Below are 144,179 nucleotides of genomic sequence, written 5' to 3'. Positions count from 1 at the left end.
CATGATGGGGAGATGAACAAGATGTTTATCTTTCATTTGAGGTATTGGAATTCCCTGCGCCACCTTTTCAGCTGAATGGGGGGAGGGGTGGATTTCCCTGAGGGGAACTACTTGCCATAACAGGATATATCTCACATGTATTGAAAGCCTAGAATCTTGCTAATCCAACTGCATTGTCAGATTTAAAAAAGGATTTACTGCGAAAGAATACGATGCGATTATCTGAGGATAGAAACCCATATGTTTTATTTATTTCAACCAGCACAGGCTAACAAAATCACAAACTGCATTAAAATAAATTGTTTACCTTTTTACGATCTTTGTCTGTTTGCAATCCCAATGCTCATTGTTATACAATGATTGATCTTTTGTTTGATAAAATCCATTTATATCGCCTAACACTAAACAATTTGTGAACCGCTTGTGTCGTGAATTACATCTCATTCCATTTTCGACGACACACTCGAGGGTAAATGCCCACACAAAACGTGACTTTTCCAGTCATGTTTGGTTTCATTGCAATCAACTGGTTTGTTTGTAACACAACCAAACCTGATGGGCCATTTCGCGGGACGTATTGACTGAAAGAAACCGATTTGAAGACAACAAGTAATGACATCACTGTGCACCAATGATATGACCACTGTTTCATTGATTGACTGTATTTTAACCCAATGACCACTGATCGTCTTGAAATCTAGCTGGGTAGATAGCCAATGAGCTGAGGTAAACAGCAATATGCAATGGTTATGTGTTGGAAGACCAACCCATGTAGTAAACTCCGGCGTAAAGAGAGTAATTCGCTATTGAAGTTTTATACCGGAAGGAGCTACGCATATTACGCAAAGCATTGTTTGGTAAACACACAGATTCAGCTGTTTATATATCAATCAGTATGGCGACTAAGTCAGGGAAAGCTAAATTGAAGTCTAGATATACAGGTGTACACACAATTTTAGAAGAAATTGGTCAGAAAAGTGAGACAGAGATTGTTGTAGGACGATTCATTTAGCGATTCCCAAGTGGATATTTTTTGAACAGAGAGAACATTTTTTGGACTGGTAGGTTCTTATCATGCTAATGCGCTTGTCTGAAATTAATAATATAAAATATTATTTGTGATATTTTTTTAATTTTAGAAGCAATATACAAACATGTAATGCAATGAAATGTGAGATGCGTGTGTCTGCCGCCCCACCCCAAACCACATGAAATGGCCTATTTGAGGCTGTTTGAGGGGGGTGCAGGCCCACATCAATGGCCAAAGTGAAATGGAGACAGTAGATACAGCTGGTCTGTTGTAATATAATAAAGACAGTAGATCTAGCTGAAATGTCATAATATAAAAGAGACAGTAGATCTAGCAGGTCTATAATAATACATTCAACCTTATGTTCCCTGTACTCTCTATATATATCTGTTTATTATACCTGTTGATACTCACTTTACAGCAGAAAGAGACTGCAATGGCACCTGGCATCAGCAATATTGTGTAGGGCTTTGGCAAAGTGGGTGGGGTTATATCCTTCCTGTTTTGCCCTGTCCGGGGGTCTCATCGGATGGGGCCACAGTGTCTCCTGACCCCTCCTGTCTCAGCCTCCAGTATTTATCCTGCAGTAGTTTGTGTCGGGGGCTAGGGTCAGTTTGTTATATCTGGAGTACTTCTTCTGTCTTATCCGGTGTCCTGTGTGAATTTAAGTATGCTCTCAAATTCTCTCTCTCGGAGGAGGAGGACCTGAGCCCTAGGAACATGCGTCAGGACTACCTGGCATGATGACTCCTTGCTGTCCCCAGTCCACCTGGCCTTGCTGCTGTTCCAGTTTCAACTGTTCTGCCTGCGGCTATGGAACCCTAAACGGTTCATATTTACTCTTGAGGTGCTGTCCTGTTGCATCCTCTACAACTCCTGTGATTATTATTATTTGACCCTGCTGGTCATCTATGAACGTTTGAAAATCTCGGCCATGTCCTGTTATAATCTCCACCCGGCACAGCCAGAAGAGGACTGGCCTTTCTAGGGAGTTTTTCCTAGCCCCCGTGCTTCTACACCTGCATTGCTTGCTGTTTGGGGTTTTAGGCTGGGTTTCTATACAGCACTTTGAGATATTAGCCTCTTGAATCTAGGGGGCACTATTTTCATTTATGGAAAAATAACTTCCCCAAAGTAAACGGCTATTTTGTCAGGACAAGATGCTAGAATATGCATATCATTGACAGCTTAGGATAGAAAACACTCTAAAGTTTCCAAAACTGTAAAAATATTGTCTGTGAGTAAAACAGAACTGATATTGCAGGCGAAAGCCTAAGAAAAATACAAACAGGAAGGGACTCTTATTTAGATACCTCTGTGTTCCTATGCGTCCCTATTGAGCAGTGAATGAGATATCAACCAGATTCCTTTTTCTATGGCTTCCCTAATGTGTCTAGTGTCACAATACATTGTTTCCGGCTTTTATTTTGAAGAATGAGCCTCAACGTCAACATTGCGTCAGTGGTCAGCTGAAGCTAATTTGGAATATTTTTTAGTGACCGCAATTTCTGGTCGATTTCTCAGCCAAACGTGAAGAACAAACGGAGCTATTTCGCCGACAAAAATAATATTTTTGGAAAAAATGAACATTTGCTATCTAACTGGGAGTCTCGTGAGTGAAATGAAGACATACCCTAAACTAACTGCCTGTTGCTCAGCCCCAGAGGCAAGGATATGCATATTCTTGGTATCATTTGAATGGAAACATTCTGAAGTTTGTAGAAATGTTAATTGAATGTAGGAGAATATAACACAGTAGATCTGGTGGAAGAAAATAGAAAGATGCTGGAGATCATTTTGATGGATAACGCAAGAGGGCAACAGTAGGTGTGCAAAGCTTCAGACTGATAACTTCAGGAATGGGTGAGCTACATGACAGTTTCCCACACAAGTTGCCCGAATGTACCCAAGTGGCCGAATTGGTGAAATGACCTATAACTATATACAACATATCAAAAAGCAATTCTAACACACACACACACACAAGCAGAGGCAAACTGAACAAGTGGTGCAGTTCATGCGACACAGAACACAACGACGGCTCCATGCTTTGCCCTTTTGGCCCTGAGGCACAGTCATGCCTGCAGTAATGAACTGTGGCATAGGAACACCACTGGGAGCAGAGGTAGAGCAGGCAGCTTGGCCCTGGGGGCTCCCAGTCGGAGTCACTATCACTGTGAAAGAAAACATTACAAAAATATTTTTGCTTACCCATCCAGAAATACGTCCTGTCCTTGCTGAAAATGCTCCTTAGTTCCTGTTTGAATCATAACACTCAAATATTCCTTAACTTCTTCGATATAGGGGGCGCTCTTTAATTTTTGGATAAAAAAACGTTCCCGTTTTAAACAAGATATTTTGTCAAGAAAAGATGCTCGACTATGCATATAATTGACAGCTTTGGAAAGAAAACACTCTGACGTTTCCAAAACTGCAGAGATATTATCTGTGAGTGCCACAGAACTGATGCTACAGGCGAAACCAAGATGAAATTTCAAACAGGAAATGCCCCAGATTCTGAAGGCGCTGTGTTCCAATGTCTCCTTATATGGCTGTAAATTGTTGGGGAATAATCAGAATGGGTTGGTAACATAGGTAAGATGTTTTATATTCATCATATGTTTGTAAGGTACTTCTCATCAGAATGTTATTTTTGTATAATACTGTTGCGAGGTTGCAGTTATCTGTTCTATGTCAAGACTAAGTTGCATGGTCCGCAGAGAGGGGAGAGGTCAAGGGGTCATCATGTGTAAACATATCTTTTGCTCCACTGTGTCTGTGTGCCAGTCACTCCCTACTTTTCCCATCGGGGAAAGGAGGATGGCAGTGTCTGGAATCATTCTATGCTCTCCGTGAGTTTGTCCAGGATTGGTTGTATTTAGAATTGATCTAAATGACAATTTGATATATGCCTGTTGATATGGAGGGTTGGTTTATGGTTTCGGGGTTTGAGTAAGGAGACAAAGCTGAACGATTTATTATATCTATGCTTTCTGACTATGTGTGTTCTTTGCTATTAAAGGAACTCAGCTGCAGTGTGTAGGGGGCTCTCGGAGAATTCATTGATAGACACTGAACTGATCTGAGAGTCACAGGGTTGTGATAAAGCTCATATAATTAAAGATGAACTTTGATAACAAACTCTGACTTGTGTTGTGGTTTGCGCTCATGATTTGGTAAATAGAGGAAAATTTCCACTACAGAATGCGTCCGGAATGAGCCTACACTTTCTGTCGTTTCCCCAATGTGTCTGCAGCATTGTGACGTATTTGTAGGCATATCATTGGAAGATTGACCATAAGAGACTACATTTACCAGGTGCCCGCTTGGTGTCCTCCGTCAAAATTATTGCGTAATCTCCAGCTGCGTGCAATTTTCCATTTGGTTCAGAGGAGAAACCAAACTGCCACGAATGATTTATCATCAAATAGATATGTGAAAAACACCTTGAGGCTTGATTCTAAACAACGTTTGCCATGTTTCTGTCGATATTATGGAGTTAATTTGGAAAAAAGTTTGGCTTTGTAATGACTGAATTTTCGGGTTTGTTTCTTAGCCAAACGTGATGAACAAAACAGAGCGAAAATAATATTTTGGGAAAAACTGAACATTTGCTATCTAACTGAGAGTCTCCTCATTGAAAACATCCAAAGTTCTTCAAATGTAAATGATTTTATTTGAATGCTTTTCTTGTTTTTGTGAAAATGTTGCCTGCTGAATGCTAGGCTTAATGCTATGCTAGCTATCAATACTCTTACACAAATGCTTGTGTAGCTTTGGTTGAAAAGCATATTTTGAAAATCTGAGATGACAGTGTTGTTAATAAAAGGCTAAGCTTGTGTTTGAATATATTTATTTCATTTCATTTGCGATTTTCATGAATAGGAAACGTTGCGTTATGGTAATGAGCTTGAGGCTATGATTACGCTCCCGGATACGGGATTGCTCGACGCTAGAGGTTAAACAACACAATGGAACTCCAAGTCAATCACACTTCTGTGAAATCAAACTGTCCCCTTATTAAGCAACACTGATTGACAATACATTTCACATGCTGTTGTGCAAATGGAATAGACGTCAGATGGAAATTATAGGGAATTTGCAAGACACCCCTTATAAAGGAGTGGTTCTGCAGGTGGTGACCATAGACCACTTCTCAGTTCCTATGCTTCCTGGCTGATGTTTTGGTCACTTTTGAATGCTTTTGTGCTTACAGCCCAACACCGTGCAGGACGTTTGGCATTTGCCAGAGAACACCAAGATTGGCAAATTCGCCACTGGCGCCCTGTGCTCTTCACAGATGAAAGCAGGTTCACACTGAGCACATGTGACAGACGTGACAGAGTCTGGAGACACCGTGGAGAACGTTCTGCTGCCTGCAACATCCTCCAGCATGACCGGTTTGGCAGTGGGTCAGTCATGGTATGGGGTGGTATTTCTTTGGGGGGCCGCACAGCCCTCCATGTGCTTGCCAGAGGTAGTCTGACTGGCATTAGGTTCCGAGATGAGGTCCTCAGACCCCTTGTGCGACCATATGCTGGTGCGTTTGGCCCTGGGTTCCTCATGCAAGACAATGCTAGATCTCATGTGGCTGGAGTGTGTCAGCAGTTCCTGCAAGAGGAAGGCATTGATGCTATGCACTGGCCCGCCCGTTCCCCAGACCTGAATCCAATTGAGCACATCTGGGGCATCATGTCTCGCTCCATCCACCAACGCCACGTTGCACCACAGACTGTCCAGGAGTTGGTGGATGCTTTAGTCCAGGTCTGGGAGGGGATCCCTCAGGAGACCATCCGCCACCTCATCAGGAGCATGCCCAGGCGTTGTAGGGAGATAATACAGGCACTTGGAGGCCACACACACTACTGAGCCTCATTTTGACTTGTTTTAAGGACATTACTTCAAAGTTGGATCAGCCTGTAGTGTGGTTTTCCACATACATTTTGAGTGTGACACCAAATCCAGACCTCCATTGGTTGATACATTAAATTTAGTTCTCTCCTGAGAAATAATGTTCAGCCGCTTTTTTTAAGTACAACTCTCAACCATAGTTCTTTAAGCGTTCTGTCCGTTCTTCATTTACAATGACAAACATCATGCTTGACGCAGTCACTTCAATCAAGTTTGTTGCAGTGAATCCTCCTGAAAACGCAGAGCTCATCCGAAAACTGCAGTATGTTATGTACCCCTGAGTTGTTCTGCTTACCAGCCCAAAACACAATTCAAATCTAAGATTATGCAATATTCAATGGTTCTAAATTACAACCATGTAACGGCGTTCTTCGTTAGTTGAAAGAGAGTCGGACCGAAATGCAGCGTGGTGGTTACTCATGTCTTTAATGAAGAGAATGACGGTACATGACAACAAACGGAACGAGAAACCTAATTACAGCCTATCTGGTGAACACTACACAGAGACAGGAACAATCACCCACGAAATACAAAGTGAAACCCAGGCTACCTAAATACGGTTCCCCATCAGAGACAACAAGAATCCCCTGACTCTGATTGAGAACCGCCTCAGGCAGCCAAGCCTATACTAGACACACCCTTAATCAACCACAATCCCAATGCCTACAAAAACCCCAATATGACAATACAATAAACCTATGTCACACCCTGGCCTGAACAAATAATAAAGAAAACACAAAAAACTAAGACCAAGGCGTGACAGAACCCCCCTAAGGTGCGGGCTCCCGGACGCACCTCAAAACCATAGGGAGGGTCCGGGTCGGCGTCTGTCCATGGTGGCAGTTCCGGCTCAGGACGTGGACCCCACTCCATTAAAGTCATAGTTCCTCCCCTTCGCGTCCTGGGATAATCCACCCTCGCCGCCGACCATGGCCTAATAGTCCTCACCCAGAACCCCACTGAACTGAGGAGCAGCTCGTGACTGAGGGGCAGCTCGGGACTGAGGGACAGCTCGGGACTGAGGGGCAGCTTGGGACTGAGGGGCAGCTTGGGACTGAGGGGTAGCTCAGTACTGAGGCAGCTCGGGACTGAGGGGCAGCTCGGGACTGAGGGGCAGCTCAGTACTGAGGCAGCTCGGGACTGAGGGGCAGCCCGGAACTGAGGGGCAGCCCAGTACTGAGAGAAAGCCCAGTACTGAGAGAAAGCCCAGTACTGAGAGGAAGCCCAGTACTGAGATGAAGCTCAGGCAGGTAGTAGGCTCCGGTAGATCCTGGCTGGCTGGCGGATCTGGAAGATTCTGGTGACTAGCAGATCTGGAATATTCTGGTTGACTAGCAGATCTGGAAGAGACTGGTTGACTGGCAGATCTGGAAGAGACTGGTTGACTGACAGATCTGGAAGATCATGTCTGACTGGCGTATCTAGCTGCTCTATGCAGACTGACAGCTCTGGCTGCTTCATGCCGTCTGACAGCTCTGACAGCTCTGGCTGCTTCATGCAGACTGACAGCTCTGGCTGCTTCATGCAGACTGACAGCTCTGGCTGCTTCATACAGACTGACAGCTCTGACTGCTCCATGCAGGCTGACAGCTCTGACTGCTCCATGCAGGCTGGCAGCTCATTGCAGACTGACAGCTCCTTGCAGACTGGCAGCTCCTTGCAGACTGACAGCTCCTTGCAGACTGGCAGCTCTGGCTGCTTCATGCCGACTGACATCTCTGGCTGCTTCATGCAGACTGACAGCTCTGGCTGCTTCATGCAGGCTGACAGCTCTGACTGCTCCATGCAGGCTGGCAGCTCCTTGCAGACTGACAGCTCCTTGCAGACTGGCAGCTCCTTGCAGACTGACAGCTCCTTGCAGACTGGCAGCTCTGGCTGCTTCATGCCGACTGACAGCTCTGGCTGCTTCATACAGACTGACAGCTCTGACTGCTCCATGCAGGCGGACAGCTCTGACTGCTCCATGCAGGCTGGCAGCACCTTGCAGACTGGCAGCTCCTTGCAGACTAGCAGCTCCTTGCAGACTGGCAGCTCTGGCTGCTTCATGCAGACTGACAACTCAGGCTGCTCCGAACAGGCAGGAGGCTCCGGCAGCGCTGTAGAGGAGGAAGGCTCTGATAGCGCTGAACAGGCGGGAGACTCCGACAGCGCAGGAGGGAAGGAAGGCTCTGATAGCGCTGAACAGACAGGAGACTCCAGCAGCGCTGTAGAGGAGGAAGGCTCTGATAGCGCTGAACAGGCAGGAGACTCCAGCAGCGCTGTAGAGGAGGAAGGCTCTGATAGCGCTGAACAGACAGGAGACTCCAGCAGCGCTGTAGAGGAGGAAGGCTCTGATAGCGCTGAACAGACAGGAGACTCCAGCAGCGCTGTAGAGGAGGAAGGCTCTGATAGCGCTGAACAGGCAGGAGACTCCAGCAGCGCTGTAGAGGAGGAAGGCTCTGATAGCGCTGAACAGGCGGGAGACTCCGACAGCACAGGAGAGGCGAGGCGCACTGTAGGCCTGATGCGTGGTGCTGGCACTGGTGATACTGGATCGAGGACACGCACAGGAAGCCTGGTGCGGGGAGCTGCTACCGGAGGGCTGGTGTGTGGAGGTGGCTCTGGATAGACTGGACTGTGCAGGCGCACTGGAGCTCTTGAGCACCGAGCCTGCCCAACCTTACCTGGCTCGAAGCCCACTCTAGCCCGGCCAATACGAAGGGCTGGTATGAACCGCACCGGGCTATGCACCTGCACTGGAAACACCGTGCTCCCCATAGCATAACACGGTGCCTGCCCGGTCTCTCTAGCCCCCCAGTAAGCACAGGGAGTTTGCGCAGGTCTCCTACCTGGCATAGCCATACTCCCTGTAAGCCCCCCCCCAATAATTTTTTGGGGATGACTCTCAGGCTTCCATCCGCGTCACCATACTGCCTCCTCATACCTCTCCGCTTTTTCCGGCTCCAGTTCTTCCTTGGGACGGCGATATTCTCCAGGCTGAGCTCAGGGTCCTTTTCCGTCTAATATCTCCTCCCAAGTCCAGAAGTCCTTTGATCGCTGCTCCTCACGATTAACAGGGAGAGTTGGCTCAGGTCTGACCCCTGACTCTGCCACTCTCTCCCTGAGCCCTCCCCCAATACATTTTTGGGGGTGACTTTCGGGTTTCTTTCTGCGCCGCCGTGTCTTTCTCTTTGTTACGCACGCCTCTATGAAGAGGGAACCTGCTACAACTAAACTCTCCGTGAAGTGAAAAATGTATGGACTGTAGGTGCGAGTAAGGATGACAACAGACAGAATGTGGTACCGTTTACAAGGACTTTATTCCTTTACACGGTAATATGGGGAAAAGGGGCTGGACGGAACCAAAGCAAAGAAAGTAAATCTCAAAGCCCCCCCTCTCCTATCTTACCTGCCTACCCACTACTTACCTAATTTAGCACCACCTGCTGCCCTAACCAAAATACAGGGGGTGGTCCGCCCAGGTCTTACCTAGTGTGCCTAGACAGCGAATATGCTACGGGTATATGTATGCCCGCGGGCCTCTTGCCTAAGCACTCCCTAGGTGCCTTCCCCTTCCCCCCTGGGAACAAATGAAACAGAATATTAAACAATTTCGCAAACAAACTAAGAAACAAACAAAGGACATCAAATAAGCTCTATCTGAGCAACAAACTCACAAAACATACCAACTCTCAGCAATGAACTCCCAGCAAAATCTCTAGCAAAATCTCTAGCAAAATCTCTTTCCTACAAAATTCTCTAGCAAATCTACCTCCAGCAAAATCTCTCTAGCAAATCTACTTCCAGCAAAAAAATCTCTCTAGCAAATCTACTTCCAGCAAAATTCTCTCTCCTGAACAGAACACTGGCATGTATATATATATATCTTCAGATGGAATGGGTAATTGGAGACAGCTGTCTTGACGAGGGGGCGGGGTCAGCTCTCCAATTAGCCATGGAGTCGACCAATCAGCTGCTTGAGGGATTTCAGGAAGCCATTTTCCTGAAATAAACACATGCAAATACACAAACTACAACACATAAACTGGGGAACGTAACACTCTTCGACTCCATTCTCCTATAGCCCTCTTCGCACTGCTCCAGCGAATCCCAGGCGGGCTCCGGCACTCTCTCTGGGTCGCCCGCCCACCTGTCTATTTCTTCCCAAGTAGTATACTCCATACTTCTGCTGTCCATAACGTCCTCCCTTCGCTGCTCCTGCTGCCTGTTACCACGCCACTCGGTCCGTGTGTGGTGGGTGATTCTGTAAAGGCGTTCTTCGTTAGTTGAAAGAGAGTAGGACCGAAATGCAGCGTGGTGGTTACTCATGTCTTTAATGAAGAGAATGACGGTACATGAAATAACTGAATAAATACAAAAACAACAAACGGAACGTGAAACCTAATTACAGCCTATCTGGTGAACACTACACAGAGACAGGAACAATCACCCACGAAATACAAAGTGAAACCCAGGCTACCTAAATACGGTTCCCCATCAGAGACAACAAGAATCACCTGACTCTGATTGAGAACCGCCTCAGGCAGCCAAGCCTATACTAGACACACCCCTAATCAACCACAATCCCAATGCCTACAAAAACCCCAATACGACAATACAATAAACCCATGTCACACCCTGGCCTGAACAAATAATAGAGAAAACATAAAAAACTAAGACCAAGGCGTGACAAACCAGTAATACCAACAACATCAACCTCGTCCTCGAAAGTGTGTGCACAACATTGAATATTTCTATTTAGCATATTTTCTTCTAAATCGTTCTTTTTTTGCACAGATTTCTAGGAGTGGCCCCCTCATTGCATCTGCTTTTACCTCACTGCTCAAGGATTAACCAGGACTACTGAGAATAATTAACAGCCCAGAAACCCACTCTGACTTCACCCCATCTGCCTAAATAGATGGGTACATAAATCCATGACCTACATTTCATTATTAACCCACCATGTCAATGAGAAAACTGTAAACACTTTCCTGTCTTTTTATTAAAATATGTTTTTTTCTCCTCTTCTACGGAGTTTGCTGCTTTCTTGTCTTGTATCGTCTCGGTGTCAATACACTGTATAGTGTGTAGGTGGAATCTTCAATGGGTGCAGTGAGTACGTGTGTTATTTCCCGTACTCAAAATGTGGGCCGAGATCCGAGATGAAACGCTAAAGTGCTGAAAGAAGTCCTAATATGCCAAGCAACTAAGAAACTGCTTCTTCTTTTCCCCTTCTCCATCGATCAGCGTCGTATGGTGCCACATGAAATTCAACCGCCGCATCGCAAATGATTCGATACAGCCTGCCAAAGATGGTGGATCCAGTGGAGTCAGAGAGAAGGGGATGAACCACAAAGGATTCTATTAATCCTCAGTAGTTTTGAAGTTTATTTTCAAACTTCCCATGTGAAATCAATGGATGAAGAAAAAAACTGTTTTAACAGTTTTATACAAGAGGGCGGGATTGGGTATTGCAAGTATGCTAGGCTTTCTGTTGGTCACAGGTGACCAGTGGTACCTTAATTGGGGAGGACAGGCAAATAGTTATGGTTGGATTGTTATAAATGATATAGAACACATTTCCATGCGTTTGATACCATTCTATACCTTTATTTTATTTAACTAGGCAAGTCAGTTAATTAACAAATTCTTATTTTCAATGACAGTCTAGGAACAGTGGGTTAACTGCCTGTTCATGGGCAGAACGACAGATTTGTACCTTGTCAGCTCAGGGGTTTGAACTTGCAACCAAGTCCAACACTCTAACCACTAGGCTACCCTGCCACTGATATTTACTCCATTCAAGATTTACCCCCACAAAATTATAGTCAGCCTTGGCTGAACACTCATGATGTGCATTGCACTGTACTCGGGAATATTGTACCTACGTTTGGAGGTCACTTCTATGAACAATGTCATTCAAGGCCAAGTCAGATAAATAGTGAAGACATCTCTCTTACATGTGTGTCTATGACAACCACTGAGGGCTGTTGGGCAAAGCTGGAAACAGCTTCACAGAAGAAGAAGAACATTGCTATCACTTGAATATGGTTGCAAACAATGTTCCCTTGTAAGCTGCACATGTGCGCGGGTGTGCAGTAGCCTGAGACTGCCTCACAGCTCCATTGGGACCGCTGCACAGAGCGACTATCAGCCCACATAGAGAAGCACGAGATTGAACTTCACTCAAGTTTATAGAGTTTTCCTGGTTAGTTAACACTGATAGAATCAACTCAATATTAGCCACTTTCAATGCAATATACCGAAACAAAAAAAAACTCGGCAATAGATTTTGTTGTAGCCAGAACGCATCCAGGAGGATTCTAAATCACAAGACTCAGCCCATACTGGCTGAGTCTTGTGGCATAACCAATCAGAGCTGCAGTTGGCCTATATGCAAATAGACCATAGCCATACATGGATCTGTGCCATTGTGTGTGAGCTGTGGTGATGAGATCAAAGCAAGAGCTGCATGTGCACATTTTGTTCATATCCTTTCTAGTTAGTTAGTTATTAGCCCAGGTATAGATCATTTGTAGTCAGCAATAGGAGAGGGCTCCCTACAAGAGCACAAAACGTGAGCACAAAACATGCATATTTCTAGACATCTTTGAAAAGCAAGTCATGTAAAGAGCTTTTTTTCTCTTAAAGTATTGTATTTTGAGACAAGCTTGAATTAGCTAAGTAGCCAATAGGCAGAGGGTAGCATAATTTGTCTGATTCTCGGGAATAATAATGTATTCTATTTTGTAATGTGGTTTCTTGCATCACACAACACAAAAAAAAACATTTTCAGTCACCTCCTTGTCTGAATGACAAGTGGATAAACAGGTTAGAGTCAAGCCCTGTATGTTCTTTTCTCACTGAAAGTCTCATGGAATGTAGGCCTATATTGAACACCAGACATTGGCTGGTACTGTTGGCTGAATGACAGAACAGCTATTTCCAAGTTATAGGATGTTATAAGTTATAGGATGCATTTTCTCCATTGTTTTTTTTATGGTAGGCCACTCTGGTAAGCATACATTATGATCATATAGCCGCAGTAGCCTGCTTGGCCACTGTAAAAACTGTAACTTAAAGTGGGTACATCCTCAGTATTCACAGTAAACGCCTGCTGGAAGGTGCACAGAATTTATTCGCAGCGCTCAGCAACCCTGAAATTTGCTCAGTGCCAATAGGCTAGAACTGCAACCACCCGTTTCTTAATCATTCATTCAGTAATTAATTGTTCAATTGATTTCAAGATCACATGCTACACAATAAAAATCTCCTCAACAACAAGAGGAGGTTGTTTATATTTTGCACATTCATTAGTATTCCATATAAACAACGAACGTTCCATTAATTAACAAAACACAGTTTTTCCTTCCATAATCTGATTTAAAGAGAAAACAAGCCATCAATAATTTAAAAAAAATACACAGGGCCTGGGGGAAGGCACAACCCCAGCCACTGCGTTAGGGAGCAATGGATTCGACTGATGACTTCCTCTCTCACAATGCACTGTTTTCAAATGACAGAATAATACTCATGGATCATTTGACTGCCTTTCGGATGAAAAGCCTCCCTCGACCTCTAATGTGAAGTTAAAGGCATATGCTGCTAACAGCATGTAGTAGAACACTGTCTGACTCTAATGTGACAGCTGGCAAGCCCATGAAATATCAGAGTGGGGATTGGGGGAAGGAGGGCAGGGAAAAGGATGGGTAGGGGGAAATAAATGTCAAGGGGGGAACCTTAGCCTATATTTGTGTCCGTGGGGGATATGCCATTCAGGATCTTCCTGAGCTGGAAGGCCTTGGAAGCGACCAGGGCTAAGACCCCTTCAACAGCCTGGAGGAGTGACGGGGAGCTGGGAGCCATGATTCTGTGGGTCATTAAATAGAAAGGTGCTTGGGATGTTGACAGAGCAGGGGGGATAACTGTGTGTGTGTGTGTGTGTGTGTGTGTGTGTGTGTGTGTGTGTGTGTGTGTGTGTGTGTGTGTGTGTGTGTGTGTGTGTGTGTGTGTGTGTGTGTGTGTGTGTGTGTGTGTGTGTGTGTGTGTGTGTGTGTAAATGCCTGCATGAGTGTTTGATGGGTGGAGCTGTGTGTGTGAGAGAGAAGGAGGGGGTAGGAGGGGGGAGAGAGGCAATAGATTGAGACTGTATTATTTACTGTGACATTTGCTTCTGGTACTCTGTTATTGTTGACCTAAACTTTTTCCCTTTGAGTGACCATAGGCTACTGGCAAAATACAATAGACTTAATCACATGCCAAAAAAAATGTTTGTCTACTCTAGGTCATCATTGAATAAATTATAAACATGCATAATGATGATACATACACACTGAGTGACACAAATTTTGAAATGCATCATTTAGACCACATTGTGGTGTGAGTGTCTGTGTATAAAATGAAGGTGTTGAGGGCATGGGAACTTGCATATCGAAAAAGAGGTAAAATAGACAACATATAGAGGGTGAGAGAGCGAGCGAGCAAGGAAAAGTTGGAGGAAAGGAAAAATAGAAATTGCCATTAGTAATGCAGTCAATGATTAATATCAGCAGAGAGAGAACGCTAGTACAGTCTGCCATGAATTGCACCCTGGCTGGCACTCACTCGTTGTCTGGGAGTGGAGAGAGGGGAGCGGGAAGCAGGGAGAGTGGGGTTGCCCCAGAGGCCCGATTACTCATCACAGCGCTACATTAGAACTGTGTCTGTTAGCGCCCATAAATAATGAACACGCTTGGCACTGCTCACCGTAGCTCGCCTAGCACAGAAATTGATTCATATACATTTTCAACTATCCTATCCATTCTTTTTTACTCCCTCCCATTTGTTTTTGTGTCAATTTACCTATTTCTATTTCCTCACTGGTATTCAATCAAGAGTAAAGTAAATAAATGAAGCACTTTGAAGTAATGGATGATTAGGTAAAGACTGCGCGTTAATGAAAAATATATACATGGGGCGGTTTGGAGATGATATAGCCTAATACAGAAGCATGTCTGTTCTACAAAATATATTTTTAAATAAATGTATTCTCAAATATTTTATTTTCTCTGTTATGCTGCATGCAATGCTCTGAAATGCATGATTGTTGGTGACACTCCGATGTTCAGATGAAGGGAATTAAATAGTCTATAATTTGCTCCACCGCGGCGCTCAACTCAAACAGTGGTGTGTATCCTACTGTAGCAGCTGGCAAAGTAATTCAAAACCTATACTTTATCACTCAGGATGTAACTTCCAGTGCTACTATTATTGCCATGAAATGTTGTTATTAAAACAAAATTAGACAATCCCATAGTAGACAAGTTTATGTATTTACAGTTGAAGTCGGACGTTTACATACACTTAGGTTGGAGTCATTTCAACCACTCCATACATTTCTTGTTAACAAACTATAGTTTTGGGAAGTTGGTTCGGACATCTACTTTGTGCATGACACAAGACATTTTTCAAACAATTGTTAATTAACAGACAGATTATTTCACTTATAATTCACTGTATCACAATTCCAGTGGGTCAGAAGACTACATACAGTAAGTTGACTGTGCCTTTAAACAGCTTGGAAAATTCCAGAATGTCATGGCTTTAGTAGCTTCTGATAGGCTAATTGACATAATTTGAGTCAATTGGAGGTGTACCTGTGGATGTAATTCAAGGCCTACCTTAAAACTCAGTGCCTCTTTGCTTAACATCATGGGAAAATCAAAATAAATCAGCCAAGACCTAAAAAAGATGTGTAGACCTCCACAAGTCTGGTTCATCCTTGGGAGCAATTTCCAAATGCCTGAAGGTACCACGTTCATCTGTACAAACAATAGTACGTAAGTATAAACACCATGGGACCTCGCAGCTGTCATACCGCTCAGGAAGGAGACGTGTTCTGTCTCCTAGAGATAAACGTACTTTGGTGCGAAAAGTGCAAATCAATCCCAGAACAACACCAAAGTACCTTGTGAATATGCTGGAGGAAGCAGGTGCGAAAGTATCTATATCCACAGTAAAACGAGTCCTATATCGAAATAATCTGAAAGGCCACTCAGCAAGGAAGAAGCCACTGCTCCAAAACCAACATAAAAAAGCCAGACTACTGTTTGTAATTGCAAATTGGGACAATGATCGTAGTTTTTGGAGAAACCTCTGGTTTGATGAAACAAATATAGAACTGTTTGGCCATAATAACCATTGTTATGTTTGGAGGAAAAAGGGTGAGGTTTGCAAGCTGAAGAACACCATCCCAACCATGAAGCACAGGGGTGGCAGCATCATCTTGTGGGGGTGCTGTGCTGCAGGAGGGACTGGTGCACTTCACAAAATAGATGGCCAGGAAGGAAAATTGTGTGGATATATTGAAGCAACATCTCAAGACATCAGTCAGGAAGTTCAAGATTGGTCGCAAATGGGTCTTCCAAATGGACAATGACCCCAAGCATAATTCCAATGTTGTCTCAAAATGGCTCAAGGACAACAAAGTCAAGGTATTGGAGTGGCCATCACAAAGCCCTGATCTCAATCCCATAGAAAAATAGTGGGCAGAAATGAAAAAGCGTGTGCGAACAAGGAGGCCTTACAGACCTGACTCAGTTACACCAGCTCTGTCAGTAGGAATGGGCCAAAATTTACCCAACTTATTGTGGGAAACTTGTGGAAGGCTACCCAAAACGTTTGACCCAAGTTAAACAATTTAAAGGCAATGCTACCAAATGCTAATTGTGTGAATGTAAACTTCTGACGCACTGGGAATGTAATGAAAGAAATACAAGCTGAAATATATAATTCTCTCTACTATTATTCTGACATTTCACATTCTTAAAATAAATGTGTTGATCCTAACTGACCTAAGACAGGGAATTTTGAAAAACTGAGTTTTAATGTAGTTGGCTAAGGTGTATGTAAACTTCTGACTTCAACTGTACCTAGAAGGCTTGTTGTTGTGTGTTATTTGCAAGAGAAATATTAATCTGGAGGCACATTCAAGTTGCGAGAGCCATACCCTCTGGGCACAGACATCAATCCAAAGTCTATTCCACATTGGTTCAACGTCATTTAATTGACATTGCGTTGAAACAATGTTGATTCAACCAGTGTGTGTGCTGTGGGTAGAGAGGGAAACATTTATTCTTAATTCAAAAGCAGTTTTGACCTTTGTTAATCAGGAGGGGGATCCCAGTTTTCCATTGATACCACACTTATTTCTCTACTCATACAATTGCAAATACAACTGGAGTTTCAAGCATGGTTTAGGTGCAGCTGCACAACAGAGCTCTTAAATGAGCAATGGTATTTTAAAATGGTAATGACATACTTTGTAATAGAACCCCAAGAAATACACTTTTTCTAGTGAATGATCATTGATAACTATTTGTAATACAATAATAGTTATTAATAATAATAACAATCAGGATATTGTGTCCAATGGGTTGAATGCAGATGGACAAACCCCATTCTTCAGCCTATGTATTTACAGCCACTATGCTGCATCCGATTGGCTACAGGCGATAATGTTTATGGATAATGCCAATCTGATTATACAAACCATGCATAGGCTGTATGCATGGTCTAATATGTTAAAGTAACTGCACAGTGTTTCCAGATTTCTATGAAATATGACCTTACAATATGAGTGAAATTGTTTTTTTATCAAATACATAAAAAGCAGAGAGAAAATTAACTAATTGTACAGCACAACTGCAGAGTCATGTCTTAAGTGTAAATCTAATAATAACTCAATAATCCATGCTTTCGGGGAATGCTATAAAGTCTGGAAGTTGTGGGCGGAGCTAGAAAGTTGTCTGTCAGCAGTATTACTGTAACGGTTTTCTTCTGGGGAAAGAGAGGCGGACCAAAATGCAGCGTGGTTAGTTTTGTCCATCTTTAATAAAGATGAAAATACAACAATCTACAAAACAAGAACCGTGAAAAATCCGAAACAGTCCTATCTGGTGCCACAAACACAAAGACAGGAACTATCACCCACCAACACACAGTGAAACCCAGGCTACCTAAGTATGATTCTCAATCAGAGACAACTGATGACACCTGCCTCTGATTGAGAACCATACTAGGCCGAAACATAGAAATACCCAAATCATAGAAAAACAAACATAGACTGCCCACCCCAACTCACGCCCTGACCATACTAAATAATGACAAAACAAAGGAAATAAAGGTCAGAACGTGACAATTACAATGTAAACATACTTTAATCCGTCTGTCTGCATATTTCAAGAAATGGCATATCGTGGTTCCTCCTTTAGAAGTTGTGGGCTTATGCCACAGGATTCATAGGTAATTTGTGGTTTAGTACAGTACCCTGCGTCACCAATTCATTGCTCCAGATCATGGCAAGGGGGAGTTAGAGCACTGATTATGCTTTTGGGCCTTACTGTGTCTCTAACTGACAATGAATGGGCGACATAAACCTAAATAGAAACTGATAATTGTGCACGACTTCAGTATTACTTACTAAAACTGTTGTTACACTAAGGTTTTTATAATTTTATTTTGTGAGGAATATTTTTCTCTTACTGTAGTATTGTATGCCACTCCCGACCAGTCACATTGTACAGTGCCTGAGTTGCACAACAGCCTAAGACACTGCATAGCAGTGCAAGCCATGTTCAATACCTGTGACGGCCTCGACTGGGAGACACATGACACATTTTTCTCCCTCTAAAAACAGAAAAAAATTGTAACAATGTCTCACCCCATGTTCTAGAACAGTCTTTTTCTCGCTCATTTTACGCCATTTGAAAAATATTTAAGGGGCATTGCACTAATAATGGCGCTGACTAGGGAAACGTTCCTGCTGTTCTGTTCTTAAATCAAATCAAATCAAATCAAATTTATTTATATAGCCCTTCGTACATCAGCTGATATCTCAAAGTGCTGTACAGAAACCCAGCCTAAAACCCCAAACAGCAAACAATGCAGGTGTAAAAGCACGGTGGCTAGGAAAAACTCCCTAGAAAGGCCAAAACCTAGGAAGAAACCTAGAGAGGAACCGGGCTATGTGGGGTGGCCAGTCCTCTTCTGGCTGTGCCGGGTAGAGATTATAACAGAACATGACCAAGATGTTCAAATGTTCATAAATGACCAGCATGGTCGAATAATAATAAGGCAGAACAGTTGAAACTGGAGCAGCAGCACAGTCAGGTGGACTGGGGACAGCAAGGAGCCTTCATGTCAGGTAGTCCTGGGGCACGGTCCTAGGGCTCAGGTCAGTTGAAACTGGAGCAGGAGCATGGCCAGGTGGACTGGGGACAGCAAGGAGTCCTCATGTCAGGTAGTCCTGGGACATGGTCCTAGGGCTCAGGTCCTCCGAGAGAGAGAAAGAAAGAGAGAAGGAGAGAATTAGAGAACGCACACTTAGATTCACACAGGACACCGAATAGGACAGGAGAAGTACTCCAGATATAACAAACTGACCCTAGCCCCCGACACATAAACTACTGCAGCATAAATAGTGCCAGTCTGCGCGTTCAAACTAAAACAATGTATTTTTTGATATACTGTAGGTCTACCATAGGCGACATGAGTCTCACTAGTGTTGAGTAATATGCTGTTAATAGTGGTGTAGGTCTTATTTATTTAACCATGGTGTTGTCTTACGGGTCAAACATGACCCACCACTTTGTTTAACAGCAGAGAAAACCCCCTAAATGATATTTTTCTACTTGAAATTTGATTACTTTTCCTAGTGACCCCAACATTAGAAAAAGTGAAATATCGCCTTTGTTCATATTTACATGAAAGCTGTACACCACCAGGGTACAAAGAATGTTTTAGGGTCATTTTTGACCCGGCAGTTATAAAATCATTTACACACTTACTTGCTATATTGTATTTACTTTGCCACCATGGCCTTTTTTGCCTTTACCTCCCTTATCTCACCTCATTTGCTCACATCGTATATAGACTTGTTTATACTGTATTATTGACTGTATGTTTGTTTTACTCCATGTGTAACTGTTTGTTGTTGTATGTGTCGAACTGCTTTGCTTTATCTTGGCCAGGTCGCAATTGTAAATGAGAACTTGTTCTCAACTTGCCTACCTGGTTAAATAAAGGTGAAATAAAATAATAAAAAATAAAAAATAAAAATAAAAGCATTGTTTACTAATGGGGAATGCAGTCAGAGGCTATACAGGTGCTGCAGATGACAGTCCCCCCAGTTCTCTCTTTGCTGAATCCATGAGTGCACGTTTCAGTGCCCAACAGGTCGTAGATCTGATTTCAGATGTCCAGGAGGAACAAGGATTTACAAGAGAAGGAGGTACTTGAAGAAGAAGATGGGGAAGAAATCCCCCAAGCTGAAAGAGACATTTTTGTCAAAGAATAGCAAAATAACATGGTCCTTGTCACCATATGACAACCAGGGCAGGATGGTGGCACAAAATGTCATAAGGATGACGCCAGGGCACAGAAGACATGCAGTTGCACATGCCCAGGACATCGCCTCAACATTCTACATGTTCATCACACCAGCCTTCGAAATAATCATCCTGGAGATTAGATATTTGGAAGGTTTCCTTAAATATGGAGACAACTGGAAAAGGATGGATGAGATTAACCTGCATGCCTACATAGGGCTGCTAATCTGAGTGAGTATATGTCCCGAGGCGAGGCTACATGTAGTCTACGGGATGCAGACTGCCACTGAAAGTCTTTCGCACTTTCTGAAGAATGCTACGATTTGATAACCGTGAGTCAAGACCTGCAAAAAGTGTGAGAGACAAACAGGCGGCCATAAGAGAGGTCTGGGAGAAGTGGAGCGTCTGCCATACCTCTACAACCCTGGCACTGAAGTAACACTGGATGAGCAACTGGTTCTATTCAGAGGTACATTTTATTTTTCATATCTGTAATGTAAGTGATTTTCACTGTTTATTATGTATTGCTGAAATATCATTGATTTATGTGATTGTTTTCTGTGACACTGATACTAATTACTGATAGTAATATCTTTTGTCTAAAGGTCACTGTCCTTTCCGGCAGTATAAGCCCGGCAAGCAAGCAAAGTATGGCATCAAGATATGGGTGGCCTGTGATGCACAATCCAGCTATGCTTGGAAGATGCAAGTACACAGGGAAGCCGACCAGTGGAGGCCCGGAGAAGAACCAGGGCATGCGGGTTGTGCTTGATGTGACAGATGGACTGAGGGGGCACAATGTCACCTGTGACAATTTCTTCACCTCTTATGAACTCAGCCAGCAGCTCAAGAAGAGGAAGATCACCATGGTTGGCAAAGTTAGAAAGAACAAGCCTGAGCTTGAACAAAACGGAGCTATTTTGTCTACACAAATAATTTTTTGGGAAAAAATTATCATTTGCTATCTAATTAAGAGTCTCGTCATTGAAAACATCCGAAGTTCTTCAAAGGTAAATTATTTTATTTGAAAGCTTGTGTTTGAATATATTTATTTCATTTGCGATTTTCATGAATAGGAAACGTTGCGTTATGGTAATGAGCTTGAGGCTATGATTACGCTCCCGGATACGTGATTGCTCGACGCTGGAGGTTAACTTGGCCAACAACAGTCAATCTGACATTGACTTAAATTTCAGTCATGGATTTTTTTTTATTGCTTTAACCCTGAATGCAGCCAAAGAGGCAAAATATGTATAAAGGAGAGCCTCAGTCAGCCATTCTTCACTCTTTGGGGTGTGACAGTCACTAGTGCACACTAGATCCCTTCCAAGCTAGAAAGACAGAGATATTTTTCAAATGGACCGTTCACATGCAAATGGAATGATGATTGATCTTTGCTCACGGAAACCTGGGGCAGCCCAGTTGAGCGATTGCATGGTAACTACTGTTTGTAAATGCTTTGTAACAGACCTTAAAGTGAATTTTGCTGATGCTGACGATACAGGTGAATATTGGATTTTAATGCCACATGACCCAATACAAAATATATTCTATATATGTAAGCATATGTTTAGACAAGGCTAGGGTTACTTTCAGAGACTTTGTCAACTGTTCAGCACACTTTGAGACATTGCTGACAGCACCCTTTTCAGCAAAAGCACCACAAGTGACACCATTTTGAGATGAGAGAAGGGGAGTGAGAGAGGGAGAGCAGGGGAAAAAAAAGGAAAGGGAATAATGTTTCAAGAAACTTTTTTTGTTTCATCTTGAAAAAATGCTAACATCAGCATGGATTAGGATGTGTGATGGTTCTTTATTCTTTTGTTTTTCCACTCTGAGGATAAGAGAAGAGGAGCATGGCATATTATGATTTTCTGTCAAGGTCTTGGTATAATGATATTCCCTTGTAATTGTACCTGTGTGTTAAAGCCTGCAGTCAGCAGGAATAGAAGAGGGCACAAAGAACACAAAGTGAACCAAGGGGTGTGTGCGTGTGTGTGGCTGCTGGCTGTCTAGGTGTGTGTGTTTTCTGTCTCCCTGCCTGGGGGTGTGTGCACATCTGTTTTTCAGTCTATCTGTCTGTGTGTTTGCCTGCTGTTTGTCTATGTCCAGTATTGGTTTTAAGAAAGTACAGGCCTTCTCATCTCCTTTCCTCAACTGAAACTTTCCTCCCCTCAAACAAGAGGCCGCTAAAACTTCCTTGAAAATCTCCCCTGTCAATGTGAAAATAAAGTGAGACCAAGGAGCTCCACTCAAACAGAAATCCCCTTTGAGTGAAAGATACCAACAGTTGTATCATACCTGTGATAACTCTCACCGGGTTCACTGTGTGCCTGGCTGCAGGAGCTGCTTGTCTCTGTAATGAATCTCTGGAGGATTGGCTGGAGACTTTTTTTAAGCTGACTGAGCTGTGTGTGGTAGCCCTTTCCCATAGCGCCTGGCAACCTAGTTCTAATGATGCTAGTGTGCATCAAAGTGGGCCAATACAACCATAAAAGAAACGTCGCTTTTTCAGGACCCTGTCTTTCAAAGATAATTAGTAAAAATCCAAATAACTTCACAGATCTTCATTGTAAATCGTTTAAACACTGATTCCCATGCTTGTTCAATAAACCATAATTAATTCATGAACATGCATCTGTGGAACGGTCGCTAAGACACTAACAGTTTACAGACGATAGGCAATTAAGGTCACAGTTATGAAAACTTAGGACACTAAAGAGGCCTGTCCTATGACTCTTAAGAGCACCAAAAGAAAGATGCCCATCTGCATGAATGTGCCTTAGGCATGCTGCAAGGAGGCATGTGGACTGCAGATGTGGCCAGGGCAATAAATTGCAATGTCCGTACTGTGAGATGCCAAAGACAGTACTAGAGGGAGACAGGACGGACAGCTGATCATCCTCGCAGTGGCAGATCACGTGTAATAACACCCGCACAGGATCGGTACATCTGAACATCACACCTGACGGATAGGTACAGGATGGCAACAACAACTGCCCGGGTTACACCAGGAACGCACAATCCCCCCATCAGTGCTCAGACTGTCCGCAATAGGCTGAGAAAGGCTGGACTGAGGGCTTGTAGGCCTATTGTAAGGCAGGTCCTCACAAGACATCACCGGCAACAACGTCGCTTATGGGCACAGACCCACCATTGCTGGACCAGATAGGACTGGCAGAAAGTGCTCTTCACTGACGAGTCACGGTTTTGTCTCACCAGGGGTGATGGTCGAAGGAATGAGCATTACACGAAGGCCTGTACTCTGGAGCAGCGATCGATTTGGAGGTGGAGGGTCCGTCATGGTCTGGGGCGGTGTGTCACAACATCCTCGGACTGAGCTTGTTGTCATTGCAGGCAATCTCAATGCTGTGTGTTACAGGGAAGACATCCTCCTCCCCCATGTGGTACACTTCCTGCAGGTTCATCCTGACATGACCCTCCAGCATGACAATGCCACCAGCCATACTGCTCGTCACTGTATGTGATTTCCTGCAAGACAGGAATGTCAGTGTTCTGCCATGGCCAGCAAAGAGCCCGGATCTCAATCCCAGTGAGCACGTCTGGGACCTTTTGGGTCGGAGGGTGAGGGCTAGGGCCATTCCCCACAGAAATGTATTGGAACTTGCAGGTGCCTTGGTGGAAGAGTGGGGTAACATCTCAGAGCAAGAACTGGCAAATCTGATGCAGTCCATGAGAAGGAGATGCCACATCAGATACTGACTGTTACTTTTGATTTTGACCCCCCCCCATTGTTCAGGGACACATTATTGCATTTCTGTTAGACCCATGTCTGTGGAACTTGTTCAGTTTATGTCTCAGTTGTTAAATTTTGTTATGTTCATACAAATATTTACACGTTAAGTATGCTGAAAATAAGCGCAGTTGACAGTGAGAGGACAATTATTTTTTTGCTGAGTTTATATTTATTTACATGCTTGTATAAGCAAGATGGCAAATACAGTCTAAATATAGTACCACACTCTAAAATAGTTAAAACCATGCAGGTAGCTTAATACAGGCTTCTGGTAGTGCAACAATATTACTCGGTGAATAAGTTCTTTTATCAGTACTTCTACTAAGTGTACTCTTAGGTCTTCTGCTGACGCACACTTTGGTTAAAGGTTTCTGCACCGCCTGAATGAAGCCTGCCTCTTTTGCCAGCAGTTTCTGCTTTCCTAATGTCAACTCACTTTTGTGCATTCAGCAGCAGATTGTTCATCGGTGGAAAAGGTTAAGATGTTGTGGTGAGTGGGCTTGACAGGATGCCTTGTTCCTCCATACGTCCTACATGCAAGGCCCGAGGGACGGGTCCCCAGCCTGAAACTAGCTGACAAGGCCACTTTGCCAGTAGGTCATTGTAAATGTGAACCAATTAATTTGATATTTAAGCACATACTACACTACACATGGATGTGACTACTTGTCTTCTCCTTCGGTCTTCAGTGGACTAGCGTAATGACTTTGTGTGTCTTTGTGTATTTAACTTGTCGGTTTTAAATGTTGGGTAGATTTTAGCCCTCATGTCAGTTTATTCCCTAAGGTAGTGCTCTGAAGTAGCGCATTCAGTCTAACAATGTAGGCATCTGGTGAAGCTTAGCCAGTGTTCTTGGTACCTTTGATACCCTGTGCACTGCAGTGCTTCAATTTAATCACACTGCTTACAGGTGGTAAATGTGCATTGGGATATACTGTAATGTATTAATTATTGCAAATAAATAGGATCCAATATGGCCTAATGTGGCTTGTGTAGCTCAATTATGCCGCTAGGCATTTAACATTACGAGGTTATGGAGCAAATTATATATTTGTACTGTAATGTATTGATATGGAATCATTTTACTTGGAGAATCTTGATTATAAATTCTAGAGGAAGTTTTACAATGTGTCTCTCATGAGTCAACTCCAAGTGGGAAAGCTGAAATAATAGCCCTTCTGTCTTTTCCTGTAATTTCTGCACATCTCAGGCAAAATCATAAACACAATAAATACTTCATGCTAAACACAAAAGAGAGCAGGATTTTCTAATATGGAAGTACAAGAAGAGATTTATGTAAGAGGGGAAGCACAATGGCCCTGTGTGGAACAAACAAACAAATATATAACAGCAAATGTGTGCAAATTTACAAAAGGGAAAGAGCTATGAAGAATTTATATTCAATTCAATTAGATTTTAACAGCAGACAATCCCCATAGCTCCTCACATCTCACGGCCTAGACGCACTAAGCAGCTCAAAGTAGAGGCGCAACATTGACACTTCCATCAGAGTTAAAACCTTCAAAAGGAACAGTGGAAGGAGAAATCTCTCAGAATCACAAATGATTCAATACAAACACATGTAGGGCTGAAATAACAATAAAATAATCAAAGGTTTTAGTACATGCATATAATCTACTTATAGCTATTCTAAGACCAGGGTATCTATGGGTTATGAGAACAATATCAGACAATTGCTATATATGAATGTATATATATATATATGTAGCGATTGTCTGATATTGTACTCAAAACCCATCATCGCCTCAAACGAATTAGCATAACGCAGCGGACATAAATATCACTAGAAAATCTTCATATTCATGAAAATCACAAATGAAATATATTGAGACACAGCTTAGCCTTTTGTTAATCACACTGTCATCTCAGATTTTCAAAATATGCTTTACAGCCAACGCTAGACAAGCATTTGTGTAAGTTTATCATAGCCTAGCATAGCATTATGCCCTGATAGCAGCAGGCAACATTTTCACGAAAATAAGAAAAGCAATCAAATTAAATCATTTGCCTTTGAAGAACTTCGGATGTTTTCACTCAGGAGACTCCCAGTTAGATAGCAAATGTTCCTTTTTTCCCAAAATATTATTTTTGTAGGCGAAATAGCTCCCGTTTGTTCTTCACGTTTGGCTGAGAAATCTTTTTTTTCCAAATTAGCTCCATAATATCGACAGCAACATGGCAAACGTTGTTTAGATTCAATCCTCAAGGTGTTTTTCACATATCTATTCGATAATATATCCGTCGGGACAATTGGTTTCTAATTAGAAGCGATTGGAAAAATGACTACTTGTCACGGTTTTCATAGGGTGAAGGAGAGTCGGACCAAACTGCAGCGTGTCGATTGCGATCCATGTTTATTGAAACAAACGTAAAGACGAATAAACACAAACACTACAAAACAATAAATGTAACGAAAACCGAAGACAGCCTATACTTGTGTAAACTAACACCGAACAAGGACATCAGGACACTAAGGACAATCACCCATGACAAACTCAAAGAATATGGCTGCCTAAATATGGTTCCCAATCAGAGACAACGATAAGCACCTGCCTCTGATTGAGAAGCACTCCAGACAGCCATAGACTTTGCTAGATAACCCCACTAGCTACAATCCCAAATACATACACACCAAAACCCCAAGACAAAACACACCACAATACAAAAACTCCATGCCACACCCTGGCCTGACCCAATACATGAAGAAAAACACAAAATACTTAGACCAGGGCGTGACACTACTTCTGTACTTTACGCAAGATTTTCTGCGGGAGCCATCATGTCACCACTTGCTCAATGTGGTCCCTTATGGCTATTCTTCAACATAAATGCGTAAAAAGACGTCACAATGCTGTAGACACCTTGGGGAATACGTAGAAAGCGTAAGCTCATTCGTAGCCCATTCACAGCCATATGAGGAGTCATTGGAATGCAGTGCTTCAAAAAATGGGGCACTTCCATATTGGATTTTTACCTGGGTTTCGCCTGTAATATCAGTTATGTTGCACTCACAGACAATATCTTTGCAGTTTTGGAAACGTCAGTGTTTTCTATCCAAAGCTGTCAATTATATGCATAGTCGCATCTTTTCGTGACAAAATATATTGTTTAAAACAGGAACGTTTTTCATCCAAAAATGTAAATATCGCCCCCTAGTCGCAAGAAGTTAAACAGCTTCGAAAATTCCAGAAAATAATGTCATGGCTTCTTCTTACGGCTAGGGGTTCCGCTAGCGACACCCCTCGACAACATTCTGCTCAAAAGGCAGCACGGAAAGTTAAAAAATATATTTTAGAAATATGTAACTTTCATACACCAAATGACTGTTTGTTAATCTACCCATCGTGTCCGATTTCAAAAAGGCTTTACAGCGAAAGCACAACATATGATTGTTAGGTCAGAACCAAGTCACAAAAACACACACAGCCATTTTCCAGCTAAAGAGAGGAGTCACAAAAAGCAGAAATATAGATAAAATGAATCACTAACTGATCTTGATCAGATGACACTCATAGGACATGATGTTACACAATTTATGTATGTTTTGTTCAATAAAGTGCATATTTATATCCAACAATCTGTTTACATTGGCGAGTTACGTTCAGTAATGTTTTGCTTCCAAAACATCCGGTGACTTTGCAGAGAGCCACGTCAATTTACAGAAATACTCATAATAAACTTTGATAAAATATATACTTCTCCTTAATGCAACCACTGTCATATTTTTTTAAATTTACGGAAAAAGCAAACCATGCAATAATCTGAGTACGGTGCACAGACAACAAATCAAGCCAGATATCCACCATTTGAGTGAAATATTCACTTACCTTTTGCTCTTCATCAGAATGCACTCCCAGGAATCCCAGTTCAACAATAAATTATGGAACAGATCAGTCATTTATGTCCAAATTGCCACTTGTTTGCGTGTTCAGCCCAGCAATCCATCTTCATGAGGCGCGAGCACTTCATCCAGACAAAAACTTAAAAGTTCAGTTTCTTTCCTTTAGAAACATGTCAAACGATGTATGGAATCAATCGTTAGGATTTTTTTTAACATAAAACATCAAGGTTCCAACCGAAGAATTCCTATGTCTGAAGAAAAGCACTGGAGAGGTAACTCTGTCGGGAGCGCGTCATGAGACAAAGGCACTATGCCAGACCACTGACTCAAACAGGTCTCATGAGCCCCTCCTTTATAGTAGAATCCTCATTCAAGTTTCTAAAGATGGTTGACATCTAGTGGAAGCCATAGGAAGTGCAACTTTACTCCATAGACACTGTGTATTCGGTCGGCCAATCTATGAAAAGCTACAAACTTCAGATGTCCCACTTCCTGGTTGGATTCTTCTCAGGTAAAGCCTTCCATATTCGTTCTGTTATACTCAGACATCACTCAAACAGTTTTAGAATTTTCAGAGTTTTCTATCCAATACTAATAATGATGTGCATATATTAGCATATGGGGCAGAGTAGGAGACAGTTCACTCTGGGCAAGCTATTCATCCAAAAGTAAATATGCTGCCCCCTATCCTGAAAGAGTTAACTAGCAATGCAAACTGATTGTCATAGCTAGCTAAAGTTAACCAAATATAGTAGGTTCAATGTTAGATTCTTACCCATGTACTGTACATGGATGAAAACTCCACAGAAGACTGCAACCCCTTTTATTAAATAAGACGTCTCCTGTGAAGTCGTGACTTGTGACATACGGCTGGTTTCCTGAATCGGGTCACACGTGCTGAAATTTTTTCAAAGCCAATACACTATGCTGCCCAATTCCCAGAAAGTTGTTGGAAGGTTTTATGAAAAATAACCATAGGAAAACCATGCATTCACCAAGCTCTAAGAAACTTAAGGAAATGTGTTTTAATAAATGAATAGAATGTTACAGTCCTGAAACCATAGATCTGATACCATGTGATTGTATGAAATTAATTTGAATCATTAGATTATTATAATATATGTGTGTAAGTGCTAGACTCATTCAATGATTATATTATAGTACTGTGTGTGGTTTTAGTCATCAATGTTTGGGAACAATGTGTCTAGTGTTTTGAGAACAGACTATCTGTCTGAGCCAGATCCGGGGAGACCTGGATGGGACACTGAGAACTTCCCAGGCCCAGGTCTCTCCCTATCTTAGGGGAGGGTAGGAAGACACTATTCTCACATACTCCCCTAGGCTCTATTGGCGGGCGAATTTGATGGTTGGTATGGAAGTATGTGTGTCGTTATAAATTGAAGGTCCTGTACTGTACAACGTTCCCGTGAATAAACATTTAACTTTGGTAGACTGGGCTTCTGTCTGTTTCTGGGAACTGTTCTAGCAACAGCTAACTAATGATTTCAGTAAGAGTAAAGTTTAGGGTTTTGTCTATGCATATTGAGTGGCAGCCGGTTGGCGGATGGCAGGCATGGAGACCGAGGAGTGATCTTGATCTTGACAGAACCGAAAACCACCGACTCTGCCCAACAGAATGTGTTTGTGCTAAGTTGTGACAACATCAACACTTTTGAAGGGGGGAGGTGGGTCGGTGGTCCATCTGGCTCTAGGGCATGTCCTTGTCGAGGAGGGTGGTCAGGGGACGCAGTTTGGACATGCTCAAGGAGCGAGGCGACAGATGCCAAAAAATAAAAATAAAAAGACAAAACAAAACAGAAGAAGGAGTATGTGTGTCGGCATGCAGGGGCAACAGCTGGAAACCGAGGGTGGCATATCCTTGATGCCGCATGTCATCCCCATATGAGAGAGAGAATGAAAGGTGTGTGTTTGTGAAGTCTGTGTGTACATGTTTGTGTGTGTCTGTGTGTAGATATGAGTGCTTGGACCTGCACATCTGTGTGTGAGGTTGGTAGAAATGTCCGCTGCCTCAGCTTCTTGAGTGTGTGTGTGTCGCCGAGGGGCCCCACCCCTGGCCCCAAATAGATCAGCCAAGCTATGTCCACTCAGCACTTCCCCTGCCCACCGGTAAATTAGCCCAACAGAGCAATATGCCACACCTATCACCCATCTCTTTTGCACATAATTGTTCATACCCTTGAGAGAAGTGTGTATGTGTGTCTGTGTACTCCTATTGTTAGTTAGGAATATTTCATCAGCCTTGCTGCAAGAGACAGAAAGCGGCAGGTTTAATTGTGTACTAACTTAGCCATGAACATACAGTGAGCTCCAAAAGTATTGGGACAGTGACACGTATTTTGTTGTTTTGCATGTGGATGCTACCATTTTTACAGATAATCCTTAATGATGAGTGAGAAAGTCACAGAGGCATTAATATCATACCCCCCCAAAATAGTAACCTCGTCTAATATTGTAATGTTGAGAGGTTAGGATGTCTTGTGGGTATGATATTTGTGCGTATGCAACTTTCTCACCAATCATTATTCACGATTAATTCAGGACAATCAATAATCATGGTAGTATCCAGATCACAAGCAGACGGTGGCACCTCAATTGGGGAGGACGGGCTCATAGTGATGGCTGTACCGGAATATGTGGAATGTTATTTAACACATCAAACACATAGTTTCCATGTGCTTAATACCACTCCATTAACTCCATTCCAGCCATTATTATGAGCCTTCTTCCCTTCAGTAGCCTCCTATGTTCCACATTAATGTAGAAGTGTTTAGAAACATATTATAATCCAATTTACAATAAAAGTGTAAAATGACACAATACATTATTTACCATTCCTTTCTAAATAATCTGAAACACAACCAAAACAAACAGCAAATGCATCTGACACGTTTGTAGAGTCACAAGGTTGATGTAATCAATGCGTGTGCTAGGAATATGGGACAAATACTACATTTTTGACTACTTGAATACATATTTAAGTGAATTGTTTGAAATATTTTTGGTCCTCTGAAATAGGAAACTATGTAAAAAAGTGCTGTAATATCTAAACGATTCACCTGATCTGGATGAAAATACCCCCAAATGAAAACTGCCAGTCTGCTATTTAACCTGATAGTCATTGTATTATTTAAAATCCAAAGTGCTGCAGTACAGGGCCAAAACAATATAAAATGTCACTTTCCCAACTATTTTGGAGGTGAACCCTTTGTAATTTCATTGATTTCTGCATGAATGTGTCATCAATTTTGATCAGATCTTCATCTAAGTCACAACAATAGACGACCATAGTGTGTTTAAATTGATAACACAAATTATTAAATTGTTCTTGTCTATATTGGATACATCATTTAAACATTCAGTGTAGGTTGGGAAAAGTATGTGAACCCCAAGTCAGGTGTCAGCGAACCTGGAGTCCAATCAATGAGACAAGATTGGAGATGTTTGTTAGAGCTGCCTGCCCAGTCACACAATTTGAATTTGCTATTCACAGGAAGCATTGCCTGATGTGAACCATGCCTCGAACAAAAGAGATCTCAGAAGACCGAAGATTAAGAATTATTGACATGCATAAAGCTGGAAAGGGTTACAAAAATACCTCTAAAAGTCTTGATGTTCATCAGTCCGTGGTAAGACAAATTGTCTATACATGGAGAAAGTTCAGTACTGTTGCTACTCTCCCTAGGAGTGGCCGTCCTGCAAAACTGACTGCAAGAATGCTCAATGAAGAATCCTTGAGTGTCAGCTAAAAACTTACAGAAATCTTTGGAACATGCTAACATCTCTGTTGATGAGTCTACAATATGTAAAACACTAAACAAGAATGGTGTTCAATGGAGGACACCTCGGAAGAAGCCACTGCTTTCCAAAAAAAGCTTTGCTGCATGTCTGAAGTTAGCAAAAGTGCACCTGGATGTTCCACAGAGCTACTGGCAAAATATTCTGTGGACAGATGAAACTACAGGTGAGTTTTTTTGGAGGAACACACAACACTATGTGTGTAGAAAAAACTGCACCGCACACCAACATCAAAACCTCATCACAACTTTTAAGTATGGTGAAGGGAGCATTGTGGTTTGGGACTGCTTTTTATTGCTGTCACAGGGGGGTCAACCAGTTATTAAATCCAAGGGGTCACATACTATTTCCACACTGCACTGTGAATTATTACAAGGTGTGTTCAATAAAGACATGAGCACATATAATTGTTTGTGTTATTAGTTTAAGAAGACTGTGTTTGTCTATTGTTGTGACTTAGATGAAGTTCACGACCATGCCAAGCCGCACTGCTTCTTGACACACAGCTCACTTGACCCTGAAGCCAGACAACACAATGTGTCAGAGGAAACATGGTACAGCTGGCGATCAAAGTCAGCATGCATGTTGCCTAGCCTACCACAAAGAGTGGCTAGAGCTTGATGGTACAAGGACATCCCAGCCAGCCAGCCAAATCCTCCCCTTACCTGGACAATGCTGGGCCAATTGTGCGCCACCTCATAGGTCTCTCAGGCACGACTGGCTGCGACACAGCCTGAGATCAATCCCGGGTCTGTAATGACGCATCTAGCACTGTGATGCAGTGCCTTAGACCGCTGTGCCACTTGGTAGGCTGTTGCTGATCTATTCTATAGTTAAAATGTGAGTCTCTAATACGGTGAGTGTAAATCATAAATCGATATGTAGACCTTGTAGGGAAGTTGCAATGTTGACACACCAACTGCAGATGTTCACAGGGTCCTTGAGTGAGAATTCATTACTGGAGGCGAAGTGTAGTTTGTGGATAAAGTTTTAAATTAAGTGGATATTCGGGCTCCTGTGGTGGGCTCCGGTATGGTGGCCCACTGGGCCCAGTGGGTGGTGGGTTTAATGAGGCCACAAAATAGCTCCAGTGTAAAGCATCTATGCCCACAATTACACCTCTGGTCTAGGCCACAGATGATGAACCAGGTGGATTTGAGTGGAACATGGATGTTGTAATCTATGATGGATCCCGGTGGTACATCAGATGAATGGAGCGGTTGTGGACAGTTGGAGCCCCAGCCCAAAGCTCTGGCAGGCAGGAACACAGGTGACAATCTCCCCCTGTGCTGATCAACCCTGTCTGGGTTCTGTCAACCACAGCTGGGCCTGATTGTCCAAATACCCAGCGCAGAGGATGCAGTGTTAGTACAACAGGATATGCATGTTTTTTTTAACAATTTTCCCATAGATGCATCATGACACCTCTATTGGTTTGCCAATAATCAATATTGCTTGAACATTGATGACGTTAAAGTGCATTTACAGTAACACATCCCTATCTGTATGTATGTATTGTATTTCATAAAGACCATATAGTAAGGGCATCCTGGTGCATTGTCCTCTTACCACCTCCAATCCTTTAAAGGAAGGTTAAACAGTAACTATAGTCAAACTGTTGAACAGGCGGAAAACCAGACTGTTTCTCAGAGTTTATTATTACATTTAACCCTTATTTTAACAGGTAAGTTGACTGAGAACACATTCTCATGTACAGCAACAACCTGGGGAATAGTTACAGGGGAGAGGAGGGGGATGAATGAGTCAATTGTAAGTTATGGATGTTCAACTGATACATGCTTTCATGCATGACCGAACAGCCTCCAAGAGGACCTGTATGCAGTCCCACCTTGCGGTGGAGTCCACACAGCTGCTTCTTAGCTTATGACCAGATACATCAAAAGGAAACACATTCACTTTCCGAAAACTGCTGAGCACCTGCAGGTTCTGCTATTGATGCTTACCTCCAGATCAATCGCCCCGGCCGTCGAACCTCTACCTTAAATTGGACTAAAAAGCCACAAGTGCTACAGTACATGATTATTTTCTCTTGAGTTCTGTGTAGTTCAGATTCCCGGGGAGAGTATGTTCTGGGCGTTGAGATTGGAAAGGGCATACAATATGTATTGCAAGAGCAAGAGAAGACAACTGCTGCCCTGGGTTTGGGTCGAGAAATAATTTAACTTTCGGCGCAACCATCACGTTTGCCCAGCCTTGGCGGCGGAGCTGAGGGGCAGGCCTCCTTCATAAGCTCAAATAGTAATTTCATTAACTCTCGGAACACATGGTTAAGGAATATATATATATATGAGAATATTGGAATCCAAAGGGCATTCATAGGAACTTGTAAGCACCGTGGGAGAAAATGTACTGTCGGCTGTCGGCAAATGTGTTCTGGGGGAAATATAATTTTACATTTGTATGCAGAGGGAAGTACTGTACGGCACTCTCTCACTGCAGCATGTAGACTCGATGTGGTAAAGAAGCAATGCGATGTTCTAGAGCCCTTAGTTCTTTTTGCCCTAGATATTATTCCTTGGTTGTCCTTATTCCTTTCACATGTGTCTGTCTGTCTTCTGCTCAGTCTTCACCTTCCCTTTTAGTTAGGCTTAATACTGTTGTTCAATTTTTTATGCATGCTGGAAAGCACATGGCCAATTTAATACCATTTATCTGGTCCTTTAGCATGTCAAATGCCTTCTGTCAGAGGTCGTTTGCCTATCCTCTTGTCTTGCCGAGAGTGTGTCCTCAGTTGATCCATGGATGAATACTGAAGGTGCTGTTTGAATGCTAAAGAAAGGATGGCCAAGGAAGAGCCTCCTTGATAATTATGAACTCAGCTCAATGGTGGGTTTTGTGTTGTGGAAGAAAACACATTTAAATTTTCATATTTCAGTCTTTTAGCCAGTTAATAAAGAATGAGATGCCTACACATGCAGAGGTTTGGTCGCTATGCCGTTATGACTTAGATTATTTCCACTGTCACTTTCTAAATGGCCAAAGATAAGGTACTAACTGGATGACAACTCATTAGTGGAGGCTTGTGAGTGACTTATATGATTGTCATTAATATAAAAACCCTCAACTGAGCAGGGGGCCTCTAACAGATTTAGCCTCTAACAGAGGCATTCTAGCCGACTGTAACAATTCTCGTCCTCATCTGAAGAGGAATTTGAAAGATCAGACCAAAACGCAGCGTGGTAAGTGCCCATTTGAATAAAAAATAACTGAACACTGAATACAAAATAACCAAAGTGAAACAATGAAAATCTAAACAGTTCTGTATGGTGAAACACAGACACAGAAAACAACTACCCACAAACCATAGTGGGAAAACCGGCTGCCTAAGTATGGTTCTCAATCAGAGACAACGATTGACAGCTGCCTCTGATTGGGAACCATACCAGAACAAAAACATAGAATGCCGACCCCAACTCACGCCCTGACCAACTAAAATAGAGACATAATAAAGGGAACTAAGGTCAGTTTGTGACACTGACATTTCTTCTCATGTGGTGATTAGAGCCTAATGACAAACGAAAAACCACGTTACTCATGTTCTGCTGATTTCTGTTTGAATGGGGCCAAGTTGAGAAATTAACCATGGATTTCAACTCAATTGATTGCTGGTAGATTCATTTTGGGAGGGGGAAACATTTCTGCCATTCTGCCAATAGGATGGGCGTCCATTCTCTATTTTCACATCCCTTTCTACATCCGAGAGTAGACATTTTGCACCATAATCCTGCCACTGCATCGGCAATGTTTGTGTTTGATATTTTAATATACACTTGGCCTGGGATTTTATGAGGCTTGAAATGTCTCCCCGTGGACCACCACAAAGCACCCCAGATGATTTGGAGGGGGAATGCGGACACTATGCTGAATGCTGAATTCTGAATGCTGCTGAAATTACACAACAAACAAAGTACTTGTTGATGGTTGGTGCAGTAGAGTGGAGTGGAGGTGAAGCATGGCGGTGGAATAGCACTCAGGCGGCCCGTCAGGTCCACAGCTGTTCCTGGTGAGATAGTGGCCCCCGATCTCCCCAAACGGCATCAGCCCGTTACTATTAACTCCTATATAATGGACTAGACTGACACGTATCACTGAGCACTCACTCACACAGTGTTGTTTTGAACCCATTAACATTGTGTCTCTGGTTTATATTAGCTTGTTTGGTTTGGTGGGGAGTTGTAGAAATAATCAAGATCTTATGAGGAGGACCAGGAGTCATTTTTTTTCTTACTATTTGATGGCTCCAAATAAACTGACCTTTAGGGATATAAATAACAATTTTATCTAACAAAACAACACTACATGTTATAGCTGAGACCCTTTTCAAAAAGTGACTGAATATTTAATCACTATTTGTGAATTTATGAAACCTGTCTGTTTAAAAATATTTTATTATGGGCCGCCATCCTCAAACAATCACATGGCATGTTTTCGCTGTAATGGCTACTGTAAATCGGACAATGCAGTTAGATGAACAAGAATTTAAGATTTCAACCGATATAAGACACATGTACCTACATGTTTAATATCCATCATTTTTATGGTTATTTATTTGAATTAGACAGCCTCCAGTTTCGACGCTAGCGGGATGCCTAGCCCTAAGTGACAATGACAAATGCTTTACTCAGTAAGGTCACTCCTATGGAAATCCATGGTCACTCCCAGTAAGGCAAACTTTGAATGGTTGATATCCTGGGCTAATATCTGCTGTGTGTGCAATAGCCTGTGGACGACGTTACAGAAAGAAACACTTACCTTGATGAACCAAGTTATATGTTAATCAGTACACAAACACGCACACAACAAAAACGAGCCATAGCGTACGGTGCTGGGCCCAGTCAAGTATTTGACACATTCACCCACATCCCCACTGAAAGATAAGCCCCAAAATGTTGGCATCATTGTAACAGGTTATAATCAAGCCCTGGTCTCCAGCATGGCAACAGAAGAGGAATACCTGGTGTGGTAGTCTCAGATTGGACTACTCCAAATCATCTTGGTTCTGGCACATACACACACAGACACAAACGCACACTTTGCAGGTCCATCAACCCATTTCAACTTTTAGGGATAGGGGGCAGCATTTTCACTTTGGATGAATTGCGTGCCCATAGTGAACTGCTTCCTACTCTGTCCCAGATGCTAATATATGCATATTATTATTACTATTATTATTACTATTGGATAGACAACACTCTGAAGTTTCTAAAACTGTTTGAATTATATCTGTGAGTATAACATAACTCATAGGGCAGGCAAACTTCCAAACAGGAAGTGGAAATTCAGGGGCAGGTTGATTTTCAACTCATCGCCTATTCACATCCAAATAAGATATGGATCTGTTCGCACTTCCTACGCCTTCCAGATGTCAAGTCAGTAGAACGTGGAATGAAGCCTGTAGTGTGATGTGGGACCGGATGGCAGCTATTTGAGTCACTGGTCTGGAAGAATGCCAGTTCCTGGTTACGCAGAGTAGTCATTATATTGCCTTGTGTTCCATTACTCTGTAGACAAAAACGAATGCTCTGGTTGGAACGTTATTGTATATATATGATACTAACATCTTGAAGATTGATTCTCTACTTAGTTTGACCAGTTTATTCGACCTGGAATATAACTTTTTGAAGTTTTCATCCGAGTTCGCCTGTGCTGTTCGTGCTAGCAAAAGTAGCTAATTGGACACTAGAAATGGACATTATGGAACAAAACAACGATTTATTGCGGAACTAGGATTCCTTGCACTGCATTCCGATGAAAGATCATCAAAGGTAAGGGAATATTTATGATGTAATTTCGTATTTCTGTTGACTCCAACATGGTGGAGAAATATATTTACGTCTGAGCGCCGTCTCAGATTATTCCATTGGTTTGCTATCTTTGGTTTTTGGATTTGGTGGTGATCTAACATAAATATATGTTGTGTTTTCGCTATAAAACATTGTAAAAATCGGACACGATGGGTAGATTAACAAGATGTTTATCTTTCATTTGCTGCATTGGACTTGTTAATGTGTGAAAGTTAAATATTTCAAAAAAATATTTTGGAATTTCCCGCGCTGCCTTTTCAGTGGAATGTTGGGGGTGTTCCATTAGTGGAACCTGTGGACTGGACAGGTTAAATACCTCTTAACACCCTACAGTAACCTGTGGATCATGAGAGAACATCAGCAGAACATTAACTCTACGGGATCGGTGTCCCTAAACCAGGACCGTCGTTGTTGCTCAATACACAATAATGTGACTGGAAAGCGTTGTATTTTGGTGGTTAATTAAAACTTCTTAAGGCAAGGGGGCACTCTTTTCATGAAAAGTGTGCCCAAAGTAAACTGCCTGCTACTCAGGCCCAGAAGCTAGGATATGCATATAATTGGTTGATTTGAATAGAAAACAATCTAAAGTTTCTACAAATGTTACAATTATGTTTCTGAGGATAACAAAACTTATTTGGCAGGCGAAACCCCAAGGACAAACCATTCAGGAACATTTATTTTGAGGTCACTCTCTTTTCAATTATTTTATATGTGGATCTAGATTTCCAAGGCACTTGCTTGCAGTTCCTATCGCTTCCACTAGATGTCAACAATCTTTAGAAATTGGTTGAGGTTTTTCCTTTGAGAAATGAAGCAGTAGGGCTGTTAAGAACGAGGGTCGAGTCTAGTGTACTGTTGTGTTTGGGGTGCGCGACCTGAAAGCTCGCTCCACTTTGTTTTCGTCTGGTATTGAATACAGTTTATCCCGTCTTAAATTTTATATATTATTTATGTTTAAAAATACCCAAAGTTGTATTTGGAAAGTTGTTTGAAATGTTTGGATCAAGTTTACAGGATACTTATTAGATACTTTGTAGTCATGTTGCGCGAGTTGGAGCAAGTGTTTTTCTGGATCAAACGCGCCAAATAAATTGACATTTTGGAGATATAACAACAAAATGTATCGAACAAAATGACCATTTGTGATGTTTAATGGACATATTGGAGTGCCAACAGAAGAAGATCTTCAAAGGTAAAGCACAAATTATATCGTTATTGAAATGTGATTTTTCATGTGTTTGTTTGATGGGGTGCTGTCCTCAGATAATAGCATGGTTTGCTTTCACCGTAAAGCCTTTTTGAAATCTGACACTGTGGCTGGATTAACAAAATGTCATCTTTAACTTCTTGGTGACAGGGGGGCAGTATTTATTGAGTAGCTTGGATGAATAAGGTTCCCAGAGTAAACTGCCTGCTACTCTGTCCCAGATGCTAATACATGCATATTATTAGTAGTATTGGATGGAAAACACTCTGAAGTTTCTAAAACTGTTTGAAACCTGAGACAAATCCAAACAGGAAGTGGGAAAACTGAGTTTTGTAGTTTCATTTAAATGATTGGCTATCCAATATGCTGTGTCTATGGGGCCAGATTGCACTTCCCATGACTTCCAGCAGATGTCAACAGTCTTTAGAAAGTTGTTTGATGCTTCTATTGTGGAAGGGAGTCGAATAAGAGCTGTTTCAACAAGTGGACTAGGCTGAGGCCAATTCGTTATTTACTGCGCGGTCACGCGGGTGCGCTGTGCCTCTTTTTCCCCTGTAATGAATACGCTATTGTCCAGTTGGAATATTATTGAAGATTTATTACAAAAAAGACCCTAAGGATTGATTGTAAACATCGTTTGACATGTTTCTACAAACTGTAATGGAACTCTTTTGACTTTTCGTCTGGGTTTTTGCGCTCGGGCATTGTGCCTTTGGAATAGTGAACAAAACGCACAAACAAAACGGAGGTATTTGGACATAATCTAACAAAACTAACATTTCTTGTGGAAGTGGGAGTCCTGGGAGGGCATACCGTCGATGTTCAGCAAAGGTAACTGAAGATTTTTAATGCTAAATATGACTTTTGTTGACTCCACAATTTGGCGGGTAAATGCATGGCTTGCATTTGTGGCTGAACCTGTTCTCAGATGATTGAATATTGTGCTTTTGCCATAAAGCTTTTTTGAAATCTGACATAGCAGTTGCATTAAGAACAAGTTTATCTTTAATTCTATGTAAAACATGTATCGTTCATCAACGTTTATGATGAGTATTTCTGTTATTTGATGTGGCTCTCTGCAATTTCTCCAGGTGTCTTGGAGGCATTTCTAAACATGGCGCCAATGTAAACTGAGGTTTTTGGATATAAATATGAACTTGATCGAACAAAACACACATGTATTGTGTAATATTGAGTCCTGGGAGTGTCATCTGATGAAGATCGTCAAATGTTAGTTAATGATTAACTTTTGTGACACTTCTCTTTGGTTGGAAAATGTCTGAATGCTTTCTGTGACTAGTTGCTGACGTAACAAAATTATATGTTCTGCTTTCGCCGAAAAGCCTTTTTGAAATCAGACACTGTGGTTGGATTAACCTCTCTGGGATATGTGGGACGCTAGCGTCCCACCTGGCCAAAAGCCAGGGAAAATGCAGGGAAAAGCCAGGGAAAATCACACATTAAATCCATTTATTTGGCGCGTTTGATCCAGAAAAACACTGGTTCCAACTTGCGCAACGTGACTACAAAATATCTCAAAAGTTACCTATAAACTTTGCCAAAACATTTCAAACTACTTTTGTAATACAACTTTAGGTCATTTTTAACATAAATAATCGATAACATTGAAGACGGGATGATCTTTGTTGAAGACTGGTGACAGAAAACTAGCCACAGTTGTATTTCCTCCTGTATTCAACAAAGATCATCCCGTCTTCAATTTTATTGATTATTTATGTTAAAAATGACCTAAAGTTGTATCCAGTGGAAGCGGTAGGAACTGCAAGAAGGTCCCTTAGAAATCTGGATTCCCAATGGAAACCCATTGAAAAGAGAGTGACCTCAAAAATAAAATCTGAATGGTTTGTCCTTGGGGTTTTGCCTGATAAATAAGTTATGTTATACTCACAGATATGATTCAAACAGTTCTAGAAACTGTTTTCTATACAAATCTACTAATAACAAGCATTGCTTATCTTCTGGGGATGAGTAGCAGGCAGTTGAATTTAGGCATGCATTTCATCCGGACGTGAAAATACTGCCCCCTGTCACCAATAAGTTAACGAGAAGTGTATCTTTAAAATGGTGTAAAATACTTGTAATAATTGTAATTATGAGATTTCTGTTGTTTTGAATTTGGCGCCCTGTAATTCCACTGGCTGTTGGCGAGGTGGGACACTAGCGTCCCGAACGATCCCAGAGAGGCTAACTGGGAGTCTCATCAGTGAAAACATCCGAAGATCATCAAAGGTAAACGGTTCATTTGATAGCTTTTCTGATTTTCGTGACCAAGCTTCCTGCTGCTAGCTGGACATAATGCTATGCTAGGCTATCGATAAACTTACACAAACGCAAGGCTTGCTATCACTGTAAAGCATCATTTCAAAATCTGAGACGACAGAGCGATTAACAGAAGGCTAAGCCGTGTTTCGTTATATTTCACTTGTGATTTCATGAATATGAATATTTTCTACTAAGATTATTTGACCGTTGCGCTATGCTAATTAGTGTAGTTGCTGACAATTCTCCCGGATGGGTAGTTCCAAGAGGTTAACTACATACCCAAGACGGAAAGAGGTTAGTTCTTCCTAGAAATATTTTAGTGAAATATAATATACAGTTGAAGTAGGACGTTTACATACACTTTGGTTGGTGTCATTAAAACTTGTTTTTCAACTATTACACACATTTCTTGTTGTGCATGACACAAGTAATTTTTCCAACAATTGTTTACAGACAGATTATTTCACTTATAATTCACTGTATCACAATTCCAGTGGGTCAGAAGTTTATATACACTAAGTTGACAGTGCCTTCAAACAGCTTGGAAAATTCCAGAAAATTATGTCATGGCTTTAGAAGCTTCTGATGGGCTAATTGGCCCTGAACAAGATTATCCAAATGCCTGAAGGTACCATGTTCATCTGTACAAAATATAGTACGTAAGTATTAACACCATGGGACCATGCAGCCATCATACCGCTCAGGAAGGAGACGTGTTCTTTCTCCTAGAGATTAACCTACTTTGGTGTGAAAAGAGCAAATCAATCCCAGAACAACAGCAAAGGACATTGTGAAGATGCTGGAGGAAACAGGTACAAAATTATCTATATCCACAGTAAAACGAGTCCTGTATTGACATAACCTGAAAGGCCGCTCAGCAAGGAAGAAGCCACTGCTCCAAAACCGCCATAAAAAAAGCCAGACTAAGGTTTGCAACTGCACATGGGGACAAAGATCGTACTTTTTGGAGAAATGTCTTCTGGTCTGATGAAGCAAAAACCTGTTTGGCTATAATGAGCATCGTTATGTTTGGAGGAAAAAGGGGAGGCTTGCAGGCCTAAGAACACTATCCCAACCGTGAAATACGTGGGTGGCAGCATTATGTTGTGGGGGTGCTGGTGTACTTCACAAAATAGATGTCATCACGATGTGGATATATTGAAGCAACATCTCAAGACATCAGTCAGGAAGTTAAAGCTTGGTTGCAAATGGGTCTTCCAAATGGACAATGACCCAAAGCATACTTCCAAAGTTGTTGCAAAATGGCTTAAGGACAACAAAGTCAAGGTATTGGAGTGGCCATCCCAAAGGCCTGAGGTCAATCCTATAGAACATTTTTTTCAGAACTGAAAAAGCATGTGTGAGCAAGGAAGCCTACAAACCTGACTGAGTTACACCAGCTCTGTCAGGAGGAATGGGCCAAAATTCCCAACTTATTGTCCAAAGCTTGTGGAAGGCTACCCAGAACGTTTGACCCAAGTTAAACAATTTAAAGGTAATGCTACCAAATACCAATTGAGTGTATGTAAACTTCTGAAGCACTGAGAATGTGATGAAATAAATTAAAGTTGAAATAAATACTACTATTATTCTGACATTTCACATTCTTAAAATGAAGTGGTGATCCTAACTGACCTAAGACAGGGAATTGTTACTAGGATTAAATGTCAGGAATTGTGAAAAACTGAGTTTAAATGTATTTGGCTAAGACAGACTGAAAAACAAGTTCTATCTCAAGGCCATCAGACTGTTAAAACAGCCATTATTAACATTGAGTGGCTGCTGACAAAATATTTTAGCCACTTTAATAATTAAAAAATTGATGTAAGAAATGTATCACTAGACACTTTAAACTATGCCACTTTATATAATACCCTACACTAATCATTACATACCCTACATTACTCATCTTATATGCATATACTGTATACTGTACATATACTGCATCTTGCCTATGCCGTTCAGCCATCGCTCATCCATATACATTTTTATCTACATATTCTTATTAATTCCTTTACACTTGTATATGTAACGTACAGTAGTTGTTGTGAAATTGTTGGATTACTTATTAGATATTACTGCATGGTCGGAACTAGAAGCACAAGCATTTCGCTACACTCGCATTAACATCTGCTAACTGTGTGTATATGACAAATACATTTGATATGATTTGACTTCAGACTCAATTGAATATGGTTTGTATAAGGCCTTAATTAAGCAGAGCTTATCCCACCCTTTACAAAGCACTGATTTTTGTCATGTTTGACATATTGGGTTATGTCAAATTTGACATTGGTGGTTATGTCACACAGTTCTGCCACATTTATGAACCCTTCATAAAGTATGACATATATAAATGTGGCAAATTTTCATTTGGTCAGGAACAACTCTTTTACCTGATTATGATTACTTAGGCTTTTGAAATATCAGAAATACTTATATGTGGCATAGTCACTTAATCAACTGCTTCAGCAGTTTCCCAACTGCTTGGTGACTACTGTTTGCTGTTGTTATGATAGCATAATAATATTTGAGAAATATATTTGAGGGGTTTGATGGTAGCAATAACAATGTGAGCGGCTAGCAGTTGTTCTGGTCGGGAAGTGGCAACAGACGCTCCAGTCTGCACCTTGGCATATATTTTATTTTTAATCATGCAAAGCCAGAGACTAACGACCATATCAAAGTGCTGCATCACACGTAATGATAATGGTTCTCATGATGAAGATAGCAAAGCCCCACTAAACTGTAAAAGATTCTTGCTGACAGAAACCCCATTTTACACCATATGGCAGTCTGTTGAACCCAATAACTCAGAGTCTTAAGCATGGCAGAGGGAAGCTGTAGCCGTAGAGGAAAACTAAGATCAGTAAACAGAGGTTTAGAAATTATTTACGCTTTACACAGGGAACGAAGAGGATATTGTACTCACACAACACATCGCTCAAATCAAATCAATTTGTTTGGGTTCACATACACATGGTTAGCAGATGTTAATGCCAGTGTAGCAAAGTTATTGTGCTTCTATTTCCGACAGTGTAGTAATATCTAACAAGTAATCTAACAATTCCCCAACAACTACCTAATACACAAAAATCTAAAGGGGTGAATGAGAATATGTACATATAAGTACATGGATGAGCGATGGCCGAGCGGCATAGGCAAGGTGCAATAGATGGTATAATATACAGTATATACATGTGATGTGAGTAATGTAAGATATGTAAACATTACTGAAGTGGCATTATTTAAAGTGGCATTGTTTAAAGTGACTAGCGATCCATTTATTAAAGAGTCCAGTGATTGGGTCTCAATGTAGGCAGCAGTCTCTCTGAGTTAGTGATTGCTGTTTAGCAGTCTGATGGCCTTGAGATTGAAACACATCTTCTATCTCTCTGTCCCAGCTTTGATGCACCTGTACTGACTCCGCCTTCTGGGTGATAGTGGTGTGAACAGGCAGTGGCTCGGATGTTTGTTGTCCTTGATGATCTTTTTGGCCTTCCTGTGACATAGGAGTACCATGTCATAGGAGTAGCATGTGAGTATGTAGTCAGAATCAAACCAGTAAACCTTTTCGCCCTAATTCAATAAGTGTTTTATCTAATGGTCTAACTTTTGGAAACAAAATCAGAGAAACAGTCTTAAAATCTAGCCTAATGGTGATAATGATTTGTTCATTTTCATTCAGTAGCAATGTGTTGTGAAGAGTGCAGTCAAACAGTGGCAGATGGCCACACTCTCCACATCGGCCTGTTGAGGGAGTGACAGAATAACCTTGCCAGAGCAAATACCAGTCAGCCGCCTTCCCACATCCCACATGACCAATTAACAAGGTTTCACCTTTGGGGGACCATGCAGACGGGTGTACCAAACCAAACTGTAGTATTTTACTTTATTAACTGAATTACAATGAGGGAATTCAACCAATAATGTGTTAGGCGCATAAGTGGATTAGTTAACAGTTTACCCACTTTACCGGTATGCTAACATTGATGTTAAGTGGTAACTTGTACAGGGCGTGATCAAAACCAAGCACAGCACTTTGATTCTTTGCTTTGCAGCCCACCTCTAAATTTGTAAATTACACCTCCATTATCCCCATATTTGTCATTGCCTTTGCTTCCCCATGCTAAGCCAATTTCTGCCGTCGCTCGATTGGGAATCCCATCTTCAAAAGTAGGAGTGTGTTTATTGGGTTTCAAACCTGGCCAGAGATAACAACATATTACCTCTTGCTGCCATGTTGCCCAGATGCTGAATAGTAAATCAGAGCTGTTTAATTGGCTGGAGAGGGGGTTAGGAAGGAGGAGATTACACATCCTAGTGATTTCACACCATATTGTGCAATGTTATTGACCGTGGTCACCATGTGATAATAAATGTATGCTCACACCGCCTCCCCCTTTTTCAAGTATTCAGTATTACAATTTGGGGGAACATACAGTATGTGTTTTGGAGGAATCATTTAGATGGGACTCTCTTATAATACAGTTTCCTTTGACATTGTCCCTAAAAAGCATCCCTTGTGAGTGGGATATCTGCCACCACTGTCAGAGCTCCACCTGGCCTGAGCATCTGCTGTCAACTGTCGGCCACCCCCTTTTTAGGCTAGACAACAGTTACTCTGCCAAAACTGGCAACACTATTATGGTGTAGGACCATTTGAGAACTTACAGATCTTCTTCATCTTTCACCATTTTAAATCATAGTTCTCATCATCGTCATCATAATACTAGTTGTTGTTTTTTATGTTGTTCTTCTTCTTCTTCCTCTAACTCACTCTATTCTTCTTGGGTGTGTTGATTGTGGATGGATGGAGTCAGTGTTAGGTTTGTCACTAACCCATGGATGGGTTTGGTGCCACACCAGTATCTCAGAGAATCCCTTCACCACGGCACACAGAATGGAGTGGGGTTGGCTCTTGGCGGGGTCGGCCCGTACTGATCCCACCCACCACACATTTTCATTTGTGGAGGTTTTCCAGACAGAGAAACCATGGGCAGAACAAGGTTCATATTTACATTTTAGTAATTTAGTAGACACTCTTATCCAGAGCGACTTACAGTTAGCATTCAAATTAAGATAGTTAGGTGGGACAACCATATATCACAGTCATAGTAAGTAAAATGTTCCTCAATAAATTAGCTATCAGCAATGGTGGTGGTGGGGACACACTCTGCTGTCCTAGCATCAGGGGGAATCTGGTTCCACCACTGGGATGCCAGGACAGAAAAGAGCTTGGACTGGGCTAAGTGGAAGTTGCCCTCCCATAGGGGTGGGAGGGCCAATAGACCAGAGGTGTAGGTTTTGAGCAGTTGTGTAGGGAGGCGCAGTTCCTCTTGCTGCTCTGTAGGAAAGTACCATGGTCTTTTAGTGGATGTGAGCTTTGCCTGGAAGCCAGTGGAGTTTGTGGAGGAGGTTGAATGGGAGAAGGTTGAACACCAGGCGAGCTGCCGTTTTCTGGATAAGTTACAGGGGTTTTATGGCACAAGTGGTGAGCCCAGACAACAGCGAGTTGCAGAAGTCCAGATGGGAGATGACAAGTGCCTAGATTAGGTCCCGAGCCACTTCCTGTCTGAGGTAGGGTTGTACTCTATGGATGTTGTGGAGCATCAACCAGTAGGGGCGAGTCACTGCTTGATGTTTGCAGAGAATGACAGGGTGTTGTCCAGGGTTACATCAAGGTTATTTGCATTCAGGGAGGGGAACACTGTGGAGTTGTCAACTGTGATGGAGAGGTCTTGGAGCGGACAGGCCATCCCCGGGAGGAAGAGCAGCTCCGTCTTGCCGAGTCTGAGCTTTAGGTGGTGGGCCGACATCCAAGGTAAGATACCTGACATGTACGCAGAGATGTGTGTCACGAACTGCGTGTCAGAAGTGGGAAGGAGAAAATTAGTTGAGCGTCATCTGCATAGAAATCATAGGAAAGACCATTTGAGGATATGACGGAGCAGAGTGACTTGCTGTATAGAGAGAAGAGCCCTGGAGTACACCAATAGTGAGAGTATGTGGTTCAGACAAGTCACATGGTAGGATGCAATCCAAGAGTGTGCTGAGCCTGAGACACCCAGCCCTGAGAGGGTGGAGAGGAGGAGCTGATGGTTCATGGTGTCGAAGGCAGCGGATAGATCTAGGAGCTTGAGAACAGAGGAGGGAGAGTTAGCTATTGGCAGTGGTGAGAGCTTTCGGGACATAGAGAAGGGCAGTCTAAACAGTGGCTTTAGCAGTGGATACAGAGAAAGAGAAGGTAGAGAGGAGCGAGTGAAAGGATGATAGGTCCTCCAGAAGTTTCGTTTTCCTCCATTTTCACTCAGCCTCCCGCAGCCCTGTTCTGTAAGCCTGCAAAGAGTCATTCAGCCACGGAGCAGGAGGGGAGGGCCAAGTTGGCCGGGAGGAAAGGGGACAGTGCGAGTCATAGGATGAGGAAAGGGAAGAGAGTAGGGGTCGAAGAGGCAGAATCAGGAGACAGGAGGGTCAAAGGATTGAACAGAAGGGAGCGATGATAGGATAGAAGAAAGATCAGTGGGAGATAGAGAGCAAAGATTGTGATGGCGCATGACCATCTCGGTAGGGGCTGAGTGGCTAGGGTTGGAGGAAAGGGAGACAGAATAGAATAGGAAACAAAGTAGTGATCAGAGACCTGGAGGTGGGTTCTAGTGAGATTAGTAGGCGAACAGCCCCTAATAAAGATGAAGGTATATCACCTGCCTTGTGAGTGGGAGGGGATAGGGAAAGTTCAAAAGGTCAATAGAGGCAAGGAGGGGACAGGTAGAAGGGAGATGTCGGGAGGATGAACATCGGGAGGTATAGCTCATTGAGTTTTGTAACACTGCAGAGAGAAATGCCATGAACAGAACTGACATGATTCCTTAGAATAAGAGATGCATGTTTGTTCTACCAAACACATTTACATCTGAACTAATACAGGACTAACTAGTGAAGGTCCAGTGCACTACTTACAATAAAATAATAATAAAACTAATTATATACAACTTTACTTAAAAAAAAAAAAAAAACATTTTAGAGCATCTTCGCTCTTATGGCAGGACTTTGAATGTGGGAAATCACCTTCCCAGTCAGTATTTTGTATGTATTGGACATTCATATTGCACTCTACATTGAGAGGTTTCCCACCATGAAATGAGTGGGCTGATACCCCATAATATGGGTGTGAAATGCATAAATTTGATCGCTACTGAGACAACCTGTTTCAATTTGGGTCCTTAGGCAAAACCAGTTTAGAACCACTGCTTTAAGGTAAACACAGGGACATAGCCTTAGTGTTGTGGAGCGTATATCTCTTCCCACTGCTATGAAGTGATGAGAAAGCTTTCAGTGCAGCATTAGCTGTTCATCTATGTTTGTTCGGCCCACATTAATTCAGCAGGACGGCTTTGCAGGGGGCAATCAGGCGTGCAGCAGGATAACTTCTCGCTAAAACTGCAGACTGGATCTCAATCCTCACAGTCTAAGTCCTAATCTCATTCACTCCTTGCCTTGAATGAGAATAGATGGTTCTGTCCTTCAAATTATTTTGATTGACATATAACATAATTATGTAGCATACATTTAGTTATTTTTTTATCCCAGTTAGAATTTTCATCCGTCTTGATTCTCACTTAAGCTGCCTATAGTGCAATAAAAATATATTGATTAATTGTCTGTCTTTTTTAACAGTGTTCAATTTCATATCTGTCCCTGGGGAAAGGTATTATAGTGGAGTGTGTTTCTGTTTCATTACATTTTTTCTCTCTATCCCCCTCTCTCTTTATTGACTCGGTTCATACAGTGCCTTGCAAAAGTATTCATCCCCCTTGGCGTTTTTCCTATTTTGTAGCATTACAACCTGTCATTTAAATGGATTGTTATTTGGATTTAATGTAATGGACAAACACAAAACAGTCCAAAGAGGTGAAGTGAAATTTAAAAAATAACTCTTATGGCTGCTGTCCCTGTACAGGGATCAACATCAGCGGTAATTTCAGAGTGACAACTAATAGTACTCGATACAACTCAAACTTTCATTAAAACACACATGCAGGGTACTCAATTAAAGCTACACTCGTTGTGAATCTAACATGTCAGATTTTGAAAATGCAGACCGCAATCCAATTGAGCATCTGTGGTGTAACTTAAAATTGCTGTACATCAGCGGAACCCATCCAACTTGATGGAACTGGAGCAGTTTTGCCTTTAACCTCTTGATTCTAGCCATCCCGGATCCGGGATCGTGAATACAGCCTAAAGCTCATTACCATAACGCAACGTTAACCAGTTGAAGCTAGGGGGGAGCTATTTCATTATTGGATAAAAAAACGTGCCCGTTTTAAGCGCAATATTTTGTCAGAAAAAGATGCTCGCCTTTGCATATAATTGCCAGCTTTGGAAAGAAAACACTGACGTTTTCAAAACTGCAAAGATATTATCTGTGGGTGCCCCAGAACTGATCTTACAGGCGAAACCAAGATGCAACTTCAAACAGGAAATGAGCAGGATTTTTGAGGCTCTGTTTTCCATTGTCTCCTTATTTGGCTGTGAAAGCGCCACGAATTAGCCTGCCCTTTCAATCGTTTCTCCAAGTTGTCTGCAGCATTGTGACGTATTTGTAGGCATATCATTGGAAGATTGGCCATAAGAGACTACATTTACCAGGGATCCGCCCGGTGTCCTTTGTTGAAATTGTTGCGTAATCTCCAAGCTGCTCACATTCATCCATGTTATTGAGACAGAGATGAGACTACCAGGAATGATATATCATGAAGAACAACGTTTACCATGTTTCAATCGATATTATGGAGTTAATGTGGAAGAAAGTTTGGCGTTTGGATGAATGAATTTTTCGTTTTTTTTTGGTAGCCAAACATGACGCAGAAAACGGACCGATTTCTCCTGCACAACTAATCTTTCAGGAAAACTGAACATTTGCTATCTAACTGAGTCTCATTGAAAACATCCGAAGTTCTTCAAAGGTAAATTATTTATTGTTTACATTGTAAATGTTTTTCTGTTTTTTGTTAAAATGTTGCCTGCTAATGCAAACGCTAAATGCTAACGCTAAATTCTAAATGCTAGTTTGCTATGGTTGAGAAGCATATTTTGAAAATCTGAGATGACAGTGTTGTTAACAAAAGGCTAAGCTTGAGAGCTAGCATATTGATTTCATTTCATTTGCGATTTTCATGAATAGTTAACGTTGTGTTATGGTAATGGTCTTGAGGCTGTCGTCATGATCCCGGATCCGGGTTGGCTCGACGCAAGAAGTTAACTATTCATGAAAATCGCAAATGAAATGAAATAAATATGCTAGCTCTCAAGCTTAGCCTTTTGTTAACAACACTGTCGATTCAGATTTTCAAAATATGCATTTTCAACCATAGCAAAACAAGCATTTGTGTAAGATTATTGATAGCTAGCGTAGCATTTAGCATAGCATTCAGCGGGCAACATTTTCACAAAAACAAGAAAAGCATTCAAATAAAATAATTTACCTTTGAAGAACTTCAGATGTTTTCAATGAGGAGACTCTCAGTTAGATTGCAAATGTTCAGTTTTTCCAAAATATTATTTGTTTAGGACAAATCACTCCGTTTTGTTCATCAAGTTTGGCTACGAAAAAAACCTGTATCCAGGAGTGTAATTATCCCTGCAAGCTCATTAGCATAACACAATGTTAACTATTCATGAAAATCACAAATGAAATGAAATAAATATATTAGCTCTCAAGCTTAGCCTGTTGTTAACCAGTTGAAGCATTCAATAATCCACCTGTTTCCCCTCGTTGAAAGTGCATACAAAATAAATCCCAAACGTTGCCAATAAACTTGGTCCACACATGTCAAACGTTCCTAATCAATCCTCAGGTACTCTAATATGTAAATAAACGGTACAATTTAAGACGAAATAAACTATTTTCAATACCGGAGAAAAACAACGAGGAGCGCACTCTCATTCATGGCAACCAAAAGACTAGAGTCCACCTGAGTAACAGAAGAATACTTCTTCACTTTTCAAAAGAAAAACATTGAACATTGAAATGCAATCTGGGTCCTAATAATTAGGCTTTCCCATAGAAAGGCATTGGAAAGTGCAATGACCTCAAAAACAAATCCTGGATGGATTGTCCTCGGGGTTTGGCCTGCCAATTCAGTTCTGTCATACTCACAGACATTATTTGAACAGTTTTAGTAACTTTAGAGTGTTTCCCTTTTTTTCTCAAATACTACCATGCATATGCATATCCTAGCTTCTGGGCCTGAGTAACAGGCCGTTTACTTTGGGCACCTCAGTCATCCAAACTTCTGAATACTGCCCCTTATCCCTAAAAAGTCAACTGCGTTTTGTTTGTAGCTACATCTTGTTTGGCCAGCGTTTTGTCAAGTCGCTGCGGTCACTCCACAGTGACCATGGCGTGTGCAGAAATTAGCCCATCACTTTTTCCAACTGATTTATCGATAGCTCCTGTTAAATCCAGGGCAGCAATTTAGTTGAGAAAAGTAGTCTTTGAAGACCTCGATGGCTAACATTATATCAAAAACGGTTCGGTAGAAATCGCATCATATACATCATTCAACCCATGCTGAGCAGCTCACGTTATAGACCGAAGCATGCTATATGGCAGATCAATCCAAACTGGCCCTTCATGTCCAGCCCAGCCATTATCTCAGCCAGTCATGGCTTGCGTGAAAGCAAAACCAACTCTGCTCGTAACTTAACAATTTTTTTCTTATTTAAGGGTGGAATACACGTTTGTTTTTAAAGCACATGAAAGTGCACATGTTCCAGAAGGCATTTCTGCCCAAAAATGGATTTTGATTAAACAAATTAAATCCCTTTCCTGTGAAGTAGTGACATGCGACATACAGCAAGTTTCCTGAATCAAGTCATATCTTTATTTTCTAAATAAACATTTTAAACTCAAGTTTAGAATAATACAATTTATCCAGTGGAAACAAAGTTTTTTACAATTATTTTAGAAGAAATAAGGAATTATTTAAAGATGCAAAAATTGCTCCGCTATTTCCTGGTTGCTAAAACTCTAAAAGTTTCAGTTAATGTGACAAAACAAGTACAGATCAGAGAATCATTGTACCATCTAAACTGCTGTGAAATATATTTTCCAGAACCAAAAGTATTTGTTTTTTGAAGCTGGTGTACAAAACTGAAAGTAAAAATGCAAAAACAAAACATAAGAACTGTAATCATAGAAATAGTGCACATAGAACATATCTACCTTTTCTTAGACTTGCTTTCAATGAGAATGATAGATTTTTGACAGACATTTTTATGTGAATTTGGTTGGGTCACCCAAGGTGTTACATATTGGAGCTTTAAGAGAAGTGCAAGGGTGCTAATATATTTATATGTAAAGAGACATTATGTAGACATAAATACAGTCAAATGAGATGCATGTTAGTCAGTGTGTGTGTCTGTGTGTGTCTTCAGCTCAAATCCTCCCACAGTTAGTTTGAATATTAGAAAACCTTAGTAATGTGAGAAAGTAAGGTACTGAGGTTTAGGGACCCAAACTTGTCTTAATGCATCTCTTTAATTGAAAACACATTTAACTTAAACCACTAGGGAATACTGATTGTCACAATAAAGTGCACTGTTCCTCCTAACCAAATTTGCCAGGAATTCGATCTCCTATCGCTGTATGAAACATGTTTAATTAAGTCACATTTGCTTTTTTCAGACAGACCCCATAACCAAATTACCTTTACAACCACACTCCAGGCATTTATGTTCAGCTTATTGTGTCCCTTCTTCTTATGTCTTGTGTAGTCTTTCTTTAGAGCAGACTGTAGCTTTACTGAACAACAGTGCTTGTGTGTGTGCGCGCACATATGCATCTGTGTGTGTTTGCCTATGTGTGTGAAAGAGAGAGTAACCAAGAGAGAGAGCACACAACTCTTCGCAATACATTTTAAAGATGATCGTATCACTTTGATGATTCTGTGTCTCTGCGATTGTGTCTTATTCCTCAATCCCTCCCCCATACCACTCTACAGTGTAATTAAATTACATTTGATTGAGATTTACTCTTCCCATTATGAGCGCCTGCCTGCCGGCAGTTCGGGAGCGATGGGGGAAGCACGCTTTACACAACACACCTGCCTCCACTGCTCATTACTGGCTGACACAAAAAAAGCATTCCCTCAGACCATGTTGTTATGTCCAGGACCTGTAGAATGACATTGTAGGGGACCTACATCTACAGCATGACTCTACCGCCACATTACAGCCACCAGCCCAGTGCTCATTGCATATCTCTCCCCAGAGGACTTCTCATTTTAACTATGAGGAGAGAGGGGAAGTGACCAAGAAAATGAAATAGACAGAGTGCAGCCTCAGTGACGTGCACAATACAACTGGTCATATACTATATATACAGTGCTTTCGAAAAGACCCCTTGACTTTATCCACATTTTGTTATGTTACAGCCTTATTCTAAAATTAATTAAATAATGTTTTACCCCTCATCAATCTACACACAATACCCCATAATGAAAAATAAAACAAACATTTTTTTCCAAATTGATAAAAATACAAAAACAGATATCACATTTACATAAGTCTTCAGTCCCTTTACTCAGTACTTTGTTGAAGCTCCTTTGGCAGTAATTACAGCATCGAGTCTTCTTGGGTCTTCTTGGCGCTACAAACTTGGCACATCTGTATTTGGGAGTGTCTCCCATTCTTCTATGCAAGAGAAGAACTGCATTGTTGGTTAGTTTAATTTGATTTGAAATCCTCTCAAGCTTTGTCAGGTAGGATGGGGAGAGTCTCTGCACAGCTATTTGCAGGTCTCTCCAGAGATGTTTGATCGGATTCAAGTCCGGGCTCTGGCTGGGCCACTCGAGGACATTCAGAGACTTGTCCAGAAGCCACCCCTGTGTTGTCTGCGCTGTGTGCTTAGGGTTGTTGTCCTGTTGGAAGGTGAACCGTCGCCCCAGTCTGAGGTCCTGAGCGCTCTGGAGCAGGACTTGATCAAGGATCTCTCTGTACTTTGCTCTGTTCATCATTCATTCGATCCTGACTGCCACCACCAATCTAAACTGGCCCATCATGTCCTAAAATATGATTGGGCAGCCTTGACGTCCTTGATTCTCATTGCGCCAGAGCGCTTTAAATCTAGCTCAGATTGGAGGGAAAAGATGATGCGTTTGTTCTGGCATTTCACAGGCTGGCTGTTTGGACCATGTCTTGGATGCCTTGGAGCAGGCGCAAAGGATGTGATTGGCTGTCTGGCCTTAGGACTATGGAGAGTGCAGCTGCAGTTAGGGAGCACTTAACAGCGTGAAATCACTTTGGTATAGGACATTTTTGTTTCCAATGGTAGATTTATTTGGCCATTTTTTACTACTACAACTTCCCTTTGAGCAGCTTTATGTGGAGGAAACAAGGGAGTGTCTTGTCTCTCTCTGTCACTGTATGCTTTCTCCTCCTCTAACACTTCCATATCTCTTGTAACACTAACACAGTCCATCCACTGTCTGATCCATCCACAAACAAACCACTGGGAATTACTATCACGTCCAAAGAACTGCCAATTCCACAGACATTCTCCTTTTCCTTATTTTATCCCCACTTTCCAGATAGATAGTTGTGTATTTCCCCAAAAACATTAATTTTCAGTGTGCTGGGAGAAAACTTCTGTCATAGTAGCCCCCGGGCTTTTTCTCTGCCTGAGTGTTTGGTGTCAAAGATCTAAACAGACCAAAATCTCAAAGCACAGCTGGCGCAATTGTTGAAGGGGAAGACTGAAGCACTCTGTCACTCTTTCTTTCAATCTGAAATACACAGACACACACATATACAAAGTCCATCTCTCTCTCTTTCCTCCTCTCCCTCCTTCATTCACTTCTCAGACAAATAAGTCCTCTAAGAACATACCCCTCAATGCCTGATCCATTAAAACACTTTATTCTACCTCTAACCCCCCAAGAGAGAGAGAGAGACAGAAAAACAGATTGAGGGATAGTGACTGATTTGTGCCACAGAACCACCCATCAATCCCTTCTCATAGGGATAGGAATAGGGGCTGCAGGGATCCCCCTCTCCATTGGGTAGATCCATATAAATCAGATTCCAGCTCTGTGAGCCATAGAGGATAATCTCTAGAGTCCTATAAACACCAAATGTATCCTCTAAAGATTTAAAGAGATCAAGGGCAAAACAAATCTAATTGGTCAACAGACTCAGAACTTAATTAAGTTGTTCTGTCCTACTGAACGGAGTCAGTGGGTATTTTGATGGAATAGAGTTTTTTTCTTGGTCTCCATTAGATTTGGTCTCAATTAGACTCTCTTACTTTTCTGGAATCAGCTGTGGAAGATGACTGCTAGAACCAATAAAGCATACAGTACAACAAAGATTAGTATGGACATGCTATACTTCCTGGATAGCTCTAGGCTATAGCTTGTACATCATGGTGATATTTAGCCACTGGCTGGTGGGAGAAGTGAAAATAACTGGTGCCTTCTTTGTTCCGCACTTTGTACATATTTCCTATAATAGACAGCAACAACCCATGTCTGCAGACAGGACATTCATTAAAATATAAAATAACAAGTCGTTCGGATAGAGTTGGAACACACACACTCCACACAGACACGCACTCATTTACATCTTTCACGACTATCATGGACAATTGGGACGTCAATTACCGCCTTTATTAAACAATACACTTCTCATTAATTACTTGTCATGATAGTTCCTTCCATTTTCCTTTCTAAGAAACAAAAAACCTAGAGGCATGTCATTAGTCAGAAGCTTCGCCGAATCTAATTCATATTCCTACTACCTCATAAAATGGAAATGGCCTCACTAAACATAATAATCAATGTACCTTGTGATCAGCATTTACCTACTGTTGTAGTATAACACATGATCAACCCTATGACCTGATGTCATCATTGTGCCAACATAGTTTAACCTCCCATGAAGAACCTAAATAAAAGCCACAATCATGCATTAATGCCCAGGATTTTCGGATTTGAGATGTTTGACGAGCAGGTGTCCCACATACTTTTGGTGTGCCACATACTTTCATGTAGGGTATCTTGTTGTGCTGGAGTAATGGCTGTCTCGCCTCACCTGTCCCTATGGCTTTTGTTTTCACCAGGGCCTCTCTGCTTTATGATCTACCTTTAAATCATAGCATGCTGTAAATAATATATTCATGAGTTATTATACCTTGTCTTTTCAATGGAGGATGCCTTGATCTTAGGCAGGTTAAATGTATATCATATAAAGTACAAACTGTATAAGGAGTTTTATTTAAACATATATAAAGCCATCTGAAGGTCAACTGCGCCAATTAAATTTATATAGGCCAAATGGCTGTAAAAACAGTTACACAGGAATTTTCATCAAGCAATGGTTGTCAATATACTGCATTTAAAAGTGCATTGTTTAATTCCTTTGTGACAAAGAGAAAGAGGTCTTGTTACATTTCTATGAAATAAATGTGTATTTTTCATGTTGAGAGCTCTAAATCCATCTGAGACAATCACAGCGAGATCAGACACACACCAACAGACACACACTTGTCTGTCCTTTGTGGAAATATAAACCACCTGGAGGTGGGACATGGTGAGGTTGGACCCATGTGCAGAGAACAGACCAGACAAGGAATCAGTGGTTAAGGATAAACATATTTTACTGAGAATCGGTAACGGAAGGATCAGAGTAACACAGTAATCCAAGATGCATCAGATCCGGCCATGATTGGGAGTCCCATAGGGCGGCGCACAAATGGCCCAGCGTCGTTCGGATTTGGCCGGGGTAGGCCGTCAGTGTAAATAAGAATTTGTTCTTTAATTAAAATAATAAAATCACTGGAAAAACAACAAACACTAAGTCTCAAACTCACTCAGGAGCCAAAGCAGACAATTCAAGCTTCGCTAAAGGACAACAGAAAACACACTTCTTTTAATTAACAGGGAAATCATAATGAGTAAATAGTACACACCTGAGCGTCGTTAATGTGTCTTGGACAGTCTCTGCCGCCCTCTGGTGACAGGTGGAACAATGACAGGAGCTGTGACTCTTGCAACCAATGAAAATATATCCTTTGTCTCGATTGGTCAGAAAACCTGTCTCGGCACTCCCTACGCAAATGAGGTGTCAGATTTCACAGGCTGCATCAACAGAGTGTGGAGTGTACAGCAATTGATGTTGCTCTGTCACGAAGCGCTCCGTACACAATAATGTTGGTCAGAACCGGTCTAGAACAGCTCAGAGTTCCCTAAAAAGGGGAAATTACATCTAAGATGTTTTTAATGGATCACGTTCAAATGGCAACATTGTTCTGCTGTATGAAGGATCACTGCATGTTAATACCAAGCAACATATTGTAATGCAAACACAAATAATGATATTGAAAACAAAACATGAACCCCAAAGTATTCTACGGAATCCCTGAAGCCCATAAAAAAAGTAAAATTAGACTCTTGGAATTATCTAATTTGAATGACTTAGTAGCCATTAATTCAAGTAAGTGGGTGAGTGTGGAGAGCGGAGCAGAGTGTAATTCAAGCAGATTCAGCTTCAATCAATGGGCATGCTCTACCTAGCTTTTGTGTTTCCTTTATCACTATTCTTTTGATTAGGCATATTCGGTTGTAATTATTATTTAATTATTATTTTTATAAATAAAAGAGAATAAATCATCTCAAATTGCAGCGGTCAAATGGTGTGCGCAAAGAAGCAAGCACCAGGCTTTATATATACATTGAGCACTCTGCAATCTACACATTTCCACTTAGTGGTTCAAACAAGATACAAAGTCGTTCAAACAAGGTAGTTGTAACGGTGTTCGTCTGTTGAAAGAGAGTCGGACCAAAATTCAGCGTGGTGGTTACTTATGTTCTTTAATAAAATAGAACGATACATGAAATAACTAAGTAACAAATGGAACGCGAAAACCTATACAGCCTATCTAGTGAAAACAAACACAGAGATAGGAATAATCACCCACAAAACACACAGTGCTACCTAAATATGGTTCCCAATCAGAGACAACGAGAATCACCTGACTCTGATTGAGAACCGCCTCAGGCAGCCAAGCCTATGCTAGACACCCCTACTCAGCCGCAATCCCAATGCCTATAAAACCCCAATACGAAACACAACAAAATAAACCCATGTCACACCCTGGCCTGACCAAATAGATAAAGAAAACACAAAATACTAAGACCAAGGCGTGACAGAACCCCCTAAGGTGCGGACTCCCGGACGCACCTTCAAACCATAGGGAGGGTCCGGGTGGGCGTCTGTCCATGGTGGCGGCTCCGGCTCGGGACGTGGACCCCACTCCATAAATGTCTTAGTTCCTCCCCTTCGCGTCCTGGGATAGTCCACCCTCGCCGCCGACCATGGCCTAGCAGTCCTCACCCAGAACCCCACTGGACTGAGGAGCAGCTCGTGACTGAGGGGTAGCTCGGGACTGAGGGGCAGCTCGGGACTGAGGGGAAGCTCGGGACTGAGGGGAAGCTCGGGACTGAGGGGAAGCTCGGGACTGAGGGGAAGCTCGGGACTGAGGGGCAGCTCGGGACTGAGGGGCAGCCCAGCACTGAGGGGAAGCCCAGCACTGAGGAGAATCCCAGCACTGAGGGGAAGCCCAGCACTGAGGAGAAGCCCAGCACTGAGGGAAAGCTCAGCACTGAGAGGAAGCTCAGCACAGAGAGGAAGCTCAGGCAGGTAGTTGGCTCTGGTAGATCCTGGCTGGCTGGCGGATCTGGAAGAGTCTGGTTGACTGGCAGATCTGGAAGAGTCTGGTTGACTGGCAGATCTGGAAGAATCTGGTTGACTGGCAGATCTGGAAGATCATGGCTGGCTGGCAGATCTGGAAGATCATGGCTGGCTGGCGGATCTGGAAGAGTCTGGTTGACTGGCAGATCTGGAAGAGTCTGGTTGACTGGCAGATCTGGAAGAATCTGGTTGACTGGCAGATCTGGAAGATCATGGCTGACTGGCGGATCTAGCTGCTCTGGCTGCTCCATGTAGACTGGTAGCTCTGGCTGCTCCATGCAGACTGGCAGCTCTGGCTGCTCCATGCAGGCTGGCAGCTCTGGCTGCTCCATGCAGGCTGGCAGCTCTGGCTGCGCTAAACAGGCAGGAGACTCCAGCAGCGCAGGAGAGGAGGAAAGCTCTGGCTGAGGCTAAACAGGCGGGAGACTCCGGAAGCGCAGGAGAGGAGGAAAGTGCTGGCTGCGCTGAACAGGCGGGAGGCTCCGACAGCGCTAGACAGGTGGGAGACTCCGACAGCACTGGAGAGGAGAAAGGCTCTGGCTGTGCTGAACAGGCGAGGCGCACTGAAGGCCTGGTGCGTGGTGCTGGAACTGGTGGTACTGGACCGAGGACACGCACAGGAAGGCTGGTGCGGGGAGCTGCCACCGGAGGACTAGTGTGTGAAGGTGGCACAGGATGGACTGGACCGTGAAGGTGTACTGGAGAGCCTGAGAGCAGGGCTGGCACAGGATGTGCAAGGCTAGGTAGGTACATAGGAGGCCTAGTGCGTGAGGCTGGCACAATTTTCACCAGCTGACTAACACGCACCTCAGGACGAGTATGGAGCGCTGACCCAGGGGCCATCAAATCCCTGACACGCTCCGTCGGACGAATATCGTACCTAAAGCACCATACTAGCAACTCCCTCATTACTCTCTCCTCCACTTTCCCCATTAACTCCTTCACAGTCTCTGCTTCGCTCACCTCTAACACCGGCTCTGGTTCTGTTCTCCTCTTTGGCTCCTCACAATAACCAGGGAGAGTTGGCTCAGGTCTGACTCCTGACTCTGCCACACTCTCTCTGAGCCCCCCCCCCTCCCCATACATTTTTGGGGCTGACTCTCGGGCTTTCTTCTGCGCCGTCGTGCTTGTCTCTCCAACTCCATTCTCCTATAACCCTCTTCGCACTGCTCCAGCGAATCCCAGGCGGGCTCCGGCACTCTCTCTGGGTCGACCGCCCACCTGTCTATTTCCTCCCAAGTAGTGTGTATGTAGACCGCATTATCTTCCAAGAGAATTCTCTTCGATTATAATCACAGCCGTATATATCCCCCCCAAGCAGACACATCGATGGCTCTGAACAAACTTTATTTAACTCTTTGCAAACTGGAAACCATTTATCCGGAGGCTGCATTCATTGTAGCTGGGGATTTTAACAAAGCTAATCTGAAAACAAGACTCCCTAAATTTTATCAGCATATCGATTGCGCAACCAGGGGTGGTAAAACCTTGGATCATTGTTACTCTAACTTCCGCGACGCATATAAGGCCCTGCCCCGCCCCCCTTTCGGAAAAGCTGACCACGACTCCATTTTGCTGATCCCTGCCTACAGGCAGAAGCTAAAACAAGAGGCTCCCACGCTGAGGTCTGTCCAACGCTGGTCAGACCAAGCTGACTCCAAGACTGCTTCCATCACGTGGACTGGGACATGTTTCGTATCGCGTCAGATGGAAATATTGACGAATACGCTGATTCAATGTGCGAGTTCATTAGAACGTGCGTCGAAGATGTCGTTCCCATAGCAACGATAAAAACATTCCCTAACCAGAAACCATGGATTGATGGCAGCATTCGCGTGAAACTGAAAGCGCGAACCACTGCTTTTAATCAGGGCAAGGTGTCTGGTAACATGTCCGAATATAAACAATGCAGCTATTCTCTCCGCAAGGCTATTATACAAGCTAAGCGTCAGTACAGAGACAAAGTGGAATCTCAATTCAATGGCTCAGACACAAGAGGCATGTGGCAGGGTCTACAGTCAATCACGGACTACAAGAAGAAACCCAGCCCAGTCACGGACCAGGATGTCTTGCTCCCAGGCAGACTAAATAACTTTTGCCCGCTTTGAGGACAATACAGTGCCACTGACACGGCCTGCAACGAAAACATGCGGTCTCTCCTTCACTGCAGCCGAGGTGAGTAAGACATTTAAACGTGTTAACCCTCGCAAGGCTGCAGGCCCAGACGGCATCCCCAGCCGCGCCCTCAGAGCATGCGCAGACCAGTTGGCCGATGTGTTTACGGACATATTCAATCAATCCCTATACCCGTCTGCTGTTCCCACATGCTTCAAGAGGGCCACCATTGTTCCTGTTCCCAAGAATGCTAAGGTAACTGAGCTAAACGACTACCGCCCCGTAGCACTCACTTCCGTCATCATGAAGTGCTTTGAGAGACTAGTCAAGGACCATATCACCTCCACCCTACCTGACACCCTAGACCCACTCCAATTTGCTTACCGCCCAAATAGGTCCACAGACGATGCAATCTCAACCACACTGCACACTGCCCTAACCCACCTGGACAAGAGGAATACCTATGTGAGAATGCTGTTCATCGACTACAGCTCGGCATTCAACACCATAGTACCCTCCAAGCTCGTCATCAAGCTCGAGACCCTGGGTCTCGACCCCGCCCTGTGCAACTGGGTACTGGACTTCCTGACGGGCTGCCCCCAGGTGGTGAGGGTAGGCAACAACATCTCCTCCCCGCTGATCCTCAACACGGGGGCCCCACAAGGGTGCGTTCTGAGCCCTCTCCTGTACTCCCTGTTCACCCACGACTGCGTGGCCACGCACGCCTCCAACTCAATCATCAAGTTTGCGGACGACACAACAGTGGTAGGCTTGATTACCAACAACGACGAGACGGCCTACAGGGAGGAGGTGAGGGCCCTCGGAGTGTGGTGTCAGGAAAATAACCTCACACTCAACGTCAACAAAACTAAGGAGATGATTGTGGACTTCAGGAAACAGCAGAGGGAACACCCCCCTATCCACATCGATGGAACAGTAGTGGAGAGGGTAGCAAGTTTTAAGTTCCTCGGCATACACATCACAGACAAACTAAATTGGTCCACTCACACTGACAGCGTCGTGAAGAATGCGCAGCAGCGCCTCTTCAACCTCAGGAGGCTGAAGAAATTCAGCTTGTCACCAAAAGCACTCACAAACTTCTACAGATGCACAATCGAGAGCATCCTGGCGGGCTGTATCACCGCCTGGTACGGCAACTGCTCCGCCCTCAACCGTAAGGCTCTCCAGAGGGTAGTGAGGACTGCACAACGCATCACCGGGGGCAAACTACCTGCCCTCCAGGACACCTACACCACCCGATGTTACAGAAAGGCCATAAAGATCATCAAGGACATCAACCACCCGAACCACTGCCTGTTCACCCCGCTATCATCCAGAAGGCGAGGTCAGTACAGGTGCATCAAAGCTGGGACAGAGAGACTGAAAAACAGCTTCTATCTCAAGGCCATCAGACTGTTAAACAGCCACCACTAACATTGAGTGGCTGCTGCCAACACACTGTCATTGACACTGACCCAACTCCAGCCACTTTAATAATGGGAATTGATGTAAATATATCACTAGCCACTTTAAACAATGCTACCTTATATAATGTTACTTACCCTACATTACTCATCTCATATGCATACGTATATACTGTACTCTACATCATCGACTGCATCCTTATGTAATACATGTATCACTAGCCACTTTAACTATGTCACTTTGTTTACTTTTACACACTCATCTCATATGTATATACTGTACTCGATACCATCTACTGTATGCTGCTCTGTACCATCACTCATTCATATATCCTTATGTACATATTCCTTATCCCCTTACACTGTGTATAAGACAGTATTTTTGGAATTGTTAGTTAGATTACTTGTTGGTTATCACTGCATTGTCGGAACTAGAAGCACAAGCATTTCGCTACACTCGCATTAACATCTGCTAACCATGTGTATGTGACAAATAAAATTTGATTTGATTTGACAGCCTATCTAGTGAAAACAAACACAGAGACAGGAACAATCACCCACAAAACACACAGTGAAACCTAGGCTACCTAAATATGGTTCCCAATCAGAGACAACGAGAATCACCTGACTCTGATTGAGAACCGCCTCAGGCAGCCAAGCCTATGCTAGACACCGCTACTCAGCCGCAATCCCAATGCCTATAAAACCCCAATACGAAACACAACAAAATAAACCCATGTCACACCCTGGCCTGACCAAATAGATAAAGAAAACACAAAATACTAAGACCAAGGTGTGACAGTAGTTCCAATAGTTTTTTTTCTTTCTGCCTTGGCCTTCAGGGCTTCCGAAGATAGCAAAACAAAATATTGCAAGGAAAAACATTGAATTGCAAGAACAAATTAATAGTAATTGGTGCCCCAATTTTTTTTCAGGTATGTGTCTGTTGTTGTGATAATAATAAATACCTTCAAATATTTTTTTAAACCTTGCAATAGAAGGAAAAGCGGGAATGTTGTTTGAGAATGATCCGTGATGTATAAGTAGTAGATTGAGAAGGTCTTCCTATTGGGAAGAAGGGAGTCCTAGTTGAAGGAAACATATTATGGAGACTAGTGAAGGTAACAAAGTGAATGGTAATTGCTTTCAGATAGCAATCCAATAATGCAATATTTTAGTAATTTGAAGAAGTAAGACAGAGGGACTGAGCATTGCGACTTAAACTAGAGGCTGCTCACTCTTCAAGGCCTGGTCCACTGCTCTTGGGTTTAAGTCATGTGTTGTTTGTGATTTAATATATGCTTCTTGTGGCAAGATAACCGCCATGTCACTGAACTCAAACAGACTGTAAGAGACATAATGGGGAAATTAGGGACAGTTCATACAGAATTGTATGTCAATGCAACAGCTCAAAACGATTAAGATTACAAGAGAGTTGTTAACTTTTACAAAGTGCCCAATTAATCTTTATGGAACACTGTATCATCTGATGTGCCTGAAGTATAAAACTGTCTGAAGAATAATTCTGTATACGCATGGGTTTATTAACACTTCCTGCTCAAGTTGCAGTAAACTTGATTATGTTTATTTGCTTTCTTTCAGAACTGATGGAATATCCGCTACCAAGTTTAGAAAAAATATTGATAAATGATTCTGTATATCTCCCTTTGAAAGGCTTCCTGGGGCAGGTGCCTTGGGAGAGCAGTTAAACATACCCAGAACCAGCTGTTAACTTATTTAGGGTAGGGGGCAGCATTCAGAATTTTGGATGAAAAGCATGCCCAAATTAAACGGCCTGCTACTCGAGCCCAGAAGATATGATATGCATATAACTGGTAGATTTATAGAAAAGTTTCCAAAACTGTTAAAGATAAACGTCTTGTTCATCCAGCCGCTGTGTCAGATTTCAAAAGGGCTGGCGCCAAGCCACAGAAAAACATACAGCCATTTTCCAACCAAGGAGAAATGGGAGAAATACCTAAAGTTGTATTACAAAAGTAGTTTGAAATGTTTTGGCACAGTTTACAGTCAACATTTGAGATATTACGTAGTGACGTTGCGCATTTTTTTCTGGATCAAACGCGCCAAATAAATTGACATTTTGGATATACAGTGGGGCAAAAAAAGTATTTAGTCAGCCACCAATTGTGCAAGTTCTCCCACTTAAAAGATGAGAGAGGCCTGTAATTTCCATCAGAGGTACACTTCAATTATGACAGACAAAATGAGAGAAAAGAATCCTGAAAATCACATTGTAGGATTTTTAATGAATTTATTTGCAAATTATGGTGGAAAATAAGTATTTGGTCACCTACAAACAAGCAAGATTTCTGGCTCTCACAGACCTGTAACTACTTCAAGAGGCTCCTCTGTCCTCCACTCGTTACCTGTATTAATGGCACCCGTTTGAACTTGTTATCAGTATAAAAGACACCTGTCCACAACCTCAAGCAGTCACACTCCAAACTACACTATGGCCAAGACCAAAGAGCTGTCAGCAGCTTGGTTTGAAGAAATCAACTGTGGGAGCAATTATTAGGAAATGGAAGACATACAAGACCACTGATAATCTCCCTCGATCTGGGGCTCCAAGCAAGATCTCACCCCGTGGGGTCAAAATGATCACAAGAACGGTGAGCAAAAATCCCAGAACCACACGGGGGGACCTAGTGAATGACCTGCAGAGAGCTGGGACCAAAGTAACAAAGCCTACCATCGGTAACACACTACGCCGCCAGGGACTCAAATCCTGCAGTGCCAGACGTGTCCCCCTGTTTAAGCCAGTACATGTCCAGGCCCGTCTTAAGTTTGCTGGAGAGCATTTGGATGATCCAGAAGAAGATTGGGAGAATGTCATATGGTCAGATGAAACCAAAATATAACTTTTGGGTAAAAACTCAACTCGTTGTGTTTGGAGGACAAAGAATGCTGTGTTGCATCCAAAGAACACCATACCTACTGTGAAGCATGGGGGTGGAAACATCATGCTTTGGGGCTGTTTTTCTGCAAAGGGACCAGGACAACTGATGCGTGTAAAGGAAAGAATGAATGGGGCCATGTATCGTAACATTTTGAGTGAAAACCTCCTTCCATCAGCAAGGGCATTGAAGATGAAACGTGGCTGGGTCTTTCAGCATGACAATGATCCCAAACACACTGCCCGGGCAACGAAGGAGTGGCATCGTAAGAATCATTTCAAGGTCCTGGAGTGGCCTAGCCAGTCTCCAGATCTCAAGCCCATCGAAAATCTTTGGAGGGAGTTGAAAGTCCGTGTTGCCCAGCAACAGCCCCAAAACATCACTGCTCTAGAGGAGATCTGCATGGAGGAATGGGCCAAAATACCAGCAACAGTGTGTGAAAACCTTATGAAGACTTACAGAAAATGTTTGACCTCTGTCATTGCCAACAAAGGGTATATAACAAAGTATTAAGATAAACTTTTGTTATTGACCAAATACATATTTTCCACCATGAATTATTTCCGAAGGCACTGTATAGCTAAAGAACTCCTGTTATCTCCAGGAGTGATAAGTAAATTGTTTGTTTTTTCTGTTGTCTAGTACTGTCTTTTTGCTGTATAGGGCCATCTACTTTAAGTGCTGCCTGTCTTTCCGGTAGCCTACTTGGTGTGTGAACTGCTGACTGCTCAGTCTAATATAGATCCATACAATTACTGGAGTGGTTAAATTGTGTATTGTTGTGTGGTTTGTTGTAGGTGGTACAGAATCTGATTTCACCAGCATGTGATTCCAACCCCTAGCTTTGCACAAGGTAAATTGGCAAAATATTTACAAGCAACAGCTAACATAACTCAGTTTACATTAAGCATGGCATAATCATGAATTTGGTAGTGTTTGTATGTGTTTGTGCTATGGGGTTACAGGTGGTTAGATGTAGCCTGAGGACCACAGAGTACCTTCCAGATGATGTAACAAATTGAGTATAATCCTTTTCTCGATGTAAAACTCGGGTTAACTGGAGTGCTTCAACAGTGCCTCCTGCAAAATACCTTAAAGCATCTGAATTGTGGGTACACGAACATGAGGGAGGGGGCACACCTCGCGGTTATGGAGCACAACAAGATTTTGGGACAAAAACCAGCAAGGGACACTGAAAGGTATAGAATCAAGGCTACGACAGTAATGACAGAGCCACCTCATTCTTCTCCCTGCAGAATCTCAAAACACAATACAAAGACACGTCAAAAAAATCCCCTGCTATGGACTACTATTGACAAGAATGATTTGTCAAAGGGCTGGGGGAGGTTTACAGATACGTGTTTGAGATGTGGAAAGGTGTTCTGCTTGGGCTATGAGAGAAGACTCTCAATGAGAGAATACTTGAAATAGACAGAGGGTGGTGAACACATTGTTGGATTACTTCATGGAGCAAAAAATAATATTTGGTCAAAATTACATGTGCTACACCAAACAGTACCTATCTTTAATGCAGCTGTTACTTTGATATTGACCCCACCCCCCTTTATTCAGGAACACATTATTCAATTTTTATTAGTCACATGTCTGCGGAACTTGTTCAGTTTATGTCTCCGTTGTTGAATCTTGCTATGTTCACACAAATATTTACACATTTTAACCTCTCTGGGATCGTTCGGGACGCTAGCGTCCCACCTCGCCAACAGTGAGTGAAAGTACAGGGCACCAATTTCAACAGAAATCTCATAATTAAAATTCCTAAACCATACAAATATTGTACGCAATTTTAAAGATACACTTCTCGTTAATCCAACAACAGTGTCCGATTTCAAAAAGGCTTTTCGGTGAAAGCAGAACACCAATTTCAACAGAAATCTCATAATTAAAATTCCTACACCATACAAATATTGTACACAATTTTAAAGATACACTTCTCGTTAATCCAACAACAGTGTCCGATTTCAAAAAGGCTTTTCGGTGAAAGCAGAACATATCATAAACTGAACAAGTTAGGTCAGCAACTAGTCACAGAAAGCATTCAGACATTTTCCAACCAAAGAGAGGTGTCACATAGAGCAGAAATATAGATAGAATTAATCACTAACCTTTGACGATCTTCATCAGATGACACTCCCAGGACTAAATGATAAACAACACAGGTATGTTTTGTTCGATCAAGTTCATATTTATATCCAGAAACCTCAGTTTACATTGGCAACATGTTCAGAAATGCCTCCAAAACATACGGAGAAAATGCAGAGAGCCACATCAAATAACAGAAATACTCATCATAAACTTTGATGAAAGACACATGTTTTACATAGAATTAAAGATAAACTTCTTCTTAAAACCTGTTATGGCAAGGCGATCCCCGAGGGGAATTCCACCCCCCCATTCAGCTGAAAAGGTCCAATACCTCAAATGAAAGATAAACATCTTTTTCATCTACCCATCATGTCCGATTTTAAAAATGTTTTACAGGGAAAACACAACGTATATTTATGTTAGACCACCACCAAATCAAAGGAAAAACAAAGCCATTATTTCTAGCCAAAGATAGTCACAAAAGCAGGATTAGAGATAAAATGAATCACTAACCTTTTGAAAATCTTCATCAGATGACACTCATATGAAATGTTACACAATATATTTAAGTTTTGTTCAATAATATGCATATTTATATCCACCAATCTCGGTTTACATTGGCGCCATGTTCAGAAATGCCTCCAAAATATTCAGAGGAATTATAGAAAGCTACGCCAGATAACAGAAATACTCATCATAAACTTTGACTAAAGATACATGTTCTACATATAATTAAATATACACCTGTTAAGCCTACCCCTTACTTTTTCGAACATTCTGTTAAAAATCGCGCAACATTTCAGCGTCCTGCTACTCCTGCCAGGAATATAGTATATGCATATGATTAGTATGTGTGGATAGAAAACACTCTGACGTTTCTAAAACTGGTTAAATCACGGCTGTGACTATAACAGAGCGTGTGTTTCATCGTAAAGCGCAAGAAAAACTGATCACCGAAAACTAGGAAAAATATCCATCCGCCACTTGCATGTATTGTCTATGGGGAAGCAAATTACATGGGGCTGAGATTGCAAGTCCTACAGCTTCCACAGGATGTCGCCAGTCTTGTCAATTGCCTGGGCTTTGTTTCTTGGTCAAACGAGTAAGAGAGAGCCCATTCCTTCCGGTCTCCGACAGGATGTTTTGGAGGAGAAACTTCCGAACATGATTTGAAGACGTGGAGCTATTCAATACACATTGCCCCGTGATCAATTTGATAGATTATTAACGTTTACTAATACCTAAAGTTGGATTACAAAAGTATTTCGAAGTGTTTTGTGAAAGTTTATCGTCAACTTTTTTAATTTTAAAAAATGACGTTGCGTTTTAAAACAGTGTTTTTTCCTGGATCACACACTTTTCATAGATCGATATTTAGGGTATATATGGACCGATTTAATCGAAAAAAAGACCCAATAGTGATGTTTATGGGACATCTAGGAGTGCCAACAAAGAAGCTCGTCGAAGGTAATGAATGTTTTATATTTTATTTCTGCGTTTTGTGTAGCGCCGGTTATTCTAATTATTTTGTTTACGTCACCTTCAGGTATTTCGGGGTGTTGCATGCTATCAGATAATAGCTTCTCATGCTTTCGCCGAAAAGCATTTTAAAAATCTGACTTGTTGGCTGGATTCACAACAAGTGTAGCTTTAATTCAGTACCCTGCATGTGTGTTTTAATGAATGTTTGAGTTTTAACGAGTGCTATTAGCATTTAGCGTAGCACATTTGCATTGCCAGATGGCTAGATGGCACGCCTGCGTGTCGGGTGGGCTTAAGAGGTTAATGCACTGGTTTTTAACCGTTACGGAAAAAGCCTACCATGCAATAATCTGAGACAGCGCTCAGACGTAAAAGTATTTTTCCACCATGTTGGAGTCAACAGAAATACGAAATTACATCATAAATATTCCCTTACCTTTGATGATCTTTCATCAGAATGCAGTGCAAGGAGTCCTAGTTCCACAATAAATTGTTGTGTTGTTCCATAATGTCCAATACTAGTGTCCAATTAGCTACATTTGCTACCACTTTCAGCTCAAGTGCCCAAATGCTGACGCTGGTCCAGGACAATTCACACGAAAACTTCAAAAAGATATATTCCAGGTCAAACTAAGTAGAGAATTAATCTTCAGGATGTTATTTTCATACATATACAATAATGTTCCAACCGGATCATACGTTTTCAGTTGCAGCCAACTGGAACGACGGTGGCACCCACAGAGAAATGCGCCACAGGGAAATTGCATTCTGTCGGGACAGTGACTATATAAGTTAACACCAGAAGCTCCATTCCACATTCTACTGAATGAGGACATCTAGTGGAGGCGGTAGGAAGTGGTAACAGAGTAGGATGCAGTTCACTATGGGCATGCAATTCATCCAAAGTGAAAATACTGCCCCCTATCCTCAACAAGTTTTAACCTTTCTAGGGCAAGGGAACCCCTCAATATCATTCCGCTGAAAAGGCAGAGCTCGAAATTCAAAAATATGTTTTAGAAATATGTACCTTTCACACATTAACAAGTCCAATACAGCAAATGAAAGATAAACATCTTGTTAATCTACCCATCGTGTCTGATTTCAAAAAAGCGTTACAGCGAAAGCACAGCATATGATTATGTTAGATCACCACCAAGTGGGAAAAACACACAGCCATTTTTCCAGCCAAAGATGGGAGTCACAAAAAGCTGAAATATAGATCAAATTAAACACTAACCTTTGATGATCTTCATCAGATGACACTCATGTTACACAATAATGTGCACATTTATATCCCAAAAAATCTCTGTTTAAATTGGCGCCTTACGTGCAGTAATATTTTGATTCCAAAACATCCAGTGATTTTAGCAGAAATACTCATAATAAACATTGATAAAAGATGCAAGTGTTATTCACAGAATTAAAGATAGACTTATCCTCTATTCAACCGCTGTGTAAGATTTAAAAAAAACTTCACGGAAAAAGCATAATCTGAGAACGGCGCTCAGAACCCAAAACAGCCAGAGGACTATCCCCCATTTTGGCGTCAACAGAAGCTATAAAAAACACGATAAATATTCACTTACCTTTGATGATCTTCATCAGAAGGCACTCCCAGGAATCCCAGTTTGACAAGAAATGACTGATTTGTTCCATAAAGTTCCATCATTTATGTCCAAATAGCCACTTGTTGTTAGCGTGTTCAGACCAGCAATCCATCTTCATGAGGCGCGAGCATTTCATCAGGACAAAAACTCTAAAAGTTCCATTACAGTCCTTTAGAAACATGTCAAACGATGTATGGAATCAATTGTTAGGATGTTTTTAGCATAAAACATCAATAATGTTCCAACCGGAGAATTCCTTTGTCTTCAGAAAAGGCACTGGAACGAGAGGTAACTCTGTCGGGAGCACGCGTCATGAGAACGAGGCACTATGCCAGACCACTGACTCAAACAGGTCTCATGAGCCCCTCCTTTATAGTAGAATCCTAATTCAACTTTCAAAAGACAGTTGACACCTATTGGAAGCCGTAGAAAGTGCAACCTCATCCATATCTCAATGTGTACCCGGTAGGCAAAGCTTTGAAAAACTACAAACCTCAGATGTCCCACTTCCTGGTTGGATTAGATATCCCACTTCCTGGTTGCAAAAGCACAATATTCAATCATCTGAGAACAGCGTTCAGCCACAAAAGCAAGCCATAGAGTTACCCGCAAAGTTGTGGAGTCAACAAAAGTTATAAATAGCATTATAAATCTTTACTTACCTTTGCTGATCTTCGTCGGAATGCACTCCCAGGACTCCCAATTCCACAAGAAATGTTTGTTTTGTTCGATTACAGCCATATTTATGTCCAAATTCCTCCGTTTTGTTTGCACGTTTAGTTCACTATTCCAAAGACACAATGCACGAGTGCAAAATCCAGCCGGAATGTCAAGAGTTCCTTTACAGTTTGTAGAAACATGTCAAACGATGTTTACAATCAATCCTTAGGGTATTTTTATAATAAATCTTCAATAATATTCTAACCTGACAATAGCATATTCATTACAGAGGAAAAATAAGGAATGGCACGCCCACTTGACCATGCAGTAAACAACTGATTGGCCAAGCCTAATCCACTTGTTGAAACAGCTCTTATTTGACCCCCTTCCACAATAGAAGCCTCAAACTACTTTCTAAAGACTGTTGACATCTGCTGGAAGCCTTGATAAATGCAATCTGGCCCCATATATGCAGCATATTGGATAGGCAATCACTTAAATGAAACTACAAATCTTAGATTTCCCACTTCCTGGTTGGATTTGTCTCAGGTTTTCACCTGCCAGTTCTGTTATACTCACAGACATTATTCAAACAGTTTTAGAAACTTCAGAGTGTTTTCTATCCAATAACAATAATGTGCATATATTAGCATCTTGGACAGAGTAGCAGGCAATTTACTCTGGGCACCTTATTCATCCAAGCTACTCAATACTGCCCCCTTGTCACCAAGAAGTTAAGTTTGCTGAGTTTAGTATGTGTTTGTTTAAAGATGTGGGCTGATGAGTGTGTGTGCCTATGTCTGTGCACAGTACACTCTTTGAAAAAGGGGTTCCAAAAGGATTCTTTGGCTGTGCCCTCATGATAACCCTTTTTGTTTCCTTTTAGTCTCCATGTAGAACTCTCTGTAGAAAGGGTTCTACATGTAACTGAAAAGGTTTATACCTGCAACCAAAAATTGTTCCTCAAAGGGTTCTCCAATGTGGACAGCTGAAGAACCCTTCAAGGATCTAGATTACTTTTTTCTATCAATCAATCACATTTATTTATAAAGCCCTTCTTACATCAGTCACAAAGTGCTGTAAAGAAGCCCAGCCTAAAACTCCAAACAGCAAGAAATGCTGGTGTAGAAACACTGTGGCTCGGAAAAACTCCCTAGAATGGCCAGAACCTAGGAAGAAACCTAGAGAGGAACCAGGCTATGAGGGGTGACCAGTCCTCTTCTGGCTGTGCCGGGTGGAGATTCTAACAGAACATAGCCAAGATGTTCAAATGTTCATAGATGACCAGCAGGGTCAAATAATAATAATCATAGTGGTTGTCGAGGGTGCACCAGGTCAGAACCTCAGGAGTAATGTCAGTTGGCTTTTCATAGCCAATCATTCAGAGTATCTCTACCACTCCTGCTGTCTCTACAGAGTTGAAAACAGCAGGTCTGGGACAGTTAGCACATCCAGTGAACAGGTCATGGTTCCGTAGCCGCAGGCATGGAGTGTGTGTCCAAGAGTGTGTGTCTATGTGGCTCCTGACTACTGTGCCCAGTGCTGTAGAGTTTTGTGGTTCCTTGCCTGGGAAGCAAATGGCTGGACCGTGGGCACGGGGCTGCTCCACCCAGGGCCATATTGAGCGGGGGTTGCCTGCCACATGCAGGGGGTGGGGGTGTTAGGAAGTACTGTATGTCATGGATCCGGTCGGCCCCGTCACAACAGTCTCCCCGGACATAAGGATGGACACATACACGGTCGGACATTCACACACAAACACAAGTGTTGGACACAAACATGGTCGGATACATTGCTGGTACACAAACACACAGTCAGAAGCACACATAGCCGGACACACACACATACACACACACACACACAGACACATACTCGGTTGGACATAATACACCTATTAACCCTCTCTGAGGGTCGACAGAACTTGACTGTGTACCACTTTACACAAAGTATGGCCTGGCCTGGTAAACAAACATTAAAGGAGCTCAGAGGGCCGAATATTCTAAGGTAAATAACCTTAAGTGCTTCTATGAAATACCCAACTTTTAAAATGGATGATAATTAAACAATACAGGTCACCTTTAATACAGCATCTGGTGAGAAATCATGTTAACAATGCTAGTGGAGCTGTACGACAAGAGAAATGTCTGATTCTGTTGAGGGTGTAGGTGACCAGATGAAGGGATTGATCTAAAGTAAAGTTAGACCTGTCATCATTTTGCGGTGAGACACATATGATTACAAATTATTAGAATCACCTTTCTGCAGGTTGATGTTGGAGACTTCATTAAACAGTTGAATTATAATAGAATGATTACTTTTGGAATGGCTGCCGTGCGAGATTGATCCACTCAGAATGATGACAACCTGTTCATTTTCTGGAAAGTGATTTATCTATGGATGCAGCATTAATTAAGCTATCCATCATGCCTTGGCCAATACCTCATACCAGGCCTGGAAAAAATAATATTTGTAGGAAAATGTAATATCTCCATATACTTGATATCATATCTGAGTGTGGGAGGGTGAGTTAAGCTTGAAGTATGAGGAATAATGAACTTTTGGAACATGTAGATTACCTATGTTTTACAAAAAAACAGTAATGGTTGTGTATTGATTATCTGTTAGTTCTAAATGTGTGTGTGTGTGCATGTTTACAGAACCATACTTTACATGTGTGCATGTGTGTGAGTGCTTTCTTGCTTACACGTGGCTTGCATGTGCCACGTGTGTGCTAAACAAGCTGCTACCCTCATTATAACCGTGGGAAGATAAGTGGTAATGAATGGATGGACCAAAAGTAGGGAAGAGGCACAGGGATAAGTAGTGTGGTACGGAAATTCACCACTAAAGACTCAAACTACAAGTAACTTAAGCAATATTTATCATCACGCCTCGAGATGCTTTCAAACTCCTTACAAGTCTGATGAAACACTGAAAAGGAGAGTTCACTTTTCAGTTCCTTTATACTTCTACACAAACAAGTCATTAAAGCATGGTTGGTTCCTACATGAGACATACCACACCAGGTGTCTTACCTTAAAACTGAGATACTCCTTCCAGTTCCCAGAGCTACGTTCTGGGCGCTCTGCCAAATTGCTTATCAGTGATAGTGTGGATTCCTCCTTCGTACAATTAATCAGTCACTCGCATGAACCCAACCAAGTTGGTTATTAGAAAAGCAGCGTAGTGGTAAACATACATTCATACACACAAGAACATTTCCATCACAAGTGTATGGAGAAAGGTTTATTAAAGCCATTCATTTAATTTATCTCAGAGAATGTCCCCTCTGATAGTTGTCATGCACAGTACAGACACTTAAGGCCAGGCACCACACCCTCACAGGATATTTTCCCCCTTTAATAATAGGATAATCAACTTTTATCAATTGAATGTAAACACACATTAATACTTTTTTGAATAAAACATTCCAATGACTACAATGAGTTGGCATGTGGGATGAATCTGACTTTTGCGAAATGGAAATTAAAGACAACTAAACTGAATTTACACTACCAAATGCCTATTTAGACCCAATCACCATATGTTCAAAGTAAGTTTCTAAATATAGTACAGTTTGTTACACTGTCTATGAAATTATTGATGTCCACTGCCGTTCAAAACTTTAGGGTCACTTAGAAATGTCCTTGTTTTTGAAAATATAAAGTACATTTTTGCCCATAAAAATAACATCCAAACAGAAATACAGTGTAGACATTGTTCATGTTGTAAATGACTATTGTAGCTGGAAACAGCAGATTTTTTATGGAATATCTACGTAGGCGTACAGAGGCCCATTATCAGCAACCATCACTCCTGTGTTCCAATGGCACGTTGGGTTATCATCCCCAGAGTTGCCTCTTCACTGTTGAGATTGGTGTTTTGCGTGTACTATTTAATAAAGCTGCCAGTTTTTTTATTTTACTAGGCAAGTCATTTAAGAACAAATTCTTATGTTCAATGACAGCCTAGGAACAGTGGGTTAACTGCCTGTTCAGGGGCAGAACGACAGATTTGTACCTTGTCAGCTCGGGGATTTGAACTTGCAACCTTTCAGTTACTAGTCCAACGCTCTAACCACTAGGCAGGGTAGCCTAGTGGACTTGTGAGGCGTCTGTTTCTCATACTAGACACTCTAATGTACTTGTCCTCTTGCTAATGTGCTTATACTTGTACTTGTCCTCTTGCTCAGTTGTGCACCGGGGCCTCCCACTCCTCTTTCTATTATGGTTAGTGCCAGTTCGCACTGATCTGTGAACGGAGTAGTACACAGCGTTGTATGAGATCTTCAGTTTCTTGGCAATTTCTCGCATGGAATAGCCTGAAGAGTTTCAGGAGAAAGGACTTCGTTTCTGGCCATTTTGAGCCTGTAATCAAACCCACAAATACTGATGCTCCAGATACTCAACTAGTCTAAAGAAGGCCAGTTTTATTGCTTCTTTAAGAACAACAGAACAGAAGAACAGTTTTCAGCTGTGCTAACATAATTACAAAAGGGTTTTCTAACGATCAATTAGCCTTTTAAAATGATAAACTTGGATTAGCTAACAAAATGTGCCTTTGGAACACAGGAGTGATGGTTGCTGATAATGGGCCTCTGTACGCCTATGTAGATATTTCACAAAAAATCTGCCGTTTCCAGCTACAATAGTAATTTACAACATTAACAATGTCTACAATGTATTTCTGATTAATTGGATGTTATTTTAATGGACAAAATATTAGCTTTTCTTTAACAAAACAAGGACAATTCTAAGCGACCCCAAACTTTTGAACGGTAGTGTATGTCCATTTTAAAGTGGTTAAAAAGCATTACAATTGTAAATTAGTATAATAAAATAGTATGATAACATTTTCATCAAGTTAAGATTTTTATGTTCACTCTGAAACTACTGATATGAATGGACAAATATACCAAGAAATCTTAAAATTAAAAGGTAGATGCAGAAATGTCATTTCAGGCTGTCGTGTCTGGTCTTAATGCTGCTACTGCTACTGCTGAGGATGGTAGTGTAATATGATACAGTATTTAAACACTAACACACATGCTTACACAGGCATGTTGAAATAGTCTAGTGTTTAAGCAATCACATACAGTCGCGAGCGTACAGACACAACTGGAATACCACCTTCTCTTATGTATTAACCCCACCCCCCTTAAAGCATTTTTTAATGGGTCAGCCAGACAACCACTGACAAAGTACACTTATACAGATCGCTGTCCATGGTGCTGAAATATCAGCATGCCTATGCTGCTGCATGTTTGTCAAATCGATCATAGGCTTTCTATGGTGCCAGGGCATAGCTTTGCTTTATGTTATTGATAAATGTTTATTGGTTGGCCTATTTGGTCATCATTTTCTCAGCTTAAGCCAAACATTTCACAAAGCTGGTGTTACATGGTGTTGCAATGCTGCCATATTTAGACTGGTGGCAAAAATGTAATAACTTTTTCAGTAGTTAAAGTTGGAAATTCAAACATTGCAAATTGTCAAATACATTTTCATCATTGTTCACACTGTCTTAAGCCTTAGCCCCACACATGTACTGTAGTCAATGGAGGCTGCTGAGGGGAGGACAGCTCATAAAAATGGCTGGAACGGAGCCATGTGTTTGATATATTTGATACCATTCCACTGACAGCAATTACTATGAGCCCGTCCTCCCCAATTAAGGTGCCACCAACCTCCTGTGTAGTAAAAAAACAAAGATTTCAAGACAAAAAGTGATGAAACTAGTAGCCTACAATAAGGATAAAATCCAGGTAAAATCAGACTTTGGTGCAGGTCATGTTGTTCTTCCATCTCTGGTAAACGCACACTATATCAAATACAATCTAACTTTGTCACATGCACAGGATATAGAAGGTGTAAACGCTACAGTGAAATTGTTACTTGCATAGTAGCAATATCAAAAATAGAAAGTGTCCAGACAAAAAAATAGTATAGTATAAATATTTGATCATTATTTGATGCTCATCCAGACTTTAGGGGTGTGCCGAGTAGTCGTACAAAATTATTATTGTAATGGATATGGGCAATTTTCTGGATAGGATCCAATTTTTTTATGTCAGCATATCCCTACCAGACACACTGGGTCATGTGGGTCATGTGAAGGAAATGCTATAACCACCCCCCAGCCACATCTAGATAAGTGGATGAGTCACTAATGTCTAGACATGTACACAAGTTTATGAAATATAACAGATGGCTGTAATCATCCCCAGACACAACTGGCTAAATTGATGGGTCATGTGATCATCTAGGAAAGTATTTTGTTTAGACATGTAGCTAGCTAGCTAAACAATGAACCATAATATCAACCCATACTACTAGCAATTCAAACTGATTGTCATAGCTAGCCACCCTGCATGAAATGCTGTATATTGTATCTGCAGGTAGCTAGCTAAGTCTAGGCTATAACTAGCATTGCAAATGGCTTTCTGAGATACGAATAATATGACTACACAGATCATACACATAGAGTTAGCTAGCGACCCAGCAAGCTAACATTCACTAGCAAGTTAACAGTACACGTTAACTTGCAAAGAAAATTACTTTTGGACAAAGTAAGAAATGCAGTTAGTAAAAATGTGAATAACCTGGGGATAAGGGGATAGACACGTTACTTTTTCTGGGAGACTTTTAGAGGGAGGAGATGGCATGAGTTTTGTAGTGAATACAGTAAATCCAACCAACCAGAAGCCCTGGATAATATGCTATGTCATCACACAGACAGGCAGCCATAGTGAAGGAGGTTTTCAGATCACATAAAAGTATATTTTTTCAAAAAGGTTAAATAAAATATTATATTACCACCAGTGGAGTTCTCTGCTCTGGAGAGACTGCAGGTAGTTCGTTGGACCTCTCTCACCTGTAGAGAGATGGATAGAGGTACTGCATGCAATTGCAAGAGAGTTGACATTGTTAATTATTTAGGTTGCCTTCCAATCAGATAAAAATGGAATGCGTAAAAGACACAAGACCTCAATGGCTTTCAAAAGGAGGAGTGTGTTGGAGAGAGGCTTGTGTTGTGATGTCCATCAGAAAAGTTGCCATGAATATCCTGCAAACAATTAAAAATGTAGAATGGCGTTTCTCCCAAACAAACAGTTGTTGGACATCCATTTCATGCATTTGGTTGGTCAACTCACATACAGTACCATAGTCATGCTCGTTTGGTCATTTTCATGTGTTTACCTGCTGCTTTTGCAAACTAATAAAATATGTATTTTTTTTATAAAGTTGAATACTATTGGAACAGTACAAGAAAGCAATTCAAGTTGTTTTGACTGTTGAGTTTATTGAATTCCCATCCTTCACATTGTGATTGTACTCTGGTCTAAGTAGAGATCCCGATTCACCATTGCCCTCCACAACGTGCTGTCTTTCGGACAGGTGTTCTGATTTTCTTTTGTACTTAAAAATCCCATGGCACTGAGCAGAAGAGCAGGGGTGTTAACCGTGGTGTAATGGCTAAATTCCTAAGCTGGCCCCATTCCCTCATGGACAACTAATCATCCCCCTAATCATCACTTCTCATCACTCCTCACTTCTCAAGCTCATGTGTTGTGAGTGTTCTGGCACAAAATGGTTACCCATCACCCAGGTGGGTGCTACACATTGGTGATGGATGAGGTGAGCTTCCCCCTACTATGTGAAGCACTTTGAGTGCCTCAGTTGGTATAAAAAGTTCTATATAAAATCAATAAATTGTTAATTGATCTAAACCAGACATACCTGCAATTACAGGGAGAAAATAGGATTGCTCATTGGATGTGTTCTGAAATGCATGTTTTCTAATCAGATAAAGATAAAAAATTGAAAAAATGTGTTATTTTCCTCAGGAAAGTAGATAAGATTCGGGCAACGGATTGGGTCTAACTCTAACCTTGAGCGAAAATATGTGCACAACTAAATATTGTCACTCCCTGATCTGTTTCAACTGTCTTTGTGATTGTTTCCACCCACCTCCAGGTGACACCTGTTTTCCCCATTCGTCCCTGGGTATTTATTCAGGTGTTCCCTGTTTGTTTGTTACCAGTTCGTCTTGTCTTGTCTAGTCAACCAGTGTGTTTTTCTGTGATCCTGCTTTTTCTCATCTATGTTTTGCTAGTCCTCCCGGTTTTGACCCTTGCCTACCTTGACTCTGAACCTTCCTGCCTGACCATACTACCTGCCCTACTCTGACCTTGTTATGATCATCTGCCTGTCCACAGCCATTCTCTTGCCTGCCCCTTGGATTATAATAAATATCAGCGACTCAAACCATCTGCCTCCCGTGTCTGCATCAGAGTCTCGCCTTGTATCTGAGTCTCGCCCTGCATCTGAGGCTCGCCCTGAATCTGAGTCTCGCCCTGTGCCCTTATAAATAATAATAATACATTTGCACTGGGACATGGCACACTTTTTCTACAGTAGAAAAACACACTATTGTTTATTTTAATTATTGGCGTCAGTAGAACAGTGAACATGTTAATGTGTGAGAGAAAAATTGCAAGATTATTTTATAATACTGTAATTGCATCAAATGGTTGTTTTATCCAACATAATAGAGGGTTCTTATAACTCTATCTCTGTGTGAACTGAAAGTGTTCCTCTGGGAGAATTAACACTGACAGGAGATTTACGATGTATTTGGGTGATACTGCATTCCATAGCATGAGTTAAAGTTTCTTTACTGGGGTACCAGGGGGAGATGGCTTCCAGTATGGAGTTGGGGGCCAGACCCTGGTCTCTACACAATGAGGACAGTATTTACAGCAGATGCCGTTTGCTGTGAATTATTAGTAACCTTGTAATTCATTCCATATATCTGTTGTTTGTCATGAACATCCAGGAGGATGGACTTTTCTATAAAATTATGTGGCTCAAATCTGCTCGTTGAGATCTCAGTGATCACCTCCAGAGGTGATTACCGACCAGCTCCATTACTGTAGTAAATAAATAATAAAGTTAGATTGTTTTGAATAAATCTAAAAGTCTATAATTTTGATTACAATAATTCCATGACATGGGAGAATTCTAAACAGATACACATTTCCAGCAAATAATATAAAATGGTGGGTGTAAGTTAATGAATCTAGTATCCAGTTGTTAGCAGTGGCGGCAGGGTAGCCTAGAGTGTTGGACTAGTAACCAAAAGGTTGCAAGTACAAATCCCCGAACTGATAAGGTAATCTGTCGTTCTGCCACTGTTCCTAGGCTTTCATTGAAAATAAGAATTTGGTTCTTAACTGACTGAACTAGTTAAATAAAGGTAAAAACATATATATATATATACCCTCATGCTCAATACATTAGTCGCAGAACCGGTGGTGTAACAATTCTCCTCACTTCTGAGGAGGAGTAGGAAATATTGGACCAATGCGCAGCATGGTAAGTGTCCAGGTTTTTTATTATAACCGGAACACAAACAAAAACAAAAGTAGAACAAAACGCAAACGTTCTGTCAGGTACTCACACAAAACACTAAACAGAAAACAATCACCCACAACTCAAAATGGGAAAACAGGCTACCTAAGTATGGTTCTCAATCAGAGACAACGATTGCCACCTGCCTCTGATTGGGAACTATACCAGGCCAAACACATAGAGATAGAACACAAACGATAGAATGCCCACCCCAACTCACGCCCTGACCAAACTAAAATAGAGACATAAAAAAGGATCTAAGGTCAGGATGTGACAGGTGGGCTGTTTCTTGAATGGTGTTAATATATTTTTTTTGCATGAATGATATGTATGATTAGTATCTTGGTTTCAAAGGATATATGTAAGCTACAGGAAGTATTCATAACCCTTGACGTATTCCACATTTTGTTACAGCTTGAATTCAAAATGGATTAACCTCTCTTGGGTAGGGGGCAGTATTTTCACATCTGGATGAAAAGCGTGCCCAAAGTAAACTGCCTGTTACTCAGGCCTAGAAACTAGAATATGCATATAACAGGTATATCTGGATAGAAAACACGCTAAAGTTTCTAAAACGGTTAAAATAATGTATATGAGTATAATGGAAAGCAAATCACCAAGGAAAAACCACCCCCCCCCAAAATTATTCATCCTACCACTATTTTCAATGTCTGTTACTTTTATTATAAGGCGAAGTCCTCCCAGATTGCAGTTCCTAGGGCGTTCCTAGACGTCAACAGTCTTTAGAAAGAGTTTCAGGCTGGTTTCTGGAAAAATGAGCCAGAAATAGCAGTTTTTCTCATTTGCTCCCATTTTGGCTGAAGGTATTACCAAGCCTATGAATGAGAGCACGTTCTTTGGTGTTTTTCTCCAGTAAAGACATTAACCATTCTCTGTCTTAATTGTATCGTTTATTTACGTTTTAGGGTATCTAAGGTTTGATTATAAACGTTGTTTGACATGTTTGGAAAAGTTTATTAGTAACATTTCGGATGCATTTTGTATGCATTTTGATGGCGGGAAACTGGGTGGAATTTGAATGACGCGCGCTAGCTTAACTGAGTTTTTATGGATATAAAGAAGGACATTATCGAACAATTTGTGATCTAACTGGGACCTTTTGGAGTGGCAACAGAAGAAGATTATTAAAGGTAAGGCATTTATTATATTGCTGTTTATGACTTTCGTGTCGCACCTGCCTGGTTGAAATATGTTTTTCATGGTTTGTATATGGGCGCTGCCCTCAGATAATGGCATGGTGTGCTTTCGATGTAAAGCCTTTTTGAAATGGTACACTGTGGCAGGATTAACAAGACATTAATCTTAATTTTGATGTATTACAGTTGTGATTTTATGAAAGTTAAATATATGTAATTCTGTAGTTTGAATCCCGTTCTCTGCAATTTCACCGGATATTGGCCAGGTGGGACTTTAGTAGATTTTGGTCACACAATACCCCATACTGAAAAAAGTGAAGACATGTTTTCAGAAATCTTTGCAAATGTTTTGAAAATTGAATACAGAAATATGAAATTTACATTAGTATTCACACACCTTAGTCAATACTTTGGAGTATCACCTTTTGTCATGTCTGCTTCCGCTCTTCCCTCCCCCTGGCGCTTGAGGGCGCCAGGTTAACCTGCATCATGCGCTCCTGCCATCCGTCACGCACACTTGACTTCCCTTCAGCGTTTTTGGACTCACCTGGACTCACTTATCACCTGTTAATTTCTTCCCCTATATTTGTCAGTTTCTCGGCTTTGTTCCCCGCTGCTGCATTGTATTTGTTTTGTCTTTAGTATTAGGTTGCTGACGCTGTTCCTGTCTTATTCCATGTCCGTCTTTATTAAATGTTTTACTCCCCGTACCTGCTTCGTCTCGCCAGCATCATAGCATGTGACGGAATGCAAGCAGCCAACATGCAAAGCATCGGGGAGTACTGGCGTTCCTGTTGGTATGGTGATATCGGCTCTGGGTTGCCACCATTGGAACCGGGGTGCCGTCAGGCTCCATGCCCTAGCTCGTCAGGCTCCATGGCCTAGCTGGCTTGAGAGGTTTCCTTAGCCCGGTTGGCTCAGATGACGCCCATCCCTTGCCGGGCCTCAGTCAGATCCTAAGTTCTTGTTCAACCCAGCCGGTCCAGGATTTTTTATTTATTTTGGTGATGTCGGGGTGGATTCCACCTAGTGGTTAGAGCGTTGGACTAGTAACTGGAAGGTTGCAAGTTCAAACCCCCGAGCTGAGAAGGTACAAATCTGTCGTTCTGCCCCTGAAAAGGCAGTTAACCCACTGTTTCTAGGCCGTCATTGTAAATAAGAATTTGATCTTAACGGACTTGCCTAGTTAAAGAAAGGTAGAATAAAAATAAAAAATTAGGATAGAAAACACTCAAAAGTTTCCAAAACTGTCAAAATGTCATCTGTGAGTATAACAGAACTGATATTTGCAGGCGAAACCTGAGGAAAATCAAACAAGGAAGTGGCCTATATTTTGAAGGCTCCATGTTCCATAGCCTGCCTTCACTCCATTTAAAGGGTTATCAACCAGATTCCTTTTCCTATCGCTTCCTCAAGGTGTCAACAGTCTTTAGATATAGTTTCAGGCTTTTATTTTGAAAAATTAGGGAGAAAGATAACATTGCGTCGGTGGATAGCTGGGTGTTCGCATGAGTTTTGCTTGAGTAACACAGTGGGGCAGCCATTGACTCTCGCATTGAAAAAGAGACAGTACCGGTTGATATATAATCGATTATATATTTAAAAAACAACCTGAGGATTGATTATAAAAAACGTTTGACATGTTTCTGTGGACATTACGGATACTATTTTGAATTTTCGTCTGTGTTGTCGTGACAGCTCGAGCCTGTGGATTTCTGAACATAACGCGCCAATCTAACAGCGGTATTTTGGATATAAAAATTATCTTTATGGAACAAAAGGAACATTTATTGTGTAACTGTGAGTCTTTTGAGGGGAAACATCTGAAGATCATCAAAGGTAAGCGATTCATTCGATTGCTTTTCTGATTTTCGTGACCAAGCTACTTTGATGCTAGGTGTTCATAATGTTTTGTCTAGTGATCGATAAACTTACACAAACGCTTGAATTGCTTTCACTGTAAAGCATATTTTCAAAATCTGACATGACAGGTGGATTAACAAAATGCTAAGCTTTGTTTAGCTATATTGCAATTGTGATTTCATTAATATAAATATTTTTAGTAATATTATTTGAATATGTAATTCAGCGTTTGTTGATGACAATTATCCCGCTAAAGGGATGTGTAGCGTCAAGAAATTAAGCAACTCCAGTGTAGATTTGGCCTTGTGTTTTAAGTTATCTTGCTGAAAGGTGAATTCATCTGTCAGTGTTTGGTGGAAAGCAGACTGAACCAAGTTTTTCTCTAGGATTTTTCCTGTGATTAGCTCCATTACATTTGTTTTTATCCTGAACAACTCCCCAGTCCTTAGCAATTACACGCATACCCATAACATGGTGCAGCCACCACTATGCATGAACATATTGAAAGTGCTTGTCACTTTCAATATAGGATTTGCCCCAAACATAAAATGTTGCATTCAGGACATGAAGTTCATTGGTTTGCCACATATTTTACAGTATTATTTTAGTGTAAGAGTTAAGATGCATATCGATTTTGAGACATGATGTAGTATTTTCAAATTTTTGTATACAGTTTTAATTTTAATTCGAAATTACTGTTCTCTTTGTAAGATTTCTCAAAAAAACAAGCATATCTCTGTGAAATGTCAACGTATCACTGAGGGTATACCAAGCTTTTTTAACCTCTAGCATCGAGCAATCCCGTATCCGGGAGCGTAATTATAGCCTCAAGCTCATTACCATAATGCAACGTTAACTATTCATGAAAATTGCAAATGAAATGAAATAAATATATTGGCTCACAAGCTTAGCCTTTTGTTAACAACACTGTCATCTCAGATTTTCTAAATATGCTTTTCAACCATAGCTACATAAGCATTTGTGTAAGAGTATTGATAGCCAGCATAACATTAAGCCTAGCATTCAGCAGGCAACATTTTCACAAAAACAAGAAAAGCATTCAAATAAAATAATTTACCTTTGAAGAACTTCAGATGTTTTCAATGAGGAGACTCTCAGTTAGATAGCAAATGTTCAGTTTTTCCCAAAATATTATTTGTGTAGGAGAAATTGCTCCGTTTTGTTCATCACGTTTGGCTAAGACAAAAACCCGAAAATTCAGTCATTACAAGCGCCAAACTTTTTTCCAAATTAACTCCATAATATCGACAGAAACATGGCAAACGTTGTTTAGAATCAATCCTCAAGGTGTTTTTCACATATCTATTCGATGATAAATCATTCGTGGCAGATTGGTTTCTCCTCTGAACCAAATGGAAAATTGCACGCAGCTGGAGATTACGCAATAATTTTGACGGAGGACACCAAGCGGGCACCTGGTAAATGTAGTCTCTTATGGTCAATCTTCCAATGATATGCCTACAAATACGTCACAATGCTGCAGACACCTTGAGGAAACGACAGAAAGTGTAGGCTCATTCCTGGCGCATTCACAGCCATATAAGGAGACATTGGAACACAGCGCCTTCAGAATCTGGGGCATTTCCTGTTTGAAATTTCATCTTGGTTTCGCCTGTAGCATCAGTTCTGTGGCACTCACAGATAATATCTTTGCAGGTTTGGAAACGTCAGAGTGATTTCTTTCCAAAGCTGTCAACTATATGCATAGTTGAGCATCTTTTCGTAACAAAATATCTTGTTTAAAACGGGAACGTTTTTTATCCAAAAATTAAAAGAGCGCCCCCTATATCGAAGAAGTTAATTAATTCAGCTTGTGTCATGCTAATTTAGCTTTTTGTGACCCACAGAAGTTACTTTGAAGGCGACGACCACAAAATGTGAAATCATCCAAAGTTGCATATCCTCAGTCGAAGGTAAGCTGTCGTTCACAGTATATGGGCACGGTTAAATGAATTTGCATTCAGTGTTTTTGATACAAAATGTATGATATCGTACACCGGTAGGCTTCCTAATTCGAAAAGCTTGGGACAAGTTCTGTGGTGCTGACAGCTAAGTCACCCATGTTAGGGTCACAACCTCCTGTTGTAGATGTAATTGCTACTTGTATAATTTCACATTCATATTATTATTTAATATTTGTAATCAGGCAAACTAGTTGAGAACAAGTTTTCAGTTTCAACTGCGACTTGGCCAAGATAAAGCAAAGCAGTGCGACACAAACAACAACACAGGGTTACACATGGAATAAACACGCGTACAGTCAATAACACAGTAGAAAAAAAAGAACGTCTATATACAGTGTGTGAAAATGGTGTGAGGAGGTAAGGCAATAAATAGTCCATAGTAGTGAAATAATTACAGTTTGGCAAATTAACACTGGAGTGATAGATGAGAAGATGATGACGTGCAAGTAAAAATACTTGTCACGTCCTGACCTTAGTTCCCTTTTTATGTCTCTATTTTGGTTTGGTCAGTGCACGAGTTGGGGTGGGCATTCTATGTTTTTCATTCTGTTTTGTTCTGTGTGTTGTATTTCTATGTGTTTGGCCTGGTTTGGCTCCCAATCTGAAGCAGCTGTCAATCGTTGTCTCTGATTGAGAACCATGGTAGCCTGTTCCCACCTGTGTTGGTGGGTATGTGTTTTCTGTTTTGTATTCAGTATTCTGTTTTGTATAGGTAGATTGGGTGGGATTTTTAAAGATGGGCTATGTACAGCTGCAGCGATCGGTTAGCTGCTCAGATAGCTGATCTTTAAAGTTAGTGAGGGAAATATAAGTCCCCAGCTTCAGCAATTTTTGCAATTCGTTGCAGTCATTGACAGCAGAGGAAAGGGAAGGAAAGGCGGCCAATGAAGTGTTGGCTTTGGGGATGACCAGTGAGATATACCTGCTGGAGCGTGTGCTATGGTTGGGTGTTGTTATCATGACCAGTGAGCTGAGATAAGGCGGAGCTTTACCTTGCATAAAATTATAGATGACCTGGAGCCAGTGGGTCTGGCGACGAATATGTAGCGAGGGCCAACCGACGAGAGCATACAGGTCGCAGTGGTGGGCGGTATAAGGGGCTTTGGTGACAAAACGGATGGCACTGTGATAGACTGCATCCAGTTTGCTGAGTAGAGGGTTGGAAACTATTATGTAAATGACGTCACCGAAGTCCAGGATCGGTAGAATAGTCAGTTTTACGAGGATATGTTTGGCGCCGTAAGTGAAGGAGGCTTTGTTGCAAAGTAGGTAGCCGATTCTAGGTTTCATTTTGGATTGTAGATGTTTAATATGAGTCTGGAAGGTAAGTTTACAGTCTAACCAGACACCTAGGTATTTGTAGTTGGCCACATATTCTAAGTCAGAACAGTCCAGAGTAGTGATGCTAGTCGGGCGGGTGGGTGCAGGCAGCGAACGGTTAAAAGCATGCATTTGGTTTTACTAGCGTTTAAGATCAGAATGCTGTCGTCTGCATAGAGGTGGATCAGGGACTCACCTGCAGCAAGAGCGACATCGTTGATATATACAGAGAGAAGAGTCGGCCCGAGAATTGAACGCTGTGGTACCCCCATAGAGACTGCCAGAGATCTGGACAACAGGCCCTCCGATTTGACACACTGAACTCTGTCTGAGAAGTAGTTGGTGAACCAGGCGAGGCAGTCATTTGAGAAACCAAGGCTGTTGCGTCTGCCGATAAGGACACAGTGATTGACAGAGTCGAAAGCCTTGGCCAGGTTGATGAAAACTGCTGCACAGTCTTTTATTGATGGCGGTTATGATATCGTTTCGTACCTTGAGCGTGGCTGAGGTGCACCCGTGACCAGCTCGGAAACCGGATTGCACAGTGGAGAAGGTACGGAGGGATTCGAAATGGTCAGTGATCTGTTTATTAATTTGGCTTTCGAAGACATTAGAAAGTCAGTGCAGGATGGATATAGATCTATAACAGTTGGGTCTAGAGTGTCACCCCCTTCGAAGAGGGGGTTGACCATGGCAGCTTTCCAATCTTTAGGGATCTAGGACGATACAAAAGAGAGGTTGAAGAGACTGGTAATAGGGGTTGCAACAATGGTAGAAAGAGAGGGTCCAGATTGTCGAGCCCAGTTGATATGTACGGGTCCAGGTTCGGCAGCTCTTTCAGACCATCAGCTTTCTGGATTTGGGTGAAGGAGAAGCTGGGGAGGCTTGGGCAAGTAGCTGTGGGGGGTGCAGAGCTGTAGGCTGGGGTTGGGGTAGCCAGGAGGAAAGCATGGCCAGCCGTAGAGAAATGCTTATTGACGTTCTCGATTATCATGGATTTAGTGGTGGTGACAGTGTTACCTAGCCTCAGTGCAGTGGACAGCTGGGAGGAGGTGCTCTTATTCTCCATGGACTTTACAGTGTCCCAAAACGTTTTGGAGTTACAGGATGCAAATTTCTGTTTGAAAAAGCTAGCCTTTGCTTTCCTGACTGACTGCATGTATTGGTTCCTGACTTATCTGAAAAGTTGCATATCGCAGCGACTATTCGATGCTAGCGCAGTCCACCGCTCTTTCTTTCTCTCTCTCCGAGGACCTGAGCCCTAGGACTATGCCTCAGGACTACCTGACATGATGACTCTCCTTGCTGTCCACAGTCCACCTGGCTGTGCTGCTGCTCCAGTTTCAACTGTTCTGCCTGTGATTATTATTATTTGACCATGCTGGTCATTTATGAACATTTGAACATCTTGGCCATGTTCTGTTATAATCTCCACCCGGCACAGCAAAAAGAGGACTGGCCACCCCACATAGCCTGGTTCCTCTCTAGGTTTCTTCCTAGGTTTTGGCCTTTCTAGGGAGTTTTTCCTAACCACCGTGCTTCTACACGTGCATTGCTTGTTTTAGGCTGGGTTTCTGTACCGCACTTTGAGATTTCAGTTGATGTACGAAGGGCTATATAAATCAATTTGATTTTGATTTGATTTACTCACAGACATTATTTTAATAGTTTTGGAAACTTGAGTGTTTTCTATCCAAATCTACCAACTATATGCATATCCTAGCTTCTGGGCCTGAGTAGCAGGCAGTTTACTTACCCTAGAGAAGTTAAAATGGTGAGGAAATTACTTTTAAAGAACAAACAGGCATCCTCAACTGAAGGGATGAGGTCAATTTCCTTCCAGGATACCCGGGCCAGGTCGATTAAAAAAGGCCTGCTCGCAGAAGTATTTTAGGGAGCATTTGATAGCGATGAGGGGTGGTCATATGACCACAGACCCATTGCGGATGCAGGCAATGAGGCAGTGATCGCTGAGATCCTGATTGAAAACAGCAGAGGTGTATTTGGAGGGCAAGTTGGTCAGGATAATATCTATGAGGGTGCCCATGTTTACGGATTTAGGGTTGTACCTGGTGGGTTCCTTGATCATTTGTGTGAGATTGAGAGCATCTAGCTTAGATTGTAGAACATCAGAGTGTTAAGCATATCCCAGTGTAGGTCACCTAATAGAACGAACTCTGAAGATATATGGCGGGCAATCAATTCACATATGGTGTCCAGGGCACAGCTGGGTGGTGAGGGGGGGTCTATAATAGATTTATTTCTGGAGAGATTCATTTTTAAATTTAGAAGTTTGAACTGTTTGGACGTAGACTTGGAAAGTATGACAGAACTTTGCAGGCTATCTCTGCAGCAGATTGCAACTGCTCCCCCTTTGGCAGTTCTATCTTCACGGAAAATGTTGTAGTTGGGGATGGAAATCTCAGAATTTTTGTTGGCCTTCCTTAGCCAGGATTCAGACATGGCAAGGACATCAGGGTTGGCGGAGTGTGCTAAAGCAGTGAGTAAAACAAACTTAGGGAGGAGGCTTCTGATGCATGAAACAAATGTTTTTTCTGCAACAGAAGTCAACAAATGAGAGTGACTGGGGACACAGAGCATGCGTTAGTCCTCCACATCACCCGAGGAACAGAGGAGGAGTAGGATGAGGGTATGGCTTTAGGCTATCAAAACTGATCGTCTAGTGCGTTAGGGACAGAGAATAAAAGGAGCAGATTTCTGGACGTTGTAGAATCGATTCAGGGCATACTTTACAGACAGGGGTATGGTGGGGTTCAGGTACAGTGGAGGTAAACCCAGGCACCGAGTGATGATAAGAGAGTTGCAACTCTGGACGGGCTCGTTATGCTGGGTGAGGTTACCACATGTGTGGGAGGTGGGACAAAGGACAAAAATCTGAGGCATGTTGAGTGGGACTAGGGGCTCCGCAGTAAACTAAGACAATAATAACTATCCTAAACGACAGTGTGCAAGGCTATATGTTGATTTTCCTATTTAGTATGCTTAATTTAAACTCACAATGGATCCAAGGCATTATTTTAAAATGAGCTCTTTGGATTCGTTGGGTCAGTCAAATCAATTGACAGTACATTATACAGTACATTAAAAAAAATACATTTTGAATGAACAAGCATCATACAGAAGGGGCTCCTATGCTGCTTTTCAGAACCATGGCTCTTTTTCAGCACCATGGACATCTCTTCTCAACAGACCCCACTTGGATTGAAGGAGGGCAAGGGAGAGCAAGAACACTACTGTTTTTCCTTTCCATTTTTATCACACACATACAGAATATAATAGTCTCTGTGGTCATAACTGAGGAGTCGACAGAGGCTTGAACCAACTACCTTACCCTTATATTTCTAATCTCCCCTGAGGTCCTGATACACTAATGGATAGCAGCCAGTTGAAACACTCATAAAGCTGCCTTAAAAGTGTGCACTGATGCCACACACATACACTGCCTGAGGCTTTTTCTTCCATACCAACTCTTCAGCATTATCCAGTGCCCTGGAGTGTGTGTGGCTGCATTTACATAGGCAGCCTAATTCTGATATTTTTTCCACTAATCACATCAGATCTTTTCACATCAGATATTTGTCAGCGCTGATCTGATTGGTCAAAAGACTGTTAGTGAAAATCATATATCTGAATTGGGCTGCCTTAGAGTCCATGTGTGATACTACATGGGGTTCTCTAATATCTTCCAGCTGAGGAAAAAGACAAACGCACTGCACTTTACAATCAAATATGCTATTTTTCAAATTGTACGACCATGAATGAAGCCGTGAATAGCAGCCACCCTTTCTGGACTCAGACTTAAATTGATAAAGGAGCCTTTTGTAAAGCATTCCTACAGACAATATTATTGTGGCATTGGAATCCTGGTCGATCCAATTATCAGAGCAACAGCTTTTATGGTGGCTTTCTTTTCATAGTATTCTATGTAATCATATCATTGACATTTATAGTCGTAGCAGGAGCTGAGACATTTCTATTACACCTTAATTTGTAATACGCTTTTTCTACCGTCCATTGAACAAGCACCAACCAACAGACAAATGGGCCCAGGAAGACCAAAACTTCCATGGATGTGGAAAATCGAGTCAGAGTATCTGTGGCTGAAAATGTCATCCAAAGCTCAGGAGTGAATGTGGATGGATGGTGTAGCCTTCCTAATAGGAAGGAAAATATATTTTCACAGATCTCTCTAGAATTGATTTGTCAGCTCCTTAAAATGTTGCCTATCATCTGCTGTCACAACTTCATCATCGAACAGTTGATGTACCATATGGGAAGTCATTTCATGTTAGCTTGGTTACCAGACATGTTTGGCATATGACAAGGAGTGGCAAGAAATGGAATGATAGCACAAACAGGTCTGGTACCCAGGCTAATGTCATGGCAGTTCTGGTTGGAACATGTATGTTATAAATGTATTTTCTTCTAGTTGCCTTATGTTCACTTATGTTACACCAAACAGGTGCTTTCGGCATCCCAAATAAACTTTCATCTAAATTTCCATCAAAAGTACTAATTTATACATTTTTACAACAGTGTCACAGTTCTGTATAACCTGGCAGTATGTTACTGTAATCAGTAGCCTGACTAATTTCTGTTATCCAGGAAACAAAACTATTTGACAAAGGAGCAGGAGGGGTAATAAGGTAATCACGCACATCGTGAGGTCTAATAGAAAAAGTAGAACAAATTATTTTATGAACCCGGTCTCTATCTTATGTCTCCATCCACCTAGCCAAAAGCAGTGCAGCAAATTACCTATTATTTTTATAAAAAGTTACAGCAATGAAGGGCACTTTAGATTGATATTAATGAATTCTGTGGACCATGCAATTTCAATTACCATAGATAATCAAAACATTATGAAAGGAATCCAAATTGATTCTCGTTTTTAGATCCATATAAGATTCTTATAGACTCCTCATTGTCTGTAATCAAAATAAAACATCTTATGGCATCTGTGAGAAGCTACTGTTGAATTATACATTTTCTGTACTTTTATTGTCAACACTAATAATGAACCAATTGGAAAATGTCTCCTTAGCTGCAACAAAACACGATATTCAATTCCTGTTCTAAGCTTGTATTGAATGAACATCATTGATATTGTACAGGCGTCTTCAAACATATGCTCGGGAACACAACACTGTACCTGGGCATGACACAACACACAGAACCAGTGACTCACAACCAGGTGGAGTGGAGATAATAGATTTAAGAGACTGTAAGCAGATTTGTGTGTATGACTTGACTTAAAGGCAGATCATTTTGAGCCACCCTGTATACAGGCTTTAGAGAAATCAAACCGTTAAATGTGAAAAATATATTTATTAACTCAATCGGCTTAGTTCAGGTTCAGCTCTTTTCTCAAATTAAGTTTGCTGCTGGATTTCACAGGATATTAGCAGACAGAGGGAAGGAAGGAAGGAGCGCATAAGAATCATTGGCATGTCATAGAAAGCCATTTGTTATGTCATTTCATCCCCTTTGGAATTATTTTCTTCTTAAAAAACATAACTCTCATCCATTGTGCCGCTGAAAAGGAACATTCATAAATCTGACGCAGATAAAAGTTGTGTGTTTGAATCTTCCACGATTCATCCTCCTCCAATTATAATTTTTAGCGCATATAATGTTTCTTTGTATTCCCTCTATTCATAAGTAACCCTTTATGATGCTCCTAGGTAGAGATTTACTGAAATATGAAATATGCAGGCTATTTCAGAACATTAGAGCAAGTTGCCGTTTCCTTTAACTGTTTCTCCTTCATAATTGGCTACCCAATACAATAATTCAGATGGGAACCCATAGTGCTGAAACATTAACGTTAACCTTCATCTGAACTTGATGTCCTTGAGATTTAAACCCTTACAATTATTTCAAAATAAGTAATTGTACAGAGCTCTCTACTGCAGTACAGTCCATCCATATGGAGTAGTACTATATATTAAAAACACAATACTCTGGATCCAATTCCAGCTGTCTTTCAAAGCCCCATTCTATAACCTCTTTCATATGTCTTCAGTTCCCGGATTGTACGTAGAGAACATCCTCCTAATGGGGAGCAATGGCAACCTAACTGGTAAATGTGCGTTTGTACCCAGAAAATAGCAGCCAGTCACATATACTATAGGGACCGAGATGTTGGTGGTGGCAGTGGTCATCAAATAGTCATGGCACACAGAGTCAGGACCTATGCTATTATTCAACAATGCCTCCCACTCCTGGACCTACTTGGATGGTGTCTATATAGTGGAGATCACTTGAATGGATCCTGTGAAAAATAAAGGTACATGTTTGTGGATTGGTTGACTTTTAACGTACCCATTTCCCTAATGTGACTGATTGGGATCTGGGGTTTTGCTGGACTTAGTCCATAAAACCACACATGTGCACAGACAAGAGCGCACGAACACAAACATGCATTCAGGCCCAAGTGCACACACACATCTCCACAGCCGATGCTATCTGGTCTGCTAGGCCACCAGAGCTTGAGCTGTGCAGCAAAAAATAAGTGACCTGACAACAAACCAATGGTGTGTGTTTAATCACTTAATTTCAGTGAGGTGTCAACACAGATGTTTCTGTTGGCAAACCAAGAAGCAGGCCAATTTGGTCAAGGAAAACCACGAAACACAACAAGAAGAGGCAAAGATACATAAAAAATGTTTTTTTTTATCAGACTCAATAAGAATTGAATTCCCCACAAAGAGCTCGGCGTTATATAGAAATAATTATACAGGCAAATACTCATGCCGATCTATGGGAAATAATTGGCTACACAGATTTCCTTGGCTGCTGAAACAGAGCAAGCGGAAGTGGAGTTGCTTGGCGCACTTACAGCATTAGCAGGGGGCCGGTAATGTGCAGGCCTGGTGACAGGGAGACATAATTATGGACGGAAGAGACAATAGGGCCAAGAAGCCAATTTGTAATAATCTGAGTGTGTGTGTGTGTGTGTGTGTGTGTGTGTGTGTGTGTGTGTGTGTGTGTGTGTGTGTGTGTGTGTGTGTGTGTGTGTGTGTGTGTGTGTGTGTGTGTGTGTGTGTGAGTACTTGTTTATGGGTGTGGGAGTGTGTAACGTAAATGTGTGTGGTTGTGTTTATTAGTGAAAGCTATTTGTGTTGGTCCTATATTGATGCACATCCTGTGTTGACTCTTCTCTCGTCACCTCTCTCCATAACCTAGAGTATCTGGAGCCAAACCAGACAACAGACATACACTGCTTACATAGAAGGATGTACGGGTACCTAAGTATGGGTAGGTAGTATACTGTACCAAAGCTGGAACCCACATTAGCATATTTTAAAAATGTAACAACCCTCTTGATGGACAATGCAATATAATATTATGGCTGCCGTAGTGAAACAATACCATAAAACTTTGATTTGTACAAGAAGTTGTCAAATATTTATTTACCGCCTCATGTTATAAACTGTTTTTGCTCTGTGGAGTGACTAATGTTAGAATGGGTCGCCAAGCCACTTCCTCTCAAACACTCCAAATAACTTCTTCCTGAAAGGGTCCAGCTAGTGGCAAGGGGCCTCTCTCTCTCTCTCTCTGGGAGTTTTCCTGAGGGCATCGGACGCCTCCTCTGTCTTAGGCTCTGTCTGCCAGACACTGGAAGTTTCTCCTTGTCTGGCAGCCCTCCCAAACAGAGCGGCCCCCAATCCTCAATTCTGTCACTGGGTCTCCTCAGAGTGTTTTTTACTCTTGCCATCACCAGTGCTAGGGGTTTTCATATTTTGACAAGCCTTCGCCATGGTACCCAAACCTGCTCGTTGCGGGATGCAGGATTAAACTTTAATACCTCTCCCCCAGATACTGGGGTTTCAACTGTCAATGAAATACATGTTTTTGGAGGAATTAAAAGCAAGAAGGGAACACAGTGGTCCGTGTGGGAGAAACGAAGAGTCCGATTATGACAACAGCCAGTGAAAGTGCAGGGAGCCAAATTTCAAAACATCAAAAATGTCAAAATTAAAATTCCTCAATCATACATGTATCTCATACCATTTTAAAGCTAATCTCGTTGTTAATTCCACCACAGTGTCCAATTTCAAATACGCTTTACAGCAAAAGCACCACAAACGATTATGTTACCACATAGCCACAGAAAAACACAGCAATTTTTCCAGCGAAATATTTGCCATCCAGAGTCACAAAAACCACAAATAGAGATAAAATGCATCACTAACCTTTGATCATCTTCATCAGATGACACTCATAGGACTTCATGTTACACAATACATGTATGTTTTGTTTGATAAAGTTAATATTTATCAAAATATGAGTTTACAATGGGGCGTTACATTCACTAGTTCCCAAAAACATCCAGTGATTTTGCATAGCCACATGATTAAACAGAAATACTCATCATAAATGTAGATGATAATAGTTAGCCTATATTTTAAACTGTCCATAATATTAAAAATATTTTTGATTTGTCTAAAACTTCTTTAGTTTTGATGTCTTCACCATTATTATACAAAAAGGAAAACTCTTCAATGAGCGTGTCCAAAGTTGACTGATACTGTGTAGATAAAAAAAAAAATGAAACGTCCCTTTTTCAGGACCCTGTCTTTCAATGATAATTCGTAAAAATCCAAATAACTTCACATATCTTCATTGTAATGGGTTTAAGCACCGTTTCCCATTCTTGTTCAATGAACAATTAGTGAACATGCACATGTGGAAGAGTTGCTAAAACATGAACAGCTTACAGAGAGTAGGCAATTAAGGTCACAGTTATGAAAATTTAGGACAATAAAGAGCATGCTGCCACCACCATGCTGCTCCATAGAGATGGTGCCAGGTTTCCTCCAGATGTGATGCTTGGCATTCAGGCCAAAGAGTTCAATCTTGGTTTCATAAGACCAGAGAATCTTGTTTCTCATGGTCAGAGAGTATTTAGGTGATTTTTGGCAAACTCCAACCGGGTTGTCATTTTCCTGTTACTGCGGAGTGGCTCCCATCTCCATGGAGGAACTCTAGAGCTCTGTCAGAGTGACCATCGGGTTATTAGGCCCTTCTCCCAAGATGACTCTGTTTGACTGGGCGGCCAGCTCTAGAGAGTCTTGGTGGTTCCAAACCTCTTCCATTTAAGAATGATGGAGGCCACTGTGTTCTTGGGGACCTTCAATGCTGCAGAATTATTTTGGTACCTTACCCCAAATCTGTGCCCCGACACAATCCTGTCTCAGCACTCTAAGGACAATTCCTTCTACCTCATGGCTTGGGTTTTGCTCTGACATGCACTATCAACTGTGGGACCTTATATAGACAGGTGTGTGCCTGACCAAATCATGTCAAATCAATTTAATTACCACAGGTGGAGTCCAATCAAGTTGTAGAAACATCTCAAGGGTGATCAATGGAATCAGGATGCACCTGAGCTCAATTCCATTGTATATTGTTCAAACATTTGCAAAAAATTCTAAAAACCTGTTTTTCCATTGTTATTTTGAGGTTTTGTGTGTAGGTCGGGGCGGCAGGGTAGCCTAGTGGTTAGAGCGTTGGACTAGTAACCGGAGGGTTGCAAGTTCAAATCTCCAAGCTGACAAGGTACAAATCTGTCATTCTGCCCCTGAACAGGCAGTTAACCCAGTGTTCCTAGGCTGTCATTGAAAATAAGAATTTGTTCTTAACTGACTTAGTTAAATAAAGGTAAAATAAAAATAAAAAAAGGTTGATGAGGACGGGAGTAGAAATGAACTTGGACATTGTTTAATGCGTTTCACAGGAAGAACTTTCCAAGAATTTCAATGTAGGTATTGCAATGGGCGGGCTACAGGTGCCCTAAAAGGACAGCCTATTCCTCCCCCTTTACCTTTGATGACTCATAAGGAAAAAGTAAATATTCACTGTTTTGCCTATTGTTTTCTTTTAAATATAAGTTATCTTAATGTAAATGAATGAACTTTTCAGAATAACCTTTTCTAAACTAGGGATAGAGGGGTAGACTGCCTCAGTCCCCAGACTTAACCCTGGGGTGTATTCTGCCCGAATGTCGGAGGTTAGTCTGAACTAAATAGTCAATCTGTCAGGGGTCTTTCGTCTTTCTCTTGCAGGGTAATGACGACGTACAGGTGAGTCTACAGTCACATTATCTCTGAGTCTGAGTGGTGATGGTGTATGCTCAGACTAGGGTGCAACAGTACCCTGAGTAGGCACTCTGGCTGGTTAATTAAGGTGAGTCTGGAGCACTTTCTACATTTGTAAGTTGCTGCAGTGGATGTTCAGATGATAGCTCATAGTCATGGTAGGTCTCCAGTATCTGATCTTGGTTTGTCACTTGACAGGAGTCATCTCTGAGGTTGGTTCCTGGCAACAGTTGATCCACGTTGTGACGGCCCTGAATTTTTCTGAACCGTCTCAGAGCTTCTCCTTCCAATAGGGTGCTTTCCCTTTAATTCCCAATTAAATAGCCAGCATCAGCTGCGCAAAAGTGGGTTTTTGATGGAGACGTGAATGAGGATATGATCAACCCTCAGTTCCGAAGCTTCTCTATTCCGTTGTTTTGTTGCCGTTAAACATGTGTTTTGTAGCCTAAATAGAGTTTGCCCAAGATCGGATCCACTCTTTGCGTCCGTGGACTACACCTCTCCGTTCTTCGTGGCCTTTCTCCGCTGGAGATTGGATTGTCTGACTGACCGACTGACTACAACCTTTTTGTATACGGTATTTCATTTGTTTTAATGTGAGGTATACTGTGATGATTTATGTAGTTAGTTGTAGTTGAGGACTTAGTAAGAGTTGATATGCTTTAAAGTTCTGTGGTAAAAGAATTGTTATATTGATTGTATTGATTAATACTGGGTTTACGCTACACGGAATGAACGGACAAACATTGCGTGACTAAGGTCACGGGAGTTCCCTGAACTCCTTTACCGGGTTGGACTCTTTTTAGGCCCGAGGTACAGGACATTTCTGGAGGAACCAGAACTCATTGTGTTATATTATTATATGTGTGTGTAATCATTGGTGTTGGTAATACAACCCATGCAAAAGAATATAGTTGTTTTTGAAGTTCTTTCCAATGTTTTAAGGGTTTATGAAAAGTTTATTTCCATCCTGACTTTTACATAAGTCCTTTGTATTGGTGTAGACTTGACGGACCAGATGGGACTCATTCCCTCCCAAACCAAAAGGAGAAACCAATGTTTTCTCTGGTAGGCACAACCTACCTGGCACCCCTATAAATAATAACCTCAAGTCAAAACCGTTACAACATGTCTCCTCCAGAAGATGTTTTCCGGTGTGTGAACTGTGTAGGACACAGGCCCTGTTTGTGCAACCACTGTAGCTGGTATCCACTTTGGACCTTTGCAGTAGTTCTGAGCAAGAACTCTCTCTCCAGCTATGTTTTGCTCCGTCTATCCACCTGTGCTCTCTGTTGTGTCTGTACAACCTGTCTCATCTTTGGAGGTCTCAGGAGGTCGAGTCACGTGCGAATCGGTCTTTTCTTCATGGCTGACGCGGGTGCCACTTTGGTTGTAGCGTGGGGAATATTTCTGTAGGTTAACAGGAAGTTGTTTTGACGCCTATTGAGGGAGCCGTTCCCTTTTGATGATTTTAATGCTTGCTTCATCGTTTGGACTAACCTGTCAGCGAGGCAGTTCGTTGCAGGGTAATACGGCGCTGACTTGATGTGCTGAATTCCATTTTCTTCCATGAATGACCGAAACTCAGACACCAGTTGGTGGCCATTATCACTAACAAGTTGTGTTGGCAAGCTGAGGCGACTGAAGATTGACCGTAGCTCTTCGATGGTTCTCTCCTCTGAGGTGCTCTTCATCACTGTGACCTCAGGCCATTTGCTGTGTGCATCAACAACGACTAAGAACATATGATCCTCTAGTGGGCCTGCATAGTCTATGTGGACTCACTGCCAAGGCTCCTCTGGGAAGTCCCATGGGTGTAGTGGCACTAGCTGAGGCACACTCCTCATCTTTTGACATGCAGAAATTGACTTGATCTTGTCGTTGATAGCTACGTCCCGACCAGGCCACCAAAAGTAGCTGGAGGCAATCTTCTTCATTCGCACCATGCCACAGTGCCCTGAATGGAGTTCTTCAAGCACCTGTCTTCTCAGTGGCGGCGGAATGATGACTCAAAAAATATTTCCTTACCTTTGATGAACTTCATCAGAATGCTGTCCTAGGAATTCCAGGTCCACAATAAATGCTTGATTTGTTCGGAATTGTCCGTTATTTACATCCAATTAGCTACTTTGGTTAGCGCGTTTGGTAAACAATTTCAAAGTCACAAAGCGCGTCCAACAGTCAGTAGAAACATGTCAAACGATGTACTTAACGTTAACAACCTGAGAATTAGAATGACTTCAGATGAGCGGTGGAACGCAGGTCCTTTCCATGTGAATGTGCATGGTGAAAGCATGGTCAACTCGTGGCAGTCTCATTTGACCCCCCTTCATTAGAGTCATAAGGCAAAGTTTAATTGGCTGTTGACATCTAGTGGAAGGCATAGGAAGGGAGAACTCATCCATAACTCGCTGTAATTTCCATGAGAGCTTGGTTGAAAATCTGTCACCCCAAAACAGGAAGTGGAATTTCTCAGGTTTTTGCCTGCAATATGAGTTCTGTTATACTCACAGACACAATTCAAACAGTTTTAGAAACTTCAGGGTGTTTTCTATAAAATACTAATAATACTATGGGCACCTCTCATCCAAGCTACTCAATAGTGCCCCTGCAGCCATAAAAAGATAACATCCCTCTTTATGATCAAAAACCTCCTTTATTTTAATGCGTTTTGTCCAGTAATCCGAATGCACAAGGCGCGGGCACTAAGTCCAGACGAAAAGTTTTTAAAAAGTACAATATATTTTTGTATAAACATGCCAAACCATGTTTAATATCAATTGGACAAAAGCTTCGTCAATAGGAAAGGAGAAACAAGAAATGCGCTTTCCCAATCAGGTGATCAGCTGATGTCTGGAAATTTCCACTGGCCTCTCATTGAAAGTGCTATATCTCCCTCATTTTTCAGAGTAAAAGCCTGAAACAATGCCTAAAGACTGGCCACATGTAGAAGAAGCCATAGAGCTCGTGAACTGGGTCCTAAGTCTTTGTATAGTGGATAGGCTTTCAATGAAAACAACAGCCTTTCAAAATAATAGAACGTCCTGGTTGGAGTTTCCTCAGGTTTGTGCCTGCCATATCAGTTCTGTTATACTCAAATACATTATTTTAACAGTTTTAGAAACTATAGAGTGTTTTCTATCCAAATCTACTACTTATATGCATATCCTAGCTTCTGGGCCTGAGTAGCAGGCAGTTTAATTTGGGCACGCTTTTCATCCAAAATTCCGAATGCTGCCCCCTACCCTAGTGAAGTTAACTCCAAACACAATGGCGAGTGCATAATTGCTCTCGGCTTTACTTAAGATCCGTAATGCAAAAGCAATTGGCCTTTCTTCACCTAATGGCATGATGTGTGAGACAACCACACCAATGCCATAAGGCGATCCATCGCATGCCCACTATAATGGCAAGTTGGGGTTGAAGTGGGTTAGGGCCTCTGACTGAGCTAAGGCTGTTTTCACTTTCTTGAAGGTCTCCTCACATCTGTGTGTCCACTTCCACTGTTTTCATTTTTTCAAAAGTTCATGCAGTGGCTTTAACATGTTAGCCAGGTTTGGCACACACTTTTGCGTAGTATGTCAGTAGTCCTAAGATTGATCTCAGCTGACTCGCGATCTGTGAGGAAGGAGCTTCCGCAACGGCCTTCACCTGTTGTTTCTATTTGAAAATATTAAGTAGATACTTTTTCCACTAGGAACCAGTAGGTTAGCTAGACCTTGGTGGTGGAATTATTAGGGAATTAAGTCAAGGTCAGAATACTGCATATCTGTAGAGGCACCTTAATTTGTTCGATCTCCAACTAAATGAGTAGTTCAAGGTCAGATTGTGCATAAAAAGGGAATTACGTTCCATCTACGCATGCTTAAATTGGGTCGGAATCAGGGCCTAAGTAAATATGAATCCTTTTTTAATTATTATATACTGTATAACTGGCTGCCCAGAGTCTTGAAGTTGTGTACACTACTTTGTTATGGCTTGGAAATGATACATTCATAGCTGGTTTTCATCTAGTATTGGAGAAAATATGGAAGATTTATGGTAAGTGAGAGTAGAAAAAAATTAAAATGTGCGTATTTATCCTTTAAATGATTACTTTCTAAAGCATCCATTAATCATTTGCATAATTAATTCTGTGAATATTGTGTTTTTGTTGAATTTTAACAAAGCCATTAACAAGTATTAATTTGTGGCAAATGAGACTTTGGTTTCCTTCCCAATACTTTCCAGCATAGGCTCATTGTCATGCCCTGGCCTTAGAGAGCCTTTTTATTTCTCTATTTGGTTAGGGCAGGGTGTGATTTGGGTGGGCATTCTAGTTTTCTATTTCTTTGTTGGCCAGGTAGGGTTCCCAATCAGAGGTAGCTGTCTATCATTGTCTCTGATTGGGAATCATACTTAGGCAGCCTGTTTTCCACCCTAGTTTGTGGCATCTTGTCTTTGTATAGTTGCTGTTTAGCACTACAGAGCCTTACAGTCGTTTATATTTTGGTCTTCTTTTTTAATAAAGTACGATGAACACTTTCCACACTGCGCATTGGTCTCACTCATTCAACGACGGACGTAACGCATGTCCTTGGAATTACTTCCCAAGTGTGTTGTGAGCATCTCAAAAGAGAAATTATGAAACAAGGGTGAATTTCACATTATTTCCACCCACCAAGTCAGTTTATAATCAGTTTTCAAAATAATTTCATTATTCTATACTGTAATAATATACTGGGGCTCCCGAGTGTCGCAGCGGTCTAAGTTACTGCATCTCAGTGCAAGAGGCGTCACTACAGTCCTGGTTTGAATCCAGGCTGTTTCACATTCGGCCGTGATTGGGAGCCCCATAGGTTTGGCCGTGGTAGGCCGTCATTGTAAATAAGAATTTTTTCTTAACTGACTTGCCAAGTTAAATAAAGGTTTCTTGGCTTGGGGGTTTGTGTGCATGTGTGAGGCATTCTTTTATGTTTACCAATTACTACCTATCATTGATTACGTGGTGAGACAAACAAAAATACACCCTCATTCCTCCTATTTGTTACCAACTCCATCCCCTTCATCCTTCCTTTATATGTAGCCATGAGTACTGCCTCCTCTCTGACCTCTCCTGCACATCTAAAGGGCATGGTATGAAGAAAAAAGAAGGGAAGAAAGAAGGAAATAAGACAAAGGAGAGTAAGGCAATGGAATGAAGAGAAAAAGAACAACAGAAGAAGGAAGGAGAGAATACATAAGAGTGTAAGGAAAGCTTTATAGCTGATTAACCAAAGAGGGAAAGTCAACAAAGGAGCTAGATCTACCGTTTCTGGGGGAGGTAAAGATTATAGCTGTGGGGTTCGACATAGGACAACTGCATTGTCTCCAAAAAACAATACGGATTCTACACCCACACTGCCAAGGTCATTACGTCACTACTGTTTCTCACTTACAGTAGCCTACATATACAGACAAGAAAGATTGCATTTAAAAAATATAAACACATCATCTAGGCTAGAAGAAGACAGTTCTGGGAATCACTATGTCAATCAAATGTATTTATAAAGCCCCTTTTACTGTACATCAGCAGATCACAAAGTGCTTATACAGAAACCTTAAAACCCCAAAGAGCAAGCACTGCAGATTTAGAAGCACGGGAGTTAGTAAAATCTCCCTAGAAAGGCAAGAACTTAGAAAGAAATCTAGAGAGGAACCAGGCTCTGAAGGGTGGCCAGTCCTCTTCTGGCTGTACCAGCGGAGATTATAAGAGTATACGGCCATTAAGGCTAGATAGTTCTTCCAAATGTTCAAAATTCCAGATGTCTACCAGGCTCAAATACTAATTCCAGTGGTTAGAGAGGGTGCAACATGAGTAAATGTCAGTTGGCATTTCATAGCCAAGCATTCAGGACAGGGTTCCATAGCCACAGGCAGAACAGCAGAAACTGGATCAGCAGCACGATGAAGTAGCACATCCGGTGAACAGATCAGGTTTCAGAAACTAGATCAGCAGCATGACCAGGTGGACTGGGGATGGGCACAGCCAGGAGTCGTCAGGCCAGGTAGTTCTGAGGCATGGTCGTAGGGCTCAGGATCTCTGGCAGGTGAGAGAGAGACCGCAAGAGAAAGAAAGAGATAGAGATTTACAGGGCGCATACTTAACCTTTTTGGAATAGGGGGCAGCATTTTCACTTTTGGATGATTAGCTGCTAATAGATGCTAATATATGCATAGTATTATCAGTATTGGATAGAAAACACTCTGAATGATGTCTGTGAGTATAACAGAACTAATATGGCAGGCGAAAACCTGAGAAAAATCCAACCAGGAAGTGGGACATCTGAGGTTTGTAGTTTTTCAAAGCTTTTGCCTACCGAATACACATTGAGATAGGGATAAAGTTGCACTTCCTACCGCTTCCACTAGATGTCAACAGTCTTTAAAAACTTGAATGAGGATTCTACTATAAAGGAGGCGCTCATGAGACCTCTTTGAGTCAGTAGTCTGGCAGCCTTGGTCTCATGACGCACGCTCCCGACAGAGTTACCTCTTGTTCCAATGCTTTTCTGAAGACAAAGGAATTCTCCGGTTGGAACATTATTGATGTTTTATGTTGAAAACATCCTAAAGATTGATTCAATACATCGTTTGACATATTTCTAAAGGACTGTAATGGAACTTTTACACCAGATAAAACAGTGGACATATACAACATAGGACTGACCCGAGATTATTAGATTATAGATTATTGCAGCATAGATAATAGATACCGGGGACTGAGAGGGGGGGGGGGTGGTCGGGGACACACGATACCCCCAGACAGGGCCAACCAGGCAGGATATAACCCCACACACTTTTACAAAGCACAGCTCCCACACCACGAGAGGGAAATCAACATACCACTAGGGAGAGTATAGCCCACGAAGATCTCCCCCACCACACAAGCCTGAGGGAGCGCAAAAAAAGCCTGGCAAGACATGATGCACCCCTCCTAGGGACGGCATGGAAGAGCAATATCAAGCCAGTAATATAGCCCCTGTTATAGGGTCAGAGTATCCCAGTGGAGAGAGTTGAGCCGGGCCAGCAAAAGACTTCAAGGGGGGTTCGTCACTCCAGTGCCTTGCCGTCCACCTTTGCACCTTTGGGCCAGACTTCACTCAATCATATGACCTGCTGAAGAGATCAGTCAAGACTTCAACGTTTGCCGGCCATGGCTGGGAGTCCCATAAGGCGGCGCACAAATGGCCCAGTGTCGTCTGGGTTAGGGGAGGTTTTGGTAGGGGGTCTTTACTTGGCTCATTGCGCTCTACTGACTCCCTGTGGTGGGACGGGTGCCTGCAAGCTAACTTTAGTCATCAGTTGAACAGTGTTTCCTCTGACACTGATGCGGCTGGCTTCCGGGTTAAGCGAGTGGGTATTAAGAAGCAGCGCGGCTAGGCTGGTCATATTTTGGAGAACGCATGGTTCGACCTTCGCCTCTCTCTCTCAACTCCCGTTGGGGAGTTGCAGCGATAAGACAAGATCGTAATTGGATCATAATTGGATATCACGAAATTGAGGAGAAAAAGGGGGTAAAATTAAAATGACCATTCCATAAACATTGAGCTCTATAGAAGAAATTCCTGCCTCCAGCTGTTTTCTTTGAATTTCTAGGAACAATAAGCAGGCCTGCGTCTTTTGACCATAGCGTATGTGTAGGCGTCTGCACCAGGATCGGAGAGATAGACAGGAGCAAGTCTATGTAATGCTTTGTAGGTTAGCAGTTACAACTTTTATATCAGCCCTAACCCTAACAGGAAGCCAGTGTAGCACTGAGGTGATATGATATAATTTACCACTAGCAGAAGCTTATTTTGTGTTTTCACCAGGAGTAGAGCATTGAGGTAGTCTAGTCTTGAAGTGGCAAAAGCATGGAGTAAACTTTTCGGCGTTATTGCTGGACAAAACTTTTCCAATTTTTGCAATGTTACAAAGATGGAAAAAAGCTGAAATATTTTTTATATGTTAGTCGAAAGAGAGATCAGGGTCCACAGTAAAGCAGAGGTCCTTCAGTTTTGTTTGAGACGACTGTACAACCATTGAGATTGTCACATCAAATATCAGATTCTCCAATATTCTTTATGTGCAACTTGTTACGGTATTTGGGTTGCTATACCATTTGGTTTGAAGTGATTTTGAGGATTTGGGAAGGCTTTTTGAAGAATCTTGCCATAGGCCCTACCATTCCCATTGTGTCAGTAGCAGCTATGCTGGGTGTGGGGCAAATAAATCAAGTTTTACCGAATATGCAAATGAACTGTCATTCTGCTAAAATAACACTATGTTTTGGTACTTTTTTATTTCAGATAACATTATTTAAAGTAAAGTTCATATTTTTATTTATGGGGGGTTCAAATTAACCCTGTTGGTCATCCATGCATGTCCAATATGTTAGTAGTATGAGGGTTAATCCTCATTAGCCTATGGTCCAGAGTGTGTTGGGTTAGAAGGACTTAGAGGGGTTGGTCGATGTTGATTGAAGGGTGTGATGGTTGGAGCGAGCTGAAAGATGTAAGGAAGCATAGTGGGTAGAATTGCTTTGCTATGCCATGCTAGCTTTGCTCTGCTTTGCTTTGCTGCCTGATAGCACTCGGTTAGGGCCCCCACCCAGGGTTACGGAAAAATTGAGGGTAGACTGGCCTCTCAAACTCTGGCAGGTAGCCAGTCCAGGAGAAGGACAAACTACAATTACAAAGCCACAAGTCCTCAATGGCTGATTCAATAGTCCCATCTCCCAAACGTCTTGAAAGGCAGATGAATTCGGCAACTGATAACTGACAATTATACACTCACTACTGTAAGTCGCTCTGGATAAGAGCATCTGCGAAATTACAAAAATGTAAGGGTGAAAGAAAGAGAAAATGGATTGCCATAGACATGGAGAAGGTTAAAGATGGGGAAGGAGGGTTATGGGGAGGGCGATGAAGGTGGGAGTGAAAGAGTGATAGGGTTAGGGAAGAAAGAGAACAGAAGGGGGAGCTAGTGGTGGCTTGGGATGGAGATGTCCAGTCGAAGGTTGAGTGGATTGATGTAGGAGATCGGTCAGAGTGAACGGCAAAAGTTTCCAGTAGGAGTAGATGGGATTGAAAGATTTGAAGGACTTGCTGTAGTGGTTGAGATATAACAGGGTTAGAGGTTTGTAAAGGATAGATGGGTTGAAGGATTTAAGTGAGAAAGGTGCAAACTATTGAGGAATTTATGGACATAATGCTTCAGGAAGTGTTGAAGTGATAGATGTTTTGAGTGAGTTAGAGATATGAAAGGGCAAACTGTTTTGATCGGATTATAGGGGTTCAAATGTCTGAGTGAGTTGAGGGTAATGGGGGAAGTGATATGAAAATATGAAAGGGGTCAAGGTGGTAAATAGTTTTGGGAGGGATGTAAGGCTTTATGATTCTGCCTGAGATGAGAGGTCAGGGGAGAGGTAGAAGTTGTCCATCTGTAGGTGAACCTCTATCACCTCCATCCTATTTAATCTTTCTGAATCTCTCAGATGTTTAGCTGTCATCTCTGAGGCAGTAATCTTGCCGGTGACCCGCACCCTTCATTCTTATCATATCTATATGATCTCTCTCTGCCTGCAACTGAATGATAGTCGGAAAGGAGGACTATACAGGATACTATTCTGCAATGCATTTTCAATTTGGTAGAACTAGGGACCTTTTTTATATCAATTTCAATTTGGTTTTAGGTATACTGTATGTGTTCCATGCTCGGACTTGTTTGAGAGCAACACCTTTCATTGTTTAAGGCAACATGACATGATGTGATTTCACACTTCATATTGACGTTGAGGATAATTTCTGTCATGATACCATCATGTTCAGGGAACTCATTTTTTATTGAGAGACAGCTATCTTTATATGACTCTTATTTTCTCTCTAAAGAACACATTTGTTCTGGTACCTTTGGTATTGTCCAAGAAGTTAATTTTGGGAATATGGCTTTCCATTTGTTTACATCTACACTCATTCAAAAACAATGGATGGACCACTCATTAACCCTTAAACGTTTTGAAAAGTAACATTTACACATTTCAACATTTTACTTAGTAGTTCAAAACAGTTTCATTGAAATAGTTGCACCATGCCTTTAACCCTTTACACTCATGGGAAATGGCCTATATATGGGTTGTTTTTTACAGGATCAAAATGAAAATCATATACATAAGCATGGTAGAAATTGAAAGGGAATAGTTTGGAGATTATGGGAAAATTATTAGGCCAAAATTGAGAATAAAACAATTCACCTGACAAGACTGAATCCAAAAATTACACTATTGAGTTTGTGCATTTTACATGTATTGTACTTTTCACCATATTTGTTGATAAGGGAATCAGAAAATACTCTGTTTGCATTCAGCAACATGATACAAATATGCCTGGAAAATGTGGGGCAGGTGCAACTTAACACAAAAAAATCACAAGGGTTTGCGTGAGAGGATTAAATGGTGTCTCAAAGTGGCCACATACCTCTCCAATGTGTGTGCAGTTCCTAAAGGCGCCCACATACTAGGTTTGGTTTGCACCTAGCAGTTCTCGGGTAGGTGGAGCAAAAGTCTGTGCCTCGCATACTCCCCTAAAAGACCTTCACCTGAAAAACAAGAAAAGCAGCAATATTACCCTTTGTCCCTCTTGAGAGGCTGTAGCAACACCATACTGTAGCCAGTATACACTTCCTCAAAAAAGTCTGAATTAATCTAAGATGAATTTAATTACAAATTTGCTTAGTTGAGCAATTTGACATCTAACTAAGATGTTTGGCCCTGCATTAAAGACCAACATTGGTTTAAGATAAATGGACAGCTGAGCCATACAAATTGCAAAATATCTGGGAAGAGATTTTTGATGTACTGATTCCATGGCACATGGTTTCTGAACTGATACACAATATCATGACACAAGGCGAGACTCAGATGCAGACACAGGAGGCAGATGGTTGGAGTCTTACAATATTTATTAATCCAATCGGGTAAGGCAAGATAATGGTCATGGACAGGCAAAAGGGTCTAAATCAGTTCAGAGTCCAAAAGGTACTGAAGGGCAGGCAGAATCAAGGTCAGGGCAGACAGGATGATCAGGCAGGCGGGAAAGTAGTCCAGAGTCAGGCAGGGTTCAAAACCGGAAAGAGTATCAAAAAGAGAATAGCCAAAGGAGTACGGGAAAAACACACAAGTGGGGAAAATGGGCGACCCTTAGGGGTGGTGGAGACAAGTAAAATGACATATTAGGACATGACACAAAAGATCAATAGTACAATAAAGAAATGGTATCTTGAATTTACAATCTGTAGAAACTATTAGAATATAAAAGTTCAGACATTTTGTGAACCATCACAGCACAGTTGAAAAATAGATTGAGATTGATGGGAGGGGTTGAGGGTAGCTGAAGGATGGGACTAAAAACAAACAAAAAGATAACTAGTGTAAAATGTACAGTTGAAGTCGGACGTTTGCATACACCTTAGCCAAATACATTTAAACTCAGTTTTTCACAATGCCTGTAATTTAATCCAAGTAAAGATTCCCTGTTTTATGTCAGTTAGGATCACCTATTCATTTTAAGAATGTGCAATGTCAGAATAATAGTAGAAAAAATGATTTATTTCAGATTTGATTTTTTCATCATATTCCCACTGGGTCAGAAGTTTACATACACTCAATTATTTTTTGGTAGCATTGCCTTTAAATTGGGTCAAACTTTTTGGGTAGCCTTCCACAAGCTTCCCACAATAAATTGGGTGAATTTTGACCCATTCCTCCTGACAGAGCTGGTGTAACTGAGCCATGTTTGTAGGCCTCCTTGCTCCCACATGCTTATTCAGTTCTGCCCAGAAATTGTCTATAGGGTTGAGGTCAGGGCTTTGTGATGGCCACTCCAATACCGTGACTTTGTCCTTAAGCCATTTTGCCACAACTTTGGAAGTATGCTTAGGGTCATGGTCGCAAATGGGTCTTCCAAATGGACAAAGCTTTAACTTGTCTCGAGATGTTGCTTCAATATAGCCACACAATTTTCCTACCTCATATTGCCATCTATTTTGTGAAGTGCACCAGCCCCTCCTGCAACAAAGCACCCCCAAAACATGATGCTGCCAACCCCATGCCTCACGGTTGGGATGGTGTTCTTCGGTTTCTCCAAAAATTACGATCTTTGTCCCCATGTGCAATTGCAAACCTTAGTCTGGCTTTTTTTGGACGGTTTTGGAGCAGTGGCTTCTTCCTTGCACAGCGGCCTCTCAGGTTGTGTTGATATAGGACTCGTTTTACTGTGGATATGGATACTTTTGTACCGGTTTCCTCAAGCATCTTCACAATGTCCTTTGCTGTTGTTTTGGGATTGATTTGCACTTTTCGCACCAAAATACGTTCATCATCTCCAGGAGACAGAAGGCATCTCCTTTCTGAGCTGTATGATGGCTGCGTGGTCCCATGGTGTTTATACTTGCATATTATTGTTTGTACAGATGAACGTGGTACCTTCAGGCATTTGGAAATTGCTCCCAAGGATGAACCAGACTTGGAGGTCTTGGCTGATTTCTTTAGATTTTCCCATGATGTCAAGAAAAGAAGAACTGAGTTTTAAGGTAAGCCTTGACATACATCCACAGGTACACCTCCAATTGACTCAAACAATGTCAATTAGCCTATCAGAAGCTTTTTAAGCCATGACCTCATTTTCTGGAATTTTCCAAGCTGTTTAATGCACAGTCAACTTAGTGTATGTAAACGTCTGACCCACTATAATTGTGATACAGTTAATAAGTGAAATAATCCAATAAATAAACAGTTGTTGGAAAAATGACTTGTGTAATGCAAAAAGTAGATGTCCTAACCGACTTAGTTTGTCAACAAGAAATTTGTGGAGTGGTAGAAAAACTAGTTTTAATGACTCCCACCTAAGTGTATGTAAATGTCCGACTTCAACTGAATATATATTTACTTTTTATAAAAATACATATTTGGTGGGATTGGAAATTATGAAGACAATCAAATCACATTGATAGAAGCCACAATATACCTGCAATATTAAATCTGATTTAAGACATCGAAAAATATGTTTGGTGCAATATTTGTCAGGTGAAAAATATATTAATGAAAATGAGCAGTCTATCTTTGAATGACAACAAACACTTTATTGAAGAATCCCGTCCATAGTTCCCATTATCACAACAGTGATTCCTCCTTTAAAAGTTGTGAGCTTACGCCGTGGGTTAGAGGTAACTTAGAGGTCATTTGTGGTTTAGTATGGTACCCTGCGTCACCATATCATTGCTCCAGACCAGCACAAGGGGGAGTTAGAGCACTGATTATGCTTTTGGGTCCTACTGTGTCTCTAAATGACAATGAACAGGTGACATCAACCTAAATAGAAACTGATTATTATGTACGACTTCAGTATTACTTACTAAAACTGTTAACTTCTTGCGGCTCATTGGGACCCTTCAGTCTTCCATGTGGCCAACATCCGTTGAAATTGCAGAGCGCCAAATTCAAATGACAAAAATCGTAATGTTAGCCTCCTTGGTGGCGCCAGCTGTGCCACCACTCGCCCAGGCTCTGTCGTAACCGGCCGCAACCGGGAGGTCCGTGGGGCGACGCACAATTGGCCTAGTAGGCCGGTAGTGATATCCTTGTCTCATCGCACACCAGCGACTCCTGTAGCGGGCCAGGCGCAGTGCGCGCTAACCAAGGTTGCCAGGTGCACGGTGTTTCCTCCGACACATTGGTGCGGCTGGCTTCCGGGTTGGTTGCGCGCTGTGTTAAGAAGCAGTGCGGCTTGGTTGGGTTGTGTATCGGAGGGCGCATGACTTTCAACCTTCGTCTCTCCCGAGCCAGTACGGGAGTTGTAGCGATGAGACAAGATAGTAGCTACTAACAATTGGATACCACGAAATTGGGGAGAAAAAGGGGTAAAATTCAAAAAAATTAAATAAAATCGTAATATTTCACCTCATGAAAATACAGGTGTTAAACATCAGTTTAAAACTTAACACTCTTATTAATCCAGGCACTTTGTCAGATTTCAAAAAGGCTTTACGGTGAAAGCACATCATGTGATTATCTGAGGACAGTGCCCCACACACAAAAGCATTACATACATTTCCAACCAAGCAGAGGTATCACGAAGTCCGAAATAGCGATAAAATAAATCACTTACCTTTGAAGATCTTCATCTGGCTGCAATCACAAGGGTCTCAGCTACATAACAAATGGTCCTTTTGTTCGATAAAGTCCTTCTTTATATCCCAAAAAGTAAGTTTCATTGGCGCGCTAGACTCAGTAATCCCCCGGTTTCCCTCCCTCAAAATGCATACAAATGAATCCCAATAAACTTCTTCCAAACATATCAAACAACGTTCCTAATCCATCCCCAGGTACACTAATATGTTACCGGAGATAAAAAAAAACAAAGGGAACGCCCTCACAGGAATGTGCAATAAACACTACAGCCAAAATGGGAGCCACTTAGAAAATCTACATCTAGCTCATTTTTCAAAAAGCAAGCCTGAAACTCTCTCTAAAGACTTGACATCTAGGAACTGCAATCTGGGAAATCTTCCTTTTATATTCCCATTCCCAGCCATTGTAATCAGTGCTGAGCTGAAAGAAAAAATATCTGGATGGATTGTCCTCGGGTTTTCACCTGCCATATCAGTTATGTTATACTCACAGACATTATTTTAACAGTTTGCGAGTGTTTTCTATTATATGCATGTCTTAGCTTCTGGGCCTGAGTAACAGGCAGTTTACTTTGTGCACCTCATTCCTCCAAACTTCCAAATACTGCCCCCTAGCCAAAAGAAGTTAAACTAAATTAAAAAATATATATTTTGTTAGGATTATTTTGCTATTACTGGAGTACTGTATGCCACTTCCAAACGCTTGAGTGGTGCAACAGTCTAAGACACTGCATAGCTGTGCAAGCTATGTTGCTACAGATGCTGGATCAATACCTGTGGGAGGCTCGACTGGGAGACATAAACAATTCTAAATCACAAACTGACTTAATTTTCAAACTATTAACAATGTCTCACTCCATGTTCAAGAATGGCCTTGTTCTTGCTAATTTTATGTTATTTGAAAACAAAACCATCTCCAAAATATTGTTATTTTTAAACAAAGAGATTATTATTATTCATTTAGAATTATATATAATCCTGTTGGATATTCTCACATACATATTATTAACCCTGTTATAAGCAGGACAATATACTCTATATGTTGGTCATGGCTCCCAGGTGGCGCACAATGGGATTGCCTTGCAGTTCTCCAGCTGTATCCAATGAAAGCGCACAAGGGCAGGGGGCACGAGATGGGCCGTAGAGCCGCGCACAGAAGACCGACCTAACCCATGAGGAAGGGAGGAGGAGGAAGGGGGACCACCACGCCACACTTTAAGGGGCATAGCACTAACAATGGTGCTGACTAGGAAAACGTTTCCGCTGTTCTATTCTTAGTGCCGGTCTGCAGGTTCAATGTAAAATGCTGATGTTTATTTAGTTATGGATCCATAACGAATGACTATGGGAATAAATATCACTGAATTACATAAATCCTCCAATCCTTTACAGTGGGGCAAAAAAGTATTTAGTCAGCCACCAATTGTGCAAGTTCTCCCACTTAAAAAGATGAGAGAGGCCTGTCATTTTCATCATAGGTACACTTCAACTATGACAGGCAAAATGAGGAAATAAATCCAGAAAATCACATTGTAGGATTTTTGGTCAATAACAAAAGTTTATCTCAATACTTTGTAATATACCCTTTGTTGGCAATGACAAAGGTCAAATGTTTTCTGTAAGTCTTCACAAGGTTTTCACACACTGTTGCTGGTATTTTGGCCCATTCCTCCATGCAGATCTCCTCTAGAGCAGTGATGTTTTGGGGTTGTTGCTGGGCAACACAGACTTATTTGTACGATCGAATGGGAAAACATCTGTGTGAGCATTTGAAATAAGAGCAGGATCACAGAGGCAGGGAAGAAAGGATGGTGATCCTGCTTCTGCCTGCCTGCAAGCCAGCCAGCCATCTCCCAAGTAAATGCACCGGATTCAAAATACAGAATTATAAGCAAGCATTTAGTAAACATTAACAACAGTTTGGAAACTGGAGGTAGGCTGTCTCTCTACTACGTTGACTTTGGTTTGCAGTATGACAAAGTCATTCACAAATATCTTTGACATCTGTGTAAGCATTTTAATTAAAAACAGGATTAAACGAGTAGGATAAAAAATGTTAGCAAATATCTTTGATACAGATGTTTTTAGCAACTTCTGGGCTAGCTAGCTAGCTTTAGCTTGGTACCCAGCTAGCACCAATGCAACCAGCCTGAAAACAATGACCAGTAGAAACTGCAGTCATTTTCAATATTCTTAGCAATGATTTAGGAATCCATGTGAGTAACTATTAGCTAGGTAGCCACTTGTTGTTCTCCTACTGAAGTCAAACCTCAGTTCATTAAAATGACTAGCTTGCCAGCTACTTAACCCTGTTGCCCAAAGCTAACATCATAAGCAGCTTGCTAGCTTCATCTGGATAGTGTGGATGGACCGAACCAGATGTGTTGTGAAGCTAGCCACAATACGGATTAGCCATAATAATGGAATTTGTAGTTCGCCCTCAAAATAAAATTCCTCATAGATAGGGATGCAAATGCATTACATTTTTCACATTTTATGCTGGTGGAATCATGCCATATTTAGACAAGATAATGATAAGCAAGATTTGAGTGTTGAAATGTGGAGCAATGAAATGGGGTATCAGTCTACTCAGTGACACCCACAGTACACAATTTTGAAGCAATTACGCAAGTATTAGCGTCAGGACTTTACCTGTGGGAAATCACATCCCTAGTCAGCCTGTTGTGCGTATTGACATTCATATTGCACTGTACAGCCTTACTTAAGGATTGGGGTCTCAGTCTACTCAGTACCCAAGTGTGTTTTTCCCCAATGTCCTCCTCAGAGTTATCAGACTCCAAAACATCCACGTTGTCTTGTTTTTCCTCCCGAATAGTGTTCAATGCACATAGTAGGTTGACTGGTACAGTAATCGTGGCTCATTTCACAGTGGTTACACATGATCTATTCCATTATAGCATAATTCAATTATTTGTATTCATTTGCATCAATTTTAATTAGATACTTTTATTTTGAAGGTGAACCTCAAATTCCACTATTGTGGCTAGCTTCACATAGGGGTGTAATGAATTTCCTCCTCTTCTTCCGAAGAGGAGAGGCGAAACGGATCAGAGGACCAATACGCGGCGTGGTAATTGTCCATGGTACTTTTTTTAATGCGTAAAGGTACACATGAACAAACTAACAAAAAAACAAGAAATGTGAAAACTCAAAACAGTCCTATCTGGTGCACACACAGAGACAGGAACAATCACCCACAAACACACAGTGAAACCCAGGCCACCTAAGTATGATTCTCAATCAGAGACAACTAATGACACCTGCCTCTGATTGAGAACCATACTAGGCCGAAACATAGAAATAACCAAAACATAGAAAAACAAACAGACTGCCCACCCAACTCACGCCCTGACCATACTAACTAAATACAAAACACAGGAAATAAAGGTCAGAACGTGACAGTACCCCCCAAAGGTGCGGACTCCGGCCGCAAAACCTTGACCTATAGGGGAGGGTCTGGGTGGGCGTCTGTCCGCGGACCCCACTTCACCATTGTCTTAGTCCGCTTTATTGTCCGCCTCCGTGGATTTCTCACCATGGCAACCCCTCTCAATGACCCCACTGGACAGAGGGGCAGCTCGGGACAGAGGGGCAGAAGCTCTGGACAGAGGGGCAGGGGCTCTGGCGCCTCAGGGCTGAGGGGCTCTGGCGCCTCTGGGCTGAGGGGCTCCGGCAGCGGCGCCGGACAGGCGGGAGGCTCCGGCAGCGGCGCCCGGACAGGCGGGAGGCTCCGGCAGCGGCGCCGGACAGGCGGGAGGCTCCGGCAGCGGCGCCGGACAGGCGGGAGGCTCCGGCAGTGGCGCCGGACAGGTGGGACGCTCCGGCAGTGGCGCCGGACAGGTGGGACGCTCCGGCAGCGGCGCCGGACAGGTGGGAGGCTCCGGCAGCGGCGCCGGGCAGGCGGGACGCTCCGGCAACGGCGCAGGACAGGCGGGACGCTCCGGCAGCGGCGCCGGACAGGCGGGAGCACCTGCAGGGAGGAGACAGAGAGACAGCCTGGTGCGTGGAGCTGCCACAGGAGGCAGCGGCGCCGGACAGGCGGGACGCTCCAGCAGCGGCGCCGGACAGGCGGGAGGCTCCGGCAGTGGCGCCGGACAGGCGGGACGCTCCGGCAGCGGCGCCGGACAGGCGGGAGGCTCCGGCAGTGGCCCCGGACAGGCGGGAGGCTCCGGCAGCGGCGCCGGACAGGCGGGAGGCTCCGGCAGTGGCGCCGGACAGGCGGGACGCTCCGGCAGCGGCGCCGGACAGGCGGGAGCACCTGCAGGGAGGAGACTGAGAGACAGCCTGGTGCGTGGGGCTGCCACAGGAACCACCAGGCTGGGGAGACCTTCAGGAGGCTTGGTGTTAGGAGGAGCCTGAAAGACCGGGCTGTGAGGGAGCACTGGAGCTCTGGTGCGCAACCTTGGCACCACTTCCCCAGGCTGGACAACTACTCTAGCCCGGACCCTCCAGAGTGCAGGCACAGGTTGAACCGGGCTGTGGGTAAGCACGGGAGATCTAGTGCTTACTACACGCACCTCTCCCCTAGGCTCCACTCCCACAGTTGCCCGGTACGAGCGGAGCGCAGGCAGAGGACGCACTGCACCCTCCCAGCGCCCCGGAGACACAGCACGCAGAGCCGGCGCAGGATAACCTGGACCAAGACTGCGTACCGGCGACCAGACCCGCTGAGCAGGCACCATACGCCCTGGCTCAATGCCCACACTCGCATGGCACTCTCGGGGGGCTGCCCTATAGCGCACCGGGCTATGGACACGCACTGGCGACACCGTGCGCTTAACCGCATAACACGGTGCCTGACCAGTAATGCGCTGCTTATCATGAACACGAGGAGTGAGCTCAGGTCTGCTACCTGGCTTAGTACCACACCTCGTGTGCCCCCAAATAAAATTTGGGGCTGCCTCTCATACCTGTCGCACTGCCGTGCTGGCTCCTCATATTGCCGCCGCTCAGCTTTCGCTGCCTCAAGCTCTGCTTTAGGGCTGCGATTTTCCCCAGCCCGTGCCCAGGGTCCCTCTCCGTTCAGTATCTGCTCCCATGTCCAGGAGTCCTGTGATGGTGGCCTCTGTTGTTGATGCTGCTGCTGCTGTCGTCGCTGTCCTTTACCACGCCGCTTGGTCCGATTTTGGTGGGTGATTCTGTAATGAATTTCCTCCTCTTCTTCCGAAGAGGAGAGGCGAAACGGATCAGAGGACCAATACGCGGCGTGGTAATTGTCCATGGTACTTTTTTAATGCGTAAAGGTACACATGAACAAACTAACAAAAAAACAAGAAATGTGAAAACTCAAAACAGTCCTATCTGGTGCACACACAGAGACAGGAACAATCACCCACAAACACACAGTGAAACCCAGGCCACCTAAGTATGATTCTCAATCAGAGACAACTAATGACACCTGCCTCTGATTGAGAACCATACTAGGCCGAAACATAGAAATAACCAAAACATAGAAAAACAAACATAGACTGCCCACCCAACTCACGCCCTGACCATACTAACTAAATACAAAACACAGGAAATAAAGGTCAGAACGTGACAGGGGGTCCAAACATAATTTATCAAATAACAACTGTCTTATAAATTAGGGGTGTTTAAGATGATAACACCTTGCTAGATAGTTAGCTAGCTAACTATAGTTACTGAAACAGATGTCATTTTGCTATGTTCTTAGAGAAAAACCTTGGTGACATCCTTCAGCTAGCTAACTTTTTTTATGACCAGCACTGACCGAGCTTGTGGAAGTGTGTCTGAGCTTGTGTAGCAGCGGCAGGTGCGTGATACAACATTTTATCAGCGTCATAGCATACGTATCTGTGAATTGCTGTGACAAATTAAATACGAGTGATAGTGTAATCAATGTGTAATAACCTTGTAAAAAGTAATGAATGTGTTATATTATTATGTCACATGCAGTCAAATCAAGGTCCTGATTGGTCAACAAGATTATTTGACACGTCAAATAGTTCTATAATAGCATCTTTTTTCACACGGACGACCCAAAGGGCGTTCCATACTTTAGCAATGGTAAATATACTTCAAATTAGTAGGCTACACTAATAAGCCATCCATCCTCAACAGCTCAGTCCTGTAGGCCAACATTTCTGTTCTGCAGAATAAAGAAGTTGTGCTTTCCACCTAGCCACCGTGTCACTACATTCGGCGGCATCTTTTGCATATTACATAACCGATCACCTGCACATAAAGAGTGGAAGCCTTTTCTGTTCACATAGTTTAAATTGTTTTGGGATAGTGATTTTATGGAGTGGTGGGTGGCGTCTATTGCTCCATTCTTATTTGGGAACCCATTGATGGCATTATGGCAAAGAAACCCCTCTTGACTTCAACCTGTTGTGCAATTGTATATGGACATGTTATGTGTTATTGTTAGTTTTGCTGATGATTACATCCAGAACATTGACTCATCTGGGGCTGTTTGATGTCGATCAGCAAGCTCCTGCTGAAAAGTACCTTTGGCCAAAAACCCAACGATAGATTGCAGTTGGATGTGTACCGGGATGCATTTTTAAAGTAGGTCCTAAATCCCTGCAAATATTCTACATGATTTGTTTTGGGAAACGATGTCTGATGAGCCAATGTGCAGAGAAAGTTTCACATCTCTCTAAAAACACACTCTCTGCGAAATGCAGCATGTGTCAAATCTTCTAGAGATCAGCTATCTCTCATTCAATTTCTGAAGATTTCGTTCTTTCATAGTATTTCAACAATGATTTCACTTTCACATGTAGGCCTACCTCTAATTTAACTGCTTTATATAGGTTATTATCATAACAAATGCGCTGATGTGGTCAAATTATAGGCTAAAGAATGCCAAGATATGTTTCACAATGTAAATACAATGAAATAAAACCCTTTTATGATTACTCTCACAATTTTACACGTTTTCAAAATATGTTTTCCCCATTCTACGCTTGAAACGCAGTTCCCTTATTCCATCACTTGGCACTGTGCACACGCATGGTCATGGCTGTATGTAAATACAGTGGGAGAACAAGTATTTGATACACTGCCGATTTTGCAGGTTTTCCTACTTACAAAGCATGTAAAGGTCTGTAATTTTTATCGTAGGTGCATTTCAACTGTGAGAGACGGAATCTAAAACAAAAATCATAGTATGATTTTTAAGTAATTAATTTGCATGACATAAGTATTTGATCACCTACCAACCAGTAAGAATTCCGGCTCTCACAGACCTGTTAGTTTTCCTCCATGCTTTGTAAGTAGGAAAACCTGCAAAATCGGCAGTGTATCAATGACTTGTTCTCCCTACTGTATGTAAACGTTCATATTGATACATTTCACATTTTGCATGGATGATCCCACGCATGGTTTACACATAGATTTGTGCCTATGCATGATTGATAAATGAGGCCCCAGGAGACCACTGATGCAGTCTGTGTTATTAAACTTTTGAGTTTCATTTTTTATGCATGTGATGTAGGAATGCACTCACTGTTCCAAAATGTGATTGTTACGCAACAGGACAGTTAACCCGCACTGCCCTCAAACCAAGGCATGCTGCCTGCGAATGATCTAATTATTTGTTTCAACTTGTCAATTTGTAATTATTTTTGAACAAGTTAGATTTTCTAACAACCTTCTGAATTGAGGTGTGTTCCGACTCACAATTAATTCACAAAAAAATGTAGCCCATTTCACTGTTGTGGACAATTTCTGTTTGAGGCTTTTTTTGGTCAATAACAAAAGTTTATCTCAATACTTTGTAATATACCACACCATACTAAAATTGGATCGATACAGAGAAGATTAGCATGGCCCCTGCGAAAGGATGACACGCAAATCCGTGAAGCGCTCCTTTTTTTTAGGGATCATTAAAATATTAAAATAAATAGAATTGGTCCTTGAATGTGAAAATCCATTGTTCCAAGAATAAAAAGGGCTTGTAAAGACAATATATAGTTTATTGCTTTCTCTCTTTGTCAAGAGCCCAAGCACTTTTCCAATGTTTCTTCAGATCAAGTATGAAGACATTGCACATCTAGTCAGAATAGGCCTTGCAATACCTTTTCCCCGGGCACATGTTCTGGCTGGCGTCTGTATTGTCTTCATTGTTGTTTTCCTTCCAAATAATGATTTCGGACGTGTTGCATTCCTATCAAAGTAAGTGCATTATTTTCTGTATATCATGTTGTCATTTCTACTGTATGTATATATGGGGTAAAATTTATTTACTGTTTTATTCACATGTTTTCATGGACTGTTGAGAAATCATGCATTCCGATTCTTGCATAGATTGAAATGGGCACATATAATGTGCGTAGGCTAGACAGTAGACTTGTATTTACAGAGATGATCTGTGAGGTGATAATACTATATTTTAGTTGTGATTTGTCAAAAATGGTAAACGACTTGTCAAGTCATGTGCTCCGGTTCTTGTATACAATGCAACAAGGACATAGAAGGTTTGTGATATACTGAAAAGTGGCCAAACTAAATTCCTATTTTTCAGGCAATGAGCACATTCATCTTTGACTTTGTTTCTTTGCATTTTATAGTGAATGGCATTCTGGGATTGTGGAGTTTTTGCTTGTCAAACATAAACAAACATGGCTGCCATAATAAGGAATTGATTTGCAGTTAGCCTAGCTGACATGCATCTCTTTTCTAAACAATATTACAGAGTTTGGCTGGTAGGGATATCCTTGTCTCATAGCGCACCAGTGACTCCTGTGGTGGGCCGGGCATAGTGCACGCTAACCAAGGTCGCCAGGTGCACAGTGTTTCCTCCGACACACTGGATTGGATGCGCGCTGCGTTAACCTCTAGCGACTGGATAAAAGCGTCTGCTAAATGGCATATATTACACCCCATCCCGTGAACGGGACATTTGTCATCATCTGACACTAATTAGCATAAAGCAACGGACATAAATCTTCCTAGAAAATATTCCTATTCATGAAAATCACAAGTGAAGTATATTGGAACACAGCTTAACCTTTTGTTAATCACCCTGTCATCTCAGATTTTCAAAATATGCTTTACGGCCAAAGCCAGACAAGCATTTGTGTAAGTTTATCGATAGCCTAGCATAGCATTAAGCCTTGCTAGCAGCAGGCAACCTGGTCACGAAAATCAGAAAAGCAATCAAATTAAATCGTTTACCTTTGATGAACTTCGGATGTTTTCACTTACGAGACTCCCAGGTATATAGCCAAAGTAAATTTTTTCCGAAAAAATATAATTTGTGTAGGCGAAATAGCTCCATTAGTTCTTCACGTTTGGCTGAGGAATCGACTGGAAATTGCGGTCATATTCCAAATTAGCTCCATAATATAGACAGAAACATGGCAAAGGTTGTTTAGAATCAATCCTCAAGGTGTTTTTCAAATATCTATTCGATAATATATCCACCGGGACAATTGGTTTCTCAGTAGAAGCGATTGGAATAATTGCTACCTCTGTACTTTACGCAAGATTTTCTCCGGGAGCATCATGTGACCACTTGCGCAATGTAGCCCACTACGGGTATTCTTCAACATAAATGCGTAAAACTATGTAGATACGTAAGCTGGTTCATAGCACATTCACAGCTCAATGGGGACTCATTGGCACGCAGCGCTTTCAAAATATGGGGCACTTCCGGATTGGATTTTTCTTAGGCTTTCGCCTGCAACATCAGTTCTGTTATACTCACAAACAATATCTTTACAGTTTTGGAAACGTTAGAGTGTTTTCTATCCAAAGCTGTCAATTATATGCATATTCTAGCATCTTGTCCTGACGGGAACATTTTTCTTCTCCAAAAATGAAAATACTGCCCCTAGAGTCTCAACAGGTTAAGAAGCAGTGCGGCTTGGTTGGGTTGTGTTTCGGAGGACGCATGGCTTTCGACCTTTGTCTCTCCCGAGCCCGTACGGGAGTTGTAGCGATGAGACAAGATAGTAATTACTAACAATTGGATACCACAAAAAGGGGGTAAAAAAACTGTTATTTAGACTGGTTTATGGAATGAGTTTGAATATGGATGTTTTCCGTGTGATGTTTGGATGAGGAAGTTCGCATTTATCTTTTACAATAAAAGTTGAAATTGACTAATACATTTGTGAAGACCTTTATTTCCCATCAGTACAAATTATTGTTTAGATGCCTTTCAGACAGTGCTACCATATTTATGATGGTAGGCTGCATGGACAACTCAACAATGGTCACAAATATGTGATTGAACGCATCAAAGGGAGAACCGTAAGCAATCCGATGACCATTTTCAGTTTAATTGTGCATAACTACATGATCAATACGGCCCAGGCCGTCTAGCGAGTGAGGTAGACCTTGCAGAGAAAGGTTTCTCTTATACCCCCCGAAGGATAATGATCAGCACTTCTTGAGCAAGTGGCAAACTGTGTTGAAATCCAGCACTGAATGTGCCTGAATGTGCATCCTGACTTGCAACAAGCTACACTAATTGCAGTTATCATCCTTCGGTGAATGAGGCTCATCTTGGGAAATAGGATATGTCAGACGAGGCAGTTCAAAATGTTGCATTCTCAGAGTTGTATGATCCTCACCAGAGCTCTGACAGTGCAGTGATGAATGCCCACGTGTACATTCTTTAACATAAAGATGGTTTCTGTGTTCTCCTTGACTGAAGGCCCTTATTTATTCACAGCGACAAATCCCCTCATTTATCCTCAACCACATGTATTTTGTTTGGTAATTAAAGACTGAGAATCACACTCATCACAGTGTATGTACTTCTTCCTAATATTGAGTTGCACCCCCTTTCAGCCTTCAGAACATCCTCAATTCGTTGGGGCATGGCCTCTGCAAGGTGTCAAAAGTTGTGTCAAGTTGGCTGGATGTCCTTTGGGTGGTGGACCATTCTTGATACACATGGTAAACTGTTGAGCATGAAAACCCACCAGCGTTGCAGTTCTTGACACACTCAAACCAGTGCGCCTGGGAACTCCTACCATAACCCGTTCAAAGGCACTTACAAACACTGTATTTATCTTGCCCATTCAACCTCTGAATCGCACACATACACAATCCATGTCTCAATTGTCTCAATGCTTAAAAAAAACTAAAGTGTCTCATCCCTTTCGTCTACACTGATTGAAGTGGATTTAACAAGAGATCATAGCTTTCACCTGAATTCAAGTGGTCAGTCTATGTCCTATCATCTCTTCCCTCTGCTCAAACCTTCTCCAACCTATCTCCTGATTCTGCCTCCTCAACCCTCCTCTCCTCCCTTTCTGCATCCTTTGACTCTCTATGTCCCCTATCCTCCAGGCCGGCTCGGTCCTCCCCTCCCGCTCCGTGGCTCGACGACTCATTGCGAGCTCACAGAACAGGGCTCCGGGCAGCTGAGCGGAAATGGAGGAAAACTCGCCTCCCTGCGGACCTGGCATCCTTTCACTCCCTCCTCTCTACATTTTCCTCCTCTGTCTCTGCTGCTGAAGCCACTTTCTACCACTCTAAATTCCAAGCATCTGCCTCTAACCCTAGGAAGCTCTTTGCCACCTTCTCCTCCCTCCTGAATCCTCCTCCCCCTCCCCCCCTCCTCCCTCTCTGCAGATGACTTCGTCAACCATTTTGAAAATAAGGTCGACGACACCGCTGGTTCTGCTCACACTGCCCTACCCTGTGCTCTGACCTCTTTCTCCCCTCTCTCTCCAGATGAAATCTCGCATCTTGTGATGGCCGGCCGCCCAACAACCTGCCCGCTTGACCCTATCCCCTCCTCTCTTCTCCAGACCATTTCCGGAGACCTTCTCCCTTACCTCACCTCGCTCATCAACTCATCCCTGACCGCTGGCTACGTCCCTTCCGTCTTCAAGAGAGCGAGAGTTGCACCCCTTCTGAAAAAACCTACACTCGATCCCTCCGATGTCATCAACTACAGACCAGTATCCCTTCTTTCTTTTCTCTCCAAAACTCTTGAACGTGCCGTCCTTGGCCAGCTCTCCCGCTATCTCTCTCAGAATGACCTTCTTGATCCAAATCAGTCAGGTTTCAAGACTAGTCATTCAACTGAGACTGCTCTTCTCTGTATCACGGAGGCGCTCCGCACTGCTAAAGCTAACTCTCTCTCCTCTGCTCTCATCCTTCTAGACCTATCGGCTGCCTTCGATACTGTGAACCATCAGATCCTCCTCTCCACCCTCTCCGAGTTGGGCATCTCCGGCGCGGCCCACGCTTGGATTGCGTCCTACCTGACAGGTCGCTCCTACCAGGTGGCGTGGCGAGAATCTGTCTCCTCACTGAGAGGGCTCTGTTCTAGGCCCTCTCCTATTCTCGCTATACACCAAGTCACTTGGCTCTGTCATAACCTCACATGGTCTCTCCTATCATTGCTATGCAGACGACACACAATTAATCTTCTCCTTTCCCCCTTCTGATGACCAGGTGGCGAATCGCATCTCTGCATGTCTGGCAGACATATCAGTGTGGATGACGGATCACCACCTCAAGCTGAACCTCGGCAAGACGGAGCTGCTCTTCCTCCCGGGGAAGGACTGCCCGTTCCATGATCTCGCCATCACGGTTGACAACTCCATTGTGTCCTCCTCCCAGAGCGCTAAGAACCTTGGCGTGATCCTGGACAACACCCTGTCGTTCTCAACTAACATCAAGGCGGTGGCCCGTTCCTGTAGGTTCATGCTCTACAACATCCGCAGAGTACGACCCTGCCTCACACAGGAAGCGGCGCAGGTCCTAATCCAGGCACTTGTCATCTCCCGTCTGGATTACTGCAACTCGCTGTTGGCTGGGCTCCCTGCCTGTGCCATTAAACCCCTACAACTCATCCAGAACGCCGCAGCCCGTCTGGTGTTCAACCTTCCCAAGTTCTCTCACGTCACCCCGCTCCTCCGCTCTCTCCACTGGCTTCCAGTTGAATCTCGCATCCGCTACAAGACCATGGTGCTTGCCTACGGAGCTGTGAGGGGAACGGCACCTCAGTACCTCCAGGCTCTGATCAGGCCCTACACCCAAACAAGGGCACTGCGTTCATCCACCTCTGGCCTGCTCGCCTCCCTACCACTGAGGAAGTACAGTTCCCGCTCAGCCCAGTCAAAACTGTTCGCTGCTCTGGCCCCCCAATGGTGGAACAAACTCCCCCACGACGCCAGGACAGCGGAGTCAATCACCACCTTCCGGAGACACCTGAAACCCCACCTCTTTAAGGAATACCTAGGATAGGATAAAGTAATCCTTCTCACCCCCCCTCCCCCTTAAAAGATTTAGATGCACTATTGTAAAGTGGCTGTTCCACTGGATGTCATAAGGTGAATGCACCAATTTGTAAGTCGCTCTGGATAAGAGCGTCTGCTAAATGACTTAAATGTAATGTAAATGTAATGTCATGGAAAGAACAGGTGTTTCTAATGTTCTGTACACTCAGTGTAAATTTACTATCTTTGGATATGGTAGGTGTGGATTGTTCACTTTCTAAGTAGGCTGTGTCTTATAGGTTTTGTTTTTTATTGGTCAAACAATGTATTGACTAAATTAGCTCTGGACACAGTAAGCACATACAGTATGTGACAGTCAAGGGTATGTTACAAATAATGTATCTGTCTAGGAGTAGCTTAAATCTTAGAATAATGATTGGTTATCCTACCTTACACAAGCTGTTGTGTATTTCACTTGAACTTTGCTAAGGTTGGATTATTCATGCCTTACTTGTTATTCACACCATCATGCCTAACTAATCCAGACTGATGTGGTTCACAGCAACCTGGTAAAATGGAAAAGGAACATCTGTCCAGCAAGTTGAATTAGCCAGTTTGATCAGGAAATATTATGTTCGGTCATATGCACACACATGTGCACATAAATGTCCTATATCTGTGAGATAAGAAAGCTTAGGACAGTGGTTCTTAACCTTGGAGGTACTGAACCCCACCAGTTTCATATGCGCATTCACCTAACCCTTCTTAATTGGAAAAACATAGGTATATATTTTACTGGTGCACAAAATGAACCGTGCATCAACATCACTGTGTTCAAAGAACAAAATTATCAAAACATGATTTTCACACAAAAACATAATAATGAATATTTACTGCAAATCAGTGTGACTTCTGCTGTTGTCTTTCAGAGACCAGTTCAGAAATGCGCGGCTTCATCTTGGCAAGTGCCACTCTCATGTCATTTTCGCAACAAAGTCTGTTCCTTTTCTTCATTTTTTTATGTCCAGCATCCTCGAAAAGGATTGCTCGCGAAGATAGGTTGTAACACACGGTATGAAAATCTCCAGAGCTTTCTTAGCAATAACAGGGTACGTTACCATTTGTTGACACCAAAATGTTGAAAGCGTTGTTGTTCTGAAGAGTTGCTGTTGAACCTGGCTCTGCTGAATTTCAATGATTTCATTGAGGTATTCATCATTGACATCTTTTGTCTCAACACTAAACGTGAACGGCTGTCTCACCCATGCTGGATATGACTCTCTTGTAGGGATGTATCCGTCGAGAGACTTTGCAAGCTCATCTAAGTGCGTGGCAATTGCTTGCTTCAGTTCCACGGGTACAGAAATGTCTCCGATTCCAGACACGTCTTCGATCTTACTTACACAGTCGTCCAGCAGGGGAAAGTTTGCGAAGTTATCGTTCTCTGTTCGTCGTTTCAATAACGGTAGCTTTTTTTGAAAAGCCTTCAGGTTTTCCTCCACTTCGATAATGTTGACTCCACCGCCCTGCATCTTTTGATTGAGATGACTGAGAGCTGCGAAGATATCAGCTATGTACGCTAAAATGAGAATGAACTCAGAATGTTTGAAGCAATCTGCATGACAATGTTGGTGCTCTTGCAAAAACAGGGCTAATTCCACACACACGGCAAAAACACGATTCAGCACCTGTCCCCGGGTCAACCACCGAACGTTAGAATGGTACAGAAGAACCTCGAATTCAGAGCCCATTTCTTTACACAGCTCACTGAAGATGCGTTGCCTCAGAGCACTAGTTTGCACATAGTTCACGCATTCCACTACAATTTTTAATACTTCTGCCAGTTTTGGAGGCAAGGTTTTTGTTGCCAACGCATGCCTGTGCAGAATACAATGCGTAACAATGATGTGTGGTGCATCGGCTTTCACTAGCGCCCCAAAACCAGACTTTCTTCCCAGCATGACTGGAGCTCCGTTCGAGCAAACCTTAGAAACCATATCCCACGAAAGATTGTTGTCTTTGAAGAAGTCATCCACAAGTTTCTTCACATCGTCTGCCTTAGTTGTTGTTGTAAGAGGCTTACAAAATAAAAAAAATCACATGACGCACGAATACAGCAAGCTGGCTTAGATTGGAAATGTCTGTGGTCTCGTCGAGTTGAAGGCTGAATTTTCCCGGGCTTGAAATCAGATCTGCAACCACTTGAGCCAAGATGTCTTTGCTCATGTCCTCTATTCTGTCGCTGTTGGTGTCACGACTAGTCAAGGTGGGTGGAATCAGGCGCAGAGAGCAAATAGTGAATAGTAGTTTATTCTCCGGTGAACAAAAATAAACACGGACAACCCAAAATACAAACAGGGTGAAAATATCCAAAACAGGATAACAGACAAACCAGAGAAATAAAACACAAAAACACCGACAGCCGAAACGAAATGACAAAAACAAACAATCCCGCACAAAACAAGGGCGGGACAACCTACATTATATACAGATACGAATTAACTAACACAACGGTGGAAACAATCAGACAAAACCAACAGATAACCGAAAAGGGATCGGTAGTGGCTAATAGGACGGTGACGACGACCGCCGAGCACAGCCTGAACGGGCAGGAGAGCCAACCTCGGCGGAAGTCGTGACAGTTGGTGTCATTTGAAAGAGGAATTTGGGATAACTTAACTTCAGCCTCTTTTCCCAGCATGATATTTGCCATCTTCAACAGAGCTGGTTTTATGAGTGTTTCACCAATGGTGTGTTGTTCTCCTTGCTTTGCGATCAGGTAAGCAACTTCGTACGATGCTGTGAGGATCGGGGTGTTGATGGGTACAAAGCCGAGAACAGGCAGAGTAGTCTTTTCTTCGACTCTGGCTCTCTTCACCTTGAATTCAGCGAGTGTTGTGCTCTTGTATTTTCCATCTCCATGCAGCTTAAGGAAGTTTTCTCTTAGTTTTGCCGGTGCTAGACTAGAATTGCTCAACTTGGCATTGCAAATCAAGCAGTTAGGATGCTGACTCCCATCACGTTCCGTTATACATGTGAATCCATATTGTACATATTCGTCTGACCACTTTCTTTTTTTGCTCGACATAGTAAGTATGAAGGGATTCAAATATTAAGAAAGAAATCACAAGACGTACCATCACGACAGTCACAAGTCGACTACTGAGCGCACCAAATCCCCTGCAGCACAGATAGGCCAAGCGATGTAGCGTGATCACTTGCAGCCAATGATGGCCAAGCGGGGCGTGTCATGAGTCGGATGTGTGTCTTGACCTCCGCCGAACCCCTGCGACTGACTCAGCGAACCCCTGGGGTTCGATCGAACCCAGGTTAAGAACCACTGGCTTAGGAACTTATTTTTTTATTTATTTTGACTGATATTTAACCCCTTTTTTGGCACAATAGTACAGATGTAGGATCTTAATTTGCTACAGCAGGAAAATAATCCTGCAGAAACAGGAAATGTCAATTATTATGTGGGTTATAATTATTAAGGGACATTTTTTGTAAGGGAAAATGAAGTCTGAAATTTCAAAGTGGAAATTACAGTACAAACTTCAGAAGCCTTTTTAAAGTTCAAATACCCTACACGTTTTACATTTCCTGCAAGTTATCATGTGACAGGGTGATCAAATTAAGATCTGTACTTCCATAATTCCATTTTTTTAAAACTGGTACCGGCTAACCTTCAGACAAGTCTTGTGAGGGTTGTCAGTTTTGCTCGACGACGGTCATGTTTTTATGAGAGTCTATGCTTTCGAAGGTGGATTTTTATTTGTTTTGAGCCCAAACCATTTGGAGGCTACAGACCATTTAGTTGTCTGACAAACACCTCTGTAGCTCTACGCCGTTCCATCTCAGATGCGGAAGCCCGGAATTGGTGGATGTGGTGGATTGAGACACAGCCATGCAAGAAAATGGATATCTCTAGCTTAAACAGACACATTTATGGGGATATTTGTATTATGCTAACATCGACTCTTGGGGGATTACTTAAATCCGAGCAGGAACATTGTTTGTTTGGGCCTCTGTCCAACTCCTCCATTAGGCTTTTGGCCCAGGTGAACAGTAATTAAACAAGTCTAAAGCCCATGTCTGAAGTGCACTCCACAGCCTCGCCACCTCCACATTCTATTATTTTATTATATTATTTATATTTCCCTCTCCAGCCATGGTTATACCATTTATTATCAAGTGGTTGTTATCATCCGATCACTTGTTGTGTTTACACATGGTAATAAAATGTCTCATCTGCCCACTGCATCCATGTTGTGACCAGATTCCCTGGTTCCTCCCTGTATGCAAATTAATCCAACCTGCCTTGGACCTCCTTTTATGACACAAGCTGTATTAATCAACATAAAACAGCACACTTTTATAGTTAATAGTTCAGTATCACAGTCTGTTTCACTCATTGAGGGTTGATGTGCTAGCATTACATAAATTAAACTGAACTACAAATGTATTGGGGATGCATGGGACGGACTATGATAGAGTCACAAAAGAAGAGCATGACAACAATCTTAGAACGTTTGATGAACGTTGCTAAAGTTTCCTTATGGATTTTATGGAAAATGTTCATGTTCCGAGAACAAAATTTAGAACTTGTTAATGTTTAGAATTTCATTTTTAGAACATTCCCAGAATACACACTGAACAAAAATATGAATGCGACATGCAGCAATTCACTGAGTTACAGTTCATATAAGGAAATATGTAAATTTAAATGAATTTTCGGCCATAATCTATGGATTCCACATGACTAGGCCATAATCTATGGATTCCACATGACTAGGAATACAGATATGCATCTGTGGACCAGTCAGTATCTGGTGTGACCACCATTTGCCTCCTTCACATAGAGTTGATTAGGCTGTGGAATGTTGTCCCACTCCTCATCAATGGCTGTGCGACATTTCTTGATGTTGGTAGGAACTGGAACATGCTGTCGGACACGTCAATCCAGAGCATCCCAAACATGCTCAAATGGGTGACATATCTGGTGAGTAATGCAAGCCATGTAAGAACTGGGACATTTTCAGCTTCCTGGAATTGTGTACAGATCCTTGCGACATGGGGCTGTTCATTATTGTGATGGTGACTGGCACGACAATGGGCCTCAGGACCCCGTCACGCTTATGCTGTGCATTCAAATTGCCATCGATAAAATGCAATTGTGTTTGTTGTCCGTAGCTTATTCCTGCCCATACCATATCCCCACCGCCACCATGGAGCACTCCGATCACAATGTTCACATCAGCAAACCACTCGCCAAAACAATGCCATACACATGGTCGGCAGTTCTAGGCCGGTTGGACGTACTGCCAAATTCGTGAAAATTACGTTGGATGCGGTTTATGGCAGAGAAATTAATATTAAATTCTCTGACAACAGCTCTGGTGGACATTCCTGCAGTCAACATATCTATTTCAAGTTCCTCCAAAACTTGAAACATCTGTGGCATTGTGTGGCAAAACTGCACATTTTAGAGTGACCTTTTATTGTCCCCTGCACAAGGTGTACCTGTTATAATGATCATAATGTTTAACCAGCTTCTTGATATGCCACAGCTGTCAGGTGGATGGATTATCTTGGTAAAGGAGAAAGGAGAAAGGCTCACTAACAGGGTTGTAAACACGTTTGTGCACACAATGAGAGAAATAAGCTTTTTGTGGTTATGGAACATTTCTGGGATATTTTATTTCAGCTCGTGAAACATGGGACCAACACTGTACATGTTGGGTTTCAATTTTTGTTCAGTGTAGTAATAATGTGACATTAAAGGGAATGCGGATTCATCCCATTAGCCATATAAAATAGTCCTAGAGTGACTAATCGTCACCCATAATATTTTCTCCTGATTAAATTCCTCATAATCTGAGACAAAAATAACCGTATTGCTCATCTGTGACTGTTTGTAGACATTTAGAAAATATGCATAGAAAATAGATGTGACCTGCTAGGGTACATTTCAATTGAACTATCTTTTGTTGATGAAAACAGCTGGACGTAATGACATCACACCTAAAAAAATGAATCAAAATGTTGCGGTTTTTCCACTTCCCCTTTAGGCAAATTGCGCATGAAAAATGTTGACAACCTGTATGCCCTCCCACCTATCTGTTTTATGTCTCAAGTATCCTGCGAAAGCCAGCATGGATACAATGCAACAATTGACTAATATTTGTCATATTCTAATAATTACCATGTGCCAACGTATCGCCATGGTGAAACTTGCATTCCTGTATATCTGAAATAATTGGATGGTGAAACTTGCCAGCCAACCAGAAAATCATGATGAAGCAATTCAGGCATTCTTGAAAATAAGGACAATCTGTGTCCTGCAAAATAAACATATTTTTTTTATAGTAGAATTAATTGTGGAGTGGCGCTTTATAGTTACACAGTGATATCACGCATCCTGGGTACCTTAAATGATTTGTCAATCATTATTTATTTGATAATCTCTGTTTCCATCATCATTTGTCGCAAATAAACGTAATGACATCACATTAATGTGGATGCTACTATGATTACAGATCATTCTGAATCTGTCACGTTCTGACCATAGTTATTGTGTTATTTGTTTGTTTTAGTTGGTCAGGACTTGAGTTGGGTGGGCATTCTATGCTTTGTGTTTCTAGGTTGGTTTTCTGCGTTCGGCCTAGTATGGTTCTCAATCAGAGGCAGGTGTCGTTAGTTGTCTCTGATTCAGAATCATACTTAGGTAGCCTGGGTTTCACTGTTGTTTTGTGGGTGATTGTTTCCGTGTCTGTTTGCCACAAGGTACTGGTTCGGTTTTGTTCATGTTTGTTTTGTATTTCATTGAGTGTTCAGTTTATGTTTTTAAATAAACAACCATGGACACATACCACACCATATCTTGGTCCGATCCTTGCTACACCTCTTCAGACGAAGAAAACCTTTACAGAATTGGGAGGATGGAGAACAATCAGCCTCACTAGGCAATTTTCCATTGACCCACGTTTAGTCGACAATTAACATTAATTACTATTAATTACTCCAATGACAACACATTTTTTACCACTTTTTACCATTAATTTCGATTGGCCACAAAACAAATTGCATATGGATTATGGAGTCACAAGGTTGAGTCGTTGTGTGGTAGAAATATGGGACCAAATACTGGACTTTTGACTACTTTATTTACAAGAATCTTTAGGGGAGGGGGGGGGGTTACTTTTGACCACTACCTTTTTGAGAAGAAAAACATTTATTCTGAGCAATTGTATTAGAATAAAATATAATTTCCACATTGTGAGCATACAATATAGCAGTGATTGCTTATCTTTATCAAGGGTGTCAATAATTTCAAACCCCACTGTATATACAAATAGACAGTAGATCTGTATATAGTGTTTGTTAAGCCAACATTCCACTCCTTTTACTCTGTCATTGCAAAACATATTTGACACGTCAAATCAAATTGTATTTGTCACATACACATGGTTAGCAGATGTTAATGCGAGTGTAGTGAAATGCTTGTGCTTCTAGTTCCGACAATGCACTAATAACCAATGAGTAATCCAACCTAACAATTTCACAACAACTACCTTATACACACACAAGTGTAAAGAGATGTATTTTTATGTACATATTCTTCATGAAGGAGTGATGGTACAGAACGTCATAGGCAAGATGCAATAGATGGTACAGTATATACATATGAGATGAGTAATGTAGGGTATGTAAACATTATATTAAGTGGCATTGTTTCAAGTGGCTAGTGATACATTTTTTACATCGATTTTTCCATTATTAGAGTGGCTGGAATTGAGTCAGTATGTTGGCAGCAGCCACTCAATGTTAGTCTGATGGCCTTGAGATAGAAGCTGTTTTTCAGTCTCTCGGTTGATGCACCTGTACTGACCTCGCCTTCTGGATGATAGCGGGGTGAACAGGCAGTGGCTCGGGTGGTTGTCCTTGATGATCTTTATGGCCTTCCTGTGACATCGGGTTTCCTGGAGGGCAGGTAGTTTGCACCCAGTGATGCGTTGTGCAGACCTCACTACCCTCTGGAGAGCCATACGGTTGTGGGCAGAGCAGTTGCCGTACCAGGCGGTGATACAGCCCGACAGGATGCTCTCGATTGTGCATCTGTAAAAGTTTGTGAGTGCTTTTGGTGACAAGCCAAATTTCTTCAGCCTCCTGCGGTTGAAGAGGCACTGCTGCATGGTGCTACGAGCAGAGACAGGAAAGGAAGCGAGACATCCCACTCGTGGGCCACTTAATCATTATTTCTGTTGCAATGGTAGTCAATGAGCTAATTAGAACAGACACAGCTGCATTCACATGGTTTTCTATGAGAGAGCCACCCCTTAAGTAGGCCGAAACTAACCATGTTTTTAATGTGAGTGGAGTTGTGGGCCAGTGGAGGGACAGTGTTGACCGGTATGAGCTGCAAAAGCTTCCCTTCCGGGCTGTACTGGCAGCGTATGTAGTGGGAGAAGGCCCCACTGTATGTTGAACAGTGTATACCAGAGCGTTGACGGCTGAGGAGAGGTATCCACCCACACAAAACACATTAAGCAGCTCCCCCATCTCCGGGTCACAGTTCACTGGGTCGCACACCACCGACAGTACGTTGATGATAAAGAAGGGACACCACATGACCACGAACAGGAATAAGGCCGATTCCAGGAACTTGGATGCCTTCTGCACATTGCTGATTGATTGCATGGTGTGATGCCTTCACCGCTGGGCGACCTTGGCCCTGCTGACCCCTCTTCCTAACCCTCCTGTGTCGCGGCTTAGTGAACGCATGAAGAAGAGCTTCTCTTAGAGAGAGGCCTGGGGGAAGAAGACCAGCAACAGGGTGGCGGCCCACTTGGGCCGGGGATCCAGCTGGTCCAGGCGGATGGAAGCTTCAGTATGCAGGGCGCTGATGGTGAGGAAGTAGGTGACCACCATGATAGTGAGGGGGGGTGAAGGCCACGAAGGAGCCAAGCAGGATGAATCTGCCACCATTGAACACATTGGTATGGTCCCGCAGGCCTAGGACAGAGATTAGCATTGAGATACCTACAGATCAATCCAATCAAGCTTTATTTTACTGCACTTTTCAGACATGGAATGCAACCCAATGTGAATTACAGAAAGAAAAAAAGCTGAAATATCTAGTACACAAACAAGATCAATTGTCACCAAGATGGCATAGCAGTCAGATGTCTTTTGTCCGTGTCTTGTCATGTCCCGTATATATATATATATATACATACAACTTTCTTTGCATACCTTTTTATATATATATTTTCTTTTCCATAAACGCAACTTCAAAACACTCTCCTGCAACCCGCCTCACCAAATATATATATATATATATATATATAAAAGAAAGCATTATTTACCTCAAATCTGTAATCCTCCATAGAAGCTAGCCAGAAGCTAGCCAGAAGCTAGTTAGCTTCTTTACTGGCTAATTGTTAGTATTCAGCTACCCACGGTTTGTGATCATCAGCTATCCTTTAGCTCGAAAAACTATCACCAGTTTTGTACGGCGCGGCTCGGACCGGAACATACCGGACCTATTTTTCTCTCCATGTCCCCGGATTTCAACCGCAAGCTCTGGACATTTATACCTGATCTCATAGCTAGCTAGCTGCTATCCGTGTGACTATCAGCTTACGTCGATCCCGGAGCAAACATCTATTATTCTGGAGCTAGCCAGCTGAAGAGTTCCATCAGCCTCTCCTGGGCTACAATCACCTATCCGGACCCGTTTTACTGCCCATCGGTCCTTCACAACTGGACTACCGAAGCTATCTGCCCGAGGGAGTTATCCAGCTGGCTCCTCCGTTGCGACGTTACCTGAACGCCCATCTGCGGTCCGCTAATAGTTACCGGTCTTATCGGCTGCTATCTGAATAGATCTATCGGACATTTTGTTCTCTTTTTCTTGGGCCTTTAACTATATCCCTCTACCACACTAATCCTACCGACGGAAACGCACGAGGTGGCTAAAAACAGACCTCCATCCTATGCTAGCTTGCTACCGATGGCCCGGCTAGCTGTCTGAATCGCTGTGACCCCAACCAACCTCACTACTCACTGCACCCTTTTGATCACTCGACTAAGCATGCCTCTCCTTAATGTCAATATGCCTTGTCCATTGCTGTTCTGGTTAGTGTTTATTGGCTTATTTCACTGTAGAGCCTCTAGTCCTGCTCACTATATCTTATCCAACCTATTAGTTGCACCAACCACACATGTGATGACATCTCCTGGTTTCAATGTTGTTTCTAGAGACAATAGCTCTTTCATCATCACTCATTACCTAGGTTTACCTCCACTGTATTCACAGCCTACCATACCTTTGTCTGTACATCATACCTTGAAGCTATTTTATCGCCCCCAGAAACCTAGTTTTACTCTCTGTTCCAGACTTTCTAGACGACCAATTCTCATTGCTTTTAGCCATACCCTATATTTCACTTGTGATTTCATGAATATTAATATTATCTAGTAAGATTATTGCGCTAAGCTTATTAGTGTAGTTGATGACAATTCTCCCGGATCCGGGATGGGTAGTTCCAAGAGGTTTTAAAAGGCACAGTCAACTTGGTGTATGAAACTTCTGACCCACTGGAAATGTGATACAGTAAATTATAAGTGAAATAGTCTGTCTGTAAACAATTGTTGGATAAATTACTTGTGTCACGCACAAAGTAGATGTCCTAACCGACTTGCCAAAGCTTTATTCTTTTAACAAGAAATGTGTGGAGTGGTTGAAAAACATGTTTTAAGACTCCAACCTAAGTGTATGTAAACTTCAGAATTCAACTGTATATCCACAGATTTTTCACATGTTATTTTATCATAAATGATTGCCTCGTGTGTAAAAAAATACTGTTTGAATTTGCATTCATATATTTGACATGTCTTTTTTTATTTCACCTTTATTTAACCAGGTAGGCAAGTTGAGAACAAGTTCTCATTTACAATTGCGACCTGGCCAAGATAAAGCAAAGCAGTTCGACACAACGACACAGAGTTAGTTACACATGGAGTAAAACAAACATACAGTCAATAATACAGTATAAACAAGTCTATATACGATGTGAGCAAATGAGGTGAGAAGGGAGGTAAAGGCAAAAAAAAGGCCATGGTGGCAAAGTAAATACAATATAGCAAGTAAAACACTGGAATGGTAGATATGCAGTGGAAGAATGTGCAAAGTAGAAATAAAAATAATGGGATGCAAACGATAAATAAATAAATTAAATAAATACAGTAGGGAAAGAGGTAGTTGTTTGGGCTAAATTATAGGTGGGATATGTACAGGTGCAGTAATCTGTGAGCTGCTCTGACAGTTGGTGCTTAAAGCTAGTGAGGGAGATAAGTGTTTCCAGTTTCAGAGATTTTTGTAGTTCGTTCCAGTCATTGGCAGCAGAGAACTGGAAGGAGAGGCAGCTAAAGAAATAATTGGTTTTGGGGGTGACCAGAGAGATATACCTGCTGGAGCACGTGCTACAGGTGGGTGATGCTATGGTGACCAGCGAGCTGAGATAAGGGGGGACTTTACCTAGCAGGGTCTTGTAGATGACATGGAGCCAGTGGCTTTGGCGACGAGTATGAAGCGAGGGCCAGCCAACAAGAGTGTACAGGTTGCAATGGTGGGTATTATATGGGGCTTTGGTGACAAAACGGATGGCACTGTGATAGACTGCATCCAATTTATGGAGTCGGGTTTTGGAGGCTATTTTCTAATGACAATCGCCGAAGTCGAGGATTGGTAGGATGGTCAGTTTTACAAGGGTATGTTTGGCAGCATGAGTGAAGGATGCTTTGTTGAGAAATATGAAGCCAATTCTAGATTTAACTTTGGATTGGAGATGTTTGATGTGGGTCTGTAAGGAGAGTTTACAATCTAACCAGACACCTAGGTGTTTGTAGTTGTCCACGTATTCTATGTCAGAGCCGTCCAGAGTAGTGATGTTGGACAGGCGTGTAGGTGCAGGCAGCGATCGTTTGAAGAGCATGCATTTAGTTTTACTTGTATTTAAGAGCAATTGGAGGCCACGGAAGGAGAATTGTATGAAAATTTGTTTTTTGAAAAAACGCTACATAAATTGTTTGGCTAGAATGGAATGTTTGTATCCTGTATACAGTATTTTACTGTGATTTGTGGTTGTTTCACCTCACTATCCTAAGATGAATGCAATTACAGTAAGTCACCCTGGATATGAGCATCTGATAAATGACTAAAATGTAAAGGTTTTACATACGGATCTCATTACTGCATTGAATTTATATTTTTTTTTAAGTGCAATGTTGATGTCACATGTTGATTTGTTCAGTTCATTATTTTAAAAAATTGATGTTATTTATCACATTTGCCTGTGTAGAACCTAGCAGTACTACTTATTTATATTAGAGTGAGGCGGATTTAGAGTATTTAGCATAAAAGCATGATTATTTGTCTCTCTGAAATGAAACCATCAAGGGATAGATTGTAATTTTAATCAAATACATGTCTGTCATTGGACAACACCATGCCATGATTAGATAGGGGAAAAACAGGCCAATCTCTTTCAACAATATAACAACATTCCTGAAAATTGATATATTGTTTTGGAATGGACCCTCTGAAAACTATTCAAATATAAAACATACCGCATGCAAGCCTAAACAGTTAAACAAGATAGCTGTAGGAGCAAATGCTTTCAATCCATTGACATAATTCATTATTAGCTATATGGTTTGTCTGACCGTAAAGATACATTTACCCTGTAACGTTTGTCCTCTTCTTCTGACGAGGAGTAAGAGAGGTCAGACCAATGTGCAGCGTGGTAAGTGTTCATAACGATACATTATTTACATGAACACTAAACTACTAAATAACAACAAGAATAAACAAACAAATATCGAAACAGTCCCGTGTGGTACAGACACAGGAAACATATTCACCCAACTCAAAAGTGAAACCAGGCTACCTAAGTATGGTTCTCAATCAGGGACAACGAATGACAGCTGCCTCCGATTGAGAACCATACCGGGCCAAACACAGAAATCCCAAATCATAGAAAAAGGAACATAGACAACCCACCCAACTCACGCCCTGACCATACTAAAACAAATACCTAACAAAAGAACAAAGGTCAGAACGTGTTATACCCTCCATTTCTCCTCCATTGTTTTTTAATGCCTTTGTCAGGGAAGCAAGGAAGTAATTGGCAATCGTGTGAAGCACGGCAGGGACTTTACAGTATTTGTAGATTTACAGTTTACATTGGGAACGTTATTTTTCCAAACATAAAAATAGTGCCCCCTAGCTGAAAGAGGTTAAAAACAGAACAACCTTATTTACATAAGCATTCAGACCGTTTGCCATGAGACTTGAAATTGAGCTCAAGTGCATCCTGTTTCCATTGATCATCCTTGATGTGTTTCTACAACTTGATTGGAGTCCACCTGTGGTAAATCCAATTGATTGGACATGATTTGGAAAGGCACACCCATGTCTATATAGTGGCAAGATAAAGTATGTGAGCCCTTTATAGACAACACAGTCTGCTTAACCTGTTGAGTGTAGGGGGAAGTATTTTGATGTTTGGATGAAAAACATACCAAAATGAAACTGCTTATTTCTCAGGCCCAGAATCTAGAATATGCATATAATTGTCAAAATAGGATAGAAAGCACTCTAAAGTTTCCAAAACTGTCAAAATATTGTCTGTGAGTATAACAGAACTGATACTGCAGTCGAAAACCTGAGGAAAATCAAACCAGGAAGTGCCTTAGAGAAATGAATATCCCTGTTCCATTGCATGCCTTTCCTCCATTTAAAGGGATATCAACCATATTCCTTTCCCTATGGCTTCCCCATGGTGTGAACAGTCTTTAGACATAGTTTCAGGCTTTTATTCTGAAAAATTAGCGAGAACAATGACATCGCGTCAGTGGATGGCTGGGTGCCAACAGAGTTTTCCATGCTCCATAGCTTGGAGCAGACATGTTCTCCATCTCTCCTATTGAAAAAGCTACGGTCCGGTTGAAATATTATTGATTATTTATTGTAAAAACAACCTGAAGATTTATTATAAAAATCTTTTTACATGTTTCTACGAACTTTATGGATACTATTTGGAAATTCCGTCTGCCCGTAATGACCTGCATGAGCCTGTGGATTTCTGAACAAAACTCGCCAACGAAATGGAGGTTTTTGGATTTAAATATAATCTTTATCGAACAAAAGGAACATTTATTGTGTAACTGGGAGTCTCGTGAGAGCAAACATCCGAAGATCATCAAAGGTAAGCGATTTATTTTATTGCTTTTCTGACTTTCGTGACCGATCTACTTTGCTGCTAGCTGTTTGTAATGTTTTGTCTGCTGAGAGAGATGTCCTAACATAAATTCTTGAATAGCTTTTGCTATAAAGCTTCCTTGAAATCTGACATGCCAGGTGGTTTAACAATCTAAGCTGTGTTTTGCTATATTGCACTTGTGATTTCATAAAAATTTAATATTTTAGTAATTTAATTTGAATTTGGCACTCTGCAATTCAGCGGATGTTGACGAAAATAATCCCGCTAACGGGATGGGTGCGCCAAGATATTAAAAAACGCAAATACAGGCGCTAAAAACATATATGTAACATGTATCCTTCCAGAATACCACACATCATTAATTACCAAAATGGATGAGCCAGCAGACATAATTGAGACAGTTGAAACCCTGTTATCCCAGTTATCGCCCAAACTCCAAGCTATAATTAACCAGATGAATGAGGATGGGGTAAAAGACATAATACCGATAGATGAAACCCTATTATCCCAGATTCCCGCCAAACTCATAGAATTAATTAATCATATGAATGAGTCCGGGACGACCGATAACCTGTTATCCCAGATCCCTGAGGCCCTCATTTCGTTAATTAACCAGATGAATGAGAGCATAAGATCTTCTACACTGGACCCCCCACAAACCCCGCCATTACCTCCGAAGAGTCTGAAACGCAATACGATGTTTTTGTGGAATTGGAAAATTGTCTAATAAATCAGGAGGGAGATGGTATTGATAGAAGTGTCCGAGTTGTGTACTGAAATAAATTCAGCAATACAGAGATTCGACAGTTTTTCAATTTCACATGGATGAATCAGAATCTTGACGATGCAGTGTTTTATGTGATGATATTGGATACTCTGAACGAACTGTTAGACAGGGCAACAGCTTATGGCAAACCTCTGGATATCTTACAGTTGGACATTTGTGGATATAGCATGCAAAACACTGTATATCTTATTTCACCCAATGGTGAAGCAGATCTTGGACAATTTATAGCGACTTGTTCAGTCAAATGTATCTGTCATAGCTGATAGAACCCACGAGCTTGCAGTGCAAATAATATGGCAACACCTGGGTGGTGGGGGGCAGAGAAGGAAACTAGATACCCTAATGCAATCAGAAATCATAAGCAATAAAAGGGCATACCTCATAAACATTCACAATCCTGGTAATAAGCTATGCTTTGCAATAGGCCGAGCACTTTTACTCAACCCTGGATGTATGGATCTAGCTGCGTTACACAAGGCTAGAGAGCTCCAAACGGCCGTGGGTCTAGGTATACAGGATGCGGTGCCATTCTCCGACATAGTCAAATTTGAAAAGTTTCTGAACATCAAGATTGTGGTTTTGTACCACAGTAGAGCTAATGCAGCTCTCTTGAAAATCCAAAACATGCCACAACCTCATTCTCAGATTCTGTACTTTTATGTGCAAAACGACCATTATTATGCTATTACCAACATCACAGCGTTTTTAGGAGCATGTCAGCATGTCATACCGGCTACACCCGAAAGGAGTGTCACTCGTTCCGTTATAACTATTCAGTATGTCTTGATGAAAATTGTCCGATGCAGCCCTTAAACCTGACACCCTGTGCAGATTGTTACCGCACATGTCATTTGGCCTACTGTTACGAAAAACACTAAATTTAAACATGGCACCCCAAGTCCTGTAAATCTTTAGGCAGTTGTGACATTAACAAGAAGTGTCCAAAATTCCATTGCAATTACAACCTTAAAATAGACAGCCCTAAACCTCATGTGTGTGGAATCATACATTGCCCAATCTGTAAAGGGACTTTGAAAAGCAGAGACGCTGAAGTGGTTCAAGAAGTGCCACACGAGTGTTATATTCAGCCGTTGGCTGAAGATGAACATTCAGAGAAATACGTGTTCTATGATATTGAGACTAATCAGCAATCACGGGTTAATTTGCATATTTTTATATCTACCATGACTTTCAAGGGTGATAAGTGGTCGGCAGAGGTGACCAATTGTGCACTCCTCTTTCTAAAACACTTTAGAAAACCACAGTACAGAAACTTCATGTTTATATAGCACAATTCTAGAGCCTATTACTCCTACCTGCTTTTTAACCCCTTGATACAGCAAGGCGTTGCACCCAGCGTCATAGCTCAAGGTAGTAAAATCTTGTGTTTTGTAGACCCCGCCTTCAACCAGAGATACATTGACAGTTTACGTTTCTTACCCATGAGATTGGCTCAAATGCCTGAGGCCTTGGGTTTTGAAAAATCTGTGAAAGGTTGGTTTCCCCATTTCTTCACATCTGAGGAGAATGTACATTATATCGGATCTTAACCAAGCCCCGAAATGTACGGGTGTGATCAAATGTCTCCCAAAGAGCGAGAGAGATTCCTGACGTGGTTTGAGACAGTAAGACTTAGCAGCTTTGATTTCCATAAAGAGATGGAATCATACTGTGGCAATGACGTGGTTATACTTCGTGACGGATGCCTCAGATTCCGAGAAGAGGTAATCAAAGATGCCGTCATTGGCCCCTGGAGTCACTACCGATGCCAATTCAGGTCATACTTTGTAGATGGATACACACAGATTGACAGTGTTGAGACCGTGTTTGAGTACAGTTGTGTCTTCCACGGTTGTAAATCTTGCTTTGTGCCCCAGGCCATTTGTGTCCTAAACCAAAATATTTTTGGGGAAATGTACCAAGAGTTCCAAGACAAATTGGAATCATTACAGGCTACTTAGGGGTTGAAAGTGAATGTCATGTGGGAGCATGAGTGGACCGCATTCAAAAAGTCTGATCCACATGTTTGAGCCTTCCTTTCCAGCTTTGACACATTAGAACCCTTGGAACCACGACCGGCCTTGTATGGAGGACGTACCAATGCTTTGACATTGCGGTATGTAGCGCAACCCGACAAGACAATAGGATGTGTAGATTTTACATCCCTTTATCATCATGTAATGAGTTCCTTCATGCTATCCTATGGGGAATCCAGAAATTATTCAACGCTACTTTGACTTAGCCCAAAACTATTTTGGTCTGATCAAAGCAACTGTCTACCCTCCTTGGGGTTTGTTTATACCAGTATTGCCTTACAATGGACCTCAAGGAAAACTTTTCTTTCCCCTTTGTCGCACCTGGAGTGAAAACAACAACCAGCAAAAAACCTTGTGATCACTCAGATCAAGAAAGAGCCCTGACAGGTGTATGGGTCACAGTTGAATTCTTTAAGGATCTAGAGATGGGGTATATAAATGCGTAAAACTACGTCACAATGCTGTAGACACCTTCGGGAATACGGAGAAAGAGTAATCTGGTTGATAGCCCATTCACTTCTCAATAGAGACACATTGGAACGCAGCGCTTTCAAAACAAGAGGCACTTCCGGATTGGATTTTTCTCAGGCTTTCGCCTGCAACATCAGTTCTGTTATACTCACAGACAATATTTTTTACAGTTTTTGAAACTTTAGAGTGTTTTCTATCCTAAGCTGTCAATTATATGCATATTCTAGCATCTTGTCCTGACAAAATATCCCATTTACTACGGGAACGTTTTTTTCCAAAGATGAAAATACTGCCCCCTTGTCACAAAAGGTTAAAGATGAACTTCTTGTTAGTCCAGCCACTCTGTCAGATTTAAAAAAGGCTTTACGGCGAAAGCATACCATGCGATTATCTGAGGACAGTGCCCCGCTTACAAAACCATACAAACATTTTCCAACCAGGTAGAGGAGTCAAGAAAGTTAGAAATAGCGATAAAAGAGTCCCAGCTACACAAATGTTTGTTTTGTTCGATAAAGTCCCTCTTTATACTCGTTTTGTTCAGTAATCCACTAGCTCAAGTGTGGTCAAAACATGCAGACGAATACATCCTAATAGTACCGGTAAAGTTTGTTGAAACAAGTCAAACGATGTTTGAAATGAATCCTCAGGTTGTTAATTGTCTAAATAATCTATAATATTTCAACCGGACAATTGCTTATTCAAAAGAACCGAAAAGGAACGAAGGGTGCGCACACAGTCACGTGCACAAACCAGCACTGTATGCTTCCTCAGTCCCCTAACAGAAAGGTCTCATTCTTCTTCATTATTCAGAAAACAAGCCTGAAACAATGTCTAAAAATTGACATCTAGTGGAAGCCAAAGGAACTGCAATCTGGGTCCTAACCCATTCGATACTCAATAGGCATTCAATTGAAAACCACCCGCATCAAGAAATCCCACTTCCTGGATGGATTTTCCTCATGTTTTCACCTGCCATATCACTTCTGTTATACTCACAGACATTATTTTAACCGTTTTGGAAACATAACTTTAAACCTACCAATTATATGCATTTCCTAGCTTATGGGCCTGAGTAACAGGCAGTTTACTTTGGGCATGTCATTCATCTGACTTTCCGAATACTGCCCCCTGTCACTAAAAAGTGAATAAATGTCTTGGAATGGCCTAGTCAAAGCCCCGATCCAATTGAGAATCTGTGGTATGATTTAAAGATTGCGGAACCCATCCAACTTGAAGGAGCTGGAGCAGTTGTGCCTTGAAGAATGGGCAAAAATCCCAGTGACAAGATTTGCTAAGCTAATAGAGACATACTCCAAGAGACTTGCAGCTGTCATTGCTACAAAAGGTGGCTGTACAAAGTATTGACTTAGGGGGGTGAAGTGTTATGTATGCTCAAGTTCTGTTTTTTTGTCTTATTTCTTGTTTGTAGCTTCTTCTTTAAGAGGCTCCTCTGTCCTCCACTCGTTACCTGTATTAATGGCACCTGTTTGAACTTGTTATCAGTATAAAAGACACCTGTCCACAACCTCAAACAGTCACACTGCAAACTCCACTATGGCCAAGACCAAAGAGCTGTCAAAGGACACCAGAAACAAAATTGTAGCCTGCACCAGGCTGGGAAGACTGAATCTGCAATAGGTAAGCAGCTTGGTTTGAAGAAATCAACTGTGGAAGCAATTATTAGGAAATGGAAGACATACAAGACCACTGATAATCTCCCTCGATCTGGGGCTCCACGCAAGATCTCACCCCGTGGGGTCAACATGATCACAAGAACGGTGAGCAAAAATCCCAGAACCACATGCGGGGGACCTAGTGAATGACCTGCAGAGAGCTGGGACCAAAGTAACAAAGCCTACCATCAGTAACACACTACGCCGCCAAGGACTCAAATCCTGCAGTGCCAGACATGTCCCCCTGCTTAAGCCAATACATGTCCAGGCCCGTCTGAGGTTTGCAAGAGAGCATTTGGATGATCCAGAAGAAGATTGGGAGAATGTCATATGGTCAGATGAAACCAATATAGAACTTTTCTGTTAAAACTCAACTCGTCGTGATTGGAGGACAAAGAATGCTGAGTTGCACCCAAAGAAAACCATACCTACTGTGAAGCATGGGGGTGGAAACATCATGCTTTGGGGCTGTTTTTCTGCAAAGAGACCAGGACGACAGATCTGTGTAAAGGAAAGAATGAATGGGGCCATGTATCGTGAGATTTTAGGTGAAAACCTCCTTCCATCAGCAAGGGCATTGAAGATGAAACGTGGCTGG

General features: G+C 42.0%; 1 non-coding gene and 1 pseudogene across 1 annotated transcript; one reads left to right on the top strand and one right to left on the bottom strand.

The window, feature by feature from the left end:
* Window positions 1-46,672: 46,672 nt before the first annotated feature.
* Window positions 46,673-133,369, bottom strand: LOC127915508 (5-hydroxytryptamine receptor 2A-like; annotated as a pseudogene).
* On the top strand, window positions 118,916-119,017 carry LOC118369311 (U6 spliceosomal RNA). Its single transcript, XR_004822551.1, has one exon. It is a non-coding gene; the product is annotated as a U6 spliceosomal RNA (small nuclear RNA).
* Window positions 133,370-144,179: the final 10,810 nt, after the last annotated feature.

This window comes from Oncorhynchus keta, chromosome 35, assembly GCF_023373465.1.
Source record: "Oncorhynchus keta strain PuntledgeMale-10-30-2019 chromosome 35, Oket_V2, whole genome shotgun sequence".
In the NCBI taxonomy this organism is placed as follows: Eukaryota; Metazoa; Chordata; class Actinopteri; order Salmoniformes; family Salmonidae; genus Oncorhynchus; species Oncorhynchus keta.
This window is presented reverse-complemented; position numbering and strand designations above follow the sequence as displayed.